At 46.1% G+C, this 126,857-nt stretch overlaps 1 protein-coding gene and 1 non-coding gene across 7 annotated transcripts; both read left to right on the top strand.

Moving 5' to 3' along the window:
- The first annotated feature begins 21,912 nt into the window (after positions 1-21,912).
- Positions 21,913-104,099, top strand: TRAF3IP1 (TRAF3 interacting protein 1). 6 transcript variants are annotated; one of them, XM_030917026.1, is made up of 16 exons: positions 21,913-22,153; positions 26,700-26,768; positions 27,201-27,362; positions 30,044-30,187; positions 30,284-30,700; positions 34,163-34,234; positions 35,284-35,359; positions 46,868-46,969; positions 49,838-49,858; positions 51,138-51,222; positions 51,696-51,779; positions 55,144-55,267; positions 55,802-55,838; positions 58,860-58,936; positions 100,367-100,587; positions 101,937-104,099. In XM_030917026.1, exons 1-16 carry the CDS (start codon positions 22,031-22,033, stop codon positions 102,100-102,102), a joined length of 1,980 nt encoding a protein of 659 aa, XP_030772886.1. In that variant the 5' UTR covers positions 21,913-22,030; the 3' UTR covers positions 102,103-104,099. The 6 variants fall into 6 exon arrangements, with proteins under 6 accessions (XP_030772886.1, XP_030772889.1, XP_030772888.1 ...); XM_030917029.1 differs by having other exon boundaries at positions 21,913-22,181; XM_030917030.1 differs by having other exon boundaries at positions 21,929-22,153; positions 101,880-101,953.
- A 12,886-nt stretch (positions 104,100-116,985) lies between these two features.
- LOC115893323 lies at positions 116,986-117,089 on the top strand. The gene has a single exon (XR_004053340.1). It is a non-coding gene; the product is annotated as a U6 spliceosomal RNA (small nuclear RNA).
- The last annotated feature ends 9,768 nt before the right edge of the window (positions 117,090-126,857 follow it).

Raw genomic sequence — 126,857 nt, 5'->3', positions numbered from 1 at the left:
ACATTGTGTGTGGTAGGGACCGGCCTTTCTGTGTTAAGCCACTCCTCCTCTTTGTGGCCTAAAAATCTACCATCAATACAAAGGAGGCAGTTGTCTGCTGAGTGAGGGCCTGGGTAGGCCAGCGTAGCTCTCCCACATATTGATGTAAATCATTAGGGTTCCAGTGGAAGATGCAGGTTCTGTCTGAGTGAGGAGAGCCACAAGTCCGGGCTGACCTCAGCATTTCAGTCCCCAACTTATTCCAACTCTTGGGGTCAAAGGCCAAGAGGAGGTCCCAGGAAATCTGGGAAGGGTTTGCACTGCTCCTGATTGGTTCCCGGATGCAGGACGGGTGAGCGTTGTCAGCCATGGACTTGCTAGGCGTGAGACCCTGCTGATCTTCGTGCCTCATGTTGGCCTGAGAAACCAAGATTTGCTATTTGGTTTGAAAAATATGAACGTACTGGCTGGGCACAGTGGCTTACGCCTGTAATCCAACACTTTGAGAGGCTAAGGTGGGCGGATCACCTGGGGTCAGGAGTTCAAGACCAGCCTAGCTAACATGGTGAAACCCCATGTCTACTAAAAATACAAAAAATTAGCCGCACGTGGTGGCGTGCACCTGTAATTGCAGCTACTTGGGAGGCTGAGGCAGTAGAATCACGTGAACTTGGGAGGCAGAGGTTGCAGTGAGCCAAGGTCGTGCTATTGCACTGCAGCCTGGACAATAACAACAAAACTCTGTCTCAAAAAAAAAAAAACGAACTTACCTTATAGAGGAGGTGTGTGAGTTAACAGCTAGGTTTTTAGGGGTGTGCCTTCATGTCAGTGTATACTTGGAAGAAAAACCTGAAGGAACGCTCAAACTTCTACAGTGCTTTCCTCTGGGTGGTAGAATATGGGTGACATTAGTTTTCCTCTTTATATTTTTCAGTATCTTTCATATGTTCTATAATAAGCATTTATAGTAATTTACATAAAGTATAAATTATATGTAATATACTTTTATATAGTAAACACATTTTATAATTAGAAAACATAAATACGGAAATGCTGTAGACTATTAAATATAAAATAAGAAACTTATTTTGAGCAGGATACTTCGTATCTGCTTAAAATGGCTTGCTTTGTTAATAGAGATGGAGAACCTGTGCAGCAAAAAGCAAAAGCATTAAATTTTTTGTCTTGTGAAGTTATTTTTATTTGACTTCTGCTCATTTCCAGTCTTTGTCTTCAGTAATTAGATATGAGTTTCATGCTATTTTGAACAACTGTTGCTGGAGGTTTACCAAGCTTATGTTTATCATCCAAACCTTTGTAGAGATTGTAAACAAATAAAGTAGTCTATAGAGGAAAATTCAGATGGTGAAAACAAATAAACCACAGAAAAGCAACTCAACAGATACAGACCAGGCATGACTGTGAGGGCAACAAATAGCTAACATAGGAGCCGTGAACACTCAGATGGGATTGAAGACATTCAATATTTGAGGGCTTTTCAGTCAAATCAGCACAAAAATGCTAGAGAAAAGGTAAAACATAAAATAATGGGCATTGGTATATCTGTGAAGCAAAAGAAGGCAGAGGTGGCAATATTGCTAAAAGACAAAGCAAAACGTGTGCTTTTCTCGGCCGATATCCTGTTCTGACAGCCATAGAAAAGAATGTGCCAATGGAAAGCCCCAGAAGGGGAAATGTAAAAGTGTCCATTTCCGTTGGGGTGGAAGGAGGAGTGTGTCTTCCTTGCTTGTTTTCTCAGCTCTCCACATGGTCTTCCTGCTTTGCTCAGGTGGACTCCCATGCTGTTTCTCACTTGGATTAAAAACAATAACAACAACAACTTTCTTTTTTTTTTTGAGACGGACTCTCGCTCTGCTGCCAGGCTGGAGTGCAGTGGCATGATCTCGGCTCACTGCAACCTCTGCCTCCCGGGTTCAAGCGATTCTCCTGCCTCGGCCTCTTGAATAGCTGGGACTACAGGCACGCGCCACCACGTCCAGCTGATTTTTGCAGTTTTAGTAGAGACTGTGTTTCACTGTGTTGGCCAGGATGATCTCGATCTCTTGACCTCGTGATCCACCCACCTTGGCCTCCCAGTGTGCTGGGATTACAGGTGTGATCCACCGCACCCAGCCACAACAACTTTCTAGGAGTGTCTCCTTAAAGGCCATGTATCTCTGAGGTGGAGACGTGCCGGTGAGGCTCTTCTCGGAACCGTCGGGGCAGTATGGAGGGGGCCCTCCTCCTGCTCGGGACTCTGGATGTCGCCCCCAGCCAGGTCATTGTGCCCTCTGGGGTAAGCGCTCCTTCAGGTGATTTGGGCCCTTCCTGCTCTGATGCCCAGAGGCACCTAGGTTTGAAGGTGGGGCTGCCCTACCAGAGCTCATGGTTTCCATCCATGAAGATGAGGTCGGGCCCTGTGTGTCATCTGGTGCTGACACTGAGTCCTGCCACCAGGATGTCCGTCTGTGCTGGACTCACTAGAGTCCTGGCCTTCATGGGATGAGAAGCGACTTTCCCTGTCCCTAGTGTTCACTTCCTGCGTCCCCTGCTTTCACTTCCTACAAGTGCCTGAGACCAGTGACTTGGGTCTCATGGTGCCTCCCACTCCGGTTTTCCAACTCCCATTCTTCCTCGTCCTCTCCATGCACCGGCTCAGGACTCCTGAGTTCTCTAAAACTCAAAACTCATCACACAAGTGTCCCTCCCAGGCAACTTTTGATGGCATCCCATGACAGGGATAGTGGAGGCTTTTTTATTTCTAGGAATTAAGTTCTTGTCATCTTGGGCTACAGGTTTAGGGCTTCTCCCCAAGGCAGTTCGGAACTTACTTAAAGTAAGAATAATTTCCCCCTTCTCCCAAGGATGCACTTCACCTGATCCTGTCCGAGGTTTGTTATGGTTGTTTTTACTCTTTTCTCCCCACTTCTCCTCCCTCTCCTCAATATTCAGGATATAAAGATTTCAGGCCATATTTATCTAACTCCAGAGATGACTTTCCTTTAGGACATCCTATGTTGGCCAACGGAGTGCTGCGGTATCTGCTGCCTCTTCTCGGAAGGGCTCCCTGTCGATCTGTGGGCGGAGCTTCTCCTACTGGGAATTGCCCCTCCAGGGCATTGGAAGGGGGGCCAAGGCCTGTGACACCCAGAAAAGCCGTGTCTAGCCCTGGCAGCTCTGTGCCAATAGCTGCATGGCCCAGTGTAGGGGTGTGTGTGTGTGTGTGTGTGTGTGTGTGCTATTAGCAGGGACTAGCATCTTTCACTGGCGTCAAAAGACTGACCCATTTTCAGCAACAATCTTTTTGCAGCCGACGAAGGCTTTGTTGGGTTTGTATAGGCGACCAGTTGAGCTGGGTTTGTGTTTTAGAGAAGTGGTGAAGTCTTAGCAGGTGGGAAGGAAGCTCAGCCATGGCTCGCCAGTGAACTCCCTCCTCCTTTCTTCCTGGAAAATTTCCAGGACCCCATCTGAAGCGTCCCCTCCCAGGACTGACTCTGGTCTGTCTCTTTGCTGGGTTAGGTAGGAGGAAGGCTAGTGGGATGCCCATAACAGATTTTTGTCATCTACCGCTCAGTCTGGATTCCCCACTCCCTCTGCTAGCACCTCTGCTGGGCTTGGTCACCCACCTGGCAGGAGGACACAGACCCTCATCCCAGCTGCTACACCCTCTTCAGGCTGCAATTGCTGTGCTTGTCTATTTCCCATCAAAACCGGGTAGGAGCATACCAAGGGATGCCCCAGAAGCCAACTGCGTGCCAAGGTTATCCTCCTCCACCCCAGTTCCAGCAGCCCCTCCTGTTCTTGAGGATCAGAGCCAGTCACCCCTGCTGGGACACCAACTCCTTTCCTGCTTGCTGCTCTTTTGGCACAGAGCCTGACGTGACCAGTGACAGTCATAGCTTATTGTCCACTGGGTCCCCTGGTGGCAGCGTTCTCCCTCTGAGGGACAGGTCTCTAGAACTGCAAAGCACAACATGGAGGGGACGAGAAGTTCACATTCGCCAACTGGATCCCTGGAGGTCATGGTTAGGGGGCTGTTCCTGCTTCTGCTCCTGGGTTCCCAGACCCATGCATTTTATCAGGTGGAGACAGCAATTTATGATGGTCACTGATTTAGGGTATATTTTGTGTTTTAAAAGATGGAATCCCATCCTCAAAGGGTATTTTCTCCTCAGCAGAGCCAAGAAGAGGACCACTCCATCACTCACACAGATTGGCGGCATCTGAATGGCATGGTAAGGAATGGGCCCAGTGGAGCCCATGGTCATGTATCCAACACCATAGCTCCTTTGCTGTAAAGGGAGTCTTTTTGGTCCAAAGCAATGTTATGTGATATTCTACATCCATTGATCAAACGTTCTATAAACCTCCAGATAGTGTTCATAAGGGCAGGAAAGACAAATCCACACTTGGGGTATGTCTTGGGTCACTCAAAATGAATCCCTGCCTCACCTTTAGGGCAGTATAATTGAGTTTAAGTCCAGTGTAATCAACCTTCCACCTAGCGGCCGGTTGAGTTCCTCCCAGTGGCACTCTGCTGGGAGCTCAGCATTGGTGTCTTGCTGTTAAGCTGGATGTTCAGCAGTTGCTGGAACTAAATCAGCCTTGGTGAGTTGGAGGCCACACTGTTGGGCCCACAACATCCTGCCTCCCGGCCACCACTGCTACTCACTGAATGGCCAATGACACAGGCAGGCTGACTCCAAATGGTCAAAGCATCTTCCTACATGGCTGCTGGGTGCCTTTTCTGTGGTGGTGCCCTCGGGTGGCTGTTAGCATGGGACACAGAGACCTTCACACACATGTCCACTCCCATGGTCCCAGCTGTATGCATGACCCTTCCACTAAACTCCTGGTTCCCAACCTTTGAATTTTCCAGGCCCAGAGCAGCAACAGCCGAGTCTTTTGCCACTGTCCATAGGTCTGAACATATTCTTAAGCCAAGCCACTTATCTTTCTACACAAAATGGAGAGCTGCGTGCACTGCCTAAGCATGGTGGGCAGAACAGTGGGCCCCCAAACATGCCCATGTCTGGAACCTGTACATCTGTTTTGGTACAGGGCAAAAGGGACTTTGCAGATGTCATTACATTGAGGATCTTGAGATGGGAAGATTATCCTGGCCCAGTGTAATCATAAATGTCCTTATGAGTGAAAGATGGAGGCCAGTTGTGGTGGCTCACACCTATAATCCCAGCACTTTCAGAGACCGAGGCAGGTGGATCACCTGAGGTCAGGAGTTCGAGACCAGCCTGACCAACATGGTGAACTCCCATCTCAACTAAAAACACACAAAAAAATTTAGCCGGGCACGGTGGTGGGCACCTGTAATCCCAGCTGCTTGGGAGGCTGAGGTAGGAGAATCACTTGAACCCAGGAGGCGGAGGTTGCAGTGAGCCGAGATCGCACAATTGCACTTCAGCATGGGCAACAGAGGGAGATTCCATCTCAAAAAAAAAAAAAAAAAAAAAAAAAAGTGAAAGAGGGAGCCAGGAGGGCCAAAGTCTGAGAAGGAGGCATGGCCATAGAAACAGACGTTAGCATGATGTGGTTTCTGGAAAGGGTGCATGAGCCCGGGAATGCAGGTAGCTTCCAGAAGCCAAAAAAGGAAATGAAATGGATTCTTCCCTAGAGCCTCCAGAAGGAATATACCCCTGACAACGCCTTGACTTCAGCCCAGTAAGACTAAGTTTCAGCTCTGACCTCCAGAATTGTAAGAGATTCCATTTGTGTTGTTTTAAACTCCTGCGTTTTTGGAAATTGGTTACAGCAGCAACAGCGAACTAATACACCAAGTTTCTGTCCACGGGGAGATTGGGAGACGCAGTCTCTCAGCACTGGCTTTCAGGGAGGCCCCTGAGTGAGGCTGCAGTGCAGCAGCTATCTATTTTTAGGCATTTTTTGCATCCCACACTGAGCCAACCCATGTATGAACCAAGCTCGGCCTATGTCTTCCTTCATTAGGTGGTCATAAGTGACTACCACCCAACACAGCAGTGATGAAGGTGAGGGACCTCCAGTGGTGCAACAGAGGCAGATGATAGGAGGCTCTTGTGCAGTTTATCTGTGGCTCTGGCCCTGCACAGGCCCAGTGCTGAATGTGCCTTTTCATCTTATCACAGATTTCTGTTGAGTATGTCTGACCTATGCCCTGGAGGCCCTGGCAGAGCCTGGCTCAAGGCGGGCAGGTCTAGTGGTGTGATCACTGCTTGATGTCTCCCGCTCTGCTAGGGTGCAGAGGCATACCAGCATCTCTCTTCCTTTGCTGCAGATAGCGTGGCCTTGCTTCAGAACCCCCAGGATCCAGGTTGTGACTCTCCCACTGGGGCTTTGCCATGAAGTTATCACAAACTCAGAGGTTTAAAGCAACATGGCATCTTTTCCACCATAGGTACCTCTAAAACCATAGAATCTTCCAGATCATTTGGCCTAATTTGCTGGGCTGCTAACACCACAGCCTGCTGCAGAGTTCTTCCCTGCGCTGGGCCTCACTCAGATCAGGCAGCCTTTCACACCACCTGGTAAATGTGACCACACAGTATTCCCAAGGGTGGCACGTGCTGCCTCCAGAACACACAGAGGCAACTAGTCATCGTGGTCCTTCTTAGTGGTGGGAAGTACACAATGTAGTCCTTCCTTCACTGTGGAGATGCCTGTTATGCTCCAACCGCTGGGCCCCTAAAAACTTCACCGATGCAGCAGACCCCTGGATCTCCACAGGGTTTCTCTCCCACTCTCTGCAGCACACGCACCTTACTAAGGCCTCTGAGGTTTCTCCTCGTCAATCTGGTCATCCAGTTTAATTAATATGATATCAGTATACTGAACCAATGCAGCAGTGTGCAGTGTCTGGTCCATCCAGACTGTGTTAGGAAAGATGGAAAAGAGTTAATATGGCCCTGGGGTGAGACAATCAGTGTGTATTCTTCTTCTTTTTTTTTTTTTTTTTCAGACAGTCTCAATCTGTGGCCCAGGCTGGAGTGCAGTGGTGCGATCTTGGCTCACTGCAACCTCTGCCTCCCAGGTTCAAGTGATTCTCCTGCCTCAGCCTCCTGAGTAGCTGGGATTACAAGTGCCCACCACCATGCCTGGCTAATTTTTTGTATTTTTAGTAGAGACGGGGTTTCATCATGTTGGCCAGGTTGGTCTCAAACTCATGACCTCGGGTGATCTGGTGATCTGCCCACCTCAGATCCAAAGTGCTGGGATTATAGGTGTGAGCCACCGCGCCCGGCCAGTGTGAACCCTTATCCATCCCAAATGAATGTAAGAGGCTTCTGCTTCTCCTCTTAAGTAGGGATGGAAATGAATGTATTGGCTTCCTACCATGGACTTGAGACTGTGTTGACCTGCTCTAGCAAAGATACCATGATTGGAGCTCCTATTTGTTTGGGTTTGCAGTATTCCACTGTCAATCTCCAGGATCCATCTGGTTTTTGCATGGGTTTGACTAACGAAATGACTCTATAATGGGGAGAAAGTATACCTGCATCCTTCAGGTTTTAACAGTGGAATATATTCATCCCTTATAGTTGCTGTAACTCTCTTCAGCACGCAATATTGGTTTTTATTTACTGTCTTGGCTGGGGGAGGGGCCGTGTCAGGGATTCCCACTTAGCGTCCTATGTCTATAGCTCTTATTCCACAGTCCCAAGTATCTGGCCAACATGGGGGTTACCCCGTATGCCAAGTGTGTCCACTTCAATCATGCATTTGAGGGCTTGGGAAATGACCACCAGGTGGCTCCGTGGACCCTGTGGACCTACCAAAACCCAAAGCTGGGCCAGGACTCTATCACCTGACCCGTATGCCCTCCTTTAACAGGAGTCAAGATGATGCTCCATGTCCCAGGATTCTGCATGCAATAGTCCTTGAAATGTTTCTGGATTCCCCCTCCCTGTGTACAGTTATTGAATGAGTGGCCTTAAGTTTCTTTGGGGAAGGACTGTGCGGGGAGATTTTGGCTCCCTGCGCTGGCAGTGATGTTGGGAACCTGGCCTTTCGATGAGTTCTAGGTCTGAAACCAGGCAAGGGATTGTAGCGGCGGATTGGGGCAGCCACTCTCAACCTCCTGCTCGTCCGTGTTTGATTTCTTTTAGTTTCGTAAGCTCAGTCACGCCCTTGCTGATTGCCCATCCACCTGGTCCCTAGGAACATTTTGTTCTATTATCCAGCTTCATAGCTCTCTGCATGTCAGGTCTTCCTGGTTACCACTCTGACCTTGCCACTCTTGGCCATAAAAACCAATATTGCCTGCCAAATATTGTTGCTTTGGTAAATGAAGTGACCTCTGAGCCCTCTCACGGGACACAGTGGGCTGGTAGGTTTGCTGGCCCAACATCATGTATGTACTCTAGTAGGCTCATTTCCCCACCATCTTCCATGGTGGGGCTGGCAGTTTTCCTTCACTTAAGGCCATAGCTTTTTGCAGGCGTCCAAGAGCCATTCAAACAGCACATTAGCACTGTCTCCCTGGGGCCCAGCCAGGGTCACAAGCTTCTATCACGGAAGGTCCTCCCACATTCATCAACTCTTCTCTTATCTGTCTTTATATTCTGTCCCCTGCTGGGTCCAGCACTCTTGGGATGCAGTCCTGGATGTGCTCTCCTGGATTTTGCTGGTGCATGCTAGGCAGATCCCGTAGCTCCTTCAGAACAGAGTCCCTTCCTCCCTTAGCAGGCCAGCATGTCCTAGCTAGGTTATGTTGTTATTTGACCCTCATGATTGGTCTGGTGTCAGGAGGAGGATATTGGCATAGATCCTGAAAAACGCATGTGTTGTCTTGCAAGGCAGACATCTCTTTCTCTCTCTCCCCACTGCCCCCCAACTGTAACACACACATTCTCTCTCTATAAAACACTTCAAGAAAGGGGGTGCTAGCCTTTAGCAGGAGCAGTGGGCCACCTCTGTGGGTGCAGATGATTCGGGAGAATCTGGGGCTTCTAGTTCTTTTGTTTGTTTGTTTTTGAGACAGTGGTTTCTCACGCCCACCCTGCAGGCTTTGGTTCCGCTGGTCGGTGGTGATTCAGCTCTGAAATCTCAATTTAGGGTCCATTTCCTCAGACCGCTTCTGAGAGCAACTCTTTTGGGTAGAGATCTCTGGGAAACTGCGTTTGCACCCCCAACTCCATCAGTGCTTGAATGGGGGTGCCCGTAGGGAGAGGGGGGGCACAGCAGGCCCCTTTGGGTGTCTCCCCAGAAGGGAACCTGGCTGTGAGCCCACAGGGAGCACTGCTCCTGGCAGCTGGGGCAGCATGGGCCTCAGCCCTGAGTGGCACAGCACCTGCCACAGGGGCCAAGGCCGCCATAGCTGAAAGGGTCACTCTGTTTTTTTTTTTTGAGATGGAGTCTTGCTCTGTCTCCTAGGCTGGAGTGCAGTGGCACGATCTGGGCTCACTGCAAGCTCCGCCTCCCAGGTTCACGCCATTTTTCTGCCTCAACCTCCGAGTACCTGGGACTACAGGCGCCCGCCACCACGCCCGGCTAATTTTTTGTATTTCTAGTAGAGACACGGTTTCACCGTGTTAGCCAGGATGGTCTTGATCTCCTGACCTTGTGATCTGCCCGCCTCGCCCCCCCAGAGTGCTGGGATTACAGGCGTGAGCCACTGCGCCCAGCCAGGTTTTGTTTCTGGCGCCCGGCCGCGCCACCCTTTTTAAAAGACTTCCTCCTTCAGGCACCCAAACCTTCATGCAGCCAGTATTCATGGGGTGCCCCGAGGAGACATATGGACCATGTCCCAGCCTTCTGGGACCTTGAACACTAGCTGGGGAGAGTCATGCCCTTGTTTAAGCATGGGCCAGGGGGAGCTGGACAGCACTGCTGGAGCTTGGAGGAGGACACCTGGGGTCAGTGGGAGTCAACTGCAGGCTTTCAGGGACTGGCAGCTGGGATATTTCAGGTTGCAGGGCTCAGTCAATTAACCTTCAACAAAAGTGCCAAGGCACCAGACGCGGTGGCTCACACCTGTAATTCTGGTACTTTAGGAGGCTGAGGTGGGAGGATAGCTTGACCCCAGGAGTTCGAGAGTAGCTTAGACAATATAGCAACATCCCATCTCCACAAAAAAATTTAAAAATTAGCTGATGGCCAGGCGCAGTGCCACACGCTTGTGATCCTAGCATTTTGGGAGGCTGAGGCAGGTGAATAATTTGAGATCAGGAGTTTGAGACCAGCCTGGCCAACTTGGCAAAACCCCGTCTCTATGAAAAATACAAAAAATTAGCCGGGCGTGGTGGAGCATGCCTGTAGTCCCAGCTACTCGGGAGACTGAGGCAGGAGAATCGCTTAAACCTGGGAAATGGAGGTTGCAGTGAGCCAAGATCGCACTACTGCACTCCAGCCTGAGCAACAGAGCAAGATTTCGTCCCAAAAACAAACAGACAAAAAATTAGCTGAGCATGGTGGCACACGCCTGTAATTCCAGCTACTCCAGAGGCTGTGGTACGAGGATTGCTTGAGCCCAGGAACTTGGGGTTACAGTGAGCTATGATCATGTCATTGCACTCCAGCCTTGGACGCAGGGTAAGTGACACTCTGCCTCAGGAAAAAAAAAAAAAAAAATGCCAAGAACACACAATGGGGAAATGATGATTTCTTCAATAAATGGTGTTGGGAGAACTAGATCCATATGCAAAAGAATGAAACGAGACCCTCATCTTGCACCATACACAAAAACCAACTCAAAATGATTAAAAACTTAAATGTCAGGCCTCAAACTATAAAACCCTAGAAGAAAACAGGGAAAAACCTTCTTGACAGTGGTCTGGGCAATGATTTTTGACTATGACCCCAAAAGTACAGGCAGTGAAAGCAGAAATAGACAAATGGGATAATATCAAACTAAAAAGATAATATCTGCACAGCAAAGGAAACAATCAGCAGAGTGAAGAGACAATGAGCAGAATGGGAGAAAATATTTGCAAACCATACATCTGATAAATGGTTAAATCCAAAGTATATAAAGAACTCAAACAAGTCCATGGCAAGGAGAGCAAATAACCCAATTCAAAAATGGGCAAAGGACCCGAATAGGCATTTCTCAAAAGAAGGTACATAAATCAATGGCCAACAGGCATATGAAAGGAGGTTCAGTATTACCCATCATCAGAAAAAGGCACATAAAAACCACAAGGCATTGTCATCTCACAGAAAGTTATGATCAAAGAGACAAAGGATTACAATGTTGGTGAGGATATGGGGAAAGGGAACCTCATACACCGTTGGTGGGGATAGGAATTAGTGCAGCCATTATTGAAAACAATATAAAGATTCCTCAAAGAACTACAGATAGAACTACCTTATTTTATTTATGTATTTATTTATTTTTGAGACCAATTTTTTTTTGCCCAGGCTGGAATGCAGTGGCGTGATCTCAGCTCACTGCGACCTCCACCTCCTGATTTCGAGTGATTCTCCTGCCTCAGCCTCCCGAGTAGCTGGGACTACAGACGCATGCCACCATGGCTGGCTAATTTTTATATTTTTGGTAGAGACGGGGTTTCACTACATTGGCCAGGTTGGTCTCAAACTCTGGACCTCAAGTAATCCACCTGCCTCGGCCTCCCAAAGTGCTGGGATATAGGCATGAGCCACTGCGCCTGGCCAAAAAATAGAACTACATTATGATCCAGCAGTCCCACTTCTGGGTAGATGCCTGTAGGATATGAAATCAGTATGTCAAAGAGGTAATTGAACTCCCACGGTCATCCCAGCATTATTCACAATGGCCAAGACATGGTATGAACCTAAGTGTCCATTAGCACATAAATGGAATACAGAAAATGTGGGATTTACCCACCATGGAATATGAGTCAGCCTTAAAGAGGAAAATTCTGTCATTTTCTTGGATGGATGAACATAGAGGACATTATGTTAAATGAAATAAGCCGGCCAGGCGCAGTGGCTCACGCCTGTAATCCCAGCACTTTGGGAGGCTGAGGTGGGCAGATGACTTGAGGTCAGGAGTTCAAGACCAGCCTGGCCAACATGGTGAAACCTCGTCTCTACTAAAAATACAAAAATTAGCCAGGCGTGGTGGCGGGCACCTGTAATCCAAGCTACTTGGGAGGCTGAGGCAGGAGAATCGCTTAAACCCAGGAGGCAGAAGTTGCAGTGAGCTGAGAAGATACCACTGCACTCCAGCCTGGGTGACAGAGCAAGACTCCGTGTCCAAAAAAAAAAAAAAAAAAAAAAAAAAAAGAAGGAAATAAGCCAGGCACAAAAGACAAATATTGCATTTGCATGATCTCAACTCATATGTGGAATCCGAAGTTGAACTCACAGAAGCAGAGAGTAGAATGGTGGTTGCCAGGGACTGGGGACTGTTTGTGTGTATGAGATGTGCATATGTTGGTTAAAGGGTACAACGTTTTAGTTGGGAAGGCTGAGTAAATCCTGGAGATTAATGTATAGCATGGTAACTGTAGTTAGTAATAATGTATTAATTATATACTTGAAAATTGCTGAGAGAGATCTTACATGGTCTCACTGCAAAAAAAGATAAGTAGGAGAGGAAATGGATATATTAATTTGCTTATTTTATTTCACAATATATACGTAAATGAATACATCCTTTTGTACACTGTAAATATATACAATTTTTATTTTTTTATTTGCCAATTATACCTTTGTAAAACTGGAGGGAAGGGGAAGAAAAAATAAATAACATGGCAAAAATATAAAACTAAAGGACAAAAGTAAAAATGTGCTCTGTGTAACTTAATCAGAGTGGAGAGTATCTACCAGGAGTATAATTAGGGGCTCCCTTGAGACACCCGAAAACCTGCTACCCATGGTGGCCTCTCTTCTCAGATGTGGTTGGGGCCTGTGGTGTGCAGGATCCCGCAGCTCCACCCTCCTGGTGTCATCTTCGCGTTGCCTGGGGCAAAGGAAGGGTGTCCTGGGCTGCCCGGGGAGGCGGAACCTTCCACCCCTCACCCAAGAGTGGCTACTTACCCGCAGAGCTTCAGATTGTCGGGAAATCGGCATGGGTAGCTCACAGGCCTTTAGTGGATGATGGGATCCAGGCCCCTGCCCCTTCAAAGTCATGGGACCCTACTGGAAGGGCCTGAGGGCCTGCGAGAGGGAGGGTAGGTGAATCTTTCCCTTGGACTGTCCACAGTGGAGAGTTCCAAGTATTATGGTCTGCTTGCTATGTATTGCACCTCCATACTGTGGGACCCAGAGGGCCGTCCAGCTTGCACAAGGCAGACATAAAGATTCAGTATCAGGCTGGGCGCGGTGGCTCAAGCCTGTAATCCCAGCACTTTGGGAGGCCGAGATGGGCGGATCACGAGGTCAGGAGGATCAAGACCATCCTGGCTAACCCGATGAAACCCCGTCTCTACTACAAAATACAAAAAGCTAGCCGGGCGAGGTGGTGGGCACCCGTGGTCCCAGCTACTCGGGAGGTTGAGGCAGGAGAATGGCGTAAACCTGGGAGGCGGAGCTTGCAGTGAGCTGAGATCCGGCCACTGCACTCCAGCCTGGGCGACAGAGCGAGACTCCGTCTCAAAAAAAAAAAAAAAAAAAGATTCAGTACCGGGGGTGAGAATATCTGAGCTGGATTTCAGAAAGGTGGGGGACCTTCTTTTGTATCCCAAGCTGGGGAAGCAGATGTGGCAGTTACAGGAAAGACTTCCTGCTTGTGATGGAACTCTGTTTCTCCTGGGCCTCTTGGGCCTAGTTCCCCTCTCTCTGCCCAGTGGACATGCATATTCGCTCCATAGCAACCCCCCCACCCCACTCCTTGTGGATCCAGGGCTGGTGAGCCCATCCGCAGCTCTGCACTTCTCCTCTGACCTGGTATCTGCTCCCCAGCCCTTCCCAAAGCCTGACCCACATCTTGGGCTCTTGGTAGAAATGGAGTTCAGGGTGGGGCTAAGTCAGCCTCCCCAGGCCTTTGTCTCTGGGAATGTCTGCCTCCTGGCGAGGTGAGGCAGGGCCTGGAAGACACATTGGAAGCTTTGTGGCTTCTCTCTCCTGGGGAGAGTCAGGGCCATGGTTATCACTCATTCAGAAACTGTTTATTTCAAAAGCATCTCCTGCCAGCCTTTTGTGTTTCTAACACTTTCTTTGTTGTGATTTTCTATAGTTGTTTAATCAATTATCTATTTTTTTTTTTTTTTTTTTTTTATGAATGACTCTTTTTTTATGTTCTCTGCCTTTCCCTCTGATGCTTTTAGGACTCTGAGAAGCTTAGGGGTAATTTAAGGTACATTGTCCCTCCTACCTGGTACCTGATCTGGAGCCTTCAGAACTGGAGGCTTCAGACTGCCCTCTGCACCCTCCTGCCCTGGGAGGCCCTGGTTGCAGGTCTTTTTTTTGGAGTCAGGAATCCTTAGCTGCCTCTTCTTAGGCCTGCTTTCCAAGCACCCCAGATACCCACCTATCCTCCCTCTGTGCGGAGATTGAGGAGTCACCTTGAGGCAGTGTTGGGGCCTCGGGAGACACAGTGGGTGGCATGGAAGAGAGCCCATGCCCCCCAAACACTGCACTGTCGAGGGACCCGTGTCCACTCCCTGGCCACTGCCCCTTTCCGTGTGTGTCCACTCCCTGGCCACCTCCCACCCCGCGCATGTCCATTCCCTGGCCACCTACCCCCCATGCATGTCCATTCCCTGGCCACGTCCCCCCCGCACATGTCCTCTCCCTGGCCACCTTCCCCCCACCCCCCGCGCATGTCCACTCCCTGGCCACCTCCCCACTCCGCATGTGTCTACTCCCTGGCCACCTCCCCCCTCCGTGCATGTCCACTCCTTGGCCACCTCCCCGCTCCGCACCTGTCCACTCCCTGGCCACCTCCCCACCCTGCGCGTGTCTACTCCCTGGCCACCTCCCCGCTCTGTGCACGTCCACTCACTGGCCACTACCCCCTCCATGCCTGTCCGCTCCCTGGCCACCTCCCCACCCCACGCGTATCCACTCCCTGGCCACCTCTCCCCTCCATAAGGATCTTGGTGGGACTGAGTGACTCTGCTCCCTTGTCCCAGGTCTTCTCAGAGCTCCTGATGCCCAGGTGGGCAGGAGGGTCTCCGATGGCTCACAGTTCCAAACAGCCAGGCCCTGTGCCCTCAAGGCCCCCACAAAGCCTTGGCCCACATGGTTCCTGCTCTCCATAGGCTGGGGGAGAGATAGGAACCAGCTTCCCCTTTGGGCAGCATTGGCTCAGGGTCCTTGGCAGAACCTCAGGGGCCCGAGGGTTCTCCAGGCCACACCTACCTCTCCCACCACACAAGCAGGCCACTGTCAGACAAGCAGGTTGCTGGCCATCAGGCCCAGAGGATGCTGCCCAATGGGACTTTCTGGGGTGGGGGCTGGGGAGCTCTGCCCTTGGGAACAGTGTTCGGAAGGCAGGGTGCTTGGGGTCTGGGTGCTCCTTCCACCACTACTCAGGCTGACCACAGCCAGCTCAAAGCTCAGAGAGGGACGGGCCTTGCAGGAGCCTCTTGGCTCCCAGCTTGGCCATGGTGGGCAGATCAGGGAAGGCGGCCCAGCCAGGCTTCCTCCAGTTTGGGAAGACACTCCTGCTTTCAGCCACCACAGCATCACCTGCATTTGGTGCAGCACCCCTGAGGGCCTCCCTGTTGTCCTGTGAAGATGATCAAGCCCTCTCTGTAACACCTGGGAGCAGGAGGCTGCTGCAGCCTTGTCTAGGGGCTTCATCATTTCAGAGCTTTAGGTCAGCCTCTGAGAAATGAGGGCCCGGTCATGAAGAAGTACACAGTCTCACCATGCTCCTCCCCTATAAAAACTTTCGGGGAGGCCTAAGGAGGGGTTGGATGGTGGGCAGGAAAGGTGGAATGAAGGAATGAAGGGAGCTAACACCATTCTCCATGTTCATGGGAAGTGTTAGTTTCACTGGGTGGGGGATGTTTGCAAATAACAGGGCAGTATGGAAGCTGTTTTGTTATTCTTTATGGGGTTTGATGAACTGTTTAATTAATGCTTGTTCTTGGGAAGGAGGTATGTGTGTGATAAGGACGCGTGTGGACAATCAGGAGAAGAACGGGAATTTGGGAGCCCTAGAAGGAGTGTGATTCAGTGATTCAGTGTCCACTGTCATCCTAGACTATTCTAAGGGACTGCAGTGCCAAACGTCACAGTGGACTGTCCTGCTGAGGTCCTTGGGATGGTGTGAGTCTGGACTGGAGACCACATACTCTGGGAAGTGTAGTGCTGAGAGAAAGGGGATGGATGGAAAACCGCAAAAGCTTCTGTGGGTTGGGAGTAGAGTTTCCAGAGTCAGGAAGGTTTCATGAGGCAGGGGTCAGAGGCTGGTGGTGCTCTGGCCAAGGAGCAGGGTTATAAACAGAGAGGAGCCAAGATGGAATCCCTCTGAGGGTGAAACCCCTTGGGGGCTTGTTTTCCCCACGGAGCATGGGATGGGTCTACATGATGAGTGTCGTTAAATTCCCTCCATCATGGGCTGTCTCTCTCTGAGGTATCTCCCAGCCTCTCGGCCGAGTCTCACACAGCCAGCCCACCTGCAAGGTGCAGTACGGGAGGAAGGGAGGCCGACAGTTAGAAGGGGATGAGCCCTGGTGCCTTTCATCTGGCCTCTGTCTAGGTGACCAAAGCTCACTTGGTCCTGGATATAGTTAGCAGCATGAGGAGTGATGTTCCTAGGACCAGTGGACAGCATGGACGTTGCCTCCTAGAAGGTCTTAATTCCCCATTAAATCCCCAGCACCCAGACAGTAATCCATACATAGCAGTGATTCAGTAAATGCTTGAATGATACTTGATGGGATATCTTCACTAGAGATATATGAATATTTAGCAATGGCAGTGAAATACGCTCAAAATCACTAATCACTACAGAAATCTAAATAGGTTCCATGACAAGACACCATTCCACACCCATAGAAAGATGGACGTTAAAAAAGACTGACAGGGCCAGGTGCTGTGGCTCACGCCTGTAATCCCAGCACTTTGGGAAGCCGAGGCGGGCGGATCACAAGATCAGGAGATTGAGACTATCCTCGCCAACATGGTGAAACATTGTCTCTACTAAAAAATACAAAAAATTATCTGGGCATGGTGGCAGGCCCCTGTAGTCCCAGCTACTTGGGAGGCTGAGGCAGGAGAATGGCATGAACCCGGGAGGCGGAGCTTGCAGTGAGCTGAGATGGCGCCACTGCACTCCAGCCTGGGCAACAGAGCAAGACTCTGTATCAGGATGCGAGGGTACGGGGGAAAGACTGACAGCCTAGGCGCAGTGGCTCACGCCTGTAATCCCAGCACTTTGGGAGGCCAAGGCAGGCAGATCACCTGAGGTCAGGAGTTTGAGACCAGCCTGGCCAACATGGTGAAACCCCGTTTCTACTGCAAATACAAAAAATGGGCATGATGGCAGGTGCCTGTAATCCCAGTTACTCAGGAGGCTGAAGCAGGAGAATCACTTGAACCCGGGAGATGGAGGTTGCAGTAAGCCGAGATCATGCAACTGCACTCCAGCCTAGGCAACAGAGCAACACTCCATCTCAAAAAAAGAAGGAGAAGAAGGAGGAGAAGGAGGAGAAGGAGAAGGAGAAGGAGAAGGAGAAGAAGAAGAAGAAGAAAACAAAAAGACTGACAATACCAAATGTTGGCAGGGATATGGAGCAATTTGGGATTCAATATATTGCTGGTGGGAATGAATGATGATGCAGCCACTTTAAAAACAGTATGATAGTATTTGTAGAGTTAAACATATTCTTACCATACAACCCAACAATTCTAATACAAGAGAAATGAAAACTTTCACAAAGACCTGTAAGTGAATGGTCATAGCAGCATTTTTTTTTTTTTTTTTTGAGACAAGAGTCTCACTTTGTGACCCAAGCTGGAGTTCAGTGACATGGTCTCAGCTCACTGCAAACTCTGCCTCCTGGATTCAAACATTTCTCGTGTCTCAGTCTCCTGAGTAGCTGGAATTACAGGTGCACACCATCACGACTGGCTAATTTTTGTACTTTTAGTAGAGACGGGGTTTCACCACGTTGGCCAGGCTGGTCCTGAATCCCTGACCTCAAGTGATCTGCCCACCTTGGCCTCCGGAAGTGCTGGGCTTACAGGTGTGAGCCACTGTGCCTGGCCAGCAGCATTATTCATAAAAACAAAAAACTGAAAGCAACTCAAATGTCCATTAACTGATGAACAAACAAATTATACTGTGGAATACCATTCAGCTCACAGAAAGAATGGGATATTAATATACGTGTAACAATATGAATGAATCTCAAAAATACTGTAAGAGAAATAATGAAATACAAAAGACTATGTACTGTATGATTCCCTTTATATGAAATTCTTTTTTTTTTTTTTTTTTGAGACAGAGTCTCGCTCTGTCACCCAAGCTGGAGTGCACTGGCCAGATCTCAGCTCACTGCAAGCTCCACCTCCCGGGTTCACGCCATTCTCCTGCCTCAGCCTCCCGAGTAGCTGGGACTACAGGCACCCGCCACCTCGCCCGGCTAGTTTTTTTTTTGTATTTTTTAGTAGAGACGGGGTTTCACCGTGTTAGCCAGGATGGTCTCGATCTCCTGACCTTGTGATCCGCCCGCCTCGGCCTCCCAAAGTGCCGGGATTACTGGCTTGAGCCACCGCGCCCGGCCCCCTTTATATGAAATTCTAGCGGGGCGTGGTGGCTCACGCCTGTAATCCCAGCACTTTGGGAGGCCGAGGCGGGTGGATCATGATGTCAGGAGATTGAGACCATCCTGGCTAACACGGTGAAACCCCGTCTCTACTAAAAATACAAAAAATTAGCTGGGTGTGGTGGTGGGCACCTGTAGTCCCAGCTACTCACGAGACTGAGGCAGGAGAATGGCGTGAACCCAGGAGATGGAGCTTGCAGTGAGCCGAGATTGCGTCACTGCACTCCAGCCTGGGTGACAAAGGGAGACTCCATCTCAAAAAAAAAAAAAAAAAAAAAAAAATTCTAGAAGAGGCAAAATTATAATGACAGAAACCAGATTAGTGACTGCCTGGGGCCGGGTTGGGGAAGGAGATGGGCTGCAAATAAGCAGCAAGAAATGTTGTAGGGTGCAGGGACTGTTCTATATTTTGATTGTAGTGGTGGTAACATAATTGTACATAATTACCAAAATGTATCAACCTGCACACTTAACAGCTATGAATTTTATTGTATGAAAATAATAAAATATAAATTTTAGGTTAAAGAGACCCCCTCATCTAGATATACCATGTGCAAACTTCTGGCAAACCAATAATAAAAATAAAATCTTGAAGGCAGCCAGAAACAATAGACAGAAGAACAAAGAATTACAGAGGACTTTTATTCAGAAACTATGCAAGTCCAGAAGTCAATGGAGTAACATCCTTAAAGTACTGAAAAACAAAAACAAAAACAGTCAATCTAGAATGCTACACTTTTTGTTTGTTTGTTTGTTTTGTTTTTTAAAGACAGAGTCTTGCTCTGTTGCCCAGGCTGGAGTGCAGTGATGCAATCTCGGCTCACTGCAACCTCCACCCCCTGGGTTCAAGCAATTCTTGTGCTTCTGCCTTCCAAGTAGCTGGGGTTACAGGCACACACCACCATGCCCAGCTAATTGTTATACTTTTAGTAGAGACAGAGTTTCACCATGTTGGCCAGGCTGGTCTCAAACTCCTGACCTTAAGTGATCTGCCTGCTTCAGCCTCCCAAAGTGCTGGGGTTATAGGCATGAGCCACTGCACCCCTAGAATTCTTTTTTTTGAGATGGAGTCTCACTCTGTCACCCAGGCTGGAGTGCAGTGGTGTGATCTTGGCTCACTGCAACCTCTGTCTCCTGGGTTCAAGAGATTCTCCTGCCTCAGCCTCCCTAGTAGCTGGGATTACAGTTGCCTGCCTCCACACCCAGCTAATATTTTGTATTTTTAGTAGAGATGGGGTTTTACCATGTTGGGTAGGCTGGTCTCGAACTCCTGACCTCAGGTGATCCACCTGCCTCGGCCTCCCAACCCTAGAATTCTGTACTTCTATGCTTAATAAATATTTGTGGCTGAATTTATTGGAGGTGGTTGGTTATAGGTGGACATGGAAGGAAAACTACAAAAATGCAATTTAGTATTTGTTGATAAACCACACAGCCTGGCTGGCATTGAAATTGGTTGTCTGTATAACTTTTCCATTACCAGCTGAACTGTGCTAGAAGAAATATTAAAGGAAGTTCTTCAGACAGGCGGGGTATGACACCAGATGGAGATTTAGATCTCCACAAAAAATGAGGAGCCCTGAAAATGGTAAAAATGAAGGTCAATTAAAAAGTTATAATGGGGGCGGTCGCGCACGACTGTAATACCAGCACTTTGGGAGGCCGATGCGGGCAGATTGCCTGAGGTCAGGAGTTCCAGACCAGCCTGGCCAACATGGTGAAACCCTGTCTCTACTAAAAATACAAATAGGAGCCCCAATCATGGTATCTTTGCTAGAGCAGGTCAACACAGTCTCAAGTCCATGGTAGGAAGCCAATACATTCATTTCCATCCCTACTTAAGAGGAGAAGCAGAAGCCTCTTACATTCATTTGGGATGGATAAGGGTTCACACTGGCCGGGCGCGGTGGCTCACACCTATAATCCCAGCACTTTGGATCTGAGGTGGGCAGATCACCAGATCACCTGAGGTCATGAGTTTGAGACCAACCTGGCCAACGTGATGAAACCCCGGCTCTACTAAAAATACAAAAAATTAGCCAGGCATGGTGGTGGGCACTTGTAATCCCAGCTACTCAGGAGGCTGAGGCAGGAGAATCACTTGAACCTGGGAGGCAGAGGTTGCAGTGAGCCAAGATCGCACCACTGCACTCCAGCCTGGGTGACAGTCAGACTCCATCTCAAAACAAACAAACAAACAAACAAACAAACAAACAAACAAAAAAGGCTGGGCGCGGTGGCTCACGCCTGTAATTCTAGCACTTTGGGAGGCCGAGGCGGGCGGATCACGAGGTCAGGAGATCGAGACCATCCTGACTAACAACGGTGAAACCTGTCTCTACTAAAAAAAAAAAAAAAAAAAGAATTAGCTGGGCGAGGTGGCAGGCGCCTGTAGTCCCAGCTACTTCAGAGGCTGAGGCAGGAGAATGGCGTGAACCCGGGAGGCGGAGCTTGCAGTGAGCGGAGATCCTGCCACTGCACTCAAGCCTGGGCGACAGACCGAGACTCCGTCTCAAAAAAAAAAAAAAAAAAAAGAGTTATAACGGTGTTCATTAGAAGAACTGCAGACCCCAGAGCTCTCAAATCGCTAGAAGGACTTCTGCGGTAGGCCTGTGCATGATGGACGGAGGACAGATGGGAAAGAATCACGACACCTAGTAGGACAACGGGGCATGGCTTTGTCCCGGTTTCAGAGCACCGACACAGCATTTAGTCACCATTTACCTTCCTGGGAGGTAGGTTAGGCAGGGGGCACACTAGCCCTGCTTTGTAGGAACAGAAGTAGAGTCTCAGAGAAAACAAGTGACTTGCCCAAGAAGCCTTATTAAGTACCAGCCAGGACAGTGTATTTTGTATTCCGTGTGTTTTGGGATAACTTAGTACCGTCCCCTCCGATGAACCAGTGCCTGCAAAAGCCCTTGAGATTTGGGAAACAGGAGGCACAGATCTTAGAGTTTACCTTGTTCTTAATCAGACCTCAAGCAGTCGCCTCTAACGCGAGCGAACACACGCTTCCCGAGGCCGTCACTCGGCAGAGGAGGAGCCGGGAGCCGGATCCCAGATCCCCTTTCCCCGCCCCGCCGCGCCACGCCTGCGCGGGCACGGCCGCCCGCCCCCAAACCCCTCCCGCGGAACCCCCAGTACTGCCTGCGCGGGCGCCGGACGCGAGCAGGGGGCGGGGCACCGCGGCGCGTCCGTTGCTAAGGCCGCGCAACCCTAGCGACCGAACGCCCTGCGGCGGCCGCGCAGGCGCTGTGGTGGGCTCCGGTGCACTGTGGGATGGAAACCAGAGCGGCGCGTCGTGGCGGGACCGGGCGGCAGCGGCGGGGCCGGCGGCGGCCAGGAACCCGGGCTTAGGCTCGGCCGTGCCGGCTGAGGACGCAGGCCGCCAGCGGGCGGCGGGCGCCGTCATGAACGCGGCGGTGGTGAGGCGGACGCAGGAGGCGCTGGGGAAGGTGATACGGAGGCCGCCGCTGACAGAGAAGCTGCTGAGCAAGCCCCCGTTCCGCTACCTGCACGACATCATCACGGAGGTGGGCACCGGGGCCCGGGCCCGGCCAGGTGCGGGTCGGGGTTCCGGTGGGCGCCGAGGTCAGGGCCCGGGCCGGGTGGCGCCGGGTGCGAGCCGGCTCGGGCTCAGGTGCGGGTCTGGGGCCGGGGCTGGGCCTGAGTCGGGGCCCGGGCCGGGTGTGGGCCGGGCTCGAGGTGCAGGTCGGGGACCGGGTCAGCGCCGAGTGTGAACCGAGTGTGGGCCGGGCTCGGGGTGCAGGTCGGGGGCCGGGTTAGGACCGGGTGTGGGCCGGGCTCGGGGTGCAGGTCGGGGACTGGTTCAGGGCCGAGTGTGGACCGGGTATGGGCCGGGCGCAGGGTGCGGGTAGGGGGCCGGGGTGAGTTCCGGGGTCGGGGCGAGAGCTCTGTGCGGCCCCTGCCCGGGATCCCGGCCTGTAGGCCCAATTCCGCGGCGCCCTCCGCGCGGAGGTCCTCCCCCTCCCCCGGCTCCGGGGCCTCGGGGAGCATTACTTCTTCCCTGCCTGCCCGTGTGTCTCCTTAGAGTGCATCTTCCATTCTGCCTGGCAGAGCTGCTTCTGTGACTCCCGCCTCATCTAACCCTGCAGAACCCTTCTCGCTTGCCCTGAAGGCTAAATTCTGGGAGAATGGAAATAATATTTTTTATACAGCTTTCTGCCCCAAAGTTTCCCTCCATACCACATTTTGGGTGCTTAATAAATGCCAGTAGGGGAATTTAGTGGAGGTGGTGGTAGGGAGACTTGGCAGGAAAAACTGTAACAGAGCGGCACACCGTGCCCTAGATTGAGATTGGTGGTCTCTGTAGCTTTTCCCCGTTTGCGGATGATGTGCTCCTCAGTGACGGAGACCCTGGCTTGCTTATTAGTATGGCTCTGGTGATCTGCGCTGGGTAAGGTATATAGAAATTGCACAACAAACATCCCCTGTTGAGGGGGACCTGTCAAGGCTCGTGGTAACTCCCTGGTAACTCTTAGGAGCGTCACTGCAGGGGGTGCAGCACCCATTTCCATGGTGGACCCAAGGGCACGCGGGAACTCAGAGGTATGTTTTGGGATTTAGGATTCAGGTTGGACTTGCAGACTTCCAGGGCCTCATGACCTCACCTGGTGATGGTCCTCAAGCTCTGTTTCTCACTCTTTTCAACAGGTTGGGTGCCTTATTCTTGCACAGACTTTGCTTTACTGGGTCTGCCCTCCTACCTTAGCTTATAACGTGTGGGCTGGAGCGTGTGCCTCTGTGTTAAAACAGTGCCTAAAAATGCTCTCGAATTCACCCACATCCCAAGGCACTGCCAGCCCTGGTCACGTCCTCCCAGCTGGTGCAGCACTTACAGCCTGTCCTGGACAGTGTGTGGGGAGGGGACCTGCTGTGTGGATAGCCCGGTGGGAGCAGGACAGTGTGTGCTGCATCACCACCATCCCGTGAAATAGGCAGGTACCCGTGCTCTGACCCAGAGGGAACAAGAGCCAATGTGAGCCCAGCCAGCTATAGCTGTGGCTGCCAAAACCTTTATTCTCCCAGTCCTGTCTGCCCCACTGAGATGCAGAGCCCTGAAATGCAGAGGGAGGCGCAGGGAGTGTGCCTTATCCTTGTGGGGCAGTCAGTGGTGGCCCTCAGCTCATGGTGGCTGTCCAGTCACTACCACATGGTTGGTCAGAGGCATCCTAATGGGAGAGGAGGAGGAATATGGGCTGGATGCTGTGGCTCAGGCCTGTAATCCCAGCACTCTGGGAGGCCAAGGCGGGCCGATTACTTGAGCCCAGGTGTTCAAGACCAGCCTGGCCAACATGGCAAAACTCCATCTCTCCTGAGAATATAAAAATTAGCTGAGTGTGGTGGTGCACCTGTAATCCCAGCTACTCAGGAGGCTGAGTAGGGAAGATTGCTTGAGCCTGGAAGGTTCAGGCTGCAGTGAGCCGTGATTGTACCACTGCACTCCAGCCTGGGTGACAGAGTAAGACCCTGTCTCAAAAAAAAAAGGGATTGCCTTCCTGGCCAGGTAGATAGGGTGCGTGGAACGAGTTGCATGTTCCCAATTAGGAACGACTGGTCTGCTCTTCTCCCATAGACTTCCTCATCTAATGCCAAAGCTGATTTCTCCCCCTGTGTAAAGATAAATAAATTATCACCTACTTGATAAAGATGTTAGAATGACTGGCACATTGGAAAGGATTTTCAGATAATAGGTGGAGAGCCTCTTATGAAAATGCCTTGCTGTCCTGAATATTATACACAAATTACTATATTAGTATTTTAGCTATAGCTAAACTAACCACCCCATTTCATTAAGCTAAGTGTGGATCCTGTGACGTTAATGTCTCTTGTCACTTACAGTTATTGCTCACTTTTTTTTTTTAGAGGGAGTCTTGCTCTGTCGGCCAGACTGGAGTGCAGTGGCACAATCTCCACACACTGCAACTTACGCCTCACGGGTTCAAGCAATTCTCTTGTTTCAGCCTCCTGAGTAGATGGGACTACAGGCACATGCCACCGTGCCCAGTTAATTTTTGTATTTTTAGTAGAGATGGGGTTTCGCCACGTTGGCCAGGCTGATCTCGAACTCCTGACCTCAGGTGATCCGCCTGTCTCAGCCTCCCAAAGTGCTGGGATTACAGGTATGAGCTACCGCACCCAGCCTACTGCTCACAATTTTAACTGCCAGCATCCTGGGAAAACCTCAACAGGGACAAAATGAAAATGTTCCAGGAATGTAAAATGCAGGATGCTCTTAATATTCTACCTGTCATCTCGAGAAAAATAGTAATACAGCTCTTACATAGCATGGTGTGGAATGAAAACTCTTAGATTAATTAATACCTAACTTGATGCAAATTAAGGAGTTGTGGCTTGATTCCAGAGGAGGCTGATGTTAGGATGGGACTGTCTTGTTTGTAAAACACAACTCTCCGTAATAAATATGCTTTATTAGCTGACCTAGGACACACTGCTGTGGGCATACCTGTCCTTACCACGTACCATGCAGCCTGCTGGTAAGGGTCCCGGCTGTTCAAAATGCTTGTTGCTACAAATTGTATTGATTTTACAGTAACCTACTACATTTCAAAAAATTTCAATTTGAGAGAACCCAGGACCCTGGCTGGGTGGGGGGGTTGAGAGGAACAGAAAAAATCATTGTCTTAAAAGCTGGTTTTAGGGCTAATTAGGAGGTACAGGTTACCTGAGGGAAGGGGTGATTGGGGAGAGAACCAAAGCAATGGGGTGTGGAGCCTGCCACCATCCTAAGAAGTGACTTGTGACACGTGGTGAGGGGAAAGACCCTTGTAGAACTTCTAGTCTTAGAAAACTAGGCTGAGAAATTCCTTTTCTTTTTTTTTTTTGAGAAAGAGTCTCACTCTGTCGCTCAGGCTGGAGTCCTATGGCGCGATTCCGGCTTACTCCAACCTCCGCCTCCCAGGTTCAAGCAATTCTGTTGCCCCAGTCTCCTGAGTAGCTGGGATTACAGGCATCCGCCACCATGTCTGCCTAATTTTTGTATTTTTAGTAGAGACGGGGGTTTCACCGTGTTGGCCAGGCTGGTCTCGAACTCCTGACCTCAAGTGATCCGCCCGCCTCGCCCTCCCAAAGTGCTGGGATTACAGGTATAAGCCACTGTGCCCAACCAAAGGTCCTTTTCTTTTTGGAATCTATTTCCTCCATTGCACCTGAAGGACTCTTGTAAAATGCTGTTCCAGGTCCTCCTTGTGGTCCTTTGGCTCAGTTCACGTCCCTGAGTGGCTTCTCAGGGCCTCTGTACCAGGCCCCGAGTGTCTCTCTGTCCTGGGGCTCCTGCTGTCCTTCATTTCCCTTGCATAGAACTCTGTGGGTCCTGGACCTTGTGTGGACTTTCTTTCTTTTTTTTTTTTTCTTTTTTTGGAGACAGAGTCTGGCTGTCTCAGAAAAGGCTGGAGTGCAGTGGCTCAATGCAATCTCTGCTTCCCGGCTTTAAGTGATTCTCCTGCCTCAGCCTCCCATGTAGTTGTGACTATAGGCATGTGCCACCACACCCAACTAATTTTTGTATTTTTAGTGGAGACGGTGTTTCACCATGTTGGCCAGGATGGTCTCAATCTCCTGATCTCACAATCTGTCCGCCTCGGCCTCCCAAAGTGCTGGGAATTACAGGCATGAGCCACCACGCCCAGCCGTGTGGACTTCCTTATGCCTGGCATGTGCATCTGAAATGCCCCCTTGCCCAACTCTTCTGTAAGCCTGGTCCCCATCTAGGTATGGTTCCTCCAGGAAGAGTTCCCTGCCACCCCTGCCCCTCCCAGATTGTGGATGACCTACCAAGCCTGAGTGCTTCCTTAGTACCTGCATGGTGTCATCTTTACCCATCTGTCCACACAGCCAGCCTAAGTTCTGAGAGGATCTGGCTGGCTTCTGCCCTGCACAACACGTGTAGTAGACATCAGACATTTCTTGAGTAAGTGGATGATTCAAGTCTGGGCTGCTAGTCAATTCTGACATCTCCCAAGTGTGGAGTTGAGTGGATGAGGCTGATGAGGCGGCTGTCCGTGTGGTGACATGGTGGCCTTTCTTTCTCTCTTGAAGGTGATTAGAATGACTGGTTTCATGAAAGGCCTCTACACAGACGCCGAGATGAAGTCTGATAATGTGAAGGTGGGTTTGAGTCGGGCTTCTCCCGTTGACCCCTCGCCTTAACGGATGAGATTTTTTGTAGGCCAGGTAGTGTGGCATGTGTCATTTCTGTGCTGCATGTGGTTGGAATACAAGGTCAGTGAATTCATGAATTGATATATACCCTTTCTCATTTCATTTTCTCATTGTGGTAACTGGATATCATGCTAGTTTTATTCACTGAAAAATGGGATTAGTATTTCAAAGGTTAATGCTAGCCCGTCAACTAAATTAAAGGCTTTAATGAATTGTTTTTGTTTTGTCAGTAAAAGGTCAGTATTTCTAGATTTGTTATATATCTAAACATAGTTTTGTATGTAAACAGAAACTATCCTATGCCTGTAGAACATACTGAAGATAATGCATACTCTTCAAAGTATTGTAATATTTATATTTTCAATGGAAATGTTTCAGGATAAAGATGCAAAAATTAGCTTCCTACAAAAGGCCATAGACGTGGTTGTAATGGTGTCGGGAGAGCCACTGTCGGCCAAACCAGCCCGAATCGTGGCTGGGCATGAGCCTGAAAGAACAAATGAGCTGCTCCAGATAATTGGGAAATGCTGTCTCCACAAGGTACTGCTGCTGTCCTGGCATTTTGAACTTTTTAGTACTTGAGTAAAAGGTAGTCGGGGCTGAGGAGCTCATATGTGCGGGCGGTTTAGGGGAGGAGTTTCAGTGGTGTCTGTCAAACACTGTGCTTTGAATCTGATCCCACCCCTTCTGGAGCCCCAGAGATACAGGAGGAGTAGTTTAAAACTGAATGATAAGACAAATAAGGGTATGTTATACGCAAGTTCTGCAAGCTTTCAATATAAAATCGGGAACCCCACAGGCACTCTGTGCCCGGCTGGTGGCTGGAGGCCCAGGCTTCCATGCCCTCTGGCTTTCTCCTTTCTGGGGCTCCTTTGAGGACAGGTGGCTGCTTCCAGCCAGGGCTGCAGTGGCTGCAGGAACGCTTTTCTTCTTCCCTGGGTCTTATGGGAGTCTCTGTTCTCTTCCTGCATCTGCAGCCTCTGGTATCTGCTTGTCTGTTGCCCTTCCTCTTTCTCTCTTCCACCCTTTCTCTCTCTGAGTTGCTCTCTCTGAGTTGTTGTACAGGGAGTAGATTTTTTTCTTCCTGAGCTTTTCACCCTGGGCTAGAAACTTGGGTGTCAGGCCTCAGGCTTCTCTGGTTAGGTCCAGTCTGGGCCATGTTTGCCCAAACGTTGGAGAAGGTCTTTCCCCAGGGTCTTCCTTCTTTTGAAGGCTGAGTGGTCCCCCATGGAGGAGCAGGTTGGACTTGTATTGAGAGTATGATTAATACAGTTTTTCACATACCTAGTGGGTGGTTGGCTGGGGGCTAACCTTAAATGTGACCCAAACGGGAACAGGTAGATTTCAGCCCCCTCAACAGCAGTGGGTCGTGGAGGTGCGTAGTGGTGTCAGGCCGACTCCTAGGAGGCCCTCCTGGTGCGGGTCCAGCATGCAAACTTAGAGACTTGGAAGCAGATTTTGCCAGTTCATTGGCCTCTGTGCCTAGACTCCCCAGCTCCCCTTCCCGGGTCCTTGATGTTGCTCATCTTTCTAAAAAGCACATCTGGCTCCCATCTCCTCTGCTGAATCTTCTCCGGCTTCCAGTAGCCTTGGGGCCGAGCCAGCTCCATGGCACAGCTTGTGAGCCCCCTAGAGACCTGCTGCTACTTCTTTCCCTTCAGATCCTTCTCTCGTTTCCCACACCTGAGCCCTCCACTCCAGTCACCATGCACCCCCTCATTCAGCCCTGGCCCGCTGTCTCCCGTCAGCCTCTTGCCCTGGTGCCTGTTGGTTTCTTGGTGCCTGAGCTGCCTTCCTCCTCCAGCCTCACCCAGCAGCAATGTGGCGTCTGTGAGCACTTCCTTGAGCCTGGGCCTCTCCTCCCTCCCAGGCCGACTTAGGTGCCCCTGTAGGCTTCCTATAGCCTGTTGTTTAATTGTTGTGTTTGTCTGTGTCCCCAGTACATGGTGTATCTTCGGCCTAAATGGAGCCTGGCATGCGGCAGTCACTCAGCGTGTGCTTGTGGAATGAGTGCGTTGAGTGAGTGGGACTCCTGACTGGAGGTGTCCACACTCTGGATGGCTGTCAGGGATGCTGGAGAAGGAATTTTTGCATTTGACGAGGCTTGAATTAGATCAGTTTTTTCCCCCCATAATTTTATTATTGTGTTAAAATCCCTATCATAAAATTTGCCATCTTAACCATGTTGAAGTGTACACTTCAGTGCTGGTAAATTCAGTCATGTGCAGCCATCACCACCTTCCATCTCCAGGACTCTTCTTGCAAAACAGACTCTGTCCCCATGAAACACTAACTTCCTCTTCTCCCATCCCCCGGCCCCTGGCATCCTTCATTCTACTTTCTGTCTCTATGAATCTGACTACTCTAGGGACCTCGGATAAGTGGAGTCATAGAGTGTCCTTTTTTTGACTGGCTTATTTCACTTAATGTAACATTCTCAAGATTTATCGATGTTGTGGCATGTATCAGAATTTCATCCCTTTTTAGGGCTGAATAATATTCCATTGTGATGGATATACCATATTTTGTTTATCCACTCAACTGTCAATGGTACAGTTTGCTCCCATGTTTTAGCTATTATGAATAATGCTGCTATGAACATGGGTATACAAATATCTCTTCAAGACCCTGTGTTCCATTTTTTTGGATAAATACCCAGAAGGGGAATTATTGGGTCATATGGTAAATCTGTGCCTAATTTTTTGAGGAACTGTTATACTGTTTTCCATAATGGCTGTATCATTTTACATTTCCATCAACAGTGCATGAGAGTTTTAATTTCTCCTTATCCTTGCCAATGCTTGTTGTTTTGTGTTTTTTTTCGGAGCAGCCATCCTGATGGGTGTGAGGTGGTTAGATAAAATCTTAAGGCACTTATGCCTGGGATTCTACGATCCCATTAGAAGTTTAAGGCATGGGTCAGCTTTATTGACCTTGAACACACACATTCACATTTGACAGCTTGGGTAGACTTGAATCAGGATTCATTTAGCTTGGGTGGATGCTACTGTTAATGACCAAAGTGCTGAAAGTAATAGTTACCAAGATATGCTGTGCTTTGTATGTGATAATAACATGTTCAAAAAATATTTTATCCTTTGAATTTCATTGTAGACAGAGAATCTGTCTCATGAGCTATCTTTGAATGGCGATGTTCTATTTGTTAACTGTGCGGATCTCATTTCACCTAACACCTCATTTCCTTCCATTTGGACGACAAGCTCTCCAGTGACGATGCGGTACGGAGGGTTTTAGCTGGAGAGAAGGGAGAAGTGAAAGGCCGGGCCTCACTGACCTCAAGATCTCAGGAATTGGATAATAAGAATGTGCCAGAAGAAGAGTCCAGAGTTCACAAAAATACAGAGGTGAATTGCAAGTCACACATCTTTGAAAATGAAATAGGGAGTCTTTTTGTAGCTTAGGTAAAAACTTTCATAAATGATTTTATTTTTATTTCATAGGATAGAGGAGACTCTGAAATAAAAGAGAGAAGTGCAAGCAGAGATCGAAAACAGAAAGAAGAACTGAAAGAAGACAGCAAGCCAAGAGAAAAGGACAAGGACAAGGGGAAGGCCAAGGAGAATGGCGGAAACAGACACAGAGAAGGGGAGAGAGAGAGAGCCAAAGCCCGGGCCAGGCCAGACAGTGAGCGACAGAAAGACAGAGGCAACAGGGAGCGGGACAGAGACTCCGAGCGTGAGAAGGAGACAGACAGAAAGAGTGAGAGGGGAAAAGAGAAGGAGAGACTGAGAGACAGGGACCGAGAGCGCGACCGAGACAAAGGGAAGGACAGGGACAGACGGAGAGTGAAAAACGGGGAGCACTCCCGGGACCTGGACAGGGAGAAGAACAGAGAGCATGACAAACCCGAGAAAAAGGTAAAGCCTTCCTGAAAACCTCGCTGTTTGCTTAGCAAGAGTTTGTGAGGGTGTCAATCATGATTTTTATCTTTCTTACAATGTGACTAAGAAACTGGTTTTCTTTTATGCCTATTTAAAATTATGACAATCTTGGATTCTCAGTAGAAACCCAAAGAGATGCTTATTTCTTGTCAGTTGTGTTTTGGCTTTTTTTGTTCATCCCTTAATAGAAGTGTATTGTTCAGCCAATCATTTATTAAGACATTATTCAGTGAGTTTTTAACCATTTCCTACTTCATGTCCAGGGAGAAGTCTGCTGGATTATAAGCTCCCTAAGAGCATAAGCCAGAGATGTCACTCATATTCACTGTTGGATACCCAGTCTGGTAGAGTGTCTGACACATAGCAGCTTTGCAGTAAATACTTGGTGGTGGAATGGATTGAGCATCCAGGCAAGGGATGATGGGCTTTTCAGATCATGAAACATTGGATGAAATTGATCAATTGATAGTGGTTTCTGAGGTCTCCCTTTATGGAATTTTGATGTGGGAGTGGTAGAAGATAATTTGAAGGGGGAAGTCAGGAAAATATTATTAAATGCTTGCTCTTTTTAGAGTTTAATGATTCCCCACCAGGCCTGTGGAGAAATCAACGTTTTTCAGAGTTTGAGCTGATTTGCCATGTTGCTCTTGTCCTTGTCTCGCAGGTGTTTTAAGATGTGTGGCTTCTCCCGTGCGTGTCGTTTGTGTCGTTTGTGTCGTTTGTGTCACTCTCAGTATTGCTCTGAAGGCTTTGGAGCAGCCTCCACCTTAGCATTGCAAGCAGTGTTTATGTGCAGTCCGAGTTGTGCATGTGATGTCTTTAGGAGCATGGACATTGCTCAGTTATTAAAGATTAGGGCTGCTTTCAGGGGCTTTTAGGCATTAGTAGATAAGCACAATAAGACCGGAGTTTACTGTAATTCTTGTTTAATTAAATTTTCAGGTAAATTTAGGGTTTGCCAGAAAATCCTATTGGTTTCAAACTGTTTTCTAAATGTGTGAATTCCTTCTGGACCCACCATGTGTGTTGGGGATGTTTTCCCAGACACCCATGCTCTGGGGGATGTAAAATTGTAAAGCATCCTGCGAAGATGTTGGAAATCATCTTGTCTCTAGCTGCTAGGAAGGAGGACACTGAGGTCGGGAAGGGATCCAGATCTGGCCGGGCAGTGAGGGGCAGGGCCTGAGTTGGTGCCATGGCCTCTTCCTCCTGGGACAGCCATCTTGTCTTGTGGCACTGCGTCTCATGGTGTGCCTGCCCAGGGGAGGGGGGTGGGTGCCACAGGACTGACCCTGAGGGGAATCCTGTAAACCAGGCTTTCCTGTGGGGGTCAGTACAAGCCCGTTTTGAGATCTGTGGGTCACAATGGGATAGGGGTGCCTATCGGGCAAGATTGTGGTTTTGTTCCTAATTGAACGTAGTGTTCTACGGGGCATTTTGGAGTTTTACTATTTAAAATGTCACTCATTCCCCCTCCACTGCACATCCTGGAGTAACGTACTGTATGATATGTGTCATAACCTGGCTTTCCTTATGAGTCTTAGAAATTACAAAGACATTCCCCATCTTTTGCTCCTTTTTAGAGGTGTAAGAAAAAGTATTTTTCATGGACCTGATTTTTCTGAGGCACCAGTATATTCTGGTGTATTTTGCATGAGGCAGCCTAGGAAGGGGCCAACGTTCCTCAGCTCTCAAGGCCTTTGGATTGGGGGTCCCCACGCTGTGTTCCCTAAAACTGCTAATGAGATGACTTGAAATAGAGAGAAACCATTCCAAAGAAATTCCTAGAGGCTCAGCCAGGCATGATGACTCACGCCTGTAATCCCAGCACTTTGGGAGGCCTAGGCGGGTGGATCACGAGGTCAAGAGATCGAGACCTTCCTGGCCAACATGGTGACGAAATTCTGTCTCTACTGAAAAAAAAATTACAAACATTAGCTGGGTGTGATGGTGGGCACCTGTAGTCGCAGCTACTCAGGAGGCTGAGGCAGGAGAATTGTTTGAACTCAGGAGGCGGAGGTTGCAGTGAGCGGACATCATACCACTGCACTCCAGCCCGGGTGACAGAACGAGACTCTGTCTCAAACAACAACAACAACAAAAAGAAATTCTTAGAGGCTAATATTTGGGAACATATCAGAGCCAAGTGTAATGATGGTTTTGTTTAAAAGCATCTGAGGCCATGGCGAAGTGATTTTTTCCTGCGCAAAGCTGGTGCGCACTTGGTCGCCGTGAGATGTGCGTGGATCTCGCATGCTGGTTTTGCTTGCCAGGCTCTTCTGTGGACAATCTGGGGGCTTCATTGAGCCGCGTGGGTCTGGGAGGCAGCTGCATCCTTTCCTCTGGTAAAAAGCGCCAGGCAGGTGTAAGCTGCTGTGAGGCGCCTCCCAAGGAACCCCAGTTCCCAGGGACCTTAGTCACATCTATGCTGGGGAGGCAAGAGACTCAAGTTCTAACCCCGGTTCTGCCGCAGTCATTCTTTATCCTCTTCCCCATTTTATTTCCCATTTAGTTGAGAGGCTGATGAGATCCTAGGCTACCTCATGGGCTTTTGCGAGGAAGAGGTGAAATAGTAGATATGAAAACACTCAGAAAATTAAGAGTGCAGTGGAGCGGACAGGTGCTAGGTTAGACTGGTCACGTGGGGGTCCCGGGCCCCTCTCTTAACTGCCCCTTTTATGGGTAGCACGTGCGCAGTGCCCAGCCTGCAGTCATGGGTAATTACTGCTGATAAAATCTGATATCTTCATAATTAACTTATGAGGACATTGAATTGTTGAAATATTGAACAGGCTTTCTTTGCTTTTCAGTCTTCCTGGAGGAAAATCTCAATGAAGATAATGTGTTCTTCTCCTTCTACTCTGAGATATGTCTTCTAGAGAAGTGATTTAAGGCGTGAGATGAGATGGTGTTTACGGTTTTCATGTAGTTTATGTTATGAGAGTGCTTTCCTCACTTACAGTCTGAAGCCTTTGCTTAAAAAGAATTGCCCCATTCTGTTAATGAAGTTAGCCTGTGATCAGCAGAGGCGGCTAGGAGCAGTTTCTCTGTGGGTGTTGGAGGTTTGTATTGTTCATTCCCTCCCTCACTTCCAGATCCCCGGGTTTCCCTGCGATATGTTTGCAGGAAGTTCAGTGTGGCATAGGGATTCGTGTTCATATAGCTTCCTGAGAGGCAGGAATATTTGAAGTCCTTGCCCACCTACTTTGCCCTTATGAGAAGAGATCTCCCTGCCTTTGGCTTGGAAGACTCTTGGGGAATGCAGGCAGCAGTAACAATCATGGCAATCAGAGCTGGACTGGCGATGTGGTGTTCTCATGGGAAGAATGATTTCACTGTTGGTCAGTGTTATAGAAAATACCTTGGCATATTTTTAGGTATTACGGATTGGAATAATTCTAAAGTTTGAATTTTTTTTTTTTTTTTTTTTTTTAATAGTCAGCAAGCTCAGGGGAGATGTCTAAAAAGTTGTCAGATGGAACTTTTAAAGACTCCAAGGCTGAAACAGAGGTAAACTTTAAAAAATAACTTTAAGAGATGTCAACTTGTAGCTGTGTTGAAGCAGTGAATGCTGTGTGCTCCCGTGGTCCACTGAGGCATGGAGGGAGCACATGGTCATGGCCTATCTGTAATAGGTCCATTTTACTTGGTTGTAAAAGTAATGAGTTAAATGCTTTACCTCCTGGTAAAATAGATGGGGGTATGTATTACTCTGATTTTCTGTGGGGCACTCCTGGGTTTACTTATGCCTTTATATGACTAGTGTGATGTGTGGTGTGATAGGGTTGTCATTTTGGGGAGAAGGGGGAGGTGGCACTCACAATGAGTCTGGAAGAGGCGTAAGTCACCAGGCAGATGGGGCCAGTGGGAGGAACCCCTCCAACCTCTGGTTGGCCTGTTCAGGACTCCATGATGCATTTCCTGGGGCTCGCCACGGTCTCCACATGGGCCATCTTGTGGAGGTTACACTCATCCCAAGCAGTAGGGGCCACTGAGAGGTTGAAGCCAACTTTTGTAGTCCAATTCACATTTCAGGAAGTATTCATGAGGCTGCAGGGGAGCTGGGTTAGGCATCGAGTAGAGGCTGGGGGGCCAGTTAGAGGAGAGAGGTGGTAAGACTGGAACTGTGCCAGTGGAGGGAGGAATAGGATGTGCTGTTTCCTTTGGTTAGTGTTCTGTTTAAATACGTATAAATTTTTACCTTCAGAGTTGCTTACAAGTGCATTTAAGTAATTAAATATATAGCAACAGAAGTGGAGTCCTCATAAGCACAACTGATAAGACGGTGTTTCTCAAAGTGTAGTGAGCAGATTGTTGACCTCTTTAGGGCTGCACAAAATGATGGAATTCTAAATATATTGCGAAAAGGCTTTTGGCCTACGTGTTAATTCGCACTCTCAGGTCTTGAGTCCTTGGTGATACTGAGTTTTTAAAGCAGATGGGCACTATTGCTGGATGTCATACTTGTTCTTCCTCAAGCAGAGCTTAAAAAGTAAACCTGCTTATGATATTGCTGTGTAATGCATCAATTAATTTCTTTTCATTCTTTTTTCTTTAAGACTGAGATTTCCACTAGAGCATCCAAGTCATTGACAACAAAAACAACAAAACGGCGATCCAAAAATTCAGTGGAAGGTACTGCAAAACTTATATATGTAGCTGAAAATATGGATATTAGTTGTTTTTTTTTTTGTCTTAATCCCAATGTCTAGTAGGAAAGAACTCCTGTGGCTGGAAAACAGACTTGCTGTATCTGGGAATGAATAGCGTGTGGAAATAATGAAGATTTGTGGCTGTTACATACACATGCCTGTGTGCACAAGTGTGTGAGCTGATGACATCAGGGTAGAGTAGCCCCTCTTTGCTGGAGATCTGTGTTGAAATGTAAAAGTTGTGATCAAATTTTCATTTTCCAGAAATACTTAGCCATCTTCTTTTCAGTAGTTCTGTCCTTTGCGTTGGCAGCCTACATTTAATCCTCGTGCAGGTTGGACGTACAGCATGTAGGCAGATAATGTTTATGTGTTTAAAAACCACAGAAATGATGATTGGAAGTCATGCTAAAAGTTGAACGTGCAGGCCTGGCCTACGGTTCGTTGAAGGATAGTACCTCACAATCCTGTCTAACACACCAGTGTCAGGCAAATGCAGGGAAGCCCTGTTGGAGGCCACTGGCGTTGGAGGCTTATTTTTCATTGAAGTATGAAGTTACTTTGAGCAGTGCTAGTTTCTGAAAAATCATCCTTTTACTAAATTGTATAAGTTAAAGAAGGGTGGCAAGATGTAGTAGTGGGAATTTTTCCCTTAGAAAGGAGGCTTAAATGGTAGGTTCCACTTGTGCACAATAATTAGCAATGCGTTTGTGACCAGCTTTGTGCTAGAAGCCTTTGTTGTCTTTTGGTTGAACGCTGTGGGGTGGGTTTCCAGAAGTGCAGTGGCTGGCACAAAGGGTATGGCATTATGGCTACTGCGCGCCCTCAATGGCCCTTCACCCCACACCTTCTCCAGTGCTGTAAAGGCATGCTGATTTTGATGGACGAAAAACAAAAAGTTGATTACTAGTGAAATGGTGATTGTTGTCGTGTGTGAATGTTTTGGGCTTCTCTGACCTGCCTGTTCTTTGGTTTCCCTGGGTTCTTCTTGCTTCTGGAGTCTGCGTTCTTACTGATTTGCATGCGCATGCTGTATGTTAAGGACATCTGCCAGTTTGCCAATTTTTGCATAAGTGTTTCTTTTCCAGTTTGTTTCTACTAATTATATTGGGTTTGGTTTCTGATTTGCCTGGGTGTTAAATTGTTATGTGCCTGAGGCCTCTAATCTTTTTTTTGGTAATCTGTCCAGAGATTTGAGAGGTGAAGATTTGCATTTCATCATACATTTTTTTACTTAATTTCTTATGTTCTATCTTACTTTACTTCATGGTATAAGGTGAGGCTCTGAATCTATTTTGTCAGAATAATTCATCAGTAATTCCAGGATCACTTCTTAATTGAATGCTTCTCTCCTGCTCTGTGATGCCTTTTGTAGTCTGGGTTATGGGCTTTTTTGTGTGTGGTGTTTTTACTTCTCCTGTTTTATTTTTACTATTAGTTTCCTATCATTGTTCTTTTCAGAAAAGTTTTAAGCCATCTTATTTGCTTATTCTTCCGGATGAATTTTATTTTATTTTATTTTATTTTTTTTTTTTGAGACGGAGTCTCGCTCTGTCCCAGGCTGGAGTGCAGTGGCCGGATCTCAGCTCACTGCAAGCTCCGCCTCCCGGGTTCACGCCATTCTCCTGCCTCAGCCTCCCGAGTAGCTGGAACTACAGGCGCCCGCCACCTCGCCCGGCTAGTTTTTTGTACTTTTTAGTAGAGACGGGGTTTCACCGTGTTAGCCAGGATGGTCTCGATCTCCTGACCTCGTGATCCGCCCGCCTCGGCCTCCCAAAGTGCTGGGATTACAGGCTTGAGCCACCGCGCCCGGCCCCGGTCTTCCGGATGAATTTTAAAAGCACTTCATGACTCAAGAATTCCACTCTTGCAAAATAAACGTCTCAGAATTTAATTGGATTTGTGTTAAATATATGCATTCATTAGTTTAGGAAGATTAGACACCTCTAACTTCAGCTTCGTGAGGGTGTTCCCCTCTTCCGAGAACACGTTGCATGTGCTTGGGTATGTCTGTTGGTCACAGTGGTTGCTCACTGGTTTATTTTATTTTATTTATTTTATTTATTTATTTTGAGACGGAGTCTCACTCTGTTGCCAGGCTGGAGTACAATGGCACAATCTTGGCTCACTGCAGCCTCTGCCTCCCGGGTTCAATTGATTCTTCTGCCTCAGCCTCCCGAGTAGCTGGGATTACAGGTGTATGCCACCACGCCCAGCTAATTTTATGTATTTTTCATAGAGACAGGGTTTCACCATGTTGGCCAGGCTGGTCTTGAACTCCTAACCTGAAGTGATCCGCCCACCTCAGCCTCCCAAAGTGCTGGGATTACAGCCCTAAGCCACCGCGCCTGGCCTGTTGTTGCCTCTTAATCCAGTAGTTCTTTTGTTGATTCTTTTGGCTTTCCTAAGCAGGCAGTTGGATCATCCGCCCTTCTTTACTAATCGCTGCGATATGTGCATCTGTGTTTACTGGTGAGCTTGTGCTCTAGGGGTCTTTTGTATGATCTTAAGAGATTTTCTTACCAGACATTTATGGGCTTTTTGACACTGAGATTCCCTGAGCTGTCAACAGCTCAGTAGACTCTTGTCTTCCTCTCCTGCTAGCTGGGCACTGACCTCCCTATGGGTCCCCCAGCAAAGCTGGCACTCTGCCTGAACATTCTGCCTTGTTTAAGTAGGTTCACATTTGGGCAAATGCTCAGTACCCATAGGTGTGTGAGACACTGGAGCTCTGTGTTCTGCTCAAGGGGATGAATGAGCCTTTACTACAGGGTGTGAGGGTATCACATTGGTAAACATACTTAGACTCTTAAAGTCATTCTGGAATCCCTGCAGAATCCAGAAAGCATTCTGCCCAGGAATATTATAATGTTTGCTTATTTCTAAGTAGTGCATACAGAGCTGATCACTTTGCCTTTTGAGTACATTTTAATTTCATTTGTTTGTTAACTGTTTTACATTACATTACAGATTACATTTAATATATATTTTCATTGTGCTGTTTTATGTCAGGAAGAAGGGACCCTAAAACCAGTGAAAATAGTCTTTCCCCTGGAAAAGAACATAACTCTTCCTACTGTAAAGCTAAGAAGGAACATAGCATGAAACAGCTCGGTAAGCTCAGTGAACCATAGTGGAGGCTGTGAGTGAATGTTGAGAGCTGAAACCTTTACTGCCTGGTCCTTTGCTTCTACTTGGTCATTGAGCATGTGGAAGTCTGCGGGGGTGGTTGGCATAGGTGTGGCCCTTCTTGACCTGGGGCCTGAGCTCTAGAACACTGCCTTCTGGCCGGAGTGGAGAGGGGGCAGAGGGGCATGTTGGTCCCATGCAGCGCTGCCCCTGGCCAGGTGAGGATTTCCTACCCTGAATCAATCACAGGCTTAAATTGTCCATTTGAGTTTTCTTTCAATGATTCTGCAGACATTTATGATAATAAAGAGAACACAGGGGTACATATGTGCATGTTAGTTTGTGATGAATCTTCAAGGAAAATGAAGCCAAGAGGAGCAGGGATGAGGGGTGGGAGCAGGGAAGGTCTCTCCGAGGGAGGACACCTGGACAGAGAGCTGACTTGGGTGAAGGAGGACATGCAGGTGTGTGAGTGGTGAGGCTGGTGGAGAGAGGAATAGTGATAGGGTAAAGGACTGGGCCAGCAAGCAGGGCCCGGAGCTGCCAGTCCCAGAGCTGCTGGTCCCTGTCCATAGCAGCTGTGTGGTTTACAGTGCACACAGAAGTCCTTGAAGAGTTTTAAGCAGCACAGAGGCAAGATTTGACTTAGGTTTTAGAACTCCTCCTTTTAAAACTGTGGCATGGCAGGAGTAAAGGCTGCAGAGCAGTGAGGAGGGGCCGTGGCATCTGGATGAGAGGAGGTGAGGGTTGGGACCAGAGTGCCAGCGCTGAGAGTGGGTTAGGTTTACTGTGCTGATGGGTGGGGTACCACTTGTTTGAATGGAAAGAAATCAAAGATGAGATTCATTCTGGGGGGGTCTGGGCTCCTAGGGGGTGGCCTGGCCTTTATTGACATGGAAGGTTCTGGGAGACGCTGGTTGGTGGAATGGGTGGCAGTGTTAGGAATTCTGTGTTGGACAACAAATTTGAGATGGCTGTGGACGAACTAGGTAGAAACATCTAGTAGACAGCTGGAGGTATTGACTTGGAGATCAGGAGAGAGCTGGAGAAACGGAAGGGAAAAACAAAAAATGGAGAGTTCTAGCATACAAGTGGTGTTTACACACATGGACCTTTGTGCAGTAATGGGTCCAGGGGCGTGTGTAGGTAGGAAGGGCGTGGTGAACTCTGGAGCCTGCTGTGGTCCCCCAGGTCAGAAGAGGAGGAGGAGGAGGAGGAGGAGCAGGAAGAGGAGGAGGAGGAGGAAGAGGAGGAGGAGGAGGAGGAAGAGGAGGAGGAGGAGGAAGAGGAGGAGGAGGAGGAAGGAGGAGGAGGGAGGATCATCCTTGCAAAGGAAACAGAAGGCCAACAAGTTGGAGGAAAACTTGGAGAGGAAGAAAGTGTTAGGGAAGGAGAGGGGGTTTCTTGTCAAGCTCTAATGAGGGGAGTCATGTGGAGGCTGAGAACTGACCATTTAGTTGACAAGACAGTTTGCTGGTGACCTTGGTGTAACCCTTATAAATCCCAACTAAAACAACCAAACACAAAATCTTTTATAATATTTTGATCTGTTGCTAACTATTTTATGTCAGGAAGGAAGGAGGATAATATTTCAGCTAAAATTTTAGACTCCGTAGTGTCTGGATAAATAATGAGCCAAATCAGGAAACGACAACTTCAGAAATAGGTAAGAAAAATATATTCTTTAGTTTAAATTCCTCATCACTTTATTGTGAATGGTTTTATCTCAATGTAGTTATACACTGTTAAAAAATTATTCTAACTACTTTAATGTTCATGAGACTTTTTCCTGATGTACTGAAGATTGGACATAACTTGCGGTTTTATTTGCTTTAATATGCTAAGTTATATGATAACTTTATTAACTCAGCTTTAAGTTAATTATATGGCTTTTTATACATAGATTATTTTTACACTTCAGTCAAAATGCTTTCTTAATCTTGCTGTTGGGATCTCACAGTGGTGTGGGTGATGACACAGAGAAACGGTTTTTATGTCTTCATCCTGCTCTCCTTTATTCTACTCAGAAAATGCTCATAGTAGAGGTGTTCCAAGTGCTTGTTAGGCACATTGGGAAGCTGGCCTGTCACAGCCAATCCCATTCAGGCCAGTGTGTGGCGGGCGCGCCCAGCCCTCATCCTGCTGCCTCAGAGGGGATGGTCCTTGGTTCAGTATCAGTAACTACAGTCATCTGTGACTTCAGACGGAATTCTTCAGAAATATTAGAATTCTCCAGTGGCACTTTAGGAAAAAAATAGTGTAAGATCAGACTTCAGGGGAAGAGGAAATTTTTGCTGGCCCAACGTGCCTTATATCTTCTGACTTTTACAAATTCTGAAGCGTAGCTGGAATACCGATGAGCACATCCTTCTTTCTCCGTGTGCGTTCCCCTCAGAGCTGGCATTTCCAGGAGTAGATGTGCTTGGTACAGCAGCTGCAGTGTGAAAGATGATCTATGGTTATTTTATTCCAAGTAGGGTGACTATATGGGAGTTGTCTGGGTCTTCAGTAGCATGGGATGGTGGAGTAAACGGTGACTGAGCTGGAGCAGGGTGTTTCCACTGAAGAGAGCCCCTGCCACACGGTCATGCATGTTACCGTTCAACCACATCTTGGTGATGTATGTTTTCTTTTTGTGGGAGCTTTCCTTATCCCTAGGAGTCTGTGGGGAAACACCCAGGCACACTGCAATCCTGCACTGCAGGAGAGGGCAGTAGGCAGTGGCAAAAGGCTGAGGGGTGGACTCCTGGTAGCCCCCACTCGGCTAGCTAGGACCCCATCTCTGAGGCCACAGGGGCGACTCCCCACCTCCTGCTTACCCACCTCATGGCCTTGAGCCAGCCACATGAGTGGGTTCTCTGAGCCACAGTTTCCTCGTCGTAAATGGGGGTAAAGATACCTGCCTTGAAGGTGAATGAGGTGTCCATAAAGTGGTGGCTCATCCCAGGCATGCCGCGGTCTAACCTGCTTTATCACAGATCACCTCAGCTGAACTGCCAGCCCCGGATCAGCGCGAGACAGCGCTCATCCTGAGACGGGCAATGAATTTAGAACAAATTGAAAGCATTTTCCAGACAGGTAGTGAGGACTTTATAGGTAATATCGACAAGTGTGACGATAACACAAGCCTAGGCAGTAAGAAGCACAAACTGCAAACGTGGTTTCTGGGTTGAGCTTTTTGCAGAGATTGGGATGGAACCTGATGCCACCTGCTGGGGAGCAGAGTCTCCTGCTGTCCTTGGGTGGTGGTGTGGGGGTGGGTGGCGGTGCAGGGGATTGGGAACAGCGGCCAGGAGCAGAGCCTGGGCTCTGGAGAGATTCCCGGTCCCTCTTTCTCCTCCCCTGACCCTGGCCCTGCTCCCCTGGGGTCCTGCCACAGCAGGAGCCTGGGGGTCTCTGTCCTCGTAGTTGCAGGTGTTATCTTGCAGTGGCCGTGGTTTAACATTTGGAATTCAGAGTTTGCTGGCAGTTGTTACAGTTCCTTAATTTCTTCATTGGGGGTGAACCCTGGTGCACTGCCATTGGGCCTGATTAATGAGCCGGTCCTCACAGTACCTTTCCTTCTTAGTGCTTCAAGGAAAAGCTCATGTTGTCAAAGCTGGCCTTTGTTGCACTGACTGACCCGGCCCTTGTGAACCCTGTGCTCGCAGCTTGGGTCATCATCAGAGAATTTGTGTGTTTTATTGTTATTTTGGTTTTTTGGGTGGATTAAAGAGTTCAACAAGGAATTTATCCATTTCTTTTTCAAAACATGAACAAATTTCTTCCTGTACTCCAGTTGTTAGGCAAACTGTAAGGCATGCTTTGTTTGCTTTACAATTGTGTGACAGTTCCAAGTTTTTCTAGAACATTAAGCCATGTCTTTATTTTGCTTAGTTTCCCTCATTTCATTTTTGCTTACTTATCTGTTTTTATTGTGAAAAATATGGAGAAATAGAAAGAATAGTACAACTAATGCCCGTGTACCTCTCACCCAGACTCACTAGTTCTAACAATTTTGCCATTTTGCTTAATGTACAGTTATACGTGTGTGTGTGTGTGTGTATATATATATATATATATATTTTTTTTTTTTTTTTTGAGACACAGTCTCACTCTGTTGCCCAGGCTGGGGTACAGTGGCGTGATCTCAGCTCACTGCAACCTCCACTTCCTGGGTTCAAGTGATTCTTCTGCTTCAGCCTCCTGAGTAGCTGGGACTACAGGTGTGTGCCACCATACCCGGCTTCTTGTGTGTATTTTTTTTTTTTTTTTTTTTTTTGAGACGGAGTCTCACTCTGTCGCCCAGGCTGGAGTGCTGTGGCCGGATCTCAGCTCACTGCAAGCTCTGCCTCCCGGGTTCACGCCATTCTCCTGCCTCAGCCTCCCGAGTAGCTGGGACTACAGGCGCCCGCCACCTCGCCCGGCTAGTTTTTTGTACTTTTTAGTAGAGACGGGGTTTCACCGTGTTAGCCAGGATGGTCTCGATCTCCTGACCTCGTGATCCGCCCGTCTCGGCCTCCCAAAGTGCTGGGATTACAGGCTTCAGCCACCGCGCCCGGCCTCTTGTGTGTATTTTTGAAACAAGGCTTTGCTCTGTCACTCAGCCTGGAGTGCAGTGGTATGATTATAGCTCACTGCAGTCTTGAACTCCTGGGCTCAAGTGATCCTCCCGTCTCAGCCTCTTGACTGGTTGGGACTACAGGCATGTGTCACCATGCCAAACTAATTTTTTTTTTTTTTTTGTAGAGAGGGCATCTCACTTTGTTGCCTAGGCTGGTTTGAACTCCTGGGCTCAAGTGATCCTCAAAGGATCACTTTCACCTCAAACTCCCGAAGTACTGGGATTACAGGCATAAGCCACCATACCCAGCATCTAGTTACATATTTTAATGAACTGTTTCAAAGTATGTTAAAAAACATCCTAGCACTTTATCTCTACATACTTCGACATGCAGCTTTATAAAAAGTACATTTTCCTGTATAGCCAGAAAAGTATTGTCTAACTGAACTGAGTTATTGCTTCCTAATGGCACCTAAAACCCAAGCCCTATTCTGATTGTCCCAGAAATGTTTTTCTATTCTTTTTCTTTTCTTTTCTTTTTTAAACACTGGCTATTTGATCACATTTAACTTAGTGTAGCTAAATTTTGCGCAGAACACTGGCAGAATGATGGACCTCTTTCAATTGTATGTGTGGGCCATACATCTGCTTAGTTTCAGTTAATAGTGACTGATAGGGACTGGCCCCTCCCAGCCCGGCACAGTGCTCCTGGCTTTATGCACAAGATCTCATTTGACTCAGGGTGGCTGCATGAGGTGGGGCAAACTGCGGCTCAGGAAGGCTGAGAGACCTGACCAAAGCATAGCCCGTGGAGAGAGGAAGCGCCAGTGTTCCACCCTAGGGCATCTTGAGCCAGGGCTCACATTCTCACCTGCAAGGTTCACTGGTTACCAGGTAGCTCCAGACAACAGATTGTGTTTATGCTGTGACTCTTTTTTAAATTTTTATTTTGCCAATTCATAGTCATTTTTATTTTATTTCGTTTTTGAGATGGAGTCTCACTCTGTTGCAAGGTTGGAATGCAGTGGCGCAATCTTGGCTCACTGCAACCTCTGCCTCCCAGGTTCAAGGGATTCTCATGTCTCAGTCTCCTGAGAAGCTGGGATTGCAGGTGTGTGCCACCAGGTCCAGCTAATTTTTGTGTTTTCAGTAGAGATGGGATTTCACCATGTTGGCCAGGCTGGTCTCGAACTCCTGACCTCAGATGATCCACCTATCTGGGCCTCCCAAAGTGCTGGGATTACAGGTGTGAGCCACTGCTCCCGGCCATCATTTTCATTTTATAAGTGCATTATTTATTTGTTTAAAACTATTTTTTGACAAATTGGCTAGTCTCTTCTCTGTGATTAAGAATTGATTCTACAGTGTGGTATCATTAGTGAGCGTATAGTCTGTTTTCATGTTCTTTCTCTCGGTGTGAACTTGGGGTTTAGTAAAGCTTACATAAGAATACCACTAGAACTTTGAAAAGGTAAAATTGTGAAAGTGTCATTGGTCTCTGAATTACAGAATGAAGATAATGCATTTATAATTTGCTTATTGTGATGGTGGGTATGGTAGAATATGGAAAATATTTGACACTTTGAAATCAAGTACACAACTTAAAATTATTAGAGTGTTTTCTTCTGAAGCTGATCATCTACAACTGCCAAGCTTATGTTTATTTTTAGATTTTTTTTTTGTTAAGAACTTAATATTTCATGTTTATTCTCTGGTTAGCCTTTATAAAATATAAATAACTATTTGAACCAGACTATTTAAGTCAGCATCATTTTCACAGATTAATAAAAATGTCTTTGCAAAATTATATGTTATCTATTTTATGTAGTTCTTTTACATTATAAATAAAACAGTTGTATGGTAGTTAATGTCAGGTTGATTCTGATGTAAGCTGTTTTGAATAGTTTTAAGAATTATTAGATTGGGTTTCAGGAAAGGGAACATTTTTCCAATTTTATTTGTCTCCCAGTTTCTTTTTTTTTTTTTTTTTTTTTTTTGTTTTTTTAGACGGAGTCTCGCTCTGTCGCCCAGGCTGGAGTGCAGTGGCCGGATCTCTGCTCACTGCAAGCTCCGCCTCCTGGGTTCACGCCATTCTCCTGCCTCAGCCACCCGAGCAGCTGGGACTACAAGTGCTCACCACCACGCCCGGCTAGTTTTTTTTTGGTATTTTTTAGTAGAGACGGGGTTTCACCGGGTTAGCCAGGATGGTCTCGATCTCCTGACCTCGTGATCCACCCGTCTCGGCCTCCCAAAGTGCTGGGATTACAGGCTTGAGCCACTGCGCCCGGCCTGTCTCCCAGTTTCTTTTTGGAGTGGTAGGTCCTTTGACTGTGGGCTAGTTTTCCAGCTCTGGGTCCTGCTGTAATGTAGAACCTATTCTTCTAGCCCCTCGTCTGGGCCCCCTATCTTTTTTTTTTTTTTTGAGACAGAGTCTGGCTCTGTCATTGGGCTGGAGTGCAGTGGTGCGATCTCAGCTCACTGCAACCCCTGCTTCCCAGGTCCAAGAGATTCTCCTGCCTCAGCCTCCCAAGTAGCTGGAACTACAGGGGCATGCCACCACACCCAGCTAATTTTTGTATTTTTAGTAGAGATGGGGTTTCACCATGTTGGCCAGGATGGTCTCGCTCTCTTGACCTTGTGATCCGCCCACCTCAGCCTCCCAAAGTGCTGGGATTACAGGTGTGAGCCACCATACCTGCCTCCTACCTTTTTTTTTTTTTTCCCCAGACAGGATCTCACTCTTACATGCAGGCTGGAGAGCAGTGGCACAATCATGGCTCACTGCCGCCTCGACCTCCTCGGCTCACGCGATTCTCCTGCCTCAGCCTCCTGGGTAGCTGGGACTACAGGCACCTGCCACCATGCCTAGCTAATTTTTGTAGAGATGAAGTTTTGTCAGGTTGCCTAGGCTCGTGCCTGCCTTGGCCTCCCAAAGTGTTGGGACTACAGGCATAAGCCACTGTGCTTGGCCTCTTTTTTTTTTTTTTTTTTTTTTTTTTTCAAGATAGGGTCTTACTCTTTTCCCTGGACTGGAGTACAGTGATGTGATCGTAGCTTACTGCAGCCTCGAATTCCTGGACTCCAGTGATCCTCCCATCTCAGCCTCCTGAGTAGCTAACTACAGGTGTGTGTAGCCATGCCTGGGTAGTTTTTTAAGTTTTATATTTTTTGTGGAGACGAGGTCTCCCTATGTTACCTAGGTTGTCTTTACTCCTGGGCTCAAGTGATCCTCCCACCTAGGCCTCCCAGATTGCGAGGATTATAGGTGTAAGCCACTGTGCCCAGCCTGTTTTTGTTTTTCACAGCAAAAATATTTTCTCAGGTATTTGGTATTTTTTCTATCTTCATAAACTTTGGAACATCAGTCAGTCATTAGTAGACAAGTATGTGGAAGTTTTCAGTATGGCCAGGACTGTGCAGTGTCCAAAATATTTTTCTTTTCTTCCTGCATTTCTGAAACAGCCGCCTACTTGCAGCCTCTCATCTGCTGGGTCTGGCTCTAGTGGGGAGGTGAGTGGAAACTGGCAGTGTCAGGTAGTTCCAGAAATGGGGGGCGAGGGCAGTCTGCTCCTCCTGGCCTGAATAGACCCAGGATCCACTCACAGTCTGGGGTGCCCTTTCCCTTTCACCCCAGAGCCGCCCATGGGGGAGGAACATTCTAGATGCATGTTTTCTAAAAGCTGCCTTTGGTCAGTCCTTTGTAAACCTGCAGTGTGGGAAAACATAGATAAGTGAGTGTGCTCTTTGTTAACGAAGCTGCTGATCACCGGCCCTTCGGTGTACAGTCTTAATGATTAATTTTAAACTGTTTTATGTCAGGAACAAAAGAAGCTAATATTAAGTCAACTAGTATTTCAGATGATAATTCAGCTAGTCTGCGGTGTGAGAATACTGAGCCCGACCCCGCAGAGAAGCAGAAAGGTAAGAACGGTCCCGTTTCGCCCTTTCCTGGCGAGAGCAGAGTGAGCTCTCCAGAACCTTCTTCCCAAAGGGCTGCAGCCCAGAGCCCAGAGTTTTCCCCTTGGGTCTGAACGTGGCAAGTGATTCACTTCTGCCTTTTTGCATAAACTAGAATCGAACATGGTGGTTTCTTGATAGCATTGGACCCACTCGTGTGCTCCCCCAATGTTAGTGAGAGGAGGTGGCATGGTTCATCACTTGGGGGGTGTCATGAGTGGTCCCTGGAAAGTTTCGGGGTCACTACTTGGAGAGCCCCACCGGCCAAGAGGTGTACCCCCCCAGACTTCATGGTCACAGTGCTGTGGCCACCATGATTTTTCCATCACTTATTGAGTGTTGAATTATACCTCAGTGAGACTTTACTTTCACCATAAATTTTCTCAGCCTTAAAAAAAACTTTGGTAAAATAGCCATTCAATGTTTGTGTTTTGAGGCCTTGGAGTTCCTAACAGGCCTGCAAGAGTGTCAGTGCCCAGGTAACCAAGGCTTGTGCAGGCGGCAGCAGCAGGGCGGGGTGTGGCCAGATACGGGCTGATATTTGTTGATTCGTCAAACAGAAAATTATCTGTTGAAGGCCTGCTACATATCAGCCCTGGGGCTGGGAGTGCATGAGCCAGTGAAGTCAGGCTGGCCTTCTGCCTTCCTGGTGCAGATGAGGCTCGAAGATCAACCAAAACCATTTAATGAAGTGGCATTCTGGGACGGGGGGGGCCTTGGTTCCTGAGGGTGGCCCAGAGAGCCTGCAGGGCAGAAGGGACTGCATAAACCAAGATCCCAGCTGGGATGCGACTGCAGCAGGGCTGGCTCAGCCCAGAGGAAGTGCCAGAGCCAGGTCCCTGTGCCAGCTTATGGAGTTTAACCTTTGTTGGAACAGCAGCAGGAGGCTAATTATGTCTTTAGGAGGAACAGTGTAATGATATTTAGATTTTAAAGAGTGGCCATGTTAATTAGGGAGGGTTAAAGATTGTCCAGAGAAGAGAGAGAGGCCTGGACTGTGGAGGAACCCTGGGAAGGGAGAAGTGGTGGGATTCCAGGGCTGCTGGCATGTGATGGGGGAACCAGCCTGGAGTGTAGGGGGAAAGCCCAGGTTAGAGAGGAGCTGTGAGAGTTGCTGTCGCCGGGTGATGGCGGGAGCCTGGGTGGGGACTAGGTCACCTGGGACGAGATTGTGAGGGCAGAAGCTGGCAGAGTGCTGGCGCTGTAGAAGCACAGGCCTCGGGGAGGATGGTGTGGGCCATGTGGCAGGTACCTTGGGTTCTGGGTGACGGGGACTGGAAGTATCCATTGAAAGGTAGAGAGTTTACTGTGCTGACTTTCCTTCTGGGTATCAGCCTTGTGGTTGAATAACCGCACCTCTCAGGAACCTTTCTGAGTGCTGTGTTAACCCAGGGCCTGTCCTGAACACCCTGGTGTTTTGAAGAAAGAGCCAGGGGTTTGAAACTATGTCTGCTGCCTGCCCTCAGGTTGCACGAGGACTCTCAGTGCTGGTTTCCGCTAAGCACATGCTCCAGGCTGCACAGCCATGAGGAGAAGATCTTCTGTCACCTGCTCTTGGTCCCCAGCAGTCCCATCCCAGGGTTGAGCTGAGTCCTCCACCTGCATTGGCTCAAAGTGCTGGGGTCTCTGAAACTGCTTCTAGTGGCACTGTCTGAACCACATTCTCCAGGACCCTGCTAACCACTGTGCCCTGCAGTCCCCTAGGCCCTGGTGGGTGCCAGGCTGCCCCCTGTGCTGTGGCACTTTGTGGGGTGTGACCTCTGGAGGCTCCCAGGACCATATTAATAGGGTCCTCTAGAGCCTCCTGGTTCCCCTTGATCCACAAGCTTGGCCCCCTCTTAGGGCAGCATTTATGAGCTACCCTCTTAGGGCAGCATTTATGAACTACCCTCTTAGGGCAGCATTTATGAGCTCGTGACTGTTATGCTCATGGAAAGTCCTCCTGTGAATAAATGAGCTGGAGGTGTCTGTGCAGTGCTCCTCACTCTGCGCCGTGTGGACCCTCAGAATAACCCAGGCTGATGTCTCGAGGCTGCATGAACTGTTCCTGTCTGGGGTGGGGCCATGTTAAACAAGTGGCTGCATCAGGCCCTGCTGCCTCCTCTCTGCCCGTAGAGGGTCCTGGGTTGTCATGTGAATCCATGTGCTTTCCACTCCTCTGCAAATGCGTTTGTGCATCTTAAGAGTGTGAAACAGAGATTTCCCACCTGTGGTTTTGAATCCACCCCACCCCTGTGGTGCCACTGCTCGTTTACTTTGACTAGGTCACATTTGTGCCCAAGACACAGCACCGTGAAGAAAAAAGATCCTGGGTGAAGGTGCAGAGGTGGACCTGTGTTGAGCTGGAAGAGTTTCTTCTGCTTTCAGGAGCTGATGGAAAAATACTTACCAGTCATGTCTATAAGATGGGCTGTTGTTGGCTGTCTCCCAGTCTGTGGAACGGCCTGGGATTTGGTGGCTGGGTTCAGGCTGTTGCGTGGTTCCCTCACATTTGGATGTGCTTTTTCTGTGGCTCTGGCTTTGTTGATTCTTGTCTCATGAACTTGTTTACTTCCTCTCTCCGGTGTGCTTTCTCCACATCCCTGTGTCCTGTTTCTATCTAGTACCATTTTATGATGCACAGTTTGTTTGCTCTTTGTTTTTCTATTTTTGAAAATAAAACAAAATGGCAATAGGTACATTAGAAAAGCAGCTATGAGGAAATGATCTTTTTTTCTTAACAGACATTCAAAATTATGTACAATGTGTTTTTTCTCTAATTCTGTTCTCATCATTTACTATATTGAGGTTGACTTACACAAAAACTGATTTTCTGATGTGCTTTTTTTTTAGGTGACTCCACCAGTGATGCAGGTGAGGAATGGCCTTAGAGACCTGTGTGTCATATAAATTGCATGCATGTGTGTGAATGTAAATGTGGACTCTCAGATTCGTGCTTTATAAAGTGCATTAGTGAAAGTAACTTATTTTATGGAAAAAGAACTTAACTACCCTTGTTTATTTATTTATTTATTTATTGAGATGGAGTTTCACTCTCGTTGCCTAGGCTGGGATGCAATGGTGCAATCTTGGCTCACTGCAAACTCCGCCTCCCGGGTTCAAGCGATTCTCCTGACTCAGCCTCCCAAGTAGCTGGGATTACAGGCATGGACCACCATGCCTGGGTAATTGTGTATTTTTAGTAGAGACGGGGTTTCTCCATCTTGGTCAGATTGGTCTGGAACTCCCGACCTCAGGTGATCCACCCACCTCGGCCTCCCAAAGTGCTGGGATTACAGGCATGAGCCACCATGCCCGGCAAACTACCCTAATTTAATTTGAGATTTAATTTGTATCTTTTAAATTTGAAAAGAATACATTTCAGATTTTTTTTTCTAGATTATAAAGTATATTTCTAATATTCAAATTCTGACTATTTTCTGAAGTGTTAATTCCTTTTACTTTAAATAGTGGAGTAAACTTGTCTTAATAGTTTGGGCCTTGTTATTTACTGATTAATTCTTTTCATCAAAATGAAGAAAACTTTGTTCAGATTATAAACATAATATGGTACATACCAATGTAGAAAAATTTAAAAATGCCAAAAAAAGAACAAAAATTAAAAGCACTGGTAATTAATTCTACTGCTTATAACATAAATGAATATTCTTCTAGAACCCTGTATATATATGCATATGCATATAATTGTTAGATATATTACTGTACTGGATTGTTATACAAAAGGGGGCTAGCATGTGACTGTACCATAATTTACTTTGTGACTGACTGTCAGTATCATCAGTGGTGATGGGTGAGCATCTTGACATGTGTCCATTTCTCCTCTTGGGCTGTATTTCCTGTAAGCGCTGAGTTGATCGGCCTGCCTTTTGAATTTTATTTCTGAAGAAGTTGAACCAGTTTGTATTCCCTGGGTTGGAGTGTGCCCGTTTTCCCAAATCTTCACCAAGTTTAGATATCAGACATTGGTTTTCTCTTCATCAACATGATTGATGGAAAAATTGCTCATTTGTATTTGCAATTACAAATGTATTTGATTGCAAATAACTGCAAATACAAATGCAAATAGTATTTTCAAATAGTTATCAGTGTGTTTTTTCCTTGGTGAATTGCTAATTGATTGTCATTTGTTTAGAAGGAGATGTTGGACCTGCTGGCCAAGATAAGACTGACATGCCAGAGACTCCAGGAATTCCTAATGAGCTTTCATCCCACATCAGGTCTGTGTGCTTTGAATCCCTTTCCCTCAGCAGAGTGATCACACCTAGGACGCTGCTGTGCTTCTCTTTCTGCTTGTTGCTGTTTATTTAGTGCTTGAGCTAACTTATGAGGAATTACTTGTACAAAAAATACAAGAAGTGTATCAGTTTTCTGTACCGGAGTCATATCACTATATGCAGAATATTTTGGAGATTTAGGGGAATTCAAAATTATAGCTGAATTATGTGATGTTTTGATTAATGATAGTTGTTGGTATTCTGAAATTACTGAAAATACAAGTTGAAAGATGGACACTTTCTGGTTGGTTGGATTCCCGGGACGTTCCTCCTCTTTTGCAGAGTAGTGTGTCCTAACTAGCACATTGATTATGGCCTGGAGATGAGTGTTAACATTCACCCGGGCTTTCTTTTTCCACTTGGAAATGTATAAGCCTTTCATACTCCTTTTTTGGTTTTCCAATATTTGGGTTTAGAAGAATTCCTCGGCCTGGGAGTGCAAGACCAGCCCCTCCCCGGGTCAAACGGCAAGACAGCGCAGAGGCGTTACCAACAGATAGGTAAGACTGGCTCAGCAGGGCAGTTCTCCATTGGGCACGGTGCCTCCGATGAGAGATGGGGGAGGGATGCAGCACATGGTGCTGGAAACATGCTATTGAGGAACAAAAATGAGGGTAGGCCCTCGCCTCACACCATGGGCCAACAGACATGTCAGATGGATGAAAGAGAAAAACCATGCATACATGTGCAATTAAATCTTCACATCTGTGGGAAAATGTTGGACTGCATTTCTCTGACCCCTAGATTGAAGACTTTCTAAGCATGAAAACAGTAGAGGAATTAGGAAAAAAATAGGGAAAAAATTAGGGGCTTAATTGCACAAAAATTAAAAATAGAAGGTGATGAAAATGTTATAAGCAGGCTGGGCCTGGTGGCTCACACCTGTAATCCCAACATTTTGGGAATCCAAGGTGGGCGGATCGCTTGAGGTCAGGAGTTTGAGACCAGCCTGGCCAATGTGGTGAAACCCCCGTCTCTACTAAAAATTCAAAAGTTAGCTGGGTGTTGTGGGGTGTGCCTGTAGTGCCAGCTACTCAGGAGGCTGAGGCAGGAGAATTGCTTGAACCCGGGAGGTAGAGGTTACAATGAGCTGAGATTGCACTGCTGTACTCCAACCTGGGTGACAGAGCAAGACTATCTCAAAACAAAAAAATTATAAGCAATATAAAGACAAACGACAGACAGGATGGATCAGAGTGGGTTTCAGATCAAATAAGAGGCAGGAATTCGAGGCAGGAGGAGTAGATGTGTTTTTCTAGGAGTTTTGCCACAAAGAGAAGCAAAGGAATAAGACTAGAAAGTGGGAAAGGTGGTGTCAAGGGGAGTTACGATTTTTCTGATGATGGGAATGATCCAGTGGAGAGGGGAAATGGATGACGTAGGCGACGTGAGACAGGGATTTGGTGGAGCAGAGTCCCGGCGTGGGTGTGGGAACCGGCGCGGAGGTGGAGTCGGCACATGGTGTGGTGCAGATTCTTAAGGTGATTTTCTGGTACTTATTTTTCTCATGAGCCGTAAGAGGGTCTGGGGGAAGAAGAGTGTTAGAGGAAAGAGGGGCTGGGTGAAGTCGCTGTGCACGAGAGTGGGCTAGTGAAGAGACTGGAGCAGAGGTTTTCCTCTAGGTTGTCCCCTTTGGGGACATTGGTCCATGATTTGGAGACATTTTCTGGTGTTCTGATGAGGGGGAGGGGTTAGGGCAGGGCTGTTGCTGAACCTCCTGCAATGCACAGGACAGTCTCCACCACAAAGGATGGGCTGCCTGTCCATGGTGCCTGGGCGGAGGCCGTGGCTGACAACTGACTTCGGGGCAGCATCTGGAGGACTTGGGTGTAAAGAGACAGGAGATGGTGTGGTGGAGCCTGTTCTGCAGCCGCAGCTGGCTACACCTGCAGGCATGGGTGCACGGGCTGGATTAAACAGGGCTCAGGGAAGGAGTTGGAGTATGTGGAAGTGCTACGGTCACGACAAATGTGGGATTTATGCCAGTGAATGAGGGAAGAGCCCTCAGGGTGAAGGTCAGGAGGAGGCAGTAGGATTGAGAGGCTGAAGGTGCTGGACGGGTGGAAGGATTGTTGGAGTCAGGTCCTAGGGCCATGAGCTAGGAAGATGGGTGGTGGTAAAGGTGTGGGGCACTGGATTGGAGATTGGGGCTTGCTGTTAGTGGTACTGACGGGGTGACCCTGGGTGTGGGTGTCGAGTGTGGGAGGTGGGATCATCCCAGGAGGGTTGAGGGACCCAAGGCCAGGATCTGGGAAGGATCGTTTCTCAATACTTGAAATCACAAGTTGAGACAGGAGCAGCGTTGGCGAGAGTGGCAGGTCCGGGAGGACCGGGTGGGACCAGGGATTGGCAGCTGATGGCAGCAATGATGGGGTCGAGGGTGACAAGATTTAAAGTTGGCAGTTTTTAGAGAGAATGATCTGGAAGCCACAGCAAACAAAAGGAAATTACTGACCTTCCCTCTGGGCCTGTAACAAGAGGCCTGTGGGAGGAGTGGCAGCTGCAGCTGAGGGCTGTGGAGAAGCCGTGTCCTAGAGAGCAAGGCGGGACAGAGAGCAGCTGCCAATCAGGGCAGGCACGGGGGCGCAGGTGTTGGGGATGCCACGTGGGCCACAGTGAGGGTGTGCTGGGAGCACAAGAGATGAGGAACGGGAGCCCAGGCTTCTTGCGGTACTGACAGAGCAGGGGGTGCGAAGTGAGGTTGGTCCTGGCGGAGCCACACAGATGGTTGTTGAGCGTCTTGAGGACCCAGTTGAGGAAGTCGAGCATACTTGAGGCAATGGGTGTTATTTTAAGAACTCGTTCCCAAGTGTCTAGATTCCCTCTGGACCTTGTGCATGGCACTGAAGCAAGGGAGGGTTTTGGGTGTGTGTGTGTGTGTGTGTGTGTGTATGCATGTGCACACATGCAGCACTGTGATAACGGGGCAGGGGAGTTAGGGAGTTAGGTGATTGCTTAAAGCACGAGTGTGTAGGGAAGAAACAAAGGCAGGAGGGGCCATCGAGGAGCCTATAGAGTGTTTGGATCTGGGGCTCACATTTGTACAGAGTGAGCTGACAGTGGCCTGAGTGAGGAGGAGTGAGGCAGCTATAGGTGGGGCAGTTCTAGTGGGTGGCCCTGGAGAGCATGAGAGAGCCCTTGGGTGAAGGATGTCACCAAGGAGGACAAGGTGTGGGGCTGGAGGGCCAGGCTGTTGGGCTTGCCCAGAATGATGATGGGACCTGGGTGGAGAGAGCAGTGTGTACGTGGTGCTGGGTGGGACATGGGGCAGCCACCGTGACTAGGAGTTGAATGAGGGGCCTCCAGCTGGGTGTGTGAAGAGAGGTCTGGGGTCACCCCTGGTCAGTGGGACCCCAGTGTGGCCCGTGCCCTGAGGTTTGTGACCCGGGGCAATAAGTGCCTCTAGGTAGAAAGCAGCAGGTGAAGGGCTGGTGTCACTGAGAGCGCGTTCAGGGGAGAGGCGGGGTCCCTGAGGGTCTTTGTCCAGTAGAGGGCATGGTGAGGCTGTGGGGGGTGGGAGGCCAGGTGTGGACCAGGAGGTCTGGGCAGTACAGGGACGTGGGGAAGCTGGGTGGGGGTGGAGGACGAGGCTCACAGGGACTCAGGCCTGAGGGGGCAGCACAGGGATGTGGGGAAACTGGGTTGGGAGGGAGGGCGAGGCTCACAGGGACTCAGGCCTGGAGGGCTTGCAGAGGACACTGCAGACAGTCCGTCTTAGCTTCAGCGGGTGGCTTGAGATGCTGTTCTAGAGATGGTTGGTGATTAGGTTCCTCTCTGCTGACCTGTGACACAGTTTCAGATGCCTGGGATTGATGAAAACGTGTGACTGATAGAGCATTTCTAATTTAATTTCTTTTTATTTAGATCAGGGAGTGGTAAAACCGTCTCAAATGTGATTGTAGAGTCGCACAATTCTGACAATGAAGAGGATGATCAATTTGTGGTGGAAGCTGCACCTCAGCTCTCTGAAATGTCAGAAATTGAAATGGTTAGTTAACTGAAATGTGGTGTTTTTTAATAACAATGTTTTACCTACATTGAGATTAATATTCTAGCTTTTAGATTTTTTTTTTTTTTTTTTTGAGACGGAGTCTCGCTCTGTCACCCAGGCTGGAGTGCAGTGGCCGGACCTCAGCTCACTGCAAGCTCCGCCTCCCGGGTTCACGCCATTCTCCTGCCTCAGCCTCCCGAGTAGCTGGGACTACAGGCGCCCGCCACCTCGCCCGGCTAATTTTTTTTTTATTTTTTAGTAGAGACGGGGTTTCACCGGGTTAGCCAGGATGGTCTCGATCTCCTGACCTCGTGATCCACCCGTCTCGGCCTCCCAAAGTGCTGGGATTACAGGCTTGAGCCACCGCGCCTGGCCGCTTTTAGATTTATGTAGACAAAAATGTCCTGTAATTTTTCAGTTAGTTTTTTACCTTTGTTAATTTTGTTGTTCCTTTTTCGAGATCCACAGAAGCATGATTTTTAGAATTCAGCAAGCCTGAATCTTCTTTTTTCCCCTTCCTTTCCTGCTCAGGTAACAGCAGTGGAACTAGAAGAAGAGGAGAAGCATGGTGAGTCCTGGGCACGAGTGTGCATGCGTGTCCATGTGTGTGCGCTCACGCACCTTCTCCACGTGTTCCTGGAAAGGATCCAGTGCAAGGGACTGTTGTGTGCCAGGTTCTGGTCTGGGTCACACTGGCGGGGTCACACTGGTGGTACATAGGACCCTGCGGGCATGGATTCCTCTAAGGCAATGGCTGCTACTCCCAATCCTTAGAGGAGAGGGGGTCACTGTTGGAAGCTGGAAACTCACTGGCAACTGTCCTACAGATGATGTCTTGTCTCATCCGTTCGATTAGACTGTGGAAGTAGATGATCCCTGAGGCCCTTTGCAAGTCTAGTCCTGGAATATTATTGTTGGTTTTCTAGCTGGACAACTCAGTAGTGCAAACCCTGCTCCCCACACCAGGGTTTGAGTGTCCTGGAACACAGTTTCTGCAGAAGAGGCAGGCTGAGTACTTTCCTTTATGGATGTGTTCTCATAATATGACTTTGTTTCCTGGCACCCATCACAGGTGACTAATGAGGGCTTGTTGGTTTTGAGGGTTTTTTTTGGTATCATATGAAGTCACAATTTTTTTTTTTGGGGGGCGGAGTCTCACTCGTCACCCAGGCTGGAGTTCAGTGGTGCAATCTCAGCTTACTGCAACCTCTGCCTCCTGGGTTCAAGCGATTCTCGTGCCTCAACCTCACAAGTAGCTGGGACTACAAGTGTGCACCACTATGCCTGACCAATTTTTGTATTTTTATTAGAGACAGGATTTCGCTTCGTTGGCCAGGCTGGTCTCCAATTCCTAACCTCAAGTTATCCACCCGCCTTGGCCTCCCAAAGTGCTGGTATTACAGGCATGGGCCACTGTGCCCGGCCTAGTCACGGCTTTTTAACATAGGGGATGTGTTTCATTTCAGCCCATCTCAGTTTTTCTTATTAATGTTCAGATTGCCAAGTCTTTGACCAGGGGAGCCTATTGGAGTTATTTACTGGGGGCCTTTAGACACAGCCCAGTGCACTCTTTAGTTTCCTTGTTTTCTGATACAACAAGGCGTTTCTGGCTTATTTTGTGTACTTCGTGCCCTGTAACTGCCTCATTTCTCCCAGGCACCCGGCCGCTTTCTGCTCTGGGTTGCTTCTTGTTTCCAGGCATTTTCACTGCAAAAGCAGGGATATACTTTTTTAAAATAAGAAAGTTTATTCTGACTTCATGATGATACTTTCAATTCCGATCTAGGATTGTAGGGTTTTGCCTGCATTCTTTGGTTTTATATGTGCATCTCCTCCATCTGATGCTAAAAAGCCTGGCTCCCAGCTACAGCGGCTGTCCCCATGCTTTATGATCCTTCATATGCACACACAGCAATTTTGGAACACCACCACCGGTTTTTAACAACAGTAGGATTACTGGAAACGCTGAAGGATTTTATTTTATTTTTATTTTTATTTATTTATTTATTTTTGAGATGGAATCTCACCCTGTCGTCCAGGCTGGAGTGCAGTGGTGTGATGTTGGCTCACTGCAACCTCCACCTCCAGGGTTTAAACGATTCTCCTGCCTCAGCCTCCCAAGTAACTGGGATTATAGGCGCCCCCCACCACACCCAGTTTTTTTTTTTTTTTTGTATTTTTAGTGGAGACGGGGTTTCACCATGTTGGCCAGGTTGGTCTTGAACTCCTGACCTCACCAGCCCAAGGATTTTTTTTTTTTTTGGTAGGTGTGTCTGCCTCTTTGTTGGGTATATCCTATTAGGGATGTACAATCAGTTCACCTGTTATAAAGTTGTGAAACAATTCTTCTCTAGTGGCACATGCTTGCCAATTGGATATCACTAAGTTTATTTCATTTTGCATTCAACCTTTAGGCATTAGTGTTTCCCTTTTTAATGTAATATAATTCACATGATTTTAAGGTCAGATGTGCAAAACCAGGTATAATCAGAAATGTGGGGCTTTGACCCCTGTCTCCTCTACCCTCTGCTCTCCCTGTCTCCTCTACCTTCTACTCTCCCTCTCCCTGTAGGTAACAGTAAAAAATAGGGTTTATACTTACAGTTGAAAACATAAATAAATACATGTGCATGTGCATGTGCATTTACTGAGATCTACACTTATTTCCATCTTGCTCTTCTTCTTAATTTGACAGTAGATGCAGGCATTCATTCTGCAGCAATGCAGAGAAACCACCCTCATTGCTCTTCACAGCCTCCACCGTGTGGACACACCCTCACTGATTCAGTCAGCCTCGGGCTGATGCATGCTTGGGTAAAACACTATTCCAAAAAACTTCATATGATATTTATCCCATGAGTAAATTCTGAAAGAAATGGAAAATTCTTGCCCCAATGTAAAAGAAGTATCAGTACTTAGAAGCATTTCTTAATTGTTATTTCTGTTTGTAATAGATGGCTATATTTTTGGATGTCAAGCTACATTCCTTCTTAATCTTTGAAAATAGAAAATCTGTTTCATTTCTAAAGCCTTTTACTTTTCAAGGAGCTGATTTCCCTGAAACACTTTGAAATTTGATAATTTCCACTACCAGCTGTCGTGTCACTCTTGTATACTATCTCCTTAACAAATAAAGTTTTTTTTTTTTTGTTTGTTTGTTTTTTGAGACGGAGTCTCGCTCTGTCGCCCAGGCTGGAGTGCAGTGGCCAGATCTCAGCTCACTGCAAGCTCCGCCTCCCGGGTTTTACGCCATTCTCCTGCCTCAGCCTCCGGAGTAGCTGGGACTACAGGCGCCCGCCACCTCGCCCGGCTAGTTTTTTGTATTTTTTAGTAGAGACGGGGTTTCACCACGTTAGCCAGGATGGTCTCGATCTCCTGACCTCGTGATCCGCCCGTCTTGGCCTCCCAAAGTGCTGGGATTACAGGCGTGAGCTACCGCGCCCGGCCAAATAAAGATTATTTGAAACTGTTTCAGCATAAAAAGAGATAGTATAAAAACTTAGTGTTTTTCCCACCATCCCACCCATTTAGAATAGGTTTTTGGGGTAGAGAATAAACTTTTAACATAAAATCACTGATTTTTCAACAGGTGGACTTGTGAAAAAAATTTTGGAGACGAAGAAACATTATGAGAAATTGCAGCAGTCACCCAAACCTGGGGAGAAGGTAATGGAATGATTTCCGTAAACACTGGCATTTTAGCAGTCTGTTTCATACATTTACAAACTTACAAATTAGAACATCTTTCAAATATTACCATTATCAGTGATGTCTGTTTGCATATTTAAATGCCATTCCTGGCCAGGCATAGTGGCTCACACCTGCAATCCCAGCACTTTGGGAGTCCAGCGCAGACAGATTACCTGAGCCCAGGAGTTCGAGACCAGCCTGGGCAACATGGCGAAACCCTGTCTTTACAAAAAATACAAAAATTAGCCAGGTGTGATGGCACATGTCTGTAGTCCCAGCTACTTGGGGGGCTGAGGCAGGAGAATCGCTTGAACCCAGGAGGTGGAGGTTGTAGTGGATCGATAGTGCCACGGCACTCCAACCTGGGTGACAGAGTGAGACCCTGCCTCAGAAAGAAAAAAAAATGCCATTCCTCCCTCCTCCCAGTTGGGAGGATATAAAATGTGGGACTCTCTGTGTGGGGCTGCTTCCCTGGCCTGGTATCCAGCCCCGTCTTGGGAGGGGGCATCGGTTTGCTCGGGGAGCTCAGGAGCCAAGACCAAAGGCCTGTTGGGCTCTAACTCCCTGACCCTCCCCTTCTGGCCTTGCCCATCCCTTCTCCCAGGTCCTGTTTGCAGACTGGGAGGCTGGCTGCCTGGCCCTGGCTGATTACAAAGAGATTGGGATGTTTTTAAGTCTTTTTTTGAAATATGCGTTCTATTGTACCTGGCTCCCTGCAGTCCCCCTCACACATGTGTGATGTGCTTTTGTTGGGACCTATGACTTCTTGCCAGCCACTACCCTTTCCTTGGGCACATGACCACTGGGGCGGGCACCTGTGGGCCAACAAGGTGTGTCTCAAATGCCACAGCCAGGTTTCTCTTATAGTCACTTTAAAGAGGAAGGAGAATTTTTTTTTTCTTTTAAACAAGTTTCTTGGATAGTTAGCCTAATAACTCAACAATTTAAAAAAGTTTTATATATAGGTGTGTGCGCACACACATGTACACACACATGCACACATGTACGTATTTTTCCCCAGCTGAATTAATGGTTGTTTTAGATAATTCTGCTTAACATGTCCTAGTTTGTCATGAAGCTAGGGCCTGAAATAGCCAATGAGAACTGTACAATTGAGACTAACAGTAGAGGGAGCCCTTTTAACAATAATAACAAGAATGTTGGCAGAGGCTTTGCTGACAGCACCACTATTTGCCTTGCTGAAAGGAGAAATGCCTTCTGCAGTTTGTTTTCTCATCGATGGAATGTTAATACATTATAGTTCTTTCTGTATGCATGAGGGGTTGTCCTGGTGTCACTGGTGGTATTTCTGAGACCCAGTCGAAAACCCTGAATGTGTCCCTCCATGCTCCTAGTGGAGGTCACCTTTGAAGCATCCATTGGTTTAAATTTTGTAGCTATGATTTTTACGCAAAGTGTATTAGGATTGTGTTTCAAAGTATCCCCGGGAGAGTAAATTATTTCAGATTGGTAAATCTTTTGGATTCAGAAGATAAAAGGAAAAGTGTCCTTTTTTGGTGAACATCTACTGTTTTGAAAAAGAGTAGGTAGTGAGAACTTCAAAGTCAGGGGTGGTGTATATTACAGAGAGGGGAAAATCAGCAAGTGTCTGTATGATTTTCTTTAGAATATTGATAAACATCAGACTTAAATTTAACTTGTTGGTCTTCTTAAAACATTTTTGTTACTTTTTTTTTTGAGACGGAATTTCACTGTGTCGCCCAGGCTGGAGTGCAGTAGCTCAATCTCGGCTCACTGCAAGCTCTGCCTCCCGGGTTCACACCATTCTCCTGCTACATTTTTTTTTTTTTTTAAATAAATAAAATGCGGCCAGGCGCGGTGGCTTACACCTGTAATCCCAGCACTTTAGGAAGCCAAGGTGGGTGGATTGCTTGAGGCCATGGGTTTGAGATCAGCCTGGCCAACATGGCCAATCCCCTTTCTACTAAGAATACAAAAATTAGCTGGGCGTGGTGGTGCACACTTGTAGTCCCAGCTACTCAGGAGGCTGAAGCACGAGAATCACTTGAGCCCAGGAAGCAGAGGTTGCAGTGAGCTGTGATTGCACTGCTGCACTCCAGTCCTGGATAACAGAGCAAGACTGTCTCAAACAAAAGCATGTAGGAAGAGCCAAAGTCCTTTTTCCCCCTGCCCCAGTCCCTTCCCTGAGGGCAGTCCCCGGGATGAACTTGGTGTGTATCTCTATTTTGCATGTGCCTCGTGTTGTTTAGTTAGTTTCTAATGTCACCTTAGTGTTGATCCATTATGCAGGTCGCTTTCTTCATGCAGCATGTTTCTCTTTCTCATGTTTTGATACTTGTAGATGTAGTTTATTCATTTTAATTGAAGCCTTATAGTCCATTATTTGCTTATTAATTACTCTGTTGATGGACATTTAGGTTTTTCAGCCATTTCCTTTCATAAACAATGCTTCCATGGCTCCTTTCCATGCCTCCTAGCTTTCAAGAGCCAGTGTCTCTTCCAGCAAGAAGCAGGCCACTTTCTGTAAAGGGCCGGATAAAAATACTTCAGGCTTTTTGAGCCAGATGGTCTCTTGCAACTATTGAATTCTGCCAATGTCACAGGAATGCAGCCACAGCATTAGACCATGTAAATGAACATGTGTGGCTGTATTCAATAAAACGTACTTTACAAAAACAAGGTCCAGGCTGTGGGCTATAGTTTACTGATTTCAGCTTTGGGGGCTATGCCCAGGCTTAGAAGTGCTGTGCCAGGAAGTACACAGATCTTTAGTTTCACCAGATAGGCCACTTTCCTCCTCAAAGTGGCTGTACCAATTTATCCTCCCAGTAGAATGAACATCTGTTTCCAAACATCCGTGCCAACGACAGTCAAGATAGTGAACACACTCTCACCCTCCACAGTGTCATGTGCCCTTGGTGAGCCCATCCTCCAGCCCATCTCTGTGTTCACCTTTCCCCCACCCCCCACCCCCAGCAGCCACTCTGCTCTGGTTCACTGTGCTTTAGTTTGTATTTCCTAGAATTGTGTTTAAATGGAATCATGTGATGTGCACTCTTTTGAGGTTTTTTTTCGGTCTGGCCATTTTTACTCAGCATAATCTGAGATTTATCCATGTTGTTGCAGCATGTATCCATAATTTATTTGTTTTAATTGCTGAGTAGTATTCCATTGTATGGATATACCACAGTGTGCTCATCCATGTGTCAGTTGATGAACATTTGAGTTGCTTCTAGTTTGGACTACTATAAATAAAGCTGCTGTGAACATTCATGTTCACATCTTTGTGTTGACAGATGCTTTCATTATGTTGTGTCAATACAGTAGAACCCCTCTTATTTGCAGGGTATATGTTCCATGACCCCTAGCAGATGCCTGAGACTGTGGATAGTACCGAACCCTGTATATACCATGTTTTTTCATGATACGTTCTGATGATAAAGTTTACTTTATGAATTAGGTTTAGTAAGAGATGGACAATAACTGATATTAAACAGAACAATTTTAACAGTATGTCAGCATCACTCCATTGTACTTTGGGGCCATTGTTAAATAAGATAAGGGTTACTTTAACACAAGCACTAGGATACTGCCACCGTCTAGACTGTCCGATAGCTGAGAGGGCTACTAAGTGACTAACAGGTGGATGGTGTATACAGTGTGTGTATATATTGGACAGAGGGATGACTTATGTCCTTGGCGGAACTGTGCAAGATTTGATCACACTACTCAGAATGGCATGAAGTTGAAAACTTATGAATGAATTGTTTATTTCTGGAATTTTCCATGTAATATTTTCAGACTGCAGGTAACTGAAACTGCAGAAAGTGAAATTATGGATGGGGATAGGACTGTTCTACCTAGGAGTGGTACTGCTGAGGCATATGGTAAATGTGTGCTTAACTTTTTAAGAAACTGCCAGACTATAGGGCTGGGTGCTATGGCTCACACCTGTAATCCCAGCCCCCTGGGAGGCCGGAGTGTGAGGATCACTTGAAGCCAGGATTTTAAGACCAGCTTGTGCAACCTAGGGAGACCCTATCTCTACGAAAAAACAAAAACAAAGATTGCCAAACTGTGTTGCAAAGTGGTTGTATCATTTCGCATTCCTACCAGCAGTGTGTAAGAGTTTCAGTTCCTTCACATCCTCGTCAGCATTAGGTATGGTCAAACTGTAAAATTTTTCAGCCGGGCACGGTGGCTCACACCTGTAATCCCAGCACTTTGGGAGGCTGAGTTGGGCAGATCACGAGGTCAGGAGATTGACCCCATTCTGGCTAGCATGGTGAAACTTTGTCTCTACTAAAAATACAAAAAATTAGCTGGGCATGGTGGCACACGGCTGTAGTCCCAGCTACTCAGGAGGCTGAGTCAGGAGAATCGCTTGAACCTGGGAGGCAGAGGTTACAGTGAGCTGAGATCGCATCACTGCACTCCAGCCTGGGCGACAGAATGAGATTCTGTCTCAAGCAAAATTTTTTTTTCATAGTTGTAATTTGCATTTCCTTAATGGCTAATGATGTTGAATATCTATCCTATGGTTGTATGTATATAATATATAAGCCCTTGTGTCTCATATGTTATAAATATTTTTCCAGTCTATCACTTGTCTGACTTTGCCTTTTCATTTAAAAAATTGTTTTTTTTTTTTTTTTTTTTTGAGACAGAGTCTGGCTCTGTTGCCCAGGCTGGAGTGCAGTTGTCTGAATCTCAGCTCACTGCAACCTTTGCCTCCCAGACTCAAGTGATCCTCCCACCTCAGTCTCCCAAGTAGCTGGGACTATAGGCATACGCTACCACACCTGGCTAATTTTTGTATTTTTTGTAGGGGGTTTTTCCATGTTACCCAGGCTGGTCTTGATCTCCCAGGCTCAAGCGATCCTTCTGCCTTGGCCTCCCAAAGTGAGCCACTGCACCTGGCCAAACGTTTCCATTTTGATGTAAAATTTAAACAGCCTTTTTCTTTATACATTATTTATTTATTTTTTCTTTTTGTTTTGGCCAAGAGTTTAAGGTGAAGTTATACTTTATTTTTGATTTTGTCTGAAAAAGCTGTCCTATCCTGGTTGTAAAGGTAGTCTTTAGTTTTCTTTTTCATGTCTAGATCTCTGCGTGGTCTGGAAGTGTGATTTTCTGCTGTGTGGTTGCCAGCCTAGGCTTCCTCACCCCTGCCTTTGTACCCCCGCCTCTCTAGGGAGCCCGGGTGTCCCGTGTTTCTGGGCTCTCCTTGTTTCAGCACTATGGTTTTATCTCTGGGAAAGCCTTTCAAAATGTTCCTCCACTCCTCCCCCACTCTCCAGGTTGTCTTGATTGTGAGTCTTTACGGCTTTATGTAATTGTGGGATCAGTTTGTGTGGTTCCATGAAAAACCCTGTTGTGATTTTGACTGGAATTGTATTGATCTTCTCTTGACTTGACTTTTACCAGTAACTTCCACTCCATTGCCTTGACTGTCTTTGTAGCAAAATTTCTTAAAATAATCGCTTATCTTTTGCTGTCTACAATCTACCTCTTCCCACTCTCTCCTAACCCCATTCCAGGGAGGCCACTGGCTCTACACCTTCGTCTGAGTTGTCCAAGTTGCCCTCGGCAGGGTCACCTGACCTCTCAGTTGTTATAGCTGCTGGTTATGTCTGTGTCCTGCGACAGCATTTGATGCTGTTGGCCACTCCCTGCCTCCTTGGCGTGGCCTCCAGGATGGCACTCTCCTCTGGCACCCCTCCTGCCAGGCCAGTCCCCCTTCTCTCTGTCCTTCACTAGTTCCTCCTCTTTTCACTCTTTTCTTAGTATCACCGTCTTAATGTTATTAGCTGTCCTTTGAAACTATGTTTTTTTTTTTTTTTTTTTTTAACTGAGCTTCCTTAGTGGTTGTATTCCACTTTTCTGCTTTTTCTTGCTTATTTTGGTAATTAATGTTTGAATCTGTTAGGTTTAGATTTACCTGCAAGCAAAAGAAAGCTAAAACATTAGTGGCTTAAATGAGGTATAAAGTGTTTTAGCTCATGGGTCCGTCTGGAGGTGGCCGTCCAGGTGGCAGTGACCCCGACGCCTTCATTCCTCCACAGCATGATGTGACCTTCCTTCCTCAGGGTGCTTCATGGGCCAGCATAGCTTCAGCTTCCAGCCAGCAGGAGGGAGAAGAGGGAGGAAGGAGAAGGCCTGCCCTCCTCCTCCAGGATATTGACTGAAAGCTATGCACCACTTCCACTTAGATTATGTTGGCTGGAACTTAGTGACAAAGGAGACCATGAAGTGAAATCTCTATTTTAGGCATCCATTTGCATAGCCAGAAATCAGGAATTCCATTATCACAAACGAGGACATGTCAGATCTTCTCAGTGCCTGCCATGCTCAGAAAATGGTAATGCTTGCAAGGCACATGGGTAAGTGGAAGAGGCTGCCTCCCTGGCTAGAGGCCGAGGGTTCCTGGACCCAGCACACGTCTCACATGTGGGCCGCACACAGTGGCGGGAAGCTTTGCCAAAGCGGAGATCAGAAACAGGGTCGACCAGCTGTCTCTTCCACAATGTTTCTCTAGGAAATTGTGTATTTCATTCATGTCTTACAGTCATGGCATAGAGGTGTTTGAAGTAGCCTTTAAGATTTTAAAATATCTTATCTATACTTAGTTTTTCTTTTGTTCCCAAAATTTTGTGTCTTTTTACTTCTTGGTAAGACTTTGAAAAAGCTATTAAAATAGACACTCTCTAGCAAAGAATCAACTTTCAGTTTTATAGATATTCACTTTTGTTTTATTTGATTAATTTCTACTCTTTGTTTTTCCTTTTAATTTCTTTGGACATTGACTTTTCCTAGTCTCTTGAATAAAACACACAGCTTCTTTATCCTTTATCTTTGTCATTTTAAACCTACATGTATTTAAGATTGTACATCTCCTTTTAAGCATGGTTTATCCTTGACTTCTAAATTCGTTGAATATTAAATTTGATATTGAATCTTAAAAATTCCTTGAATTTTAATGTGAAGTACTTTGTTATGATTTTAACATGGGTAGTTGGGATTCTTTTTTTAGTTTTTTACACATAAAGATTTTTAAAAGTCTTTTCAATGATAATATGTAATGTAATGAAATTGAGTATTTGGAATTGATGAGACTTTTATTGTGGCCTATTTGGTGGTCAGTTCTGTAAGTGTTTCAAAGTGCTTGCAAAGCTGCTTACTTCTAGATATACTTCAGGTCCAGGCTTCCACATACCCTCGTTGATTTCACAGAGAGGCAAATGTAAGAATATATCCTCAGGCCAGGTGTGGTGGCTCACACCTGTAATCCCAGCACTTTGGGAAGGCCTAGGTGAGCAGATCATGAGGTCAGGAGTTCAAGACCAGCCTGGCCAACATAGTAAAACCCCCGTCTCTACTAAAAATACAGAAAGTAGCCGGACTTGGTGGCATGTGCCTGTAGTTTCAGCTACTCAGGAGGCTAAGGCAAGAGAGTTGCTTGAACCCAGGAGGTGGAAGCTGCAGTCAGCCGAGACCACACCACTGCATTCCAATCTGGGCAACAGAGCAAGACTGTGTCTCAAAAAAAATAAATAAATAAAAATAAAAATATGTCCTCAAAGCATGTATGCTGAATCTATCTTCATTGATTTATACATATGATCATAGTAATTGCTTATTTTCTCTCTGTCTCATTAAAACATACAAAGCAGGTGTTTTCTCTGCTTTTCACATAAGTTGTGGTGTGCCTTTCCTTAGTTTTGATATTTTTTATTTTTTTGGAGGATTTTTTCAATAGTAAAGAAATGCATATTTGTAATCTGGGCCTCTCTCCAGCCTGTCTTTGAAGTTGCGTTGGAAGAAAAGCCATTTCTTATTGTACTAATGGACTTGAATAATACATTATAGAATAAATATGTGAATCAGATTGCTTTAAGCGTTTTCTTTATTATCCTGACTTTTTTGCTGTCTTTTCAAGAGGAAATATAAACTTTGTTAATAGTAAGATATTAGCTCCTGCCAGCATTTTTTTTTCTTTCTTCAGGTTTATGAAGAAGTTTTTGAAAAAGCACCAAAAGAGCCATTTTATTACAGTTTCTTATGCTTTCTAAAGGTTTATATATGAAGACGCTGTAGGCTAATGGCCAACAGTTTCAAAGACTGTTCACTCACTTTAAAGTATTTAAATACTTCTCACTCCTAATTTTTCAGTATCCTTTTACATGATCTTCCCTTTGTTTCTCTTTTTCATTTTATATCTAATTATTAATAAATATGATTTTTAGATGCTTTTTCTTTTCATTTAAATTTTTTATTTTGAAATAGCTATTGGAGTACTTCTTTCTGTAGATTCCCTTCTCTCTTCATTTTAAGGTTTTGTGACTGCTCTCTCCTCTACTTTCTTGATCGTGTAAACTGTGTCTTGTTCTGGGACTGCTAGAGGTCACACCCATCATCTTGTCCTGGTGAGCATGTGGGCATGCATTGAATTGACCTGCATATATGTTTTTTGTTGCCATTCTGAAAGAAAGTTGTAATAAGCAAGCAAATATTGCTGGAAATTATGGATGAGTGTCTTAAAGAGGCGTTTATTTGGGCATATAAGAACTTCTTGTATCTTGAAATGCCTCTTGATACTTACAGTGACCTTATCATGAATAAGTTATGTTTTAATTAAAATCAGTAGCATATAACAAATCGTATTTAGCCAAATTGTTGATGAAAGTCAGGGATTTAAGTCTTAAATTATTTTACTTTCGTGATGGGAGTAGATCTTCATATTTCTTTTTTTGGTAGGTAGATGGTGCAATTTCATCACAAGTACTATAACTCTTTCAGAAAAATGCTATTCAGAATCTCTTCTTACCTGAAATTCTACACCTGACAACAGTATTTTTAGTTTGGATATCTGTGGTCCTAGTATTATTGGATTTTTCCTTTGCTAGGAATATTGTTTCCATTGAAATTGTTGTTAAAGAAATAAAAATGGGCCAGGCGCAGTGGCTCACGTCTGCAATCTTAGCACTTGGGAGGCCAAGTCAAGCAGATCACTTGAGTTTAGGAGTTAGAGACCAGCCTGGGCAACACAGTGAGACACCATCTCTACAAAAATTAAAAACAATCAGACATGGTGGTGCATACCTGTGTTTCCAGCCTCTTGGGAGGCTGAGGCAGAAGGATGGCTTGAGCCCACAAGTTTGAGGCTACAGTGAGCCAAGCTCACGCCACAGCCCTCCCGCCTGGGTGACAGTGTGAGACCTGTCTTAAAAAAATAAAATAAAAATAAATAAATAAATAAAAATAAAAAGGGACATACTCTGTTGGTAAGACTTTAATAGTTAAATTGGGAACTACTGAAATTGATTCTAATCATGAAGGGTTATGGTGGGTTTTTTTGTTCGTGTCTTAGGGGTTTTGTTTTTGTTTTTAAAGAAATAAGGTGATAGTTTTATGATCCCAAATGAAATCTCTGAATGCAGTATCTTCCAATATGCAGGCTGGGGATTTAAAGTTTTGGATATAAAATTTGTTACCACCCCATTATCTTATAAAAAATCAGGCATTGGCTGGGCGTGGTGGCTCACACCTGTAATCCTAGCACTTTGGGAGGCCGAGGTGGGTGGATCACGAGGTCAGGAGATTGAGACCATCCTGGCTAATATGGTGAAATCCCGTCTCTACTGAAAATACAAAGCGGTGGTGGGCACCTGTAGTCCCAGCTACTTGGGAGGCTGAGGCAGGAGAATGGCGTGAAGCTGGGAGGTGAAACTTGCAGTGAGCAGAGATCGCGCCACTGCACTCCAGCCTGGGCAACAGAGCAAGACTCCGTCTCAAAAAAAAAAAAAATCATAGACACCAACTATCTCACTTAAAATATTTATAAACATATGCCATGGTTGTATTATAGACCACAAAAATGGTTTGGGAGCCATTAAAATATTATATGTATATGAACTTTATAAAGATGATTAGGAGGAGATAGGCCTTTATAGACAAAGTTCATGAGAAGGATACAATATGAGTTCTTTTCCTGAAAAAAAAAAAAAAAAAAAAAAGATACACATATAAATGACCTAAGAAAACTATATTATAAAAATGTGTTTAGCTGTATTGTCACAAACATTTCCAAATTGATATGCCCATTATCTTCTGGTTCATGATTATTCAGCGAATAATATAATCAATAAAGATTTTAGTTTTACTCAAAATGTCACTGAAATTCATATTATGTCCTCGGTTTTTTAGATTTTCGTCAGTTGTGGCTTGATAGGTTATGTCTGGTCTTAATTTCACCAGTATCCTTTTCTGTGCTTTGCATTAAAAAAATCTTTAGTTTGATTGGTTTTGACAGCCTGCTTTGGATGTCAATTCAGTTTCTAAGGAGTGTAGACCCTGGTGTTTAAATACATTCACTGTGACACGTTGATGGATATATAAGGGAATGATGTTATGTTAGCCCCAGGATGAAAATTAGTGGAGGCCGGGCGCGGTGGCTCACGCCTGTAATCCCTGCGCTTTGGGAGGCCGAGGTGGGCAGATCACGAGGTTAGGAGATCGAGACCATCATCCTGGCTAGAAGGTGAAACCCCGTCTCTACTAAATATACAAAAAAATTAGCCGGACGTGGTGGCACGTGTCTGTAGTCCCATCTACTCAGGAGGCTGAGGCAGGAGAATCTCTTGAACCTGGGAGGCAGAGGTTGCAGTGAGCCAAGATCTCACCACTGCACTCCAGCCTGGGCGACAAAGCAAGACTCTGTCTCAAAAAAAAAAAAAAAAAAAAAAAAAAAAAAAAGAAAATTAGTGGATAAGGATTAGAATTAAATACTAAACAATGCCCCAGCTCAGCAGAGAGAAGTGTAGGAGGTATCTGGAGAGCAGTAAGTAGAGAAATCAAAGGGGATGCGGCACAAGTTCGGGAAGCCTCAGCGCCTTGCAACAGAAGACTGAGGATGCGGATCTTACTAGTTTGAAGAGGTGTGAAGACTTTAGAAGGTGCCCAGTGAGACATCATGAAATTATTAAAGTCTGTTAGCCATTAGGCCTTGAAAGAAATGGTTTAGAAACGACCTAGCTGAGCGAGTGGGCCTGGGCCTTTGGTCCAGCATGGGCTGGGGTCCCCTTAGCATGTGGCGGTGGCTGTGACAGCTCTTGCTCCTCGTGGGACTGAGCTTTCTCAGACCGTGGGACACGGGAGAGACCGCAGTGGGACCGAGAGCCTGCACTACCGAGCCCTCTCTGTGCAAGGCTTCCCACGCATGGCCTCCTGCACCCGCACCACAACTCACTGCTGAGGAAATTGAGGCTTAGGAGAGTCTGAGTCCCTTGCCCAAGGCCTTGCACTCCAGAGCCTGGATCCAAACTCTTATCCAGCCCCAAAGCACAAGTTCTGACCACAGGAGGGAGCAGCACGCGTGGCTCCAGCACGCCCCAGGCCTGGAGTGTGTGCCTCCCTGTCTCAGTGCGGGGTGGGTGCATTGAGCTTCTTTTGGCTTTATTTGGAGCGACTTATTTCTAGGATTATTTTAATCCTTAAATTCCATATTTCTTCAGCTTCCCTTTGAAAAAAAAAAGAAATTTATGTTTTTAAAAAGTCTTAGTTACTATTTTTGTCTTTTCCAAAACATATTCACTTGTGCTAACTGTTGTGAGAAACACGTGTATTTTTCTAGTTCCCGTCTATTATTCCTTGCTGTCTGTTTCCGACCTGAAAAGCAGCTTCTAGTGAAGAGCTATCACTAGAGGAACAGGACTTGGCTGAATGAATTAGGTTTTATTGAGTTTTTAATTTAATATGGGTAAAGCAGGCTCAGGAGGGTTGAAATGGACGAAACAATGGCACAACTTTATTACTTTTCTCCAGGGCATGGATTAGATGGGATATTTTAGAATAAAGAAAAACTAAAATTCTTGGCATTAAAATGCTTCGATTTCCTATTTATAGCAGTGATGCATATATAATTTTTCATATTGGAGTATTATTCAGGTTTTTCTGATTGAAATCTCCATACGGTTTCTTCTGGCCAGTAGACTTCCTCCATCCCCAGATGTGACCCCTTTTAGACTAATAAAGCCTCTTGATAATACTTATAATGCTTGTCACAGAGCAGGACTGACACTCACTTAGTGAAGGACTTGTGTTATATCAGGCTTTGCTCTATGTAAGTTTTATATTTTCAGGAATATTCTTAAATCCCTTAAAGAAAAAAATGAAAATAAAGTAGAAATACATGTATTTTAGACATTGATATATATATATATATGTTTTTTGTTTTTTTTTTTTTTTTTTTTTTTTGAGACAGAGTTTCACTCTTGTTACCCAGGACTGGAGTGCAATGGTGTGATTTCGGCTTACTGCAACCTCTGCCTCCCAGGTTCAAGTGATTCTCCTGCCTCAACCTCCCCAGTAGCTGAGATTACAGGCGCCTGCCACCATGTCCAGCTAGTTTTTTTTTTTGTATTTTTAGTAGAGACAGAGTTTCACCATGTTGGCCAGGCTGGTCTCAAGCTCCTGACCTCAGGTGATCCACCCGCCTCGGCCTCTCAGAGTGCTGGAATTATAAGTGTGAGCCACTGTGCCTGGCCATTAATAAATACTTTGTAAATAAAATACACTGTATCTATACTCTTATATGACACACCATGTTAGTTTTTAAAACTTGGGAGTAATTTCTGTTTATTAGTAATTTTGGTTCTGACTAGGTTTCTAGGTAGCTTAACAAAACTTTTATTGTACTACAAGTAAAGTTCATTTACAGTAAAAAATGATAGAAAATAATGGTGTTATTTTAATAGTAATAACCAAACCAAGCAATTAAATATATTTTGTAACAATTTTAAAATCAGCTTTCTAAGAAAACCGGGTTTAGAAGCAGGCAAAACATTCAGTTGTGAAAGACACTTTTGGGAACTTCAGATCCTTCAGAGATTAATTATAGTGATATTACAAGTGGAGTATGTTCCACTGTCTTCCATGCGGGAGCTTTTTGGCTCTGCTTCTTTTTGTTGCAGAAGCATCCAGTCCAGAATGAGTTAGGTGTTTTGTAAGTTTCTTTCAGTCTCAAACAGTCTGTGCTCTTCCCTTGATTTGGCCTTGATAGTTTTGAACATACAGCTGTTTTCCTGACTGGCCCTCCGTTTGGATTTGTGTGATGTTTCCTTGAGATCAGAGTCAGACTTTGCATTCTGGGCCGAAACCTTCCAGAAATGAGGCTGTGCTGCCCTTCCTCTCTTCTGCTGAGTGGTTCGGAGTTTCAGATTGTTCCTGACTGCAGACACTCTGTGGCTTCTCAATGAGGATGCTGTCTGCCAGCTTCTCTGCTGTCAAGCTGCTCCTTATCTCTTTGTAATTACTAGCATCTTGGAGGAAGTACTTTGTACAATCTAAGTACCCTGTGCTTCACTAAATTTAATCATTCGTTTGTATCATTATGGGCTCGTGCCTTCCATTTGGACTCTGTGGGCGGTAATCTCTTACTGTCATGATTTTCATGCGCAGATGGCCTCAGTTTTGGCTTTGGAGAGCTCCTTCAAGCTGGCTTTGTGTCCTTTCAGCCTGTGCCCAGCATTCTTTGAGCTGTTCCTTGCTTTAGGGCTCATCCTGTTCTTTCCCTGCGCCAGCCCCAGAATCAGTCATTTCCCCAGGAGAATGGAGTGTTTGCGCTTTTGGAGGTTCAGCTCTCAGGTTGTCTCAGCAGAGCTAGAGGGGAAGAATGTACATGTCTATCTTTGTGTATATATGCGTGTGTGCGTGTTTGTATGTATGTGTGTATATATGTGAATGTGTATGTGTGTAAGTGTGCATGTGTATACATGTGTATGTGCGCATGTGTCTATGTGAATGTCTGTGTGTGCGTGTGTGTATGTATATGTCTGTATTGTGCATGTCTGTGTGTATGCGTATGTGTGCGTGTCTGAGTGTATACATGTATATGTGTGCATGCATGTGTGCATGTGCGTATGTGCATGCCTGTGTCTGTGATATATGTGTCTGTGCATGTCTGTATGTGTACACATGTGTATGTGTACACATGTGTATGTGTGTACACATGTGTATGTGTGTACACATGTGTATGTGCACATGTCTGTGCCCTCCCGACCTGGCCTCCTTGGCCCTGTGGGTGCCCTCTTCCTCCTGCGCTGGGCTGCTGCCTCCATTCTCCCTACCCCGGGCCCTCCCACCCCCAGCCTAGTGTACGTGCTTCCCTGGCATTGCCCATTTCGTGGCTTCAGGACCAAATGGCTCAGGAGGGAAGATCAGTTACTGACTTCCCCCTGGAATGGGCATCTCATAAGGTGAAGATCAGTGCCTGTCACCTCCCTCTCGTGGCTAGCATAGCAGTGGACGTAAGTGCATGTCATCAACTGTTGAAGAGATGAGTTTCATTGCCTGTTGAACAGAAGTTAGAAGAGAAAGGAGGAAGTGGAAGGGAATGAATGACAAAATGTGGGGAAGCACTTGCCAGAGGTGAAAAACGAAGCTATTTGCATTTAGGGGAATTATGGACATTTTTCGTGCTGTACCCTCCGGTAAGCCCCATGCTAACACCAGGGGGCGCTTTAAGCCCGTCATGAGGCTCTGAGCTAGGGAGCGGGCATGGTTCCCTTGCAATGTGGTTTTCTGCCACAATTGGGACATTTGTCATTTGGACAGTAATATAGATTTCTAAGTAAAGTGTGATAAGAATGAAGTTAACTAGCTTTCTGATCTCAGTTAATGCAACTTTGAAAGTATGTTTTTTAGAGGTGCTTTGGTACTTTTCGTAAGGAGCATGAAGCTTGACCTTCTATAAGTCTGCACTGGAAAAGGGCTTTCATGTGCCAAGTAAAAAGGGAACTCACAATATTAGCAGTATTCTTGAGATCAGGTGGTTTTTTTTTTTTTTCTTTGGCAACAACCAAAAACAATCCTACAAGTATATTGTACGTCAAGAAAAAATAGGTTCTTTTGAAAAGAACCATAGTCAGATTTGCTGTAGACTTCTCTGTGGCCCTAAATGCCAGAAGAAAAAGGAACAGTTGCTTCAACGTTTGGAGAGAAAGAAACTGACCCAAGATTCTTACTATTTAGCTAGACTGTCATTTCATACGGAAAAACAGTGGAAGACACATCCAGATAATGCAAGAGCTCAAAAAAAGATTGTTCTTGTATTCTTCTTGGGGAAAAATTGCTTAGAAAATAGAGATATCTAGATAACTAAGAAATCGACAAGCAAACATCAAAATGAAGCCCCAAACCCAAGCCTAAGGAAAGGCCGAGTGTGGGTCTGGGGTGACCAGCACAGTGACCACTTGCCCGTGTGGTGGGGGTACTGGAAAACTGATAAATCCCAACTGAAATGTATTCTAAGTATAAAACACACACCGGCCGGGCGCGGTGGCTCAAGCCTGTAATCCCAGCACTTTGGGAGGCCGAGGCGGGTGGATCACGAGGTCAGGAGATCAAGACTATCCTGGCTAACATGGTGAAACCCCGTCTCTACTAAAAATACAAAAAACTAGCCGGGCGAGGTGGCGGGTGCCTGTAGTCCCAGCTACTCGGAGGCTGAGGTGGGAGAATGGCGTGAACCCGGGAGGCGGAGCTTGCAGTGAGCCAAGATTGCGCCACTGCACTCCAGCCTGGGCGACACAGGGAGACTCAGTCTCAAAAAAAAAAAAAAAAACACACACACACACCAGATTTCAAATATGATGTTGGAAAAGAAGAATACAAACTATCTCTTTAGAAATTTTTATATTGATTGCATGTTGAAACGATTTTGTATATATCACATTAAATAAAATTTATTGAAACTAATTTCACCTGTTTCTTTTTACTTTTAAAGTAAAACTAGTAGAAGATGTTAAATTACATATATGGCTTGTATATTTCTATTGGGCAGCATTGGTATAGGTGAAATGAATTAAAATTGATTATTGAAACTGATTAAGCATATAGAATTGAGTATAACTACAGAATTGAATGCAAAATCCCTAAACTAGTTCTTGAAAAAATAGTTTTGTGGAAGAATAACATAATAATAATAGATGGTAGGGTTGAGGGAGTCAAGGGAAGTAAAATCACATTAAAATCACATTCATTTAAAAGGTTTTTTCTCCATTTTTCTTTTTTATTATATTTTAAGTTCTAGGGTACATGTGCACAACGTGCAGGTTTGTTACATGTGTATACATGTGCCATATTGGTTTGCTGCACCCATCAACTCGTCATTTACATTAGGTATTTCTCCTAATGCTATCCTTCCCCCTCCCTCCTACCCCCTCCTACCCCCTGACAGGCCCCGGTGTGTGATGTTCCCCATCCTGTGTCCATGTGTTCTCATTGTTCAACTCCCACTTATAAGTGAGAACATATGGTGTTTGGTTTTGTGTCCTTGTGATAGTTTGCTTAGAATGATGGTTTCCAGCTTCGTCCATGTCCCTACAAAGGACACAAACTCATCCTTTTTTATGGCTGCATAGTATTCCATGGTGTATATGTTCCACATTTTCTTAATCCAGTCTATCATTGATGGATATTTGGGTTGGTTCCAAGCCTTTGCTATTGTGAATAGTGCCACAATAAACATACGTGTGCATGTGTCTTTATCGTAGAATGATTTACAATCCTTTGGGTATATACCCAGTAATGAGATTGCTGGGTCAAATGGTAATTCTAGTTCTAGATCCTTGAGGAATTGCCACACTGTCTTCCACAATGGTTGAACTAATTTACATTCCCACCAACAGTGTAAAAGCATTTACTATTTCTCCACATCCTCTCCAGCATCTGTTGTTTCCTGACTTTTTAATGATTGCCATTCTAACTGACATGAGATGGTATCTCATTGTGGTTTTGGTTTTCATTTCTCTGATGACCAGTGATGATGAGCATTTTTTCACGTGTCTGTTGGCTGCATTGATGTCTTCTTTTGAGAAGTGTCTGTTCATATCCTTTGCCCACTTTTGATGGGGTTGTTTTGTTTTTTTCTTGTGAAGTTGTTTGAGTTCTTTGTAGATTCTGAGTATTAGCCCTTTGTCTGATATGTAGATTGCAAAAATTTTCTCCCATTCTGTAGGTTGCCTGTTCACTCTGATGGTAGTTTCTTTTGCTGTGCAGAAGCTCGTTAGTTTAATTAGATCCCATTTGTCTATTTTGGCTTTTGTTGCCATTGCTTTTGGTGTTTTAGTCATGAAGTCTTTGCCCATGCCTATGTCCTGAATGGCATTGCCTAGGTTTTCTTCTAGGGTTTTAGGGTTTTAGGTCTAACATTTAAGTCTTTAATCCATCTTGAATTAATTTTTGTATATGTTATAAGGAAGGGATCCAGTTTCAGCTTTCTACATATGGCTAGCCAGTTTTCCCAGCACCATTTACTAAATAGGGAATCCTTTCCCCATTTCTTGTATTTGTCAAGTTTGTCAAAGATCAGATGGTTGTAGATGTGTGGTGTTATTTCTGAGGTCTCTGTTCTGTTCCATTGGTCTACATGTCTGTTTTGGTACGAGTACCATGCTGTTTTGGTTACTGTAGCCTTGTAGTATAGTTTGAAGTCAGGTAGCGTGATGCCTCCAGCTTTGTTCTTTTTGCTTAGGATTGTCTTGGCAGTGTGGGCTCTTTTTTGGTTCCATATGAACTTTAGTTTTTTCCAGTTCTGTGAAGAAAGTCATTGGTAGCTTGATGGGGATGGCATTGAATCTATAAATTACTTTTGGCAATATGGCCATTTTCATGAAGTTGATTATTCCTACCCATGAGCATGGAATATTCTTCCATTTGTTTGTGTCTTCTTTTATTTAGTTGAGCAGTGGTTTGTAGTTCTCCTTGAAGAGGTCCTTCACATCCCTTATAAGTTGGATTCCTAGGTATTTTATTCTCTTTGTAGCAATTGTGAGTGGAAATTCACTCATGATTTGGCTGTTTGTCTGTTAATGGTTTATAGGAATTCTTCTGATTTTTTCACATTGATTTTGTATCCTGACACTTTGCTGAACTTGCTTATCAGCTTAAGGAGATTTTGGGCTGAGACGATGGGGTTTTCTAAATATACCATCATGTCATCTGCAAACAGGGACAATTTGACTTCCTCATTTCCTAATTGAATACCCTTTATTTCTTTCTCTTGCCTGATTGCCCTGGCCAGAACTTCCAACACTATGTTGAATAGGAATGGTGAGAGAAGGCATCCTTGTCTTGTGCTGGTTTTCAAAGGGAATGCTTCCAGTTTTTGCCCATTCAGTATGATATTGGCTGTGGGTTTGTCATAAATAGCTCTTATTATTTTGTTTTTTTTGAGACGGAGTCTTGCTCTGTCACCCAGGCTGGAGTGCAGTGGCCGGATCTCAGCTCACTGCAAGCTCCGCCTCCCGGGTTCACGCCATTCTCCTGCCTCAGCCTCCCAGGTAGCTGGGACTACAGGCGCCGCCATGTCGCCCGGCTAGTTTTTTGTAGTTTTTAGTAGAGACGGGGTTTCACCGTGTTAGCCAGGATGGTCTCCATCTCCTGACCTCGTGATCCACCCGCCTCGGCCTCCCAAAGTGCTGGGATTACAGGCTTGAGCCACCGCGCCCGGCCTGCTCTTATTATTTTGAAATACGTTCCATCAATACCTAGTTTACTGAGAGTTTTTAGCATGAATGGCTGTTGAATTTTGTCGAAGGTCTTTTCTGCATCTATTGAGATAATCATGTGGTTTTTGTCTTTGGTTCTGTTTATATGATGGATTACGTTTATTGATTTGCATATGTTGAAGCAGCCTTGCATCCCAGGGATGAAGCCCACTTGATCGTGGTGGATAAGCTTTTTGATGTGCTGCTGGATTCGGTTTGCCAGTATTTTATTGAGGATTTTTGCATCGATGTTCATCAGTGATATTGGTCTAAAGTTCTCTTTTTTTGTTGTATCTCTACCAGGCTTTGGTATCAGGATGAATGTTGGCCTCATAAAATGAGTTAGGGAGGATTCTGCCTTTTTCTGTTGATTGGGATAGTTTCAGAAGGAATGGTACCAGCTCCTCTTTGTACCTGTGGTAGAATTTGGCTGTGAATCTGTCTGGTTCTGGACTTCTTTTGATTGGTAGGCTATTAATTATTGCCTCAATTTCAGAGCCTGTTATTGGTCTATTCAGGGATTCAACTTCTTCCTGGTTTAGTCTTGGGAGGGTGTATGTGTCCAGGAATTTATCTATTTCTTCTAGATTTTCTAGTTTATTTGCACAGAGGTGTTTATAGTATTCTCTGATAGTAGTTTGTATTTCTGTGGGATTGGTGGTGATACCTCCTTTATCATTTTTTATTGCGTCTATTTGATTCTTCTCTCTTTTTTTCTTTATTAGTCTTGCTAGCCATCTATCAATTTTGTTGATCTTTTCAAAAAACCAGCTCCTGGATTCATTGATTTTTTTGAAAGTTTTTTTGTGTCTCTATCTCCTTCAGTTCTGCTCTGGTCTTGATTATTTCTTGCCTTCTTCTAGCTTTTGAATTTGTTTGCTCTTGCTTCTCTCGTTCTTTTAATTGTGATGTTAGGGTGTTGATTTTAGATCTTTCCTGCTTTCTCTTGTGGGCACTTAGTGCTATAAATTTCGCTCTACACACTGCTTTAAATGTGTCCCAGAGATTCTGGTACGTTGTGTCTTTGTTCTCATTGGTTTCAAAGAACATCTTTATTTCTGCTTTCATTTCGTTATTTACCCACCAGTCATTCAGGAGCAGGTTGTTCGGTTTCCATGTAGTTGTGCGGTTTTTAGGGAGTTTCTTAATCCTGAGTTCTAATTTGATTGCACTGTGGTTTGAGAGACAGCTTGTTGTGATTTCTGTTCTTTTACATTTGCTGAGGAGTGTTTTACTACCAATTATGTGGTCAATTTTAGAATAAATAGGATGTGGTACTGAGAAGAATGTATATTCTGTTGATTTGGGGTGTAGAATTCTGTAGATGTCTATTAGGTCCGCTTGGTTCAGAGCTGAGTTCATCTTCACTTTCTTTATGGTGTCTTTCAATGACATTTTTAAGGCATTTTTAATTTTAATCAAATTTCTCAATCTTTTCTCTTACGGTTAATGCTTTTTACGAGTCAATTAAGAAATCCTTCTCTATTCCAAGGTCAGAAAGATATTTATTCTTTTCGAAAAAGTAAAGCTTTCTTTTGACATGTACATGCTTAATCCACCTGGCGTTGATTTTCCTGTATTCTGTGGGACAGAAATGTAGTTTCTTTTTTCTCTCCTCATATGAATAACCATTTTTTCCTCCTTTCCACATTGATCTGCAGTGCTGTCTCTACTGCATATGAAAAGTTCCATATGCGTGGGACTCTGTCTGTGTTCTCTGCCTCAGAGGTTAGCAAACTTTTTCTGTAAAAGGTCAGGTAGTAAATATTTTCAGCCGTGAGAACCATGTAATCTCTGTTGCCACTACTCAACTTTGTTATTGTAGTGTAAAAGCAACCACAGACAATATCTAAATGAATGAATGTGGCTGGTTTCCAGTAGGGCTTTATTTATTTATGGACACTGAAACGTGAGTTTTGTTTAACTTTCACGTGCCACAAAATATTATCCTTTAACAGGGTTTTTCCACTATTTACAAATATAAAAATCATTCTTAGCTCATGTGCTGTACAGAAATCCAGGTGGTGGGCCGGCCCACAGGCTCTAGTTGATACTGTTCCGCTGGCCTACGCTGATACCACCCTGCTGTAACGACTGTAGCTCCATAACAAGGCCTCGTGTCTGGTAACAAAGCCCCTGCCTTCTTACTCCTCTTCAGCTATGTTTTGGCAATTATTGATCCTGTCCACTTCCATCTACGTATTGTAACCTGCTTATTGAGTGCCGTGAAAAACCCTCTTGGGATTTCAGTTGGAGTATTTATGAACAAAACTCTCTCTCCATTTAGCTAGACTTGCTTTAAAGTCTTTTAGTGAATGTTTATAATTTTATTTGTTAAGGTTGTTCATATCTTTTGTTAGATTTATATGTGGGTATTTATAGTTTATCTGCTGTTATAAGTACTGAATATTTATTTAAAATTGTTTTCTAGTTGTTGGTTGCTGGTAGATAGTAGTGCTGTTGACTTATAACCAGCTTCATTTAAAACTGTTTGCTTTAAACATATGTCTGTTGGGTCTTTTGTGTTTTCTTTGCTGTAATAGCAGCAGACACCTAATAGCGCCTGGTGTGCGGGCTGTGTTCTAAGGTAGCTAATAAGATAGGTCACCTAATAGCGCCTGGTGTGCGGGCTGTGTTCTAAGGTAGCTAATGAGATAGGTCATAGTGAGATTAGGGCACTGTTGTTACCCGTTTGGAAACGAACATCCGGAGGTTAAGGAACGTGTCGGGCCATATGAGTGGTGAGTGGCAGAGGCGGGATTCTAGCCCAGGCAGTCGCACCCAGAGTCCATGCCTTTAGCCCGAGCTCCACACCATTGTCTGTGTCATCTGAAAGTCCTGATGGCTTCGTTTCCTTCTTTCCAGTCTTAGGCATTTATTCCCTCTTACTGTTGCATTTCTGTGGCTAGTCTCTCTGCTAGAACAGGAATGGTAATGGTCATTGTGGGTAACCTTGTTTCCTTCCTTCCTGATTTTTTTTTTGAGACAGGGTCTCCCTGTCACCCAGGCTAGAGTCCAGTGGTGCAATCACGGCTCACTGCTGCCTTGCCTTCCTAGGCTCAGGTGATCCTTCTACCTCCCAAGTAGCTGGGACTGCAGGCGAGTACCACTGTGCCTGGCTAAGTTTTTGTGGATTTTCCCTCCACTGTGGGGCTTGGTTATTAATGAGTGTTAAATTTTACTCAATGCTTTTTCTGGGTCGATTGAGATGATTCTATCATATTCCTTAATTCACTGTACAACATTTGTAGCTTTTCTAATATGAAGCAGTCCTTCCATTCCTGGGATAAATTCAGTATTGTTATGGCATATGATTATTATTTTTAATCCACTGTTGCTAACTAGTATTTTTCCATTTATATTCATGAATGAAATGGACCCATAATTTTGTTTTTCTTGTATGATCCTTATATTTTTTTAGTACCAAGGTCAAGAATGAATTGAGAATGTTTTCTGCTTTTATCTGTTCTGGAAGAGATTGTATGTGATTGGAATATATTTCTTGACAGTTTGACAGTTTCACATGTAAAACCACCTGAGCTTGGTGTTTCTTTGTGGGAAATACATAAACCATTGTTTTCATTTTTGTATTAATTATGAGAGTATTCAGGATTTTAAAAATGTGTTTTTGAGTCCATTTTGACTATCAGTTTTTTGAAAATTTTCAAGCTTATTGGAAAAAAGCTCTTGCTAGAACTCATTAATATTTGCTCTGGATATAGTTTAGTGTTTTTTTTTTAACCAATATTACTTACACATTTAAAAAAAAATATTTTTCCAGAAGTTTGTCTGTCTAAACCACTGGCGTTTGGCTTTGTTGTTCTTTTTTTAATCTTTGTTTTTCTTTTCATTGATATCTCCAGTTTTATTTAATTTTCTTCTCTACTGTTTTTCTTTTGAAATTTATTAAGTTGGACACCTAAGTTGCTAGTTTTTATTTAGCCTTTTAAGAATCTAATAGAAACTTGTTTTATGACTATAAATTACTGTGTTTTAGAAGTTAGCATTCATTCATCCACCAGCCATCTGGCACTAGCACTGTTCTCGGCATTCAGTCAGAAACGAATGACAAGGTTAACCACTGTCTTTTCGGCAGCTGTTGAGATGTTCCTATATTAATAGAATTCCTAATGTTGAACAGTTCTTACACTCCTCAAGTAACCTTTGCCTGGCCATCATCTATTATTTACCCAATATAAAACTATATCTAATTTGCTGACATTAAAAAATAGAACTTCATCTGTATATTAAAGTGGAATTGGCCTGGAGTTAGAGAGAGAGAGAGAGCGAGCGTGTGTGTGTGTGTGTGTTTAGGTTTTAGAATCAAGGTTATGTCCATTTTATAAAATTAATTTGGGACCCTGTGTTTTTTCCCGGGCCCTAGAACGATTTAAGTCTGATGGGTGATCTGGGTTAAGGAAACCTTGAGGATGGGCACTTTCTCCCCAGTCTGGTCTGAAGCTGGGACCTCCACAGACCCCAGGCTGCTGGGTCGGAAGCTCCTTACTCACCAGACACTTGCAAACCCAGTACCGTGAGGCACTCAAGCAATTTTGTAGTTGGTCATTGCTGACTAGTACCAGCTTGCTTCTGCTCTTGCCTTCGGGGGAGGTAGGTCAGGAGTAGAAAGGCCCTGGAGGGTCTGGTCCTTCTTTGGTGCTCTCCGTGTGACTCAGCCTTCGGTCCCCACCTCAGGCAGCCTGGCATCGATGCTGATGCAGCTGCCCTGTGGCAGGTGCTCAGTGGAACCCCAGACTTGTTCTCCTTGTTTCCTGTTCACTTATTCTTTGGTCGTCCGTGCATCACTGGGGGCCTGTTTTCTCGCAGTCCAGAGTTACCTGGAGGTTGCCGGTCTCTCGGGCCCAGCAGCCCCCACCACATTCAAGTCCCTGCCTGTGAGTCTCCTCTTCAGAGAGGCCTTTCCTGTCCACCCAGCTGCGTGGGGCCTCAGCTGCACACTCACCATCTCTGACCCCTGCTCTGCTATCCTCACGGCATTGGTCACTGACTGAGACCGTGCGACTGACTGAGACTGTGCGACTGGCTGTCAGGATGCTGGTGGAGGGAAGAGTGAGGAGTGCCAGCTTCAGCAGAACTCCTCATTCTGTCTGCCTTGGCAGCCACAGACACCTGCTCGAGTGAAGGTGGCAGCGTGGTGCCATTGCTTGGGTATTTGGAACCTGAGCTTCCTGTATGTGAATTTTCCTTTGCTCATCCAGTCCTTAGACTCACTTCTTCTATTCATAATTAATTCTGTGACACTTGTTTTCTGCTGAGGACCTCTGACTTCGTGGCCACTTCCTGCTGCAGGTTTCGACGATGGTTTCCTTCCCAACTCACATGCCAGCCATTCAGTTCAGTGGGTCTCATGTTGCCCAGTAACTGCCTTTTATAGTTGGTATTTTTGGAGTGATTAAATATGTTAATAATTTAGAAGGCAAAATATATAATAATAACACTGGAGCCAGAATGATAAGGAAATACTGTAGCAATAGGCTCAGTAGAAAATGATTAATATTTTAGTAAGACATTTAAAATAGCAAATCCAATTAGTTAGTACAGAGATGGAAATAAAAAACAAAGTAATTGAATAATCCCCTCACTGGCCATTTCCAGCATTGATGGTGAAAGACAATTTTAAAGTCTATTTTTGAACTTAGATTCTTTTGCTGCTGTTGCCTATGACATGGAAAAGGATTCTAAAATGTAGAGAAAGTGAACTTTACAACCTTATGTCCTTTGAAATTTGCTTAGAGGTTCATCTGCTCAGAGGCGTATACGTATTAGAACCATCTAGAGAGTGTTTCTGAAATGCTGGTGCCCAGGCCCCTCCCCTCTCAATTAGAGTCTGTCTCTGGGCAGGTGCTGGCACTGGGTAAAATTGCTCCCCAGGTTACTTTGTGTGCAGCTGGATCCCTATGGTGCCTTCCAGCTTCTCAGAGGGCCTCTCCGAGCCCTGCAGGAACCAGGTGGAGAAGCTGCTTACCTGGGTGGGCCCTTTGGTTCCTATGCACAACGGCTGATCCAGAAAATATGGTGTCTTCATGCACAAGAAGGGAATGGTGGGAGTGTCTTCTTGGATTTGGCTAATTTGAACAGGAAGCTCTGCAATTGAAGCAAATCTTGCAGCATCCCCCTAACCAATAGGAAACACGCACTGCTGCCTGGCCCAGTGGCCTGGCCTGGCCACTCACAGCATCTTTTTCTCGAGCATGTGGATGGACTTGGGGGCTTGTTTCCAGGCTGTTGTGGAAGAAGCAGATCCTGTTCTTCCTGAGCCCAGCCTCACCCTGAGCAGCCTCAGTTACCCATGATTCACCCCCAGCCCCAAGGTGAGATGATCCCAACAATATTTTAAAGGAAATGCCTGCATTACTCCTTTTAGTCTTTGAACTCCTGAAAAATCAAAATAACAGAAACACTGTTGTAAAGAGATTAGAAGAATGCAAGAAAATGAGGTAAAAGCATGTCAATAACCTTCATTTCCATGAAGGTGCGTGAGTCGAGGTTTAAATGTGAGTGCTGTAGCCACAAAACAAGGAGAGCAAGGATCCTTCCTGGGAATGTCTTCCATAGAGACTGAAGTTCTTTTGAGTGCTTGAAACCAGTTTTTCCAGATCTCTGTTGAGTCTGGCTCATTTGTTTTGGTTTCCTGAGGATACTGTCCAAGGGCTTCATCTGTGCTGTTTACAGGATAGCAACTATTTTTCTTGCCACAATGACGGGACTTGGGTAGGATGCTTGGAGTTTTTTTGTTTGTTTGTTTGTTTGTTTGTTTGTTTTTTCAGAATTCTGTTTCCATGGAACTCTTGGGTCAGCTAGGGTAGCTTGAACCCAAGTTTATCTTCCCCCTCTCAGAATCCCAGTGAAATGAATGGGACATAAAAATGGGGCAAAACCAGCGAGGGTTGCACCCACATTCCAGAAACTTTAAAAAGTTTCTTTGGGACTTGCAGATGGGGCTGGATGGAGAAGGCCTGTAGGGCCCCCTGAACCCCACTGACACCCTTGGAAGGCCATAGGCATGGGTAGGGGTGGGGTGCTCTTTCATTCTTTTTCCCTGCTGTCGCTCAGTGGCATTTGAAAGTGGGCCCTGAGGAGCTCCCAGGTTCAGGCAGGCTTGGTACCACGCTGGAAGCCGGGAAGGTGGGGGCCATTCCTGTGCCTGCGAGCAGCACTGTGTGGAAGGATGCTGGCCAGGGGCTCCTCTAGTCACTGAAGAGAGATGGACGGAAGTTCCCTCGTAGACACCACCCTAATGAGCCACCGCCCTGCACTTGTCCCTGATGGGATCCTCAAATATGGGTATAAGCGTTCATTTGCACAACTGTTCCAGGTTGTGAGCAGAGAGAGGGTTCATGAAGCACCCCATGTGTGGGTGCCCCTCCTGCCGTCTATAAGCAGGACTGACGGGGACCTTTGAGGAAAGCTCCTTGTGGGCATGGGGTATTATACTTCTGTAAATATGTGCGTCACGCTCTACAAATTTAAAAAATGCCAATGATTAAGCAAAAAACAAAAAAATGACATGAAGACAGGCTGAGAAGGAAAGGGGCTGGCAGGTAGGAAGCCACACATGGGCAAGAGGAGCACGCTGAGTCAAGGAGGGATTGTCACGCAGGCACACGGATGTGATCATAGGAACAAAGTATTTACCTGAAGCCATAAAGAAGCAGAATCGATACAACAGAATAAGCAACCAGTGATGTTTGGGGCAAACTTGAGAAGCCTTCCCAAGATATGAAGGAGGAAGCACCAAAGCCATGGGGACATGTGAGAGAGGAGATGACAGAAAGGGGACAGAGCGCCTGGGTGTGACGGATGGCATTCATAAGGAGGATAGGAGAACAGGCGAAACAGATGCCATGGCGGTTCTCCTGCACGGAAGACCTAAGTGTGCAGACAGGAAGGCACTCCCTGAGTGTCAGCTAAAAAGTACCATTATGATACTGAGACGCATCCTGGTGGAATCGTTGGCTGTCAAGGATAAGAAAGAGTGCTACAAAGGACCCAGCCAAAAAAGCTGATAAAAGGACAAAAATCAGATTGACCACAAACTTTTGCAACATTAAGTGTTGAAAGAATCCAGAAAAAATCCATGGTTGTAAAGGAAACATTGCAACACAGGAACTTTATATACCTGCTCAAGTTGTCATTTGCATCTGGAGGTGGTGAAATGGTGTGTTCAGATCAGCAGGTCGGGGAGGATGAGTGGGGGTGGAGGACATGTGCATGTCTGCCTCCAGGCAGGCCTTTTCCTGGGAGCTGCACATCTTCCCTTGGCACCGCATAGATGTCTGAGGCTCAGCAGCTTACAGTCCAGTGTCACCAGCTTCCTCCCAGAGAGACCTCCTTTGCTGGCTCAGCATAGGGCATCACTGTCCCCCAAGTTGCTCAAGAGAGTCCCAGCCCTCTTTCCCTGCCCCTCTACATCTCATAAAGCAAGAAGCCTGCATGCTTCTCTCCAGTCCTGCTGCCTCCTTCTCCTGCCTCCCTCGGTTCCCTGGACAGTTGGTCACAAGAGCCTCCTTGCCTCCTCTCTCTCTCCCCCAAGTTGGAAGCAAGTGTTTTTATTACAACTCTGATCTCATTAGGTTTCTGTGCTGCTGAAATCCCTTTGCTGACTTTTTATTGCCCATGGGATCAAGTCTGAAATCCTCACCACTCTCAGGCTCCAGCCTCCTCCCTGCCTGTCTCTGCACACTGCCTCCAGCCTCTTGGCTTCTGGAACCTCCTGGTGGTTTTCACCTCTGACAAAGTCTGCAGCCAGCTCTGCCCTTTCTCTGGAATACTCACCCACTATAGACCCACCTGCCCTCCAGGCAGTCTCCTACCACCCAGGCTGTGTGGGGCTTCTCTTCCATTCCCCCATCTCCTTGGTGTCTCGTTGGCAACTTGAATCAAACTTGCTGTTCTCTCTTCTGACTAGGTTGTGAGAGTCCCAAGGGCAGTGGTGCTCAGTAGGTGCCTGTGAGTGTGTGGCTGCACATAATGGTGCTGTCCAGCATAGGCCTTTGGAAACTACCTGTGAATGAACAATCTGCATTGAGTCTGTCAGTCACCATCCAACAGGTGAATGCTCACTGTCCCACTGCACGGATACACCGTGGCATTTCCCTAGGTCCCTGCTGACTTCGCTGCTGGTGTGGGTACAGGCTTTTGCTATAATTAGAAATGCTGAGATGAAAAATCTTGCCTACGTATTTTTGGGCACCTCTCTAACATCTCCTAAGGGTAAATCTCAGAAGTAGAATCTTGGGTCGTCTAGATTGTCAACATCTTTCTGTCCCATACCTGAACGTGTTCATTTCCTCATATTCTAGCAAACACTGGACATCTTGTTTTTAGATTCCTTGCTAGGAGCTAAAGCCGTTTTATTACTTTTCATGCTGCAAATTAAGGTGCATAACTTTTTGTTTGTGCTAGTTGCATCTCTCTTTTTGTGAGTTCCGGTTGTTATTCTCTGCGCGGTGTTCTAATTTAGCTCATTACAGTTAGTGCAGTTGTTGATACAGGTGGAGGCTTCAGTCTGTCATCTTGCTCTTTGTTTCTCTCCCCTTATGGTTTTTGTTCCTCTTTTGCTCATTTCCTGCCATCTTTGGCGTTGACTATTTGTGAGTTTTCTACTACATTTTGTCCACTGGCTTGTTCTCTGATTCAGCTGTGGTCTTGCAGGGCCTCCTATCTGGATGCATCCTCCTTGGCTCAGTGGCACCCTCATGCTCCATGTAGACTCAGCTCTGTGCCCTGATCAGGCTGTCATCCCCACACAAGAGCTGGGGCACTGGTGGGCTGGCCTCCCGAGTGTCCCTTGTTTCAGGGCTCTCACTTGTATGCTGCCTCCACCTACTGCTGACAACAGTTGCCTCTGATCTTTCGTTCTGTTTTACACTTGTTTGCTAGTCTGGTTTCCCCTTTTCTAATCTGTCCAGAATCAACCTGATACATGTATGTGTGTGTGTGTGTATATATGTGCACATATATAGGTCTATATATGTGCACATATATAGGTCTATATATGTGCACATATATAGGTCTATATATGTGCACATATATAGACCTATATATGTATTCTTGCTCTGTTTCCCAGGCTGGGGTGCAGTGGCATGATCTTGGCTTACTGCAACCTCCGCCTCCTGGGTTTAAGCAATTCTCCTGCCTCAGCCTCTGCAGTAGCTGGGATTACAGACGCATGCCACCCTACCCGGCTAATTTTTTAAATTTTATTAAAAAAAAAAAAAAACACTTTACCTTGTTGGCCAGGCTGATCTAGAACTCCTGACCTTATGATCTGCCCGCCTTAGCCTCCCAAAGTGCTGGGATTACAGGCGTGAGCCACGGTGCCTGGCCTGATATCCTTTAAAAAGGATTACAGAATCCTAAAACTTTATGGCTAGAATGGACTTTAGAGATTTCATTTCAGCAAAGATGAAGAAATTTGAACAAAAGTTAAAGTTAAGAATTACTAATAATTTTTTCCTAAAGCATGTATTTTATTATATAATCAAAAGTGACATAGAATATATTCTAGGATCGAAACTCTGTTTCCTATTAGATAAATATATTTGTGTCTAGTCCCTTTAGTAGTTTCTTCAGTATTTTTTCCTTCTTCGTGTAGCCATGTCCAGGGAAGAGTCAGTCATTTCAGTTTGAGAAATTCAAGTCAGTTGTTGTAGCCTTTTTTTTTTTTTGAGATGGAGTTTCGCTCTGTCGCCCAGGCTGGAGTGCAGTGGCGTGATCTCAGCTCGCTGCAAGCTCCGCCTCCCGGGTCACGCCATTCTCCTGCCTCAGCCTCCCAAGTAGCTGGGACTACAGGTGCCTGTCACCATGCCCGGCTAATTTTTTGTATTTTTAGTAGAGATGGGGTTTCACTGTGTTAGCCAGGATGGTCTCGAGCTCCTGACCTCGTGATCTGCCTGCCTCGGCCTCCCAAAGTGCTGAGATTACAGGCGTGAGCCACTGCGCCTGGCCTGTAGCATCTTTTAAGTGTGGACTACTTACCTTACATTTAACCAAGAAATTATTCCTGAACCAGATAAAATCACTAGTCAGTGTACTTTCTCTTAAAAATAAATGACTCATGTAAAATCCAATGTCCATTATGACTAAAAACCTGTAGTGAACTGGGAATAGAAAAATGCTTCTTTTTCATGAGAGAAAACACCTGTGTCAAACAGTCAACATCGTATGTAATCGTGAGTGGCTGGAGATACTTCCACTACAGTCAGAAACAAGGGTGAGTACCATAACCCTGTTCAGATATTCTACAACAGTGGTCCCCAACCTTTTTGCTACCGGGGACTGGTTTCGTGAAAGCCAGTTTTTTCATGGACTGCTAGGTCTGTTTGTACAGAATTCTTTTGGCCTCGAACCCACCTCTGGTGGTGAGAATGTTTTTCCTTTTGGTGCAAGGAGAGCATCTGCTACATGGGAGTTTCATCGCCTGCTTTTAAGAAGAAAGGGGGAAGTCAGACTGACCTTCTTGCACCATTGTTTTTTAAGTGCCTTTAGCTCAAAATAATCCTCCTGCCAAAGTAGCATATTTTTGGGTGGGATAGTCTGCCACCCGTCAGTGAACAGGTGATTTTAATAAATATTTCCATTGTCGAAGTCAAATAAAATATACTGACAAATCTTGAAATTTAAAACGTTTTATTCAGGAAGCAAGAATTGCAATTTGGGGTATACACACAGACCAGGTGGTCTTCAGTATGTCTGAAGAACAGAGTAGGTTGGGAGTTTTACCAGAAAGAGAAAGGTTTCATATTGTCTTGGAAGAAAGCTCATTGGCACTAGAGAAGCTTTGGGGAGCTGGCAAGCTGGGATTGGTGCGTGACAGTGGTGGGTAAAACTGGTCTTAGCGTCAAGAGGGTTGTTTCAGTGGCTCCTAGGTAAAACTTGTTTTAGGGTTACAGCAGCTGTTTCAGCAGCTGGGCTTCTGAAAATTTTAACTCTTTTTAATTTTTTTTTTTTTTTTTTTTTTTGTGAGACAGAGTCTCACTCTGTCACCCAGGCTAGTGTGCAGTGGTGCGATCTTGGCTCACTGCAACCTCCACCTCCCAGGTTCAAGAGATTCTCCTGCCTCAGCCTCCCAAGTAGCTGGGACTACAGGTGTGTGTCACCACGCCTGGCTAATTTTTATATTTTTAGTAGAGATGGGGTTTCACCATGTTGGCCAGGCTGGTCTCGAACTCCTGACCTCAGGTGATCTGCCCACCTTGGCCTCCTAAAGTGCTGGGATTACAGGCATGAGCCACTGAGCCCAGCCAAAATTTAACTCTTGAAGCAGGTGCCCTGAGTGCTTTTTCCCCTCAACCCTATCTCTGGTTTAGTTGGGTATTACAAGAATAACCCAACTCATAAAATCAACTTTCAGACCATTTTAAGGTCCGTCAGAAAGGCCAGTCTGAAGATTTCTCTGTTTTGTGCTCTGATCTTTTGGCTTGACCACAGTGACCCATTGGGGCTCATGCCAGGCTCACTCACCCTGGCTTAACACATAATTCTAAGAGGGTTTCTCATTCATCTTCCAAGGACATTCACGTTTATCTGTAAAAGTAGCTAATATTTAATGATATTTTGCTCTGTATACATTTTTTCTCCTATAGACATTTACCATTAATCATTATTCATTGTAGACAATGTAATGATTCTAACAGCTAACATTTATAGAGCACTTACCATGACTAAGGAATTGCATATTGTATTTAATACGGTCATCTACAGATGACATAGGCATTATACCCATTTCCTAGGTTAGAAAAATGAGGCACAAAAGTTACCTTGTCCAAGATGATATAGACAGTAAGTCCTAGAGGTAGGAGGTACCCCAGATCTGTTGGGCCTAGTCTGGCCAGTTAGCCCTCATGCTGTCCAGCTGCTCATACATCCATGCTAAAAGCTTGCCACCCATGTGTAAGTAGTTGTAAGCAGTTCATCTAATGAGCAACTGTCTGTCATTTGGAAGGCTCCTTTTAACAGCCTGTTCCTGACGTGGAGTAGCAGTCTTCTAGCTGCTGCCAGGTAACAGTTCAGTAGTTATTACCTTCAGTTGTCAGATCGTAGAAATGGCATAGGAGTAGAGCTAAAGCTTCCTTTATATGCCTAGAAATAAGATATTGATTAATGAAAAATAGTTGATGTAAATTTCTAAAACCATATGAAAATGGTTTGGCATTATATCATAAAGTTGAGAACACACACTCCCTTTGACCCAGTAATGCCGCTTCTTGTTGCATACCAGAGACAGTTGTGTGCTCATCTCTATTGGGACATATATAAGATTATTCAGAGTTGTATTTTTTTGTAATAGCCCTAGACGAAATAAATAAATAATAACCCAAATGTTGTCCATCAGCGGCAAAATGGATGAATAGTGGTATTTCATTCATATAATAAAACACTATTCAGAAACACAAATGAACAAAATACATGTAACATGGTTGATTCTTAAACATAATTTTGAGGCTGGGCATGATGGCTCATGCCTGTAATCCCAATGCTTTGAGATCTAAAGAGGAGGATCACTTGAGGCCGGGAGTTCAAGACCAGCCTGGGCAACATAGCAAAACCTTGTCTCTGCAAAAGTAAAAAATTAAAAAAAATTAGCCAGGCATGGTGGTGCACACCTGTATCCCAGCTACTTGGGAGGCTGAGATGGAAGGATTATTAAGCTTAGAAGTTCAAGGCTGCAGTGAGCTGTGATTGTACCACTGCACTCCAGCCTGGGTGACAGAACAAGACTCTGTCTCAAAAAATTGGTCGGGTCCGGTGGCTCATGCTTGTAATCCCAGCACTTTGCGGGGGCTGAGGTGGGTGGATCACTTGAGGTCAGGAGTTCAAGACTAGCCTGGCCAACATGGTGAAACCACGTCTCTACAAAAAATACAAAATTAGGCTGGCGTGATGACACATGCCTGTTATGCCAGCTACTCGAGAGGCTGAGGCAGGAGAATCACTTGAACTGGGGAGGTGGAGGTTGCAGTGAGCTGAGATTGCACCACTCCACTCCACCCTTGGCACTCCAGCCTGAGGGATAGAGGGAGACTCCATCTGAAAAAAAAAAAAAAAAAAAATGTGTTTGCAGGTTGTTTTGCTTGTGTGTTCAAGGGATCCAACTTGACCTGCATTCGAGATGAACATATGGTTTATGAAGAAGTTTGGTGATGGAATATTTCTGGAAGAACAGGACACTTAGAATAATTATTCTGTCATTCTCTGCTTTTCTTTTGTAAATTGAATGCAGGTATTCCTCCATTTATGAAGAACACAGCCTTTTTTTTTTTTTTTTTTTTTGAGACAGAGTCCTGCTCTGTTGCCCAGGCTGAAGTGCAGTGGCATGATCTCAGCTCACTACATCCTCGACCTCCTGGGCTCAAGGGCTCTTGGCTCACTGTAACCTTGGCGTCCCGGGCTCAAGCAATCTTCCCACCTTAGCCTCCTAGGTAGCTGGGACCATGAACATGCACCACTATGCCTGGCTCATTTTTTGTAGAGACGGAGTTTCACCATGTTGCCCAGGCTGGTTTCAAACTCCTGGGCTCAAGCCATCTGCCCGCCTTGGCCTCCCAAAGTGCTGGCATTACAGCGTGAGCCACTGCGCCCAGGCTAGAAAACAAACTTTTGACAGGTTGCATATAAATCAATTCCTGAGGTCATGAGAGATTATGTTATTTGAAGCAAATACATACTCTTTTGATTTATTGCCCACCCACCACCCTACAATTAATCAGGCTTTTGTTTATTGGGTTTGCTTAATGTCAGGTAGAGCTCTGCTCAGGAGTGTGGCTGACCAGTCACATCCAGCAGCGGGGCAGGGCAGGGGTTGGAGGCCTCCACCCCCATGTGCCCTGGATCCTGCTTCCGAGAGGGACTTCTGGCAGCGTCTAAAGACCACACTTTTAAGACATCCTTTTTTTTTTACATTTTATTTTAGATTTGGGGGTCCATGGGCATGCTTGTTAATGGGTAGGGATTTGGCTTGTGGTGTACCCATCACGCAGTGGTGAATACTGCACCCAGTGGGTAATTTTTCAGCCCTCTCCCTCCCAACCCTCCCCCATTTTGGAGTATTCAGTGTCTATTATTTCCATCTCATTTTTTACAAATTTTAAGATATTTTAAAAATAATACTTTTGGCCGGGCGTGATGACTCACGCCTGGAATCCCAGCACTCTGGGAGGCCAAGGTGGGTGGATCACTTGAGGTCAGGAGTTTGAGACCAGCCTGACCAACATGGTGAAACCCCATCTCTACTAAAAATACAGAAATTAGCTGGATGTGGTGGCACACACCTGTAATCTCAGCTACTTGGGAGGCTGAGGCAGAAGAATCTCTTGAACCTGGGAGGTGGAGGTTATAATGAGCTGAGATTGTGCCACTACACTCCAGCCTGTGTGACAGAGTGAGACTCCGTCTCAAATAATAATAGTAATAATAATAATAATAATAATAATAATTGGAGGATTGCAGTTGAAATTCAAATAAATCGCTAAGGTCAATAATTTGTATTTATATGACTTATAATCAATAACTATAAATTTAAAAATCACCAGAAGTGCAAATGCCCGTGTTTCTGGGTACAAGTGTGTGTGTGGTAAAATGTAAATAAAATAGAAAGTCCCAGAAGTAACGTTCCCCTGAGAAATCTTGGAAGCATTTTCTGAAAAGTGTGTGCCTATGTGAGCACCTGAAGTGGCCCAAGGCTGAGATGCCTTTGCCAGAGGCCTTCCTGCCAGAAGGCAGCTGAGAAAACAGTCTCCAGCCTGCAAGAAAAGGGAGGCCAGCCAGGTAGGAGGCAGGAGGGGACAAGAGGGGTGACGTCGTGTCCCCTTGAAACACACATGGGCTGCCACCTCTCTGTTTGCCTAACCTGGAGAAACTACCTTTAGACACTGGATCCACGGCAAGGGTGCCACAAAAAGGTGCTGTGGGTGGTTCTGCAGTGTTCACGGCAGACTTCTTTGCGCTCAAGATCATCAGTCTTTCAGCAGAGAAAAGAGCTTTGAGATGAATTTCATAGCTGTGGGTTATCTATATCCTTAAAATGGAGATGGAGAAGGAAGTGTGTCGATGAGGAAGGTAAATTACGTTTTAATGAAAGAACTTGCCTGGACATGACAGCTTGTTAGGTGGTGCTGATAATATCTATAAATACTTTTTCCATTGTGCACTAAAGTATTCCAAACATGCCTGGCTAAGAATCTTTCGTAACCAACAAATTGACAGGAGCTAAAATAACTGTATCAGTGCACAGGAAAAAGCACCCATGCTTCGTCCTGGGGGGACTTGTAACTTGCTTCTTTCTGCGGAATAAATTTACGATAATGGTTAACATCTATTTGAGGGTTTACTATGTGTGAGGCACTGAACTGCTTACTTTATATTATCCCATTTAATCTTACCTGAAGGATAAATATTATTATTTCCATTTTATTGTGAGGAAGCTGAGGTACAGAGAGGTCATTCCAAGGTCATAAAGTTAGGAGGTGGTGAGGCTGGGTTGGCACTAGGCCCTGGAACCACAAGGCACTGACTGCGGGTCCTGTTGCCCCTGAGTCCTCCTATGGTCTAGGTGGTTTTAGGTCATATTTTGTGTAATGACAGATTTTCTTTTTTTTCTTTTCTTTTTTGAGAAAAAAGGGTTTCACTTTGTTGCCCAGGCTGGAATACAGTGGCACAGTCTTGGCTCACTGCAACCTCCTCCTCCTGGGCTCAGGCAATCCTCCCTGCTTAGCGTCCTGAGTAGCTGGGACTACAGGTATGCGCCACCATGCCTGGGTAATTTTTGCATTTTTTGTAGAGGCAGGGTTTCACCATGTTGGCCAGGCTGGTCTCAAATTTCTGGCCTCAAGTGATCTGCCCACCTCAGCCTCCCAAAGTGCTGGGATTACTGTCATGAGCCAACACGCCCAGCCATGACAGATTTTCAATATTTTTTTCTTTCTGTTTCTAAAAATTAAGCATATTGTGTATGACTAATTCCTGTGTGGGGGTAGTAGATCCTCAAACTACTACTGGATTAAAAGTCTTTAAAAATAAGGTTGCTTTTATCTGGAAAATTGTTGATATATCTACATGAGCAACATAAAACTCGAGGTCTGTCATCAGAGAGGTGTGCTTTTTAAAGCAAATAATCACTGCTTGATGCATTCACCTTGCCCCTGCTGTGTTAAATGAAAGCTTGAAAATTGCCAGAATTTTGGTGTTTTGCAGCAATGTATTCCAGTGCCTTTATGATAATAGTAAAAGTTTGTCCTGACTATCACAATTCCAGTCCAAGTGTATTTATTTTAAAGTCTTAATCTCTTAAAAATAAAATTATAAGCTTTAAGATGAGTGTTCCAAACTCTGCCTGATCCTGTGCAATAGAAATATGAGGAGTGTGGCCAGATTACCTCTTAGTGTCTTTTTCTACATTGTAACTCTCCGATTTTGTAAGATATTTGTTTGTATTAGTCTCCTACCCTAAGTTCTATACCCTAAACATTTTTATATTAGAGTTAACACGATGCCAAATGCACAGGAATTACTTAATAGTCATTATGAGTGGGTTTTAATAGAAGTTTAAATTGTTAACTAAGTCAATGAGACATTTGCTTATTTGTGTATAATAAAGAAATACATTTTTCTCTTGGGAAGTAGTTTATTATTTTATTGAATTCATTTCAGTCTTGTAGCATCTTAATTTAAAGGCATTTTTATATAGCCTTTTAAAAAATTAAACCTTTTGATATAACCATAGATTTATATGCAATTATTAGAAATAATAGACGTCCAGGTGTGGTGGCACATGCCTGTAGCCCCAGCTACTTTGGGAGGCTGAGGCAGGAGAATCGCTTGAGCCCAGGAGTTTGCGTTCAGCCTGAGCAACACAATGAAACCCTGTAAAGAAAAAATAGTAGAAAAAGAAATAATAGAGATATACTGTATGCCTTTTGCCCATTTTCCCCCAGTGATAACATCTTGCAGAACTATAGTACATTGTCAACCAGGATATTGACAATGAAACAGGATCCAGAACATTTTTATCACCTCAAAGATCCCTCTTACTGCCTTTTTATAGCCACGCCCTCTTTCCCCACCTCCTCGAACTCTTCCTTCACCCCCGGCTACCACCCTCAGCTCTCCATTTCTATAATTTTGTCTTTCAAGAATCTTGTGTAAAAGGAATCCTACAGCATGTAACCTCTTGGGATTCACTTTTCTCATTCATCATCCTCTGAGGGCCATCCAGGTTGTCCCATGCATTAGCAGTCTGTTCCTTTTTTTTTTTTTTTTTTTTTTGAGACGGAGTTTTGCTCTTGTTGCCCAGGCTGGAGTACAATGGCATGATCTCAGCTCACTGCAAGCGCTCCGCCCCCCACCCCGGGTTCAAGGGATTCTCCTGCCTCAGCCTCCCAAATAGCTGGGATTACAGGCATGCGCCACCATGCCCGGCTAATTTTGTATTTTTAGTAGAGATGGGGTTTCTCCACGCTGGTCAGGCTGGTCTCGAACTCCTGACCTCAGGTGATCTGCCTGCCTCAGCCTCCCAAAGTGCTGGGGTTACAAGCATGAGCCACCGTGCCTGGCCAGTCTGTTCCTTTTTATTGGTAGATAGTCTTCCCTGGTATGGATGCACCACAGTTTAGTTAACCAGTTAGCTGTTGAAGGACACGGGAGTTATTTCCAGTTTGTGGCTACTTTTCTGTATATATTTGTATACAGGTTTTTCTATGAACATGAATTTTCATTTGTTTGGAGAAGTGCCCAGGAGTACAGTTGCTGGGAGATGCTGTAGTTGCATGTTTAGTATTTTTTTATTATTATTATACTTTAAGTTCTAGGGTACATGTGCACAATGTGCAGGTGTGTTACATATGTATACATGTGCCATGTTGGTGTGCTGCACCCATTAACTCATCATTTACATTAGGTATATCTCCTAATGCTATCCCTCCCCCACTCCCCCTACCCCACAACAGGCCCCGGTGTGTGATGTTCTCCGCCCTGTGTCCAGGTGTTCTCATCGTTCAATTCCCACCTATGAGTGAGAACATGCGGTGTTTGGTTTTCTGTCCTTGCCATAGTTTGCTGAGAATGATGGTTTCCAGCTTCATCCATGTCCCTACAAAGGACACGAGCTCATTGTTTTTTATGGCTGCATAGTATTCCATGGTATATATGTGCCACATTTTCTTAATCCAGTCTATCATTGACATTTGGGTTGGTTCCAAGTCTTTGAATAGTACCGCAACAAACATACGTGTGCATGTGTCTTTATAGCAGCATGATTTATAATCCTTTGGGTACATACCCAGTAATGGGATGGCTGGGTCAAATGGTATTTCTAGTTCTAGATCCTTGAGAAGTCGCCACACTGTCTTCCACAATTGTTGAACTAGTTCACAGTCTCACCAATAGTGTAAAAGCGTTCTTATTTCTCCACATCCTCTCCAGCACCTGTTGTTTCCTGGCTTTTTAATGATCACCATTCTAACTGGTGTGAGATGGTATCTCATTGTGGTTTTGATTTGCATTTCTCTGATGGCCAGTCATGATGAGCTTTTTTTTTTTTTTTTTTGAGATGGAGTCTTGCACTGTTGCCCAGGCTGGAGTGCAGTGGTACCATCTCAGCTCACGGCAAGCTCTGCCTCCCGGGTTCACACCATTCTCCTGCCTCAGCCTCCCTAGTAGCTGGGACTACAGGCACCCGCCACCACGCCTGGCTAATTTTTTGTATTTTTAGTAGAGATAGGGTTTCACTGTGTTAGCCAGGATGGTCTCGATCTCCTGACCTTGTGATCCATCCACCTCAGCCTCCCAAAGTGCTGGGATTACAAGTGTGAGCCACCGTGCCCAGCCGCATGTTTAGTTTTATAGGAAACTGCCACACTGTTTTCCAGAGTGGCCATATCTTTTTACGTTCCCATCAGCAATGTGTGATCCAGTTTCCCCAAGCAGCATTTGGTGTTGTCACTGTTTTTTATTTCAGCCATTCTGACTGTTGTGTGGTGATGGCTTATTGTGGTTTGAATTCGCATTTCCCTAGTACTTAATGATTTCAAATGATTTAATATTTTCATGTTTGTTGGCCATCCTTATATCCTCTTCAGTGAAACGTCTGTGTCTTTTGCCCGTTTTCTAATTGAATTATTTGCTTTCTTGCTGTTGTGTTTTAGGAGTTCTTTGCCTGTTCTAGCTATCTGTCTTTATTGGATGTGTCGTTTGCAGTTGTTTCGCTCATTCTGTGACTTATCTTTGCAGCTTCTTCACAGGGTCTTTTGCGGAGCAAACGTTTGAAATCATGCTTTTGGTGTCAAGTCTTCGAACTCTTTGCCTAGTCCTAGATCCCAAAGACTTTTTCCTCTTGTGTTTTTTTATCTTAAAGTTTCATAGATTATATTTAAATCCATAGTTCATTTTGAGTTAATTTTTGTTTAAGTTATGAGATTAGGTCAAGGTCTTGTTTGTTTGTTTGTTTGGCTTATGGAGGTCCACTTACCCCAGTGCCAAATGGTGCAAAACTCTCTCTGCCACTAAATTGTTTTTGTACTTTTGTCAAAGATTGCTTGGGCATATGGACATATTTGTATAGATCTACTTTTGGATTCTCTGTTCTGTTCATTTGATCTGTGTCCCTCTGTCAACACTGCACTGTCTTGATTACTGTAATTGTTTAAAAAGACTTGAAGACTGCGCGGTGGCTCATGCCTGTAATTCTACCACTTTGGGAGGCCGAGATGGGAGGATCACCTGAGGTCAGGACTTCGACACTAGCTCGGCCAACATGGTGAAATCCCGTCTCTACTAAAAATACAAAAATTAGCTGGGCATACTGGTGTGCGCCTGTGACCCCAGCTACTTGGAAGGCTGAGGCAGGAGAGTTGCTTTAATCCGGGAGGCAGAGGTTGCAGTGAGCCAAGATCACGCAGCTGCACTCCAGCCTGGGTGAAAGAGTGAGACTTCATTTAAAAAAATGCCTTGAAATTGGGTAGACTGGTTAGTTCTGTCTTTATTGTTTTTCTGAAAATATTGTAGCTGTTGTAGTTCCTTTGCCTTTCCACATAAATTTTAGGATAATCTTGTCTATACAAAAAATTGACTGGAAGTTTGGTAGGATTTGTATTAAATATGCATATCGATTTGGGGAAGATTGATGTCTTTACTGTGCTGAGTCTTCCAATCTGTGGACAGACACAGTGTGTCTTCTCATTTATTTAAATTTCCTTTGATTTCTTTCATCTGCATTTCGTTTTCCGTTTCCAAGTCCTATACATGTTTTGTTAGATTTACAACTAAACATTGTCTTCTATTGAACAATTGTCAATGGCATTGTATTTTTAATTTCAGTGTCCATGTGTTCATTGTTCGTATATAGAAATATAGTTGATTTTCATATGCTCATCTTGTGTACTACAACCTTGCTGAACTCACTTATTAGTTGTATGAGTTTTACGTTTTATTTAAAGTTCCAATTATTTAACACTTTCTGTGTGCCAGGCATTGTGCTAAAGCTGTCTTGTATTTGTCCAAGCCAGTAAGTGGTGGAATTAGGATATTGATACATAAATCATTTATCCACTTCATTAGTTCATTTCACAAATTCTTAAGCAGAACTTATTTGAACCACAATGAATCTAGACCAAGATCCTGCCCTCCTGAGCCCACAGTCTGAAACTGGCAGAAGTAATGCAACTGATGATGTAGCTATGATATGTTCAAACTAAATAAGTACATTTATTACAACTGAATGCATTTACTAGCTCATTCTGTAAGTGGGTGAGGCCAGGAAGGGCACCTTAGCTGGTCTGGAGTGGGGTGGGGGTGCCCAGAGAGGACTTCCTAAAGAAACAGTGTTGCAGGGCATGCTGGCTCATGCCTGTAATCCCAGCACTTTGGGAGGCAAAGGCAGGAGGATCACTTGAGCCCAGGAGTTTGAGAGCAGCCTGGGCAACATAGTGAGACCCTGGCTGTAAAGAAAGAAAGAGAGAGAGAAGAAAGAAAAGAAAGAAGGAGAGAGAACCCATGTTAATTTTCCCAAGCTTATTGATTCTTAACTCACTTCAATTTTTGACATTCAGAGATGTCTGTGATCAAAGCTTATATGAAGAGAATTCTAAATGTTGCTTGCCAAAGAACCCAAGAACTCCTGGCCCAAATCGAATGCAGCTCTCCTCTCGTCTCTGTGTCCTCCTCACCTCCTTCACCTGCTGCTGTCTCAACCTGGACCCTTCCATCCGGCCCCTGAGCCCCGGACTCTGTGGCCTCCCCAAGCGGCCAGCACAGTCACGTCTAAGTCGACCTGACCGTCTGCCTGCTGGATGCTGCTGGGTGCTGCTGGCGCTGGCCCCCCTGCACATTCTCCATGCCTTCCTTTCCATGGCACCAGTTTCTGCCTCTCCTTTGGGTTTCTTTCCCCCTTCCTCCTGGCAAGCTGGGTTTTGGAGTCATTTGGGATGGAAGGTGGGCCATTTGAGGAGCTGTAGGGTCAGGCCCCCTTTCTGCCAGTCCATTTGGGAAAAATCCTCCATGTCACTAAGCTCTTGTAACAATAGCTACAAAAGTTGCTTGTTAGTTGGGAACTGAAATCTGCCTGTATAGAGATTTGCCCTCAGATGGATTTCCAGGTAAAGACAGATCCCCGTCCCCACTGAGCAGGGAAGGAGCGGTCCCTCCCTGGCAGTGCTGTGTCCTCTGATGGCACGCAGCACTTCAGGGTTACTCTGTCAGGTGGCATGGCTCTCCCTTTGCACGGGAGTGAATGTCCCACAGCCAGCACTGTCCCTGCCTGCACCTTTCCTCCCAGCCCCATGGCCATGTGCTGAGTGCACCAGCCCTGTTCTGCCTTCGGACTGAGGAGGCGTGTTCCTCTTCCATGTCTCCCTGTCTGTAGGAGCGATCTCTCTTTGAGTCGGCATGGAAGAAGGAGAAGGACATCGTTTCCAAGGAGATAGAGAAGCTCCGCACGTCCATCCAGACCTTGTGCAAGAGCGCACTTCCCCTGGGGAAGATCATGGACTACATCCAGGAAGACGTGGATGCCATGCAGAATGAGCTGCAGCTGTGGCACAGCGAGAACAGGCAGCACACCGAGGCCCTGCAGCAGGAGCAGAGGTTGGGGGTCGCAGGGGGGTAGTAATGGGGGGGGTGTCCTGCAGCAGGAGGAGAGGTGGGGGGTAGTAATGGGGGGTGCCCTGCAGCGTAGCAGAGGTGGGGGATAGTAATGGGGGGGTGCCCTGCAGCAGGAGGAGAGGTGGGGGGTAGTAATGGGGAGGGTGCCCTGCAACAGGAGCAGAGGTGGGGGGCAACAGGAGGGTAATGGGGAGGGGGCCTTGCAGCAGGAGCAGAGGTGGGGGGGTGGTAATGAGGGAGTGCCCTGCAACAGGAGCATGGGTTGGGGGTAGCGAGAGGGTAATGGGGAGGGGGCCTTGCAGCAGGAGCAGGGGTGGGGTTAGCAGAGGCAGGGAGTAATGGGGAGGCGGCACTGTAGCAGGAGCACAGGTAGGGGGTAGCAGAGTCTGGGGAGTAATGGGGAGGGGGCCCTGCAGCAGGAGCAGAGGTTGGGGGATAGCAGGAGGGTAATGGGAGGGGGGTCTGCAGCAGGAGCAGGAGTCGGGGGGAGCAGGAGGGTAATGGGGAGGGGGCCCTGCAGCAGGAGCAGGGGTGGGGGGGAGCAGGAGGGTAATGAGGAGGGGGCCCTGCAGCAGGAGCAGGGGTAGGGGGTAGCAGAGACAGGGAGTAATGGGGAGGGGGCCCTGCAGCAGGAACAGGTTGGAGGGTAGGAGGAGGGTAATGGGGAGGGGGCCCTGCAGCAGGAGCGGGGGTGGGGGGGAGCAGGAGGGTAACGGGGAGGGGGCTCTGCAGCAGGAGCAGGGGTGGGGAGTAGCAGAGTCAGGGAGTAATGGGGAGGGGGCCCTGCAGCAGGAGCAGGTTGAGGGGTAGGAGGAGGGTAATGGGGAGGGGGCGCTGCAGCAGGAGCACAGGTAGGGGGTAGCAGAGTCGGGGGAGTAATGGGGAGGGGGTCCTGCAGCAGGAACAGGTTGGGGGGTAGCAGGTGGGTAGTAATGGGGAGGCCCTGCAGCAGGAGCAGAGGTGGGAGGTAGCGGAGGGGGAAGTAATGGGGAGGGGGCCCTGCAGCAGGAACACAGGTAGGGGGTAGTAGAGGGGAGGTCCCCAAAGTCAATGGGGACTTTGCAGCATACCTCCTTGTCCCAGAGGCTGTTCTGTATATAATTTAAGGGCTTCAAACTTATCATTGAAGAAATATTAACTGCTGCTTTTATAAATCTCATGTTTGACTTCACTTTTGGTTGTGGCAGGGGTTGTGAAAATAAGAAATAAATTTTATCCTTTTCTTTGGATGAAATGAATAATTTACTTCTGTTGTCTTTCAATGTCTTATTAAGAAGCCAACACACAATGAGATGAGACAGTGATGAGCCGCTGGTTTTATTCTCCCTCAGTATCACAGACTGTGCTGTGGAGCCCTTAAAGGCTGAGCTTGCGGAGCTGGAGCAGCTGATCAAAGACCAGCAAGACAAGATCTGCGCTGTGAAGGCCAACATCCTCAAGAATGAAGAAAAAATCCAGAAAATGGTGTATAGTATCAATTTGACTTCGAGAAGGTGAACACTCAAAAGTTTCAGAGATGAAAAGTCACCTCAGTTTAAAAGCATAAAGGAAGATAGAAAATCATTACTCTTTTAAGTTCCAGTTTGCTAAGGAAATGAACAGTTTACAATGTTACTATCCAGCTAATTTTCAGAGCTTTAAAACTGTAAGCATGTTAAGTGTATTAAAAAAACCATGTTTTCTTACCTCCTTCCAGATGGAATACTGGCTAGTTATAAATAGCGCTTCCAAACACTTCTGTGAAAAGTTTTTTTGAAAGCCTGTTCTTTGTGTTTCTGCTGTAACCTGTTTAGTTCTGTACCAGAACTCTCTAGCAGGTAAGTGGTGTGGGCATACCAAGGGAACAGTAGTCCTTTATTTTGGTTTAGTGGAAAGACTTTCAGAGGTCAATGCAGAATGAAGGATGACTGTATATGTTTTGATAGGCACTTGATAAGTAGAATGAGGCCTGAAAATGAATAAATTATATTTTTAGTTAATTTCCATTTGAAAGGGCTAATCTCAGCCTGTCTCCATATAAGGTACCGATCTACTGGATTGTTTTCGTTTTTGTTTTTTGACCTCTTTGTAATTGCATGTACTTCTCTATGTAATTTTCTTCTTGATCTCTACTATCTTTTGCTTGTGTTTCTAGTCCTTAAAGTTCATAAATTTAAAAAGGAGATTTCAGGATGGCCTTAACAGACATTGGATATGAAATTGTCTTGGGCTACATCCTCACTTTCTTCAGCATTTTGCCCTGGTTTTCCTCAGGCAGAGGCTAGCACAGCTACCCTTGAGTCCTTGTTCTCCTTAAGAGGATCTTGCTCTGCGAGGCACTGGCATCATGTCTTTTCCTTTGCATGGGTGTGCACACCTGAGAGACAGGTAGCTTAGGAAAAATGACATAAGGAAGACTTACAAGGCTGCACTGATTTACGATGTTTTTTGATGTTAGCCATTTTTTTGGAAATTGTTTTTTAAAGCAAAAGTTTTTTAAAAAACATAGTTTATAGTTTTTCACTTACATATACTATTGTAAATACATAGCAGAGTCTTAAGTTATTGTATACAACATTTCATTGTGTTTGAAGACATACTTATGGGTCTTAAGGTCTGGGTCCTAATACTTTTATTTTTAAATAGTGTGTTTATTATGTAAACTAAGGAGTGCCATTTAAAATGTGAGGATTGCCTGAAAAGGTTTTGTTTCTTTTTTTTTTTTTTGAGATGGAGTCTTACTCTGTCACCCAGGCTGGAGTGCAGTGGCACGATCTCAGCTCACTGCAATCTCATCCTCCCAAGTTCAAGTGATTCTCTTGCCTCAAACTCCTGAGTAACCAGGACTACAGGCGCACGCCACCACGCCCGGCTAATTTTTGTATTTTTAGTAGAGATGGGGTTTCACCATGTTGGCCAGGATGGTCTTGATCTCCTGACCTCGTGATCCGCCCGCCTCAGCCTCCCAAAGTGCTGGGATTACAGGCATGAGCCACAGCACCCTGCCAGGTTTTGTTTCTTTAAGGATTAGCACAAATGGCACTGTTGGGTTTTTCTTCATACAATTTCCAAAATAAATTCTGTACTAAGGTTGTTATATGACTTTCTGAGCTGAATAAGTTCGGGAGCAGATTATTAAGATCTGCCATTCTGAAATGTTGGTCTTTTTCTCCTTCCTATAGTGCACCATAAAATTCTGTTTGATCAGATTATACTGAATACATTTTGGGGGAGTGGAGGGACATTAGTTAAGTAGTCCTTTGTGTATTTATAATCTCTTTTCTACTGAATCAAATGACTTAGCCATGACCCTGAATGGACCTTGTTTCACTTCAAGTTAAGATGTCTGCCTTTTATGAATTTGTATATATGAATAGAACTTGGGGATTGCAAAAAATTGCATACATTGTATGTAAGTAAAATTTTTTATGAAGTAGTCTGTCAAATTGTATCATAAAGTTTATTTTTCTTTTATACGTAAATCATTAAAAATAATCACATATTTTTTTCCATAAGTGTATGGATTGTGCAGTTCAATTCACACATGGAAAAATCATAAGCATTTAGATTTTTTATTTTCAAATGTGTGCATTTTGTTTTTCTCATGAGGAAAGTTCAGGGAAATACATCTTTTCATTCATATTATGACACGTACCTCTTTTCAGTATAAAATGAAGTTTTATAAGATAGGTAAGCATTTACTGGAATTTGTAAGATCATTTGTGAAGTTTTAGAAGGTCTCTACACGTGATTGTTACTGTGTCTTATCCTAGACACCAGATCCTGATCTTATTTGAGAAATTTAATTTTTCTCTTATTTTGCGAAAATACACAAATGGGATTATTAAGTATTTTTCTATACTTTGGTGTATAAGCTTTCAGGGAGTACTGGAGTCATACTTCCAGAATTTGAATTTAAAAGTTGAGCTGATGATAATTTATATTCAAAGGAAATGCATAATAAACCTTTGGAAGAAATAGTTCAAGACTAAAATGCAGCTTTCTACTTTGATATTCATCCTTATCTTTCTTTTTAATAATCAACTTTAAAACACTGAAGTCAATGAAGAAAAATGATGTTATTTGGTGATATGAAGTGCTACTTAGGATTTGGGTGATATGGAATTCTAGTAAATGTATTGGCGAGTGCCCCTGAACTATTCCGGTGCTGCTCTTCTGAGCTGCCCTGGACTCATAGGGTTTATCTTCTATTGGTCGATGTGTATAGTGTCATGGCACACGAATAGGAGAAAAGATGGCCAGGGCCTTTGAGCAGCTTTTGGATCAGTAGCCAGTGTGAGGCAGTAGCAAGCCGGATGAGCAGCCTGTTTGAGCTTCTGCAGGAACCTGTTTCAGAAGGAGGCCAACGCCCAAGCAGGATCAAGGCTCAGCATGTCACCATCAGGGAAGACACTAAACACCCAGACCTGGACTTGGCTCCCCCTTCTGGACTCTTCTTTCCACACCCAAAAGTGCAGACAGTAAATAACCTTGTTCATGGCACCTCTACCACTGTGGGCTCCTCTGAGGGGCTCTCCAGCAAAGACTAACATAGCAAAGTAGAAGTAAGAAAAATTCTAAGTCAAGCATGAGCCAGCCTAAGTCGGAGGGGAAGGAATAGCTGTTCTCAGCGATTCTCAAATGTAACTACTTGCTACATTTGGGCTCTGAGTTTAACTCTATCCTAGGATACACTTTATTAATAAAAACATTTTATATTTTTCTAAAAGGTGTTTCAATAAGTATGGTTTATGCAAGCTTTACATTGGGGCATTAGTAAAGCCCCCTAGTCAGAACCCCTTTTTGATTATTATGTGTATTTTCAGAAAGGGAGATTGGGAGGGACTTTGGTTTCTTTTAAATTCAGCAAGAGAAATTTAAATGGCTTTTAAAGCTATAGAACTTGGCCGGGCATGGTGGCTCACACCTGTAATCCCAGCACTTTGGGAGGCCAAGGTGGGCAGATCACCTGAGGTCAGGAGTTCAAGACCAGCCTGGCCAACATGGTGAAACCCTGTCTCTACTAAAAATTAAAAAAAAAAATTAGCCGGGCATGGTGGTGGATGCCTGTAATCCTAGCTACTTGGGAGGCTGAGGCAGAAGAATTGCTTGAACCAGGGAGGCGGAGGTTGCAGTGAGCCGAGATTGTGCCACTGTACTCCAGCCTGTGTGAAAGAGTGAGACTCTGTCTAAAACAAACAAACAAAAAACTATAAAACTTCTTTTGGCCAGCCGTGATGGCTCATACCTGCAATCCCAGTATTTTCGGAGGCCGAGACGTGAGACTCACTTGAGCCCAGGAGTTCGTGACCAGCCCTGGCAACATAGTGAGTGAGGCCCCATCAAAACAAAAAAGCCGGGTGTGGTGGTCCGCACTTGTAGTCCCGGTTACTCAGGAGGCTGAGGTGGGAGGATCACTTGAGCCCAGCAGGTTGAGGCTGCGGTGAGTCACGGTCATGCCGCTGCATGCCAGGCTGGGTGACAGAGCAAAATCCACTCTAAAATATTAATAGTAATACATAAAACTTGTTTTTAAATCCATACATGGAGCTGAGTTCCAAATCGGTTATCAGTTTCTTAAACCAAGCAAATTGGTCTTTCGGGTAAGAAAATGGAGTCAAAAGAAAGTGAAAGTACACATGTTACAAGAAGGTTGTGTTCGGGTCAGCCAGGGCAGGATCACATCCATGTCAATGACTGTAGTTAAATGTGTGTGTCCAGATTGGTGGGCATGTGGTGTTGGCCAAAGCACCATGGAAACCTCTGGGTGTCTTCTGATGAAGCTGGGCACCCAGAGCCATGTGATTCTAGGAGATGCTTGTGGAAGGAGGGTGGGCTGGCCCTGCCCCACTGTGCACACAGATGCTAGGGTCTGATTTATATTCTCCAGCAGCCAGGCATGACACCCTGCGGATAGTGCTATGCGTAAGTTTTTTTTTTTTTTTTTTTTGAGACGGAGTCTCGCTCTGTGGCCCAGGCTGGAGTGCAGTGGCCGGATCTCAGCTCACTGCAAGCTCCGCCTCCCGGGTTCACGCCATTCTCCTGCCTCAGCCTCCCGAGTAGCTGGGACTACAGGTGCCCGCCACCTCGCCCGGCTAGGTTTTTTTGTATTTTTTTAGTAGAGACGGGGTTTCACCATTTTGGCCAGGATGGTCTCGATCTCCTGACCTCGTGATCCGCCCATCTCGGCCTCCCAAAGTGCTGGGATTACAGGCTTGAGCCACTGCGCCCGGCAATGCGTAAGTTTTTAAAGAAAATTATCCTTACTGTCAATCATGTATCAATATCACCCTTAGTTGTGCCTGGTATTCATGTTGGCATAACTAATTCATATTCCTAAAGTATTCATTTCTTCTTATTTAAAGGGCTTTTAATGGAAAAGGTAATATAGTAGCATGGATCCACAATCACGGTTAGCTGAAAGGGTCCTCACTTAGAAGTCCCCTCCTGCGGTCCCTGTCTGCCTTGCTTCTCCTTGCCCCTGTAGGCAGCCATTTGCATTAGACTCTTGTACAAGCAGATATGAATATTTACTTTTATAACCCCCCAACATACAGTTTCACAAAAGGTCATAGTTCTGAACCTTGTTCTGAACGTTGGCTTTTCGGGTTTATGCAGTCTGTGGGGACCTCAGAGTGTCCACCCTAGACACCGTCCTCACTTCTCTCCAGGCTGCGTGGATCTCCCCCTGCGACTGCCTGGCTTCTGCCGCTGGCTCCCTGGTGCTCAGTTGCATGGTTTCTAATCTTCCACCATTAAAAGCAATGCTGCCGTGAATAGCTTTGTTCCCCCATCATTTCTTATGTGTGGAGAGATACCCAGAAGTGAGACTGCAGGGTCAAAGCACAGTGTGTCACCATATTGGTGGGTGTTGCCAGATGCTGTTTGTGGAATGGTTCCATGTTCCTGCACCAGAAAATATGTGGAAGTGCCTTTTCCCTGCAGCCTTCCAGCAGCAGACGGCCACACGTAGAGATTTCCGCTACTCAGGCGAGAAAGGATCTCGGCGTGGTTTTCATTTGCGCTTTCGCATTTTGACTGAGTTGTAGCCTCTCTTGATGTGTTTAAGGACCATTTGCTTGTTTGCTTTTCTGTTCTGTGAGCTGACTGGTCAGCAGCTCATTTGCCCTTTACTCTGTTGGACTCTTGGTTTTCCCTCCTGGATTTCTAGAAGCACTTCGTGTTTTGAGTTCATATTATTCCCAGTTTGCCTTTTGACTGTGCTATAGCTTCCTTCCCCCAGTGCGATGCTGGACAAATACGGACAGTCCTTGTGATTTTACAGTTGGCCCGATGCTGCCAGGAATGATGGCGACGGCTCTTTTCTCATATTGAAAACAGACTCTTCTGATCCTGGTTACAGAGAACCTTTAGCAGGAATGGATGTTGAATTGTTCTTGTCTATTAAGGTGATCGCATTTTCTCTCCTTTGGCTTAGTAATGTGCTATCCTTGATTACCCAACATGAAAATATCCTGCATTCATAGATGAAGTCCTGTGTGCTCAGGCAGGCTGTTCCTCCGTTGTGCTGAGTAGTTCTGCCGCACATGCGTGAGTCCAGTGTTTCTTGCTGCCCAGTGCTTGTCAGCCGGCGGGGGGGTTGGGGGCATACTCTGTTGCTTGATTAACCCCAGTCTTAGGTGGATACCATGTCCCTGGGTCTTTGCTGTAGCTCTGGAACCAGCTTGCATTCCTGCCCCTCCCCAGGAGTCGGGGTCTCCTATTCCTTCCCAGCTACAGGGTTCCCCCAGTGCCCTAAGGCTGACAGGCTTCTCACCTGCCCCTGCACCCTGTTTTCTGTCCCATAGGGGAGAAGATTCCAGCAGGAGTTCTGTGCCTTCCAGCAATGACTCCTGTTGGAACCTTCTCCCCTATGGGACAGAAGACACCATTCAGGGGCAGGTGAGAAGCCTGTCAGCCTTAGGGCATGGGGACATCCGCTGGAGCTGGGAAGGGAGTAGGAGACAGGGCCCATAGGGAAGAAGGGTCTTTCTCAGGTGCGCACGCACGGCAAGGGACACTTCAAACTTTCTCCAGTCTTTCCTGAGAGGTTTTGTGGAAACAGCTGTGGGGAGGCAGCTGACCCCTGTTGAGGCCCCGGGGGCTTTGCATTCCCTCTCCTGGAGCATACTTGTCCTGCAGCCACCCCACTCAGCTCTGCTCCCCAGGCTGGCCTGCACTCCCCACCCTCCTCTGGCCCCTGGCTATCTGTCCTTAGGTTTGTCCAGCTGTTTTTCATCTGAAGAAATTCTAGCCAGGCACGGTGGCGCACGCCTGTAATCCCAGCACTTTGGGAGGCTGAGGTGGGCGGATCACCTGAGATCATGAGTTCAAGACCAGCCTGACCAACATGGTGTAACCCCGTCTCTAGTAAAAATACAAAAATTAGCCAGGTGTGTTTGGCACGTGCCTGTAATCCCAGCTACTTGGGAGGCTGAGGAAGGAGAATTGCTTGAACCCAGGAGGCGGAGGTTACAGTGAGCCGAGATCATGACACTGCACTCCAGCCTGTGTGACAGAGTGAGACTGTCTCAAAAAAAAAAAAAAAGATAAAAGAAAATCCAGAGTGGAAATTCTGAAGCCTCCGCTTATTACTTCTGAAGGTGTTTCCTAGGTCTTAACCCAAACTGGGTTAAGAGGCCCTTCACACAGACTGACTGGGAAAGCCTGGCCCGAAGCGGCGCCTCACCTTCACCCCGGCCTCTGTGTCTCGTTCATGGGTCATGTGCATTGTTTCTGAAGCACAAAGGGGTTTACTATCAAAGGTAAGTGGCAGATCTACGTGGGGTTCAAGCTTGAACAGGAAGTAGCTGAGGCAAGAACCACAGTGAGTGCCCCGCGGAGCCCACAGCACAGGCCCTGACCGCCAGGCCGCCCGTCCCACCTCCGGCCTTCTGGGGGTTATGGCTAGATCCCTCCTCCCCTGCCCAGTTTTGTGGGTGGTGGGCATAGCTTCAGGCCTTCTTTCACCTTTTGGACTTCATTCCTCTCCCCTGCCAAACCACACCTCTGCAGGGTAAATTTTGCCCCTTCTTGAGGTGGTGTGGAAGAACACGGAGTGTGGGATCAGGACCCCCTTCCTGTCAGGTGTGGATGTGTGATTTGGGGTGCTCCTTTTTATGTCTCCTTTGAGCCTTGGTTGTTGTCCACTGATGGGTCATCTTAGCCACGGGGAGCACATGTGGCTCATGGGTGCCTGGTGAGTGTTGGTGTGTGGTGTGCTGGCGGCGTGTACTGTCCCTCGTCTCAGCGGTTGGCTGGCAGGGCCTCGGGTCTCCTGCTCAGCTCTGACCCTTCAGGACCAGTTGCCCATGGCCCCCTCTTGGTGGATGGTCTCACATCTCATCTCCTAGGCAGAGAAGCCAATGGCTGAAATGTGCCATAAAGACACAGTGATGTTCAGAAACGCCTCTGCCACGTTTGAATAGCTTGCTATTAGCATGTTCCTGTGAGGGACGGAAACAGCAGTCTAAGCTGAGGTCACATGAGGAAAGCAGAGCCCAGGCCCCACCCCTGAGGACTGACGAACCTCAGGGATGGGCAAGTTTGTCTCGGCCTCAGCCTCTGGTGGGGTGGGGGGCTCAGGCCTGTGGGTCGGGGGCTTGGCCTCTTGGGAGGGGGTTGGGCCTCCTAGGTAGTGGCATTGGGATGAGAGAGGCGCCTGCTAGAAATTTGTGGTTTCAAAGCTGGGCATGTGACTCTTTAGAGCTAATGGGCCCTGACAGTTCTGGGAAGCATTTGTTTTATTTTCATAATGTGCATAAAATCCTTCTGACTTGAGCAGCAAGAAATTGGCGGTGCTGCTGCAGATGCTTCCCCAGGCCGCCCACCGTCTGCCAGACCAACCGGTGAGGACAGGCGGGGCCGATGGCTGTGGGGAGAGGGTGCCTAGGGCCAGCTTCCCCTGCACCATGGGCAGAGGGGTATCCCAAGGAGGAGGAGGCGGGAGAGGCTTCAGGTGAGGCAGTGAGGGACCCTCAACAGGACTAGACTCCCGAGAGGACTGGGCGGTGTCTGTGTCCGATTCTGATGTGGGGACCCTGTGGTGTGGACATGCAGTCATGAAACTCCCAGACCCTTCTGTCTCCCTGACCAGGGGACCTGGGGTGAGAGGGACCCCGCCCTCCTGCAGCCCAGCCTAGGATGCTAGTGCTAAATACTTTCTGGGCTGAAGAACTTCCTTAAAAAGACACAATTTCCAGAATCCACAAATGCAAAAAAACAAAAAACAAAAAAACCAAAAATGGACACTTTGCTCCATTAAAAAGTGAAACTTTCTGTATTCCAAGCAAAAGTAAAAAACAAACAACATATTGGGATAAACTTGCAATATATTTTAAACTCTGTTTAGAGACAGACTTTTTAATAAGAAAAACAGTCTAATTGAACGATAGAGGAAAAGAATAAATAGGCAATCAAATAATCACAAAGCATGAGAAACCAATGTTTAACTTTGCTGTCAAGAGAGAAGGTGGCAGAGATGTGGGAATCCAGACTGGAAGAGGAGTTACCTGCGCTTCCCAGCAGGACAGGCACTGTCACACCCTTGGCCTTGGCTGTTGGCTCAGGCAGGTAGCCTGACTCTGGCCTCCCTCTCCCACCTGCTTGGTTGGATCCAAGAGTGCTGGCCTCACCTTGTTATCAGAGCATATGCGCAGCACCAGGTGGAAAGCGTGAAGGGCAGCCCTCAGCACACAGCACACAGTGCGCTCCAGGCGGACCCTGGCTCTGATTTGTGATCTATGTAGTGTAGGTTACTATCACAGTGGCACACATCTTTCGATTGCCAAACATTTAAAAATTGATAGTATTTGGAGTGGTTGAAGATGTGGGGTGTGATTGTGCGAGACTTCTGGAGGGCGCTTTGGGAGTACTTCTCAAATTTAGAAATATTTTGCTGGCACAAGAAAAAGCTGGAGCAGGGACATGGCCCCCTGTCTTGAAATAACAGATCTGGGGTGGAGGGAGGGTTCAGGCTGTTCTTTGTGGCGCTGGAACCCATGGGTGGGAGACAAAGGGAGACTGACTTTGGCTCTGTGTAAGGAGGGAGTCTCCATTCCAACAGGGTTCAAAGATGACAGGACAGCCCCTCATCTGGTAGATGGTGAGCTCCTCGTCACAGGAGGCATGCAAGCTGGCCAGATCTCCACGCCCCCATTGCACTTTCTACCAACTGCATCAACATGTCAGCCCCCAGGTAGGCTTCAGGCCTTGGCAGACATGACCTTTAGGAGCCCCCAGCCTGGGGTGCAGTTCCTGCCTGCCCCTATTCCCCAACCCCTGGAAGGCCTCTGAAGTCTCCAGTCTTCCGCCTCACTGCTCAGCGTTAGCCCGGGGAGTCCTGTCCGGCCCCTAACTTGTCCTTCTTCAAGCTGGGGAATGAGTATCATCATTCCTTTTTGAATAGAAGCCACCTTTTGGGGAGGTTCCCCATGGTGCAAGGACATGGGACCACCTTGCAGGCAGCCTTCAGTGGCCTGCGCCTCTTTGAGAACAGATTGCATTTGCCAGTTTTCCTACTTCACTTTCAAGGAACCTATTTAAGACCCCTTCAGAATTGGGGGTCTTCCAAAAATGTTTTTCAAACCCTGGGCAAAGTTGCCCTCTGTGACCATGTGCCTGACACTGGCCACCTGTGTTGGCTGCAGCTGCCCTGCAGTGTTCCAGGGCTTGGCACCTTGGTCAGGACTTGAAATTTGCTCTGTCGGGGAAGTCCCTCTGCTGTTTTGTTGGAGCCACAGGGAAGAAAGAAAAGCCTCATGGAGGGCCGGGTGCGGTGGCTCAAGCCTGTAATCCCAGCACTTTGGGAGGCCGAGACGGGCGGATCACGAGGTCAGGAGATCGAGACCATCTTGGCTAACATGGTGAAACCCCGTCTCTACTAAAAAATACAAAAACTAGCCGGGCGAGGTGGCGGGCGCCTGTAGTCCCAGCTACTCGGGAGGCTGAGGCAGGAGAATGGTGTGAACCCGGGAGGCGGAGCTTGCAGTGAGCTGAGAACCGGCCACTGCACTCCAGCCTGGGCGACAGCTGCCTGTCCCTGAGGTTTTTCTGCTTGAGTGTTCTGTCATCTGCATGAGCACACAGCTGAGAAAGGGCAGGTTGGTGACTTGAGATCAGCGTGACCACTTTTTTGACGGGTGTCACGGCAAGGGCTGTGGGTGAGTGAGGACACTTGAGAGGGCAGAATCAGACAGGCATTCCTGCCCTAAACAATTCCACTGGGCTGCATGGCCTCCACTCACCCCAAACCATGCACCTGAACCAAGACCTTGCTACTTGGCCCATCCTGCCCCGAGGCTGCAGCCGCTCAGTGTGGGAGTGTCCGCCACATCGCGTGGCCAGACCCATTAAGCTCAGCAGGCGTGGCGCCAGCCCCCACGGCGCTTTCACAGCCCTCGGAAGTGTTTTCATTTCTTTCATAATCAGAAGAGAAAAATGAACTTTTAGGTCAAAATAAGTATTTTAATATACAATATTAATATATTCATCTTTATATCAATGCCATCGTAAAATAGAATTTTTAATATTTTTTATGGAGGAAGGGCTCCTGAAAGTCATAATGCAGCCCTGAGCCTTGGCTGGTTGCTTGGACTCGCAGCCATCCCCCGTGTGGCTTGGACCCACCGCAAAGCTGACCTCATTCTACTCTCCAGCCCAGCGTGCGCCCAGGGAGAGGAGCAAGCTCCTGTTCTTCTGGTGGGTTTTCCATTTCCAGGGATTATGGCTCTAAAGAAAAGCGTCTTTGGGACAGTTTCAATACAAACACCAGGATGCTTTTAAAAATAGAACTTTCAAATAAAATCTCTTAAACCATGGATTTTAAGCATTAAACTCGTTCGATAGTTGCAAAATCAAAACCTTCCGTCAGCACATCGACCTGGATCTTGCAGCCCACGATGCTGTGCAGGGAAGTTCTCCTCTCAGACGCCTCTTGAGCTGCGGTTGTTTTTAGCCCCAGTTCAGAGCATAGTCACATGGGCGAGGCTTGTGAACTTGTGAGCCAGGCCTTTATTCCTCCACAAGGGCTCTCTCCCATTGCCTGTAAAACTGCACACCCATTTATTTCTATATTTTCCCTATTTTTACACCTGCCAAAACATCCATTTGTGGTGGTAAAATACTTGGACTCCCTAGCAGTGAAATGAAAAAGGCTATGATTTATATAAAGAGCGGAGTGGCCTCTGGGGTGAGTTGGGCTGAGTTAAGGTCCCTGTAACCTCCAAGATGAGCCTGGCAGGATGCAACCAATGGGGCACATCCACGGCTGCATGGTGGCCTCCAGGCCATGCTTACCCACTCTCCAACTCCCAAAGCCTTCTGCTACTGGCTGGCATGGCAAGGGCCTAGGCACCAGGAACAGGACGCAAGGGGCACTTGTGGGCTGGGACTGGCTGTACAGTGAGAGTTAGACATTCAGGAATGTTACAAGCCATTACATTAAAATACAAAGGTAAGGAATACCAAAAACTAATTATTTTGTGTGTGTGCAATTGTGCATCTCTTATGACTCCAAGTCGGGTGAAATCACATTGCCCAAGGTGAGAGTATTTACACCATGGAAATCGACAGATGCTACAAGTCAGGGCTTGACTTGTTGTTTTGTTGTTTATCTAATTTTAAGAGGGTGATAGCGTGAAAGTGAGTGGAAGGACTGCTTGGTAAACATGAAGTAAATGTCACATCTGGCTGGGCACGGTGGCTCACACCTGTAATCCCAGCACTTTGGGAGGCTGAGGCAGGCAGATCACCTGAGGTCACGAGTTTGAGACCAGCCTGGCCATCATGGTGAAAGCCTGTCTCTACTAAAAATACCAAAAAATTAGCCGGGCATAGTGGCGGGCACCTGTAATCCTAGCTACTCAGGAGGCTGAGGCAGGAGAATTGCTTGAACCCAGGAGGCAGAGGGTGCAGTGAGCCAAGATCACGCCACTGCACTCCACCCTGGTGACAGAGCGAGACTCCGTCTCAAAAAAAAAAAAAAAAAAAAAAAGTCACAATCATGTCCACAGCCATTCCATTGTGATGAGCACAAAGCAAATGGAGGAAAATTCTTCCAATGTTCAGAAACTTACCCAGTTCAACAAAGAAGTCCCTCGGGTCATTGCCAAACAAGTGCAGTTCCTATGTAAGTCTGTTGTTTCACTTTTACTTGTTAAAAGCAAATAACCAGCATTAGTGTCCAAACTAAACTTGTCAATTGGAACCATAGGTTGGCTGTGAATACAAGAGTTCAGCAAAAACTGAAAGCATTCTGTGAGAATCAGCTATATGGAATTTGTAATAAAGAATATTGTAAGGCCGGGCACGGTGGCTCAAGCCTGTAATCCCAGCACTTTGGGAGGCCGAGATGGGCGGATCACGAGGTTAGGAGATCGAGACCATCCTGGCTAACATGGTGAAACCCCGTCTCTACTAAAAATACAAAAAACTAGCCGGGCGACGTGGCGGGCGCCTGTAGTCCCAGCTACTCGGGAGGCTGAGGCAGGAGAATGGTGTGAACCCGGGAGGCGGAGCTTGCAGTGAGCTGAGAACCGGCCACTGCACTCCAGCCTGGGCGACAGAGCGAGACTTCGTCTCAAAAAAAAAAAAAAAAAAAAAAAAAAGAATATTGTATATTTTGTCACAATCATGTGGCATACAATTCAGTGAACAAGGGATAGCATATAGGATGGTGGTCCCCTTAAGGCCATAAAGGAGCAAATCTAGAAACCTGATATATTGCAGTTGATACTGGCATTGCAGATCAAGTAGGGTTGACATTCAGTAATGGTGCTGGGACATTTGGTTTTCCATATGAAAAAATATATACACAAATAGGAATATATGTACCATCTAGGTTTTTGTAAGTACACACTGATGAAATTTCATATTTATTACTAGTATTACACACACACACACACATTTCTCCTTCTCCCAGGAGGGGAGGACACTGTCTCTGGTTTTGGTCCTCTCCTACTGGAGAGCTGGGACAGGGCGCCGTTGAAAGCTGTAGCCCTCACCCCTGCAGGGGGTCAAGGAATTCAGGCCCCGGGAGAAGTGAAACCTCCTTCCTCTCCAGAGCAGCCCCTGAAAATCCTCTGGGTCGCTGGGGATTTGTCCTCCTTTCCAAGATCATCTCCTAACATAACAGGTTTTTCAAGTTACATTTCTCCCTGAGTCCCCAAGCCCGTGTAAAGAGCCGTTTCCCTGGATCTGGGAGGGCTGGGCTGGGGTGTGGATGGAAGGTATGTTGGTTGCTTTCCAAATGACTACACCTGTCCTGCTTCTCCATCAAACAGCCTCTGAGTTTACAACTCCTTCAGGCTCTGTTTTTGTGAACAGGCACATTTAGGGGCTTTGGATATGGCCTTCTTCCCCTCGGTTCAGCGGGCTCCAGGGCGCTGGGTACTGAGATGTTCTCAGGGGTCCGGCAGCTTCAGCTGGGGGCTCCAGAACCAGCAAAGAGCCTGAGAACAGGGGCGGGAGGATAGGGGAAGGAGGGTGAGAGGCATTGCGGGCAGATCAGAACTGGCCTCGGTGAATCTAGGGACATAACCCAGGCTGCCCCTACCCAGGGTCCTGCCGGGTGGCATCCCTCACCCGGGAAGGCAGGATTGGGGGGGGGGGGTCTCTGGTGTTTTTTCCTGGGCACCCAGTGTCCTGTGGTTTATTGTGTTCATGTGAGGAGCGTCAGTCCTGCAGCAGCACGGAGAGAACAAGAGGTGGGCCCTGGGCGCTTGTGTTTTCCAAGCCTCTGCTGCTGTTATCTTTGTTTCCTTTATTGTTTTCCTTTCTGATAACCGAATTCACATTAATTCATCTAGAAAACAGCATGAAGAAGTACATAAACATCACTTGTAAATCCCACCTTCCAAAATTGGCCACAATTTATAATGCCAGTTGCTGGTATGTATTCATTTTCTCATCGTGTGTGTGTGTGTGTGTGTGTGTTTACAATCTTGTCTATTACAATCTGTTGTCCGTATAACATACACCGAAGCACCCGTTTACACCACTGGGACTGTGCTGCTTACAGTGTTAGGTAATGTTGACTTCTTTCTATTTTCCATAAACAATTTTACTACATTTCTTCCCTGTCACTAACTGATGTTCTCTTAACCATGATTTTAAGTTTCATTGAATGGGCACCTTATTTTAGTTCAGTTGCGTATATTTTGTCATTTCTATAATGATTTATTCTTTAGTGCATTATGAAATACATGCTTCTGTTTTTTTCTCCTGGGTTATCTTTTTATTATTGATTTCTGATTTGATTGCATCTTGGTGAGAGAATGTGGCCTGCCCAATACTGATGCTGTGAACGGTGTGGAGGCTGCCCTGATAGCCCAGCACATGGTGACTTTCATAAAAGCTCCATTTTTTTTTTCACAACTTAATTACTTTATTGGGCTTAACAAACTAGCATTTCCTGCTCGCTGTACTAAAATTGGAATGATGCAGTGAAGACTAGCATGGCCCCTGGGCAAGGATAGCACAAAATTTTTGAAGCATTCCATATAATTAAAAGATAATAATATTTTGACATATCATTATACTTTTTTACTATAAAATGCACATAACAAAAATAACCTTTTTTTTGAGACAGAGTCTCACTCTGTTGCCCAGGCTGGAGTGCAGTGGCACGATCTTGGCTCACTGCAACCTCCACCTCCCAGGTTCAAGCGATTCTCATGCCTCAGCCTCCTGAGTAACTGGGACTACAGGTGTGCACCACTGCACCCAGTTAATTTTTTTGTATTTTTAGTAGTGACGGGGTTTTGTCATGTTGGCCAGGCTGGTGTCGAACTCCTGACCTCAGGTGATCCGCCCACTTCAGCCTTCCGAAGTGCTGAGATTACAGGTGTGAGCCACCCTGCCCGGCCTATCATCTTAACCATTTTTAAGTGTATAGGTCAATGGCATTAAGTACATTCACACTGTTGTGCAGCTGATCCCTAGAACTTTTTCCCCTTGCAAAACTAAAGCTCTGTATCCATTAAACAGTAACTTCCCGTTTCCCCTACCCCCAGCCCCTGGCACCCACCATTCTACTTTCTGTGTTTATGAATCTAACTGCTCTAGGAACCTCTTATGAATAGAATCATACAGTATTTATCTTTTGTGTGACTGACTTGTTTCACTAAGCATCATGTCCTCAAGATACATCACATTGTAGCATGGGTCAGCATTTCCTTCTATTTGAAGGCAGAGACTAATATTCCATTGTATGTATATGCCACATTTTATGTATCTGTTCATCTATCAGTAAAAGCGTGGGTTGTTTCCACCTTTTGGCTATTTGAATAATGCTGCTGTGAATAAGGATATGCAAATATCTCTTTGAGATCCTGTTTTCAATTCTTTTGGGTGTATGCTCAGAAGCAGAATTGCTGGATTGCGTGGTAATTTTAGATTTAATCTTTTCAGGAACTGGCATACTATTGTCCATAGTGGCTCCACTACTTTGCATTCCCACTAGCAATGTGCGAAAGTTCCGGTTTCTCCGTATCCTTACCAAGGTGTGCTGTTTTCGTGTTCCCTATAACTTTGGAAAGGATCTGTACCTTCACATTGTTGGGCACAGTGTTACATCTATATACACCCATTCTGTCGAGCTTGTAACTATTTCGTTCAAATCGATATGCTAACAGATGTTTCTTCTATGGATTCATCATTTAATGAGAGAGGTGTTTTAAAGTCTCCCGAGTACTACAATGAACAATTTATTTCTTCTTGTAGTTTTTTCTGGCTCATATATTTTTCCATCTTTTGCTTTAAATCTTTCTGAATTCTTATATTTTAACTAACTTTTTTTTTCTGAGATGGAGTCTCGCTCTGTTGCCCAGGCTGGAGTGCAGTGGTGCAATCTCGGCTCACTGCAAGGTGCGCCTCCTGGGTTCACGCCATTCTCCCGCCTCAGCCTCCTGAGTAGCTGGGACTACAGGCACCCGCCAACATGCCCGGCTAATTTTTTGTATTTTTAGTAGAGACGGGGTTTCACCATATTAGCCAGGATGGTCTTGATCTCCTGACCTCATGATCCACCCGTCTCAGCCTCCCAAAGTGCTGGGATTACAGGCGTGAGCCACCGTGCCTGGCCTTAACTATGTCTTTTATAAACATTGAGTCAGGGCCAGGTGTGGTGGCTCACGCCTGTAATCTCAGCACTTTGGGAGGCTGAGGCAGGCGGATTGCTTGAGCTCAGGAGTTTGAGACGAGTCTGGCCAACATGGCAACACCCCATTGCTACTAAAAATATACACACACTACACACACACACATAAATACAATAGCAGGGGGTGGTGGTACATGCCTGTGCAGTCCCAGCTACTCTGGAGGCTGAGGTGAGAGGATTGCTTGAACCCAAACCGGGAGTGGGTATGGGAGGGGGCCAGGGTGCAGAAGTTGCAATGAGCTGAGATCGTGGCACTGCACTCCAGCATGGGTGACAGAGACCTTGTCTCAAAAAAAAAAAAAAAAGAAAGAAAAACATTGAGTCAGTAGTCTTTGTTTTTACTTGGAGAGTTTATCACATTTGGATTTATTACACTATCTTATTAAGTACTATTTTTCCCACTTTTTGTTTTTCCTCAACCTCATTTTTTCTGAACTTCTTTGGGAGACAGAAAGGTTTTATCCTCTTCTTTTTCCTAGATCTGTCTAGTTTGGAGTTTGTACATTACATAACTGTTATTTTAATAGTTACAGTAGCTACTTTAACACTGGTAGTTTACAAAGTCTAAGCTTAATTTCTTTAGCTTTCTTCAAATAATACAAGGACAATCCCAATTTATATGCTATATTGTCCAGTGTTTCCATTTTATCCTGTTTTTAAACTCACAAGTTAAACATTCTATTGTTTAGGCAGCCAAGGTTTGTCAGAATTTATCTACCTACTTACCAATATTTGCTTATCATTTCTTTTAATTGTTATGGGTACATATTGCATCAAATACCCTCATCTGGGATCCCTTTCCATCTTTCTAAAGTTGATCCTTTAGAATTTCCTTTAAGGGATACAGGATATGACAAGCAGAATTGTCTGGAACTAGCCCTAGAAGCTCACTCAGGGTGGCCTGGATAAAGAGTCCGTTAAAACCACTGCCTGCCCCCACTCAGCCTGCCTTCTTTCAGTGGAGGGGAGTGATGCAAGCTCGACATCCCATGGGGCCCAGGTGTGGGGCAGCTGGCTTCTCAGACAGCAATGAAAACAGCTGGTACCCAAGTCCCAACTGCTGCTGCCTCAGCAAGTCATCCCCCTCCTAATAGGTCACTTCCTATTTGCCTTAGAAGGGTAGCAACAGGGGCCGGTGTTTCTCCCTGAAAGGTGAGCTGTCTCTGTGTGAGCAGATTGAGGTGAGGCTGGGGTTGCAGGCTCCCTGCTTTTGTGTCTCTTGCTGCTACTTGCCCATGTAAGCTTCTGATGCAGGATTTTTCTTGGCTGCTTTGCCAGCTGGAGACCTCTGGTCAGCTACACCTCTGCCCAGGCCTTGCTCAGCCCCAGGTTTGCTATAGGAGGTGCCTACCCATTCAGTCCGCTGGCCTGCACGTGGCTTGCACACTGGTGCAGACCCCATGGCCGCCATGACTGAGTGCTCAGCCCCCGGCTGGATGGTGTGTGTGGGCGAGTGAGTGTGGGGTCCGGCCAGCTGCTCCAAGCACTGGCAGAGGAGTAGGCCCTGTGTGGGGCTTGTGGCTGGACCAGGCATGTTGCAAGCTCCTGTAGTGAATTCTAGCGTCCAGATGAGGAGAATGCGGTGGCATCGAAACAGGGAGGGCTGCAACCTTGAAGCCCCAGAGGTCGTGCTACATGTGCTAACAGGTCTTTTAGGCCTGCTGCAGCCCAACAAACAGGGGTGTATTAAAATCTCTGTCAGTCCTGTTGCCCTGCTCCAGCCCATGGCTCTGGGGCTGGCCCAGCCCTGCTGCTGCTCCCTGTTGGTGTGGTGCGGCCACTAGGCACCGATCATGGGTGGGGAGGGTAGAGGGCTAGAGTGTTACCTGAGTTTTTTGTACCTGAGTTCAGCGAGGTCCTGAGTGCTTGTCCCACATCCAAGAAGAATGAGATTACACTGACAATTGAAGTGTGAGAAGGGTGGAGAAGAGTTTTTTTTTTTTTTGAGACGGAGTCTTGCTCTGTCGCCCAGGCTGGAGTGCAGTGGCCGGACCTCAGCTCACTGCAAGCTCTGCCTCCCGGGTTTACGCTATTTTCCTGCGTCAGCCTCCTGAGTAGCTGGGACTACAGGTGCCTGCCACCTTGCCCAGCTAGTTTTTTGTGTTTTTTAGTAGAGATGGGGTTTCACCGTGTTCACCAGGATGGTCTTGATCTCCTGACCTTGTGATCCGCCCATCTCGGCCTCCCAAAGTGCTGGGATTACAGGCTTGCGCAACTGCACCCAGCCTGGAGAAGAGTTTTATGGAGTGATGAAATAGCTCTCAGCAGAGATGGGATTCGAGAATGGTCTCCCACCAGAAGTCATGTGGTCTCTCTCTCAGTGTGGCTGGGTTTGGGGGTTTTATGGGCTCAGAATCGGGGTGTGTGTGCTGATTGGTTTGTGTGTATGTGAAAAAGGCTAAAACAAAGGCACCATTCAGAGAAGGGCATGACAGTGTAAAAAAAACCAATTAGGGAAGGGTAGGTATATGTAAAATAGGTTAAGGGTGGGGATCAATCAGAGGAAAGTGTGCCAAATGGGAAGACAGGTTAGTCTGGTGTGTGGACTTATCCAAGACTGGTAGCTTGGCTTTCGGGCTTTAAACTGTCTTTGGTTTGAAGTTGGGGTTTCACTAGGGACCTGCCCCCAGTCCGCCTAAGAATTTGTCTACCACCTTCTGCTATCACTTCCCTGATAAGGCTTATTCCTTAATCTATCCTGTGTTTTGTTGGGAAATCATCTAAGATCTGCTTCCTGGCAAGTGGTGACCACCAAGAGACCCACCTTTTTGACAGTGCCTTTTAGTGACAAACTTTGTCTATTTTGTCATCATACCAGAAAGGTAGTTTCACTGGGTGTAGAATTCTAGGATGACAATTGATCTCTTAGAGCACATTGAAGATGTCATTCTAGTGCATTCTGGCATCCACTGATGCTGTCGAGAAGTCGGCTTTCAGTTACATTTGTTTCCTATGTGATCTCTCTTCTTTCTCTGGCTGCTTTTTAAAATTTTTCCTTGGTGTCCTGTAGCCTCAGGACTTCAACATGCGTTGAAGTGTGCTTTTATTTAAATCTTGGTAAGGATTTACCTGGATTTCTAACTCTGGAAAAATTTCATTCCTATCTCCTTTAATATTGCTTCCTTTCTTCTCTCTTGACTCCCTTCTTGAACTCCAGAGTAGATGCTCCTTAGACCCTCCTACCCCAGCCACCACGTCTGTCACTTCTTGTCTATATTCTTCCATCTCTGTCTCTTGGTCCTATAGTTTGATGATTTTTAAAAAATTTTTAAATTTCATTTATTTTTTAGAGATGGGGTCTTATTCTGTCTCCCAGGCCAGACAGTATAATAGTGGGACCATAGCTCACTGCAGCCTCAACCTCCTGGGCTCAAGTGATCCTCCCACCTCAATCTCCTGAGTAGCTAGGACTACAGGCACATGCCACCATGCCTGGATTTTTTTTTTTTTTCTGTAGAGATGGGGTCTCATTCAAAGTGCTTTCCAGGCTGGTCTTGAACTCCTGGCCTCAAGCAATCCTTCCACCTCAGCCTCTTGAGTCTCTGGGATTACAGGTGTGAGCCACCTTGCCCAGCTAGGATGATTTCTTGAGCACCATCTTTAAGTCCACAACCAATTGCTTCTTTAGACATATCTAACATACTTTTCACTGCAACTATTATACTAAATGTTTTTTTGACCACTGTGTTTTTAATTTCATTTTAGAAGTTCTGTTTAATTTTTTTTCAAATATACTGGTTCTTTCTGTGAAGTCTCTTGGCCCTTGTTCACATTTTCTTTCTTTCTTTCTTTCTTTTTTTTTTTTTAATTTTTTTATGATCTTGTTGCATACCAACTTTGTTCACATTTTCAGGCTTCTCTTTACTACTTAAACATTAAAGTTGAAATTGACACCTTCCCCAGCCTGGCACTCCCTGCGCCCTTCTCCTGTGTGTGTCTCCCCAGCCTGGCACTCCTGTGCCCTTCTCCTGTGTGTCTCCCCAGCCTGGCACTCCTGCGCCCTTCTCCTGTGTGTGTCTCCCCAGCCTGGCACTCCTGCGCCCTTCTCCTGTGTGTGTCTCCCCAGCCTGGCACTCCTGCGCCCTTCTCCTGTGTGTGTCTCCCCAGCCTGGCACTCCTGCGCCCTTCTCCTGTGTGTGTCTCCCCAGCCTGGCACTCCTGCGCCCTTCTCCTGTGTGTGTCTCCCCAGCCTGGCACTCCTGTGCCCTTCTCCTGTGTGTGTCTCCCCAGCCTGGCACTCCTGTGCCCTTCTCCTGTGTGTGTCTCCCCAGCCTGGCACTCCTGTGCCCTTCTCCTGTGTGTGTCTCCCCAGCCTGGCACTCCTGTGCCCTTCTCCTGTGTGTGTCTCCCCAGCCTGGCACTCCTGCGCCCTTCTCCTGTGTGTGTCTCCCCAGCCTGGCACTCCTGCGCCCTTCTCCTGTGTGTGTCTCCCCAGCCTGGCACTCCTGTGCCCTTCTCCTGTGTGTGTCTCCCCAGCCTGGCACTTCCTGTGCCTTTCTCCTGTGTGTGTCTCCAGGGCACAGGTGTGTCAACTCCATGGCAGCCGGGACGTTTGTCTGTTTATCTCACTTTTGTGTCTACTTCCTTGAACAGGGCTCAGTAAGCCAGCACTGGTTGGACAGACGATGGCTTCATATGCGGTGTCTCGTCAGTGTCTGAAGCCTGTGATGAACCCTTTCGCTGATTCTCCCTTCATGTGTGCTTTGCTGTTTTTGCCCCAATGAGAGGTCATTTTTCTTGGGAACTTTATCTGTGGGAATTCTTGGAGGCCCAGGTTGAAGTCATCTCTAGAAAGGAACTATATTTGCTTCTGCCAGTTGCTTGGGGCCCTGTCAACCTGGAACTGCTGCCACTTAGGTTCTATGCTTGAGAGTTTTCAGAACACCAAAGTGTGAATTTGGGTGGGATTTCTGACCTAAACTTCATGTGAGGCCCAGCTTGGGCTAAGGTTGAGATAAGCAGGCTTTTTTGCTGAGCCAATATTTTAGTTCTTATTACTTCTACTTCCACCCCTCCTCCTCAATGCTATCTTAAAGATTTTTTTTAATTGTGATAAAATACACATAATATATAATTTACCATCTTAACCACGTTGATGTACATTTCAGTAGTGTCAAGTGTGTTCACATTGTTGGGCCACTGATCTCTAGAAAGTTTTCACCTTAAAAACGGAAACTCTGTACCCATTAAACACCAGCTCCCCATTTCCCCTCCCCCGGCCCCTGGCTGAACTGCCGTTCTTTCTCTTTATGAATTGGGCTACTCTGGATACCTCATGAGTGAAATCATATACTGTCTGCCCTTTTGTGTCTGGATTATTTTGCATAGCATAGATATCTTCAGGAATCATCCACACTGTAGCATGTAACAGGATTTCCTTCCTTTTGAAGGCTGAAGAAGATTCCGTTATATGGACACACCCCATTTTGTTGTCCGTCCATCCACTCACGGACGCCTGGGTTGCTTCCGCCTTTTGGCTGTTGGGAATAATGCTGCTCTAAATAGATATGGGTGTACAAATGTTGAAATCCCTGCTTTCAGTTCTTTTGGATAGACTCAGAAGTGGGGTTGCTGGATCACGTGGTAATTCTGTTTAATTTTTTGAGGAACCACCACACCATTTTCTTTTCTTTTTCTTTGTTTTTTTTTTTTTGAGAAGGAATCTCACTCTGTTGCCGAGGCTGGAGTGCAGTGGCGCCATCTCAGCTCACTGCAAGCTCCGCCTCCCAGGTTTACGCCATTCTCCTGCCTCAGCCTCCCGTGTAGATGGAACTACAGGCACCCGCCACCTTGCCCGGCTAGTTTTTTGTATTTTTTAGTAGAGACAGGGTTTCACCGTGTTCGCCAGGATGGTCTCGATCTCCTGACCTCGTGATCCGCCCGTCTCGGCCTCCCAAAGTGCTGGGATTACAGGCTTGAGCCACCGCGCCCGGCCACACCACACCATTCTCCATAGTCCCTGTACCATTTTCAGTTCCCACCAATAGTGTGCAAGGGTTCCAATTTCTCCATATCTTTGCCAACACTTGTTATTTTTTCTTTTTTTCTTAAATAGTAGCCATCCTAATGGGTGCACAATGCTATTACATTATGGTTTTGATTTATTTGTCCGTAAAGATTAAAGACGTTGAGTAGCTTTTCAAATGCTTTTTGGTATTGGTGTATCTCTGGACAAATGTCTATTCAAGTCTTTGGCCTGTTGTTTTCTCTTTTGGTAGGGTCAGGGTCTTGCTGGGATGCCCAGGCTGGTTGCAAACTCCTGAGCTCAAGCAATTCTCTCACCTTGGCCTCCCCAAACACTGGGATTACAGGCATGAGCCCCTGTTTCCAGTCATTTTGCCTGTTTTTAAAATGAGGTTATTTGTGTTTTTTGTTGTTGTTCTTATTCTCATTACTTTTTCCACTGAGGGTGGGGCTCTGTGGGGTGCCAGCTCTATGCAAGCATTTCGTATTAGACTTCTGCTCTACATTGGTTTCTGCGCCCTATGCAGTCATCCAGGTAGAAGTTCAAGCTCTCAGCAGAGTTTGAGATGAGGCTGGCTCAGGCTCCACTGCTGCCAAGGTTTCTGCCTTGTCTTTGCTTCTGGCCTCTATGGCAGCCTGAGGATGCCTCTAGCAAGATGCGTTTTACATTTTCTTCAGCATTTTAGCTGTTTCCATCAGGAGGGCCATCAGCCATCTAATCGCCCACACTATAGAAACTGTAGCTCCTGGACATTGATTTTCTGACCACGTCTTGACTTTTCTCTCTGCCGTCAGAAGTATTTGCTCGTGTCTGAGACAGCCTGAGGAATTCCATATAGGTAAGTGCATCATTAGGTTCACGACAGAAAGGAAAGCGGAGAGTAAATGTGTGTCTACACCATGATCATGATTTTGTAATTTTATGTGCCTGTGAATAAGGACATGAAGTTTACGTAGAGAAAGGAAAAGTGGTCATTTCTTAGACTGGTGTAATGGGGACAACTTACTTTCCTTTTAAAAATGCACTCCTCCCTTCGTCAGCCATGCAGGCAGTCAGTCGCGAGTGAGTCCTTGGCTCCCGCCCTGTCCTGGAAGCAGGAGACCCAGAGACTGAAGAGATTAGAAAGCGCCCAGTCCTGAGTCCCTGTGCTTGTGATGCTGGTTATGTACACAGTGAGCGGTGGCCTGCAAACGAAGTTAGGTGATGCAGTGTGGTATGGGGGCTAAATGCCTTAACATTGGAAGGGCAACCTAAGAAAAAATCCCAGCAGTTTGGGGGAGAATACCTAGTCCTCAAACAGATGTTTTTGAGGAACAACAGGAACCACTGGAAAAGTGTTTGAAGTTGTGACTTTCCTTAGAGCGGTGAAAACAGGATTCCATTTTCAAAAATGTCCTTTTCACACCACTAAGAAATGCCAGCCACAGAGGGGATCTCGGCTGGGGGAGGGGGCAGAAGTGTGTAGGGTTTAGACAAAAGCCCAGCCCCCTTTGGGCTTTCAAGAGCAATTCAGAATCCCTATGTGGAAAAGGGGAGAGGGGCAAGTTCCCAGAGAGACGAAGGGCAGAGCAGCCTGGAGAATTCCTCTCCACCGGGACACCGCCTGCTCCAGCTGTCGGCAGCCTTCTTCAGGTCCCGTCTTTGTAAAAAGTGCTGCTCAAAGCTGGGACTTAAACTAAACAGATTTCCTAGAGGAAACACACACACACCATCACACTCTGCTAAAGTTGCTTTTATGGACATTTCCCTGAGAAATATTTCTCTCTGGAAAAATAAATTCACAGGATGTAATTAAAACCATGATGTGTGTATGTTGGCCAGGGCTCTTCTTAAGTGCTTCACCAAATGGGCCACCAAATAAAGCAATGAAGGCCGGCTTTGTTCACGTCAATTAACAATGCTATTTATTAATTGTAACACAGGGCATTCTCTTGGTACTTGATGGTTTCAGAAACAGCCTTGCGGTTGGCCCTTCCCCAAGGCAGCCTCGGTTCTGACCCCAGTGTGACCTCTACAGGGAGACACCGCGAGGACTCCTCAGTGGCACTGGATGAGGCGACAGGCTCAGTTCCACCGACGTGCCCATTTGGGCCTGTGTTTTCTGCTGATAACCTAGGGGAAAAAACATTCCAAACATGAGAAAAGTTCCTG

Source organism: Rhinopithecus roxellana, chromosome 14 (genome assembly GCF_007565055.1).
Source record: "Rhinopithecus roxellana isolate Shanxi Qingling chromosome 14, ASM756505v1, whole genome shotgun sequence".
In the NCBI taxonomy this organism is placed as follows: Eukaryota; Metazoa; Chordata; class Mammalia; order Primates; family Cercopithecidae; genus Rhinopithecus; species Rhinopithecus roxellana.
This window is presented reverse-complemented; position numbering and strand designations above follow the sequence as displayed.

Excerpts from the sequence above, each read along its gene's own strand:
- TRAF3IP1 (XM_030917026.1), top strand. The coding sequence starts at position 22,031 with ATGAACGCGGCGGTGGTGAGGCGGACGCAGGAGGCGCTGGGGAAGGTG. Across the intron at positions 30,188-30,283 it reads GAGTTCACAAAAATACAGAG|GATAGAGGAGACTCTGAAAT; the intron begins GTGAATTGCAAG and ends TTTATTTCATAG. Across the intron at positions 46,970-49,837 it reads CCCCGCAGAGAAGCAGAAAG|GTGACTCCACCAGTGATGCA; the intron begins GTAAGAACGGTC and ends CTTTTTTTTTAG.